The sequence below is a fragment of the Ursus americanus genome, chromosome 4, assembly GCF_024610735.1.
Source record: "Ursus americanus isolate L20-20 chromosome 4, mUrsAme1.1.p, whole genome shotgun sequence".
In the NCBI taxonomy this organism is placed as follows: domain Eukaryota; kingdom Metazoa; phylum Chordata; class Mammalia; order Carnivora; family Ursidae; genus Ursus; species Ursus americanus.
The window spans coordinates 32,590,347-32,711,897 of NC_142130.1; the positions used below are offsets into that span (position 1 = coordinate 32,590,347).

General features: G+C 39.1%; 1 protein-coding gene across 2 annotated transcripts; it reads left to right on the forward strand.

Annotated features, from left to right (window-relative positions):
- Positions 1 to 12,977: 12,977 nt before the first annotated feature.
- On the forward strand, positions 12,978 to 100,446 carry OSBPL11 (oxysterol binding protein like 11). Of its 2 annotated transcripts, XM_087861560.1 has the most exons (14): positions 12,978 to 13,480; positions 13,581 to 13,929; positions 39,834 to 39,902; positions 50,051 to 50,226; positions 51,086 to 51,165; positions 52,756 to 52,932; positions 55,758 to 55,959; positions 59,408 to 59,553; positions 65,938 to 66,078; positions 73,334 to 73,832; positions 76,669 to 76,855; positions 86,216 to 86,398; positions 95,063 to 95,216; positions 98,794 to 100,446. In XM_087861560.1, exons 2-14 carry the CDS (start codon positions 13,733 to 13,735, stop codon positions 98,857 to 98,859), a joined length of 2,277 nt encoding a protein of 758 aa, XP_087717686.1. In that variant the 5' UTR covers positions 12,978 to 13,480; positions 13,581 to 13,732; the 3' UTR covers positions 98,860 to 100,446. The 2 variants fall into 2 exon arrangements, with proteins under 2 accessions (XP_087717686.1, XP_045668459.2); XM_045812503.2 differs by having other exon boundaries at positions 12,978 to 13,929.
- Positions 100,447 to 121,551: the final 21,105 nt, after the last annotated feature.

Sequence of the window (121,551 nt, forward strand, 5' to 3'; positions counted from 1 at the left end):
AGAGTACAACAGTGACAACCTGATGAATCTGCAGCTGACTTGAAGCCAGAAGAGACAGTGAATAGAGAGTATATCAGAATCAGAATCCAAAGAGAGCTCAACAGGCTGGAGCAACGGGGCAAGATGAAAGTGGACAGGGGGACAAAGCCAAGTGCTCAGGTACTAGGTGAGAAGATGGGCTTCTTGTAGCATGTATATAAAGGACTTAAGACTAGGTTAATGTACAAGAACAGAGAGATGTGCTAAGATGATTAAAGGCTATAATTATAGAAGCATAATGTCAACAGTAAGGGAGGTGATTGACCTGATCCACTTCATACTAGTGTGGCCACATCTACAAATTTACTCCTCAGATTTAGGCATACCCTGTAAGAAAACAAATATTAGGGTATATACAGGACAGTAAACGCTCTTGAAATCATGTCTTAAAAGGAATGGTCAAAGGAATTCCGTATTTTACCTAGAATCAAAGATTTTTTATCTAGAAGAAAAAAAATTGATGGTGACATGATTTCTGTCTTGAAATACCGGGAGCTCTGACATGCAGCTGTGGAATGAAGTTGGGGCATTTGGCAGGGACATTTTGGGAGGAAGACATCCCTCAGAGAATGATAGACTAGATGATGCCCAAGGCCCCTTCCAGTTCAGAGAGAATGTGGCCTTATCTTTCTATGTGTCTTATTTCCTCATGTGTAAAATGATCTCTGAGCAGAACTCTGATCTCCAAGCTCTTTTTCTGCTCGAACAGACTGTATTTCTTTATCTCTTTTTCTTTGAATTTTCCCACAAGGCTGGGTACAGATGGGAGTTAATACATACTTGTTTCTAGTTTATCTCATTCCACGAAATGAGAGCAATGGGAAAAATGCGTGCTGCTGCAGGAAAGGCTACACGAGGAGAGAGAACCTGAATTGTGTCCCTCCAAAATTCATTGTTGAAGTCCTAACCACCCCCCAAGTACCTCAGGATGTCTCAGAATGTGACTGTATTTGGAGAGAGGGTCTTAGAAGACCCTAATTAAGTTAGAATAGGTCATATGAGTGGGCTTAATCCAATACGAATGGTGTCCTTGTTAAAAGAGAAAATTAATGGGGCGCCTGGGTGGCTCAGATGGTTAAGCGTCTGCCTTCAGCTCAGGTCATGAGCCAAGGGTCTTGGGATCGAGCCCTGCATTGGGCTCCCTGCTCAGCAGGGAGCCTGCTTCTCCCTCTCCCTCTCCCTCTGCTGTTCCCCCTGCTCGTGCTCTCTGGCTCTCTCTGTCAAATCAGTAAATAAAATCTTAAAAAAAGAGAGAGAGAGAGAGAGAGAGAAAAGTAGGGTACAAACAGGTCTGTGAAGACACAGAGAGGGGATGGTCACCTGCAAACCAAGGAGAGGCTGCAGAAGAAACCAGCCCTGCCGACACTTTGATCTCAAACTGCTAGCCTCCAGAACTGTGAGAAAGTGAATTTCTGTTGTTCAAGCCACTTTGCTACTGCAGCCCTAGCGGACTTGTAGACCTGCTATTTTCACATCTTCTCACACATGGCAGGGAGAAGAGGAATGGAAGGTTTTGTTTATGAAAGCCTCTTCCAAAAGTGTCAGACTGTAGGGGCCCCTGGGTGGCTAAATCAGTTGAGCATCTGACTCTTGATTTCAGCTCAAGTCACCATCTCGGGTTGTGAGATCAAGCCCTGCGTTGGACTCTATGCTGGGCATGGAGCCTGCTTAAGATTCTCTCTCTTCTTCTCCCTCTACCCCTCCCCCTTGCCCCACTTGCTTGCTCTCTCTCACGAAAAAATAAATAAATAAAAATAAAAGTGTCAAGTTTTAAGGACACTGCTAGGATTTATCCTTAGATTTTATCCATCCTCAGAAATATGAAGCTTTTTCCTTAGTTGCAGATTTTTGCAATTAGAACAGACTCTACACCACAGATCCCAAACTGGTGACCCAAACAGGTTGAATGTGGTCACAAACATGCTTTGTTTTGGTCCCCACACATTAAAAAAAATTTTTTTTTATACAGTGGCAAATAATTAAAACTTGAGGGGCTTTCACATTAAAGCCCATATTTCTGGCTTTTCTTAGAAAACCAGAGGATTCAGCTTCACTGGGCTTTCCCTGTAATAGTCTATTGAACTGAAGTCGTGGTCCTCTCTTTAGATGGGGCATGTATTCTCCACTTATTACAGTCCCCACCTGGACTACTGCATTCATTTACCTGAGCCTGTTCAGGATTTCTATCTGTGACTCTTGTCAACTAGAATGGCCGAAAATCTCTTACTCTACCTTGCAAAAGGTCATCGCAGAATTTCCTGTCAATAGCAAGAGATATATAATTATAGGTGTCATATTTTCTTTGCCTTTTGTTCAACTAGCAAAGTCTATACCACATTTGGCTCTTCAGATCCTGACTAAAAGTTGAGTGTGAAATTGGGAGCATGCTGTCACAAGAACAGGTCGTAGAAGCGTGGAGAGCTCAGACTTAGGGAAGACTGAAGACAGGAGACTGGAGGACTAGCTGACCTTGGCCTCTGGCAGCCTGATCAGATGCTCCAAGTAATTAGCATCCTGGCCTGCCAACAGTATTGCATTCACAAAGGATAATTTAAATTGCCAAGAACAGCAAGGGAATTGTTCTTGCTTCAAGCTCTCCAGGATCGAAAACACACAGAATCACACCTGCATGGCCGAGCACACTGTCTCTTGTTGTGCTTCTTTGAGATGTACTGATGCTACTGAGCTATGGTCTGCATGAAATGTCTTCACCTGTTATCTTCCTAGAACACTGGAGAAATTGGTTTAAGATCTGATTAAATTTTAAAACATTTGGAATGGCCCCAAAGAGCTAAAACAGGTTTTATTGCAAGGGAAATAGCTATGAACAACTATAGTAGTCGTAAAAAGAACAGCTTATGACAAAGCCAGCATTTCCTCAAAAAATGGAAGGAAGGAGCTGAATGTCCCTTTATGCCCTGTCCATTGTATTGAGCAACTGTTCACAAGGCTATCCGGTTGCGCCATAGCACTTTAAAGATGGTAGCCACAGTAGGAGGAAGAGAAGAAGAACTCAGAGAGAGTTCACCATGCCTCTTTCTGATCAAACAGGGGTCAGGAAATGGAGAAATACAAATAGATCCCACAAAGATATATCACTACTTCTCACACAGTGATCAAGGAAAGAAGATTTTCTTGCTGGAAGTGTCTGTTTGTATCTTATGGGTTGCAAGACCTGGCAGTTGAACCAGGTGTCAACTTTCTACTTGAAATCCGGCAATGGGAAAGGGAAAATAGGGCTTCCTAAGAACCTAATTCAGAGCTAAGCTGTACTTAGGTCCAGGTAGAAGTTCAGCCTGGAAATAATGTCATCATATATTAAACCAACCTAAATCTCATCAACTAATTCCTTTGCTTAAAATTATTCAGTGGTTCCCCTTATGTCCACATTTCTTGGTCCAGCCTCTGATCCTTAAGACCCACCCTTGTGAGCTCTGACCACCCTGGCTTTCTTTAATTTCCTCTTATATCTCTCTTCTGTCTCCTCTTAGGACATGTTCTTCCCTCTACCCAGAACACTGCCTCACTGCCTTCAACTCATCCTTTCAGTTTTCAGCATGAATATCATTTTCTCTCAAGCAGGCCTCCTTTTATTGCTACATTAGGTAAAAGGCCGCCCACACTCCCATTTCTCCATGGGCTCCATACTACATGCAGCTTGACACTTCTCACACTTATTTTAAATTTCTTGTTGAATATCTGGCTTCCTGGTTCTCCGTGTGGGCTTTGAGAGCAGAGACTGTGTCTTGGTTATGGTTGTATATTTTGCAATTAGCAGCAGCTGGCATAGAATCCATGTGTAATAAGTATTTGTTTAATGACTACAGTAAAGGTTTTCAGAGAAGTAAGAACACTCTTGGGCTTTGAAAATCTGAGACCATCTTAATTTCCTCTGAGCAGACCTCATTTCAGCTCGGAAGATGGGGATCTTTCTTCAGCCTAAACTCTTCTAGAAAAGGAGAAACCATAACTCTCTTGATAGTTCTTCTTTGGGTTCTACATAGGCAACCTTTGGATAAATCTGACTTAATTTCGTTCTATTGCGTAATCATATCTTTCTCATTTACCATGCATGTTACCAAACCTCTAGTTCTTCACCAATAAACTTATTATAGGGAGTTACTTTTTAGATCGTTTATCATGTGACCTTGCTTCTTTGTTCCCTGCCCTAAGAGACTCAGCCATCTTCCAGCTTCCACCTGGACTACAAGCAGCTTGTTTTCATATACATGCTCTATTAGTTTGGTATTTAGGAAAATAAATTACCCTCCACGGAGCACTGGTGGCCAATGTGAGGGAAGAGGGGAGGATTTGATCCTTTGATCCTGTGTGAGTGACAGTATCACAAATGCCATCATCACAGTTGGCACTGGGGCTGCTGGGGCTGAGGAAAAAGGGCGGCATGAGCCACCTCCCTGCAAAGCCAGCCCAGAAAATAACAACCAGCTGGGAGCCTGTTGAATGCAGAGTTCTGGCCTGAATACTGTGGGGAGATGCCAAGCCAAGGAAGGGAAAGCTATTTTGCCCTCTTTTTTTTTTTTTAAGATTTTATTTATTTATTTGACAGAGAGAGACACAGCAAGAGAGGGAACACAAGCAGAGGGAGTGGGAGAAGAAGAAGCAGGCTCCCAGTGGAGCAGGGAGCCTGATGCAGGGCTTGATCCCAGGACCCTGGGATCACGCCCTGAGCTGAAGGCAGACGCTTAACGACTGAGCCACCCAGGCGTCCCTATTTTGCCCTCTTGAAAGGACCCTATCATTCCGTCATGCCACAGGCATTGATGGAGGTCTACTCCATGCCAAGTTAGGTGTTAGGTGCTTGGCATTTAGTAATCTTTTTTTTTTTTAAGATTTTATTTATTTATTTGACGGAGAGGATAGCCAGCGAGAGAGGGAACACAGGCAGGGGGAGTGGGAGAGGAAGAAGCAGGCTCCCAGTGGAGGAGCCCGATGTGGGGCTCGATCCCAGAATGCGGGGATCACGCCCTGAGCCGAAGGCAGACGCTTAACGACTGAGCCACCCAGGCACCCTGGCATTTAGTAATCTGCCCTCCAGGTGCTCACAGTCTCGGGTGGGGGTGGGATGGGATGAGTTCTTATCTAAAAGAAATATTTTCTGTTCTTGTGTTAGCAAAGATTCACATTAAAGATGTCATGTAAATGCAAACACAGCCCCATAGAGACATTAAGCACAGAACCTACAGGAGCAGATAGTCAGCATCCTGGAGAAAAGACTAAACAGAGGGCCTAAGCCTAAACCATCCAAAAGGCAACGCACCATCCAGTAGACCGCTCCCAATCCCCACTGCTGTGGGCCTGTCCTCAATGGCTGGTCCCCCTGGCTCCCCTGGCTTCCTGTTGTAAGTTTTCTCCTACTTCACCATCCTGAGTCTCCTCTCACGGGTGGAAAAGAGATTGAACTAAGTCCATCTGTACCAGGGTAGAGCAGTAAGGGATCCTTAGGACCCACTTCCCCCAGGCAGCAAGGCATTTCCTCCCAGGGCCACTGCTGGACTACCCCATGAGCAAACTGGGTGACTCTTAAGCACACCAGCAAAGCACCGCCCCTCCCAAAGATTTCAAGTTTGATACATTTCAGAACAATCTTTCATGGAGAAAATTCACACTTTGTGGGGCTCCTATTCATTTGTTTCACAGGCTGGTATTTTTTGGAAGGGCGAAGCCACAGATGAGGATGGATTGATTGATTATTTTTTTTTAAAGTACGTTCTGTGGCCAGTGTGGGGCTTGAATTCATGACCCTGAGATCAAGAGTCACATGCTCTACCGACGAGCCAGCCAGGTGCCTCCAGGTTGGTGTTTTTTAATTTGGAATTAGGTATGAGAAGCATCAACATCTTTTCAATGCTTAGAGCCTTGAAGGTGCAACTCCTTCCCAGCCAGGGGCTTTATGGGCACCTCCGGCCTAAGTCACCATCTAGGGGAATTATTCTCACAGGAGAAATTCCCAGCCAGGCAGAAGCAGGGAAACTGGGGGGGGGGGGGGGGACAGGACACTGAAACATGCACAATAAGGTGAACTTGATATGGTTGGATTTCTTCATAAGATGCCACTGGCTTTCTAATGATAGCCTGATCTATGAACCTTGTGGACACTACTTCTGGGAGATGTTTTATGTAAAAGGTTTCTGTGGTCAAGTAAGTTTGGGAAATATTGCACCTTTTATCTCCGTCATGAAGATTCATGACGTACATTAGCATATTCAATCTTCCGAGCAGTTGTGCAATAAAGGAACTAGTCTAACTAAAAAATATATATATACATATATATAATATCAGTGTTTTTCAAATGTATCTAATAGCAGCAAGAAAAAATTTAAATCCCATAGCCCTGATTAACATCCTGCAATATTGTGTGGAGCACAAATTGAAAAAATTGAAAAGTGCTACCCTCGTATTTTCTTTCTTTTGGTGATGGGATGGTTTTTTTAAAAGAAATATTTGGTGTATGTCTTGTCAAGTAAATCACTGTTTTCCTGTCAACTGATTCATTTGATGGGAACAATAAATTTGCGGCTAACCCACATGAATGCTCCCCGGAATTCATACCCAGGTGACTTCATGCTAGAGTGTCGGTTGGCTTTTCTTTCTCTCCTTTCCTATGGCATTCACCACCTGGTGATGGAAAGGGCCCGTGACTCCAGAACACTCTGCATTTTTATGGGCTGCTGTTCAGCAAAAGACCACCTGCATTAGCCAAAGGAGTCTAAAAAAGGACAAGATGAACACGCCACGTTGAAGGAACATGTGTTCTCATTTTATAATACAGTTTTAAGAGCTAATTTTGCTGTCTGCTGGGTGTTTAAGTGAAATACTTGTAGGCTCCACGGGGATTCAGAGGAGAGATGCAAAGAATGGGAGGAAAAAATGTCATTTTTATCAAAATGTGAGCACAGCAACTACTCCATTCTCTCCTCCCCTCCCTTCCCCCTTGCTCTCAAACTAAGTACTGAGTGTGTCTATTTCTTTTACTCCCACTACAAGCTTGGAGCTGGGCAGGGGAGTGTGTCTAGTGAAATGCTTGTTCTGTGGGAGCCTTTAGCAGAGTCACCCCCACTGGAGCGGGAAATTGCTAAAGGATTTCTGCCTGAGCCGGGAGCTGCTAATCTGAAACTCCATTTCACCACTGTAGCAGTAACATCAATTGTGAGTGTGAATATTTTGTCCTCCAGAATTCTTCTTTTCCCTTCTCCTCTCCAACCCCTGCCTTTTTGCGTCTGTTTGTTTTAATGGTGGGTCTGCGGCCTTATCCTCCTAGCGCCTCTCGTGGGATCATGGAATCGGGACTGCTCCTCACTCCTCTGCTCCCTGCTGCTCTGCTCCCAGTTTCTCTGTGGCCCATTCATGTTGGCAGGCTCACAGAGAAGGCAGGTCTCTTGTGCCTGAAGGGAATAAATCACCCTTTCTTCCCCTCAGGTCAGGGGGAGAACAAGAAAATGAAAATAGCCAGTTCAGCACTGACTAGATACCAGCACTGTGCTAAAAACTTTCTATGTATTTTCTTATTTCCTCCTATTTCCATTTTACAGATGAGAAAAACTGAGGCTTACCAAGGTAACTTGCCAAAGTTAAACACACTAAGTGGCACAGAGCCAGGATTTGAAGGCTGATGCCAAAGTTCATGTTGGCCCCTGTAGTAAATTCATTCACTCCATTGACAAATGTATCAGGCAGTGTAGAAGTAGTGGGGACACAGGAGTGGGGACAAAGAATGAAGGCTTTTGTTATGCACCTTCCACTCCGGTGAGGAGACAGAAAATGCAGAGCAAAGCTTGTGATGTCAGGTGCTGTGAGGAAAACTAAGCAGGGCAACAGGATCAGGAGTAGTGGGGAGGGGTGGCTCCTCTGCCCAGCGTGCATGGTCAGGGAAGGCCTCTGTGAGATGCCCCTGGAACGGGGTCCCCAGGGCTCCTGCATTTTCTCACACACACCCTCATGCTGGTGATTCCAGCTAATGCTCCTGGGGCTCTGTATTTACAGACCCTGACAGATCTCTCTTGATCAGAGTACCTCTAGAGAACTCTGTTTCATTGGGAGGACAAAGCTGGCATTCTTCCACAGAAATATGGAGGACTATGTCTTCAGAAATATGCTGATTGGTGTGTCTTCAGAGTTGTCCAGGAGAAAGGTGCTCTCTCCTTTCAACAAAAGCATTCATTTTACTTGGTAGGTGAACCCTATTCTTCTAATAACAATGGGTAACAGTTGCCAAGCACTTGCCATGCCATGTGTCAGACATGGGTCTAAGTGCTTTACACGTGTCATTTCATTTAATGCTGACAATCACTCGAAAGGGAGATTGTCTGAGCTTTGGCTGCCATAACAAAGTACCATAAACTGGGTGGCTTAAACAACAGGAATTAATTTTCTCACAGTCCTGGAGGCTAGAAGTCCAAGATCAAGGTGCCAGCATGGTTGAGTTCTCTTGAGAACTCTCTACTTGGCTTGTGGACAGCCTCCTTCTCCCTGTGTCCTTACATGTTAGAGAGGAAGAGAGGGAAAGGGTGGATGCTCTATGATGTCTCTTATTATAAGGGTACTAATTTCATCATGGAGCCTACCTAAATCTAATTATCTCGCAAAGGCCCCATTTTCAAATGCCATCACATTGGGGATTAGGAATTAAATATACAAACTTTAGGGGAACACAATTCAATCCATAGCAGAGATGTCATTATTACTATCATTCTACAGGTAAGGAAACAGGTATAAAGAGCTCGGGTAATTCGCCCAAGGTCACATACAGTGGAATTAGTATCCAACTATTGTCAGTCTGACACATATCAAAAACCATCTTTGTGAGGAAGAAAATGGCACAATATTACTAGCCCTCAACCAAAATCATGAATTCTGAAAGTGCTTAACAACAACAACAACAACAAATACCAAAGCCCTACACCTTCTAAACCAAGAAACAAACCTTAAAGGGAAACTTTTTTAAAAAGTCCTATATCCTAGCATACCATGGGTGTAAAGCCTTTTTTTTTTTTTTAAGAGAAAGAAAGAGCGTGTGTGAGGGGGTGGGCAAAGGGAGAGGGAGAGAGAGAATCTTAAGCAGGCTCCACGCCCAGCATGGAGCCCAACACGGGGCTGGATATCATAACCCTCAGGTCATGAGCCAAAATCAAGAGTTGGATGCTTAACCGACTGAGCCACGCAGGTACCCCTGCGTGTAAAGCTTTTTAAATGAATGTTAATAAAATGTTCTTGACCACCATGCTATGCAGCTTCTTTCCATGTGGAAGGATGCACTGATCCATCATCCAGGTAGAACACTGAGAAATGCACAATAAACTCCTCATAGAGATGAACATATCCTTTGAAGGCTTTAAAAAAAGTGCGTTTATTTTCTTTGTTCAAGTCATATGCTCTCCTTTCTCTTTAGATATTGAATGAAACAGACTCAGACCCCACTGTACAACAACAAAAGTTTTTGGTTTAAAAAAACCAAAATGATCTGTCAATCAATTCTCCTGGCTCTGATTCCATGAACATCATGTAAACTTCTGGTAAAAATTTAACTTATCCTGTTGAGTGTCTTGCACAAAAAGTGTAGGTACTCAAACCTGAACACACTAGACTGCATTTTTTATCAACCCTTGTCTTTCCAGTTACACATCATTTGTTGTGCATTTGATTAGCAAGACTTGGAGCTAGTCCCCAAGTCTTAACACCACTGGGATCAATGACAAAATAGTTCCTGGTTCTCTAAAACTGAAGATTTTTCCAGGCCCATTGTTGTCTCTTGTCCTTGGCTTAGCATGTTCCTCCTTCACACCTGTCATCGATCCAATGAGGGCATCCACTCAAAATACTTCTTTTCCTTGATTGGAGTCTGGATGATCATGGATTAGGGTGGCTTACTTGTACAGCTGGCTGACCTTATTGATTATATAGAGATATTTACCTTCATCAGTATTGTACTATGAAAGGATAACTCTAAATCCTGTAACTATGACAATACCATTTATTCTTGGACAGAGGCGTTTGCAATTTATTCCAAAAATAATGAAAGGTCTGTGGAGGGTTCTGAGTTTCAAAGGGGCACGATCAGAGCTGTGAAGAACAGACTGGCATTGGAGAGGTCTGTAAGAATATCGCCGTGCTGTTTCAAATTCAGTCGACTTTCAGTGCTGTAGCTGCCCAACACCCATACAGTTTGGATCCATTTACTTCCCTATCCCCATTGTCATCACCCTAGTCCAAGCCATTATCACTTCTCACTTCATTTTCTATGAAGTCTCCTAACAAGTCTCCCTGCTTTCTCTTTTTCTCCCATTAAAATCAATCCTCTACATGGTAACTAGAGAATTTGTTTTTAAAAAAATAATTTCATTTTGATATAATTCATGAACCTTAAATTCACCTATTTAAAGTATACAATTAAGTGAATTTTAGTGTATTCACAAGATTGTACAACAATTGCAGGTGTCTTATTTTATTTTTTAAGGTTTTATTTTATTTTATTTATTTTTAAATATTTTATTTATTTTATTTGAGAAAGAGAGAAAAAGAACGAGCAGGGGGAGGGAGAAGCAGGCTCCCTGCTGAACAGGGAGCCCAATGTGGGGCTCAATCTCAGGACCCTGGGATCATGACCTGAGCCAAAGGCAGACGCTTAACTGACTGAGGCACCCAGATGCCCCTTAAAGATTTTATTTTTAAGTAATCTCTACCTTGAGCTCACAACCTCGAGATCAAAAGTTGCATGCTCTAATGACTAAGCCAGCCAGGCACCCAGAAGTATCTAATTTTAAAACATTTTAATTATGCCTCAAAACCCCATACCTATTAGCAGTCATTTCCCATTCTGCCCTCCTCCCAGCCGCTGGCAATCACTAATCTACTTTCTGCCTCTATAGATTTGCTGATTCTGGACACCTCATATAAATGGAATCACAGAATATCTGGCTTTTTGTGTCTTGCTTCTTATACTTAGTGTAATGCTTTCAAAGTCTATCTTTGTTGAAGCATGCATCAGCACTTCATTCCTTTTTATGACCAAATAATATTCAATTGTATGGACATACCATATTTACATTTCCACCAGGAGTGTGTGAGGGGCCCAGTTTCTTCAAATCCCTCATCAGCATTGGTTATTGTCTATCTTTTTTATTATAGCCATCCTAATGGTTGTGAAGAACCATCTCATTGTGGTTTTGATCTGTGTTTCCTTGATGAATAATAATGTTGAGAATCTCCCAATGTACGTATTGACTTTTGGTATATTATCTTTTTTTTTTTTTTTAAGATTTTATTTATTTACTTGACAGAGAGGGAGAGAGAGAGAGCCACAAGCAGGGGGAGTGGGAGAGGGAGAAACAGACTCCCTGCTGAGCAGGGAGCCCAATGTGGGGCTTGATCCCAGGACCCTGGGATCATGACGTGAGCCGAGGGCAGATGCTTAACCGGCTGAGCCACCCAGGTGCCCCGACTTTTGGTATATCATCTTTGAAGAAATGTCAATTCGGCTCCTTTGCCCATTTTTTAAAAATAGGGTTATTTATCTTTTTATTAATGAGTTAGAAGCATGCTTTACATATTGTAAATATAACTTCCTTATCAGATATATGGTTTGCAAGTATTCTTCTCCCATTCTCTGAATTGTTTTTTCACTTTTTTGATGGTATTGTTTGTAGCACCAAAGTTTTTAATTTTTATGAAGCCTAATCTAGCTATTTTTTTCTTCTGTTTCTTATGCTTTGCTGTCATCTCTAAGAAGGTTTGCCTAACTCCAGGTCATGGAGATTTACTCCTCTGTTTTTCTTTTAAGAGTTTTATAGTTTCAGCTCTTATACTTATGTCTTTGATCTATTTTGAATTAATTTTTGTGTATGATTGAGGTAGGGGTCCAATTTCATTCTTTATATAGAATGACCCAGCACTATTTGTTGAAATGACTAGAAAGATCTTTTAAAAACATAGATCAGATCATAATCCTTCTCTGATTAAAACTTTTAATAACTTTCCATTGCACTTACAATAAAATCCAAATTTGTCTGCCTACCTCTTCACTCTCATTTTATGCCACTCTATCTCTTGCTCACCAGGCTGCCACATCTCTCATTTCCCAGAATAAATAAAGCTTAATTTTTTCTTAGTTTCCTCATCTTTCTTCACTTCTCACCTTAAATATCATCTCCTCATAGATGACTTTTCTCAACTTTTCTCCTAAAGTAGGTTCTTTATTCCATCCCACTTATTTCTTATATCATCTGTTATAATTTTCTTCATAGCTTTATTTATTTATTTTACTACTTTACTTTTGTACTTTTGAGTAAAACTTCTTTGCATTTTCCATAGTGTTTTGCATATTGTATACATTCAATTCCGAAGTCAAGTTGTTAGAAACTAGAGGAACTAGAATTTACAATTAGATGGGATGTAAAAAAATCACCTGTCATTACTCTTACTTTACAGATCCAAAAACCAAAGTCTAAAGAGTGTGAATGAGTTGTCTGGAGTCAGAAAGAGTTGATTTTGAGAACTCTAATTTCCACACTGATTTGCTCTATTCCTATGTGATGCATTTTTTGCAAAATTACTAAAATGAAGAGTTTTTTTGGTAATTTCTTATAAATGACATTATTTTTCTAAGCCTTCTTTCTAAAATGCCTGAATTGGGCCCTCAAATGGATGGACGGGACCTGGTTAAGAAGGCCGGAAGCCACACTTCACAAGGGCACGGCATCGGACCACTTCTTTGTTTCTCGCTCCCTGGCTGTGTCCCCCTCCCCACCCTCCCCGCAAGCCAGCCCGCCCGCCCCTGTCCTTTCCCTTCTTCCGGGTCAACCGCCCCCCGACAGCTACCCCGAGGCCCCGCCCCCTTCAGGGCCGAGCGCCCTGCGCCAAGATGGCGCCAGGCGCTTCTGCTCTGGGGGAAGTGAGCTCACGCTACTCCGGAAGGGAAGGCGGGGAAAGAGCAGGCGGGTGGGTGACCCGCCGTGGGGCTGTGGGTGGGGCGGCGGCCGCAGCTGTGGCATTCACATTTGGAGCTGGAGAGAGGGCGAGCGACTCGCCGGCCCCTGGGAGCCCAGTCGAGGTCCCAGGGCCGGGGGGGTTGGAGGAAGTCGCTCCGAGAGGCTCACCACGGGTCGGAGAAGAGACGGCCCTGGGAGCCGGCGTCCCGCCCCCGGCGGCCTCCTTCGCCGTCCCTCCTCCGGGGCTGCGCGCGGGCGGCCGCAGTTCTGTCTCGGGGGCTGCGGCGGGAACCGTCGAGAGGGCTGGACGAAACCCTCCCTCGGAGGACCCGCTGGAGGAGAAGAGGGAGCAGGGTGCTCAGGCCGTCCGCTCAGAGGTCAGGCCTAGGGTCGCGGTCCGTGGTCCTCCGTCCTTCGCCCAGCCGTCTTGGCTGGAGCCCGCGACCTCCCCACGCTGCTTCAGCTTCTCTTTTGAGTATGCCACCAAACCCTCTGGCAGGGTGAGCTTTTTTCCTAGCTTTTGTCGGGAAGTAGATACATATTTAAAGGATCTCTGTCCTCATTGCTACCCCTGCCCTCTTAAAAGTTTTCCTTTGGTAGGAATGCTTGTGTTCCTTCCCTGGACCATTTGATGATTCCCACTCCAGCCGCGGCCTGATTTAGTCACTGGAATCACCTTCAGATCGAATCTTAAAAATTATCACCTACAAAACTACTCTGCAGAGTTGTTCTCTCCCGCCCCAGAAGGGCAAATGGACTTCGGAGTTAAGATGCAGGGGGGTGAACCAGTGTCAACAATGAAAGTCTCAGAGAGTGAAGGAAAGCTGGAGGGCCTGGCCACAGCGGTGACCCCGAACAAGAACAGCAGCAACAGCAGCTGTGGGGGTGGAATCAGCAGCAGCAGCAGCAGCAGCAGCCGCGGTGGCAGTGCAAAAGGCTGGCAGTACAGGTATGGCACTTTCTCCAAGGTGGTTTCCTCAGGTGGGGTAAGTATGCCGGAGTCTGCCTTTCTGCGGTTGTTTAAAGGTAACGTTACCCCGGACTTCCAGAAGCAACATCTCATTTGGACCTGGGGTCTCATCTTTCATTAGCAAGATTTTAATTCATTCATGCGTCCATTCAACAGGTATTTATTGAAGGCCTTTTGGAGGATACAGAAATGTATTTCTGAACTTCCTCTAACATTCCTAGGGTTAATCCCTCCTCCGATTTAATTTTTTTTGTACTCACTTCTTTTTTTGCCCGTGTTGTAATTTGTTTACAGGCCTGCCTCCTCTGCTTGACTGTGAGGGCAGGAACTGCCTAACTCCCCTCTCTCCAGAGGCTAGCAAATGCTAGGTGCTCAAAACGTATTTGTCAAGTGATTGAATGGAATCATTGAGTTAGAAGATTCTTGCCTCAGTTTGTGACTTAGAAGGGGAGATATACATAAATAATTTGAATACAGGGGTAAAGGTACAGATGCTACTGCGTCTGATACTCTAGACCAGTGAGCCTTAAGATGTTTCAGTTTGAGTTGGTCAGGCCATCTACAAACTGTCTTTTTTTTTTTTTTTTTTTTAAGATTTTATTTGTTTACTTGACAGAGAGAGACAGCCAGCGAGAGAGGGAACACAAGCAGGGGGAGTGGGAGAGGAAGAAGCAGGCTCCCAGAAGAGCAGGGAGCCTGATGTGGGGCTCGATCCCAGGACTCTGGGATCATGCCCTGAGCCGAAGGCAGACGCTTAACAACTGAACCACCCAGGCGCCCCTACAAACTCTGTCTTGTTGAGAAATTCTACATTTGTTAATTTTTATTAATATGAAGGAAAAATTGAACAGGAAGATAGTGCTGGAGAAGCAATGGTAGTTTTGTTTCTGATTTTGATACCTAAAGTAGAGGGGGATATAACCATCCGTAATCTTTTTTAATTGAGGTATATTTGACTTGTAACGTAATTATATTCAGGCATACAACACAATGATTCCATATTTGCATGTGTTTTGGAAATGATCTCAGTAAGTCTAGTGAACATCCATCACCATATATAGTTACAATATACTTTTTAAGGATTTAGTTATTTATTTTAGAGAGCACGGGGGAGAGTGAGTGAGATCCGTGCGAGTGTGCATCGGCGCTGGGTGAGCAGAGGGAGAGGGAGAGAATCTCAGGTAGACTCTGCTGAGTCTGGAGCCCAACTGGAAGCCCAGTATCACTACCGTGAGATCGCAACCAGAGCTGAAATCAAGAATTGGTCACCTAACTGAGTGAGCTGAGCCACCCAGGCTCCCCCATAGTTATAATATTTTTTTTATTATGATGAGAACTTCTAAGATTTCTCTCTAAGCAACTTATAAATGCCCAATATAGTATCATTAATTTTAGTCACCATGCTGTGCATTACATCCCCAGGACTTACTTTGTAACTGGAAGCTTATACCTTTTGACCACCTTCACCCAATTCACAGCCCAACACTCCACCCCATGCTGCCTCTGTGGCAACCACCGATCTCTCTCTGTATCTGTGAGTTCTTTTTTATTTTGTTCTGTTTGTTTTTTTAGATTCCACATGTAAGTAAGACCATACAGTATTTGCTTGTCTTGTCTTTGTCTAACTTATATAACATAATGTCGTCAAGGTCCATCCATGTTGTTGCAAAATGGCAGGATTTCCCTTTTTTGTGGCTGAGTAATATTACATTTTATATGCCACATTTTCTTTATTTGTTCACTTAGGACACTTAGGTTGCTGGACACTTAGGACACTTAGGTTGCTTCCATGCCTTGGCTATTGTAAATACTGCTGCATTGAACATGGGGGTGCAGATGATCTTTTCAAGTTAATGTTTTCTTTTTTTTTTTCATATCAATACCCAGAAATAGAATTGCTAGATCACCAGAATCTTAAGAATGAATGAAATCAGGCTAAGGAATGAATTCTTAAATTTTGGTTAACTGACTGCCTGTGTACCTAATTCTAGTCCTTTTCAGCCCTGTGCTATTTGTAGTTGTGAAATTTGAAAGGAATTAAAGCCAAGATTTTGTGAAGGATATACATTTATCATGAATAACATCCATGTATGTGAAACATGCATGACTATATTAGCATATAGAAGTGAAGTGTAGAAAATTATAACTTTGTATTGGTAAGTGATTCCAGGACAAGAAAGTGTATTTAGTTATTGTGAGATATTTAGGCTCACTTTTGGAATCAGCATGATCTTTTTTTCTTTTTTTTTTTTTCTTTTTTTTTTTTTAGTGGCTTAAGACTAACCATATAAAATGATCAATTACTTGGTAGGGATATTTTGTTAATGACTTAAGGAAGGAAAATAAAATAATATTCCAAGTCAGAAGTCAGTCTTCTGATATCCTCAACTTTTTGAAACCGCGTCTCAGTTGAATCGAAAAGTGAAACAGGTTTCTTAGTGCTAGAGAGAGTTGTCATAAAACCATGCACTTTACTCCTGTACTGTGATTCAGAATCGTATTATCCCTTATTTAGGGTATTTACCTAATGGTTATGTAATTTTCAAACCAGAATCTGTTGGAAGCACAAGTGAAAAAGATTATCACGGGAAATGTACCAGTGAAAATAGCAACAGAAAATGTAGGACAGTCCAAGACGATTTGAAAAATTAACATGCAGACTCAGCTATATTACTTCCTAGTACAATAAAATGTCACAATGACCTAAGTCATCCAGGAAAGCACACCATGTTTAAGAAGGCAGAGAACCATATGATACAGTGGTGAAAAATTTCAAAGGAAATAACTGAAAGAAAAGATTCTTAAATATCTGGAAAATGCAGTTATGGGGAACTCTCCCCATGGGTGCAGCTATATAATGCATTACTTCATTTACATACATTTTTATTTTAGTAAGGTTTGTCCAAGGCTGATCCTTTAACCTAGCCCCCAATCTGATTTGTCTCTTTGTCCTCTAGGACATTGATCCAGCAGTTTTCTCCATTGTCCTGTGTTGCTTTCTCTTTCCTGGCTTCTTCCCCTGAGACTCAGTCTCTAGACTTTAAAAACAACCACAGTAATAAAACCCAACCTAATCCTTTCCTCTTTAAAGTCGTTTACACTCAACTGCCTCCTTTTTCTTAATCCTCATTTATTGCTCAACTCTATAGACAGTTGGCTCTGTCCTCACCAAGGATATGAGTGAAAATGATGAATTTTTTTAGAGTCATATTCCCATTCTCTGTAAGTGTATTTGTTGCAACTCTTTTCTTGAGATTTTATTTTTAAGCAATCTCTACACCTAACGTTGGGCTAGAACTCAAAGCCCATGAGATCAAGAGTCGCATGCTCCACTGAGCCAGCCAAGCACCCCTCTTTTCTTGACTTTATTCTTTTCTTTTGGTTTCTCCTTTATCCCTCTGACTGTTCCTTTCACAGTATCTTTGGTTGGCTCTTTTCCTTAAAAGTATGGTATGATATTTCATCATCTTCTTAAGCTGTGTGTTTTCTGTTTATCTCATTCTCTTCCATGGCCTCAGCTATTTCTGGAACTTGGGAGCCAATACAACCAACTGTCTATCTGTAATTTGCTACTATCCCATTTTAAAAATGGAGATTTTTGGTTATGTCTTATTGAGTAGTTGAAATTCAGTAAAGACTCTATGATTCAGACCCTGGGCTTTGGCTTTGCAAACTTAGAAAATTAATTAGCGTAATGTTTTCAAGGTTTGTAAGTGCTATAATGTGTATCATTACTTCATTTTTATGGCTGAATAATATTCCGTTATTTGAATATACCACATTTTGCTTATCCATTCATCAGTTGATGGACATTTGGGTTGTTTCCATTTTGTGGCTATTATGAATAATAACACATTTGTGTTCAGGTTTTGTGTGGACATGTATTTTCATTTCTCTTGGGTGTATATCTAGGATGGAATTGCTGGTTCATATGGTAACTTTATGTTTAACTTCTTGAGGAACTGCCAGACTATTTTCTAAAGCAGCTGCACCGTTTTACATTCTTGCCAGCAGTGTATTAGGGTTTTAATTTCTTCACATCCTTATCAGCACTTGTCTGTCTTTTTGATTTTAACGCTCCTAGTGGTTGTGAAATGGTATCTCATTGTGGCTTTGAATTGCATTTTCCTGAAGTCTAATAACATTGAGTGTCTCTTCATGTACTTACTGGTCATTTGTGTATCATCTTTGGAGAAATGTCTATTCAGATCCTTTGCCCATTTTTAAGTTGGAGTATTTATCTTTTTTTTAATCTCTTCTTTTTTAAGATTTACTTATTTATCTTTAGTTGACAGAGAGCGTGCGAGAGAGGGAACACAAGCAGGGGGAGTGGGAGAGGGAGAAGCAGGCTTCCTGCAAAGCAAGGAAGCCTGCCTGGGGCTTGATCCCAGCATCCTAGGATCATGAAGCCTAAGGCAGACAGTTAACAACTGAGCCACCCAGGTGCCCCATTTATCTTTTTATTATTGAGTTTATGAGATTTTTATGTATTCTGGATACATTTCCCTTATCAGATATATTTTCTCTTATTCTGTGGAGTACCTTTTCACTTTCTTGATGATATTGTTTACAGCACAAAAGCTTTTAATTTTCATGAAACCCAATCAGTTTTCTTTTCTTTTCTTTTTTTGCTTATGCTTGGTGTCACATCTAAGAAACCATTGCCAAGTCCAGGACTGCAAAGGTTAATGGATTTATTTCTAAGAATTTATATTAGCACTTCCATTTCGGTCTCTGATCCATTTTGAATTACTTTTTTTAATGATTAATTATATTTTTTCTTTTGTGAAGTGTCTGCTTATATGTTTTATTCATTTTTCTATTTTTTCTCAGTATTTTTCTTGTTAATATACTTGAAGTATACTTGAAAAATATTACATGTCAATTAATATTTAAAATTTTTAATACCAATAGTACTTTAAAGATGTTTTGTTGCCTTTTTTTTTTTTTTCTAAACAAGTAAAAGAAGTATATACAGTGAAATGCTTACCTTTCGTATTTGTCCCACCTGCCCAGTTTCCCTCCCTGGAGTCACTGTCTTTTACCGATTTCTTCACTGTGGTTCCAGAGAAATTTATATTAGTTCTATATAATAAATATATAAATATATGCAACATGTTTTAATTTCGTGCAGTTAAATTATTTGCTAAACTTGGTATAAGGATTTTCCTAGCTCTGTTTTAATTTTTATATGTTTTTCAGGCATATAGAAAACTTTTATCAGTCAGAACTCTTACACCTTTTTTCCCTTTCACTTCAAATTATAGAAAATTATTTATTTATTTATTTAAAGTACTTTCCATGCCCAGTGTGGGGCTTGTACTCACAACCCCGATATCAACGGTTAGATCAAGGGTTGCATGTTCCACCAACAGAACCCACCAGGCGCCCCTAGAAAGTTCTTTTTTTTTTTTTTAAGATTTTATTTATTTGAGAGAGAGAGCGCATGTGCACACGTGCTCATAAGTGAGTGTGGGGAAGGGCAGAGAGGGAGAAGCAGACTCCCGATGAGCAGGGAACCTGCCATGGGGCTTGATCCCAGGACCCTGGGATCATGACCTGAGCTGAAGGCAGATGCTTAACTGATTGAGCCACCAAGGTGCCTGAAAGTTATTTATTTATAAATATTTATTTTCTTATAGTTTTAAAATGATTTGATAACTATGTATTTGTTTTGAATTTATTTTGAAATATGTGAGATAGTATATTATTTACTTTTGTGTTACAAATTACCCCAAAATTTAGTGTGTTGAAACAGCAAGATTTTTTAATCCACAGTGTCGTGAAGCTTAGGTGGGTCCACTGGTTCAGGGTCTTTCAGAAGGCTGCAGTAATCTTGAGGCTCAACTGGGAAGAATTTACTTCCTGGCTCACTCCTGGCTCTTGGCACGATGCAGTTCTTTTGACCTGTTGGACAAAGACCTCAGTTCCTTATAAACTGACTGCCAGCGGCCTCCTTTAGTTCCTGGCTGCATGGGCCCCTCCACGAAGCATCTTACTACTTGGCAGCGTGTTTCATCAGAGTGAGGAAGTGAGAAAGCAAGAGAACGCTATCAAGATGGAAGTCTTACAGTCTTTTGTAACTTAAACATAGGAGTGAAGTCCCATCACTTTTCACTATTCATTAGAAGTAGGTGATAAAGGTCAGCCCACACAAGGTGTGAAAACCAGCAGGTGGGGATCACTGGGAGCCATACAAGAAGGTGCCTATTACAGATGTTAGTATAAATAGACTCTATAGATTGTCATCTTCTGTTGAGCTAGATTTGACAAATAGGCAGTTGGAACTCTGTTTCTAAAGCTGAGAGTTGGGACTGAAACTGATTGTCAGGGAATAAGAGGAGCTACTAGAAGATCTGTCGCAGTGACCTAGACATGAGATAATACAGGGAAGGTGTTAGTACGCAGGAAAAGAGGGAAACTGTTAGAGGAAGGTTGACAGACCTTGGTGATTGGATGGAGGCTTGTAGTGAGGGAAGGAAGTGAAAATAGGCATCCGTCATCCAGATTTGAAACTTCGAGAAATCTATAGGGGAAACAGGTTTGGGGAGTCAAATGATGCATTTGGTTTTAGGTACGTTGAGCTAAAGTTGCCAGCTAAAGTTGCCAGAATGTTGACAGTTGCATATCCAGCTAGACCTTAGAGATGTGGGGCATTAGGAAGGTAGATAATTGCCTTTATGGTATCAAGAATGTTTTCACTTCTTTTGTCACATTTAACCCTCACAACAGCTCTTAGAGGAAGGTAGGACATTGTTATCCCCATTTTACAATTGAAGAAAACAAAGCAAAATGAATTGGCTAAGGCTACATAACTAGTAAGTAGAAGAACTTTTATTTCTAGGTAGTTATTTGCATAAAGGTATTTAAAAGATAAACTCTCTAAAGGAATGAATAATAATTATTTTTTTAAGATTTTATTTATTTGAGAGAGAGCGAGAGACAGCGAGCATGAACTGTGGGCGGCAGAGGAGGTGGGAGAAGCAGACTCCCTGCTGAGCAGAGCCTGATGCGGGGCTCAATCCCAGGACCCTGGATCATGGCCTGAGGCGAAAGCAGATGCTTAACCGACTGAGCCACGCAGGTGCTCCATTAATAATTATTATTATTTTTAAAATATTTTATTGAGAGTGAGAGCACGCGCTTGGGAGCACATGTGTGTGCAAATGGGGGAGGGGCAGAGAGAGACTCTCAAGCAACTCTATGCTGGTTGCAGAGCCCTGCAGCCCACTCAGGCCTTGAGATCGTGACCTGAGCTGAAATCAAGAATCAGATGCTTAACTGACTGAACCACCCACGTGCCCCATGGAATGAATAATTACTGATAAATAGTTTAGAACGTGGTGGGTTCATCATTTACTAGTATTCTAACTCATGCAGCAAATATTTTTGAGCATCTACCATGTGTGAAGCCCTGTTAGTTCCAAATTAATGTATCCATTCATAACCATGAAAAGTAAGGACTCCCAAGGCTTATCTGGGGAGGAATCTGAAAAAGAATCAGAAAAGAGGGGTGCCTGGCTAGCTCAGTTGGTAGAGCATGCCACTCTTTTTTTTTTTTTTTTAAGATTTTATTTATTTATGTGACAGAGAGACAGCCAGCGAGGGAGGGAACACAAGCAGGGGGAGTGGGAGAGGAAGAAGCAGGCTCCCAGCGGAGGAGCCTGATGTGGGGCTCGATCCCATAACGCCGGGATCACGCCCTGAACCGAAGGCAGACACCCAACGACTGCGCCACCCAGGCGCCCCAGAGCATGCCACTCTTGATCTTGGTCTTATGAATTAAAACCCCATACTGGGTATAGAGATTACTTAAAAATAAATCTTTCAAAAAAGAAGGAAGGAAGGAAGGAAGGAAGGGCCTCAGTTGCATTTGCAGAGTATGTATCGTGATGCCCAAAGCCGAGAAGTAAATTGATTAGTTTAGCCTTTAATTTTCTTCCACAGTAATTTATATTCATATGTTGTGGTCTTTGCTCACCATTTAAAAGGAAAACAGATTTCTTAATTTTGGATTGTTCCTTCCTTTTTCGTAATAAATGTTTAAAGTTTACAAAATGTGCTTGTTTCCATTATTTTCACATTCTTCGTGTCAGCTTTTAGAAAAATTTACAAATCTGCAAATATGCCACTTGTTTATTGAAATGGACAGAAGAGAACTACCCAGAGGAGGAACTGAAAAGCAAATTGGGGTGTATAACAGACCTGCTTTTCTTATTTTGGGCTCCATGCTGGCTAAGCACCATTAACAAACAGGCAGATCTCTTTTCCTCATTAGTTCTTAGTTCTGGGTTTCAGGAAATGGAAAGAAGTCTACAAATATATAGTATAGAAATAATTTTTACGGTCAGATCTGGTGTATAGCACTGTGAATACTCTGTTACAAGAAAAAGTACCTATTTGCAAATGGAGAAAGGAGATCTGCCTAAATATAACCTAACATTTACTGTCTTCAAGGTTTGACCACTTCTTTCGAGTTTGATTTGAAGAAATCATGAATGTTTGCTTTTCTTCTCTGTACGGGTTAAAGGAAAGTTGAATGTGTATTTCTGTACCCCAGTTTTTTTTTTCCTCATCTGAAATTTGCAATCGATGCTAGTAAAAATAAGGGAAAGGCAACTTAGAGGCACATAATTGAAAACTATAAAATGTTATTCCAAAAATCTAGTGGGGGGATGCCTGGGTGGCTCAGTCTGTTAAGCATCTGCCTTCAGCTCAGGTCATGAACCCGGGGTCCTGGAATCAAGTTCCACATCAGGCTTCTTGCTCAGAGGGGAGCCTGCTTCTCCCCTGCCTGCTGCTCCCCCTACTTGTGCTCGCTCACTCTCTCTGGCAGATAAATAAATAAAACCTTAAAACAAACAAAAACCCACAAAAATTAGTGAGAACTATACCAAACCTTGAGGAAAAAGATTTGGTTTATTATGGTATACTCTGATTTCTTAATGTTTTATATTTTTGCTCTGTAGGTCTAAATACAGTCCATTTGAGTTCGTATTTTACATAGCAGTTACACTGTATCAAAACTATGCAAACAAGTTAATGTTAGAACATGCAAATTAGTCTTTTAGTCCTCTTTGAATAAATTGCATAATTTAGGTTCAGAAGAAATTGTCTATATAATAGATTTGTGAGAAATTATGTCTTTTTAAACTCTCCTGTTTTTGCTTTTGAAAATAGTGGAGAATATTCTTGATGTAAATTATACTACCTTGAAGAGAGAGAACATCTTTTGTTTCCTTTTTTTGAGGGAATGTCTTCATTAGCTGAGAATCTTCCCTTGTACTGATTTTGCTTAATAAAATTATTTGTGTCCAGACTTAGGGTTAAGTTAAAACCAAATTGCCTGATTAAATAGTTACATTACTGTTTTGGCATTACCATCTGGGTTTTAGAACAACTTAGTTTGGGGGCGAAAGAAAGGATTGTCTTTTGGGTTTATTAGGTCTTGTAACAAAGCATGATTTCCCACTCAGTGTCTCCCTGTACTTGAGTTTTGGCTGTCTTTGCTGTTTACTTCCATTGCTGTTCTTGAGGTTGGTCAGAAAGGCCCTGGTGGGGAGAAACTGAAGTCTGTGGTTGCTGCTGGCCGCAGCTGGAAACCCTAGTGAAAAGGTGGTAGGGAGAAAAAAAAAAAGAAACAAGAAGGAAAATAGGGAAAGAAAAAGAAGAGACAGAGCAAAGAGAGACAGGGGAAGAGGGAGGAGGAGGGGAATGAGAATGATATAAATGGTGAGATGAAATGCCACCAGTAGTTGCTTCTGAAAACAGCTTTCTTGTCCTTGATAGAGGCCTTTTTAAAGTGCTGCCTGAGCCTGTATCGTCAATTCTACAAAGAAAACTTCTTTATCAGTTTTGCAGATGTTTCACATATTTATAACATAAATGAAAAGCGTATTTTTAACGTAATTTTTTGGAATAGGTAATATGTTCACTTTATTAAAAAAATAATTAGAAGGTGTCCAATGAAAATCTCTTCCCATCCTCTACTGGTCCAGGTCTCCTCCTACCTAAAAATGGCTTCTTGTGTGTGCTTCCAGAGAGGGTTTTTTTTTTTTTTTTAAGATTTATTTATTTATTTGAGGCGGGGGAGGGGAGGGTCAGTGGGAGAGGGAGAGAGAGTCTTAAGCACACTGCAGCCTGGGTTCAGTCTCATGAGCTCATGATCTGAGCTGACACCAAGAGCTGGGCATTTAACTGACTGTACCACCCACGTTCCCCCCCCCCGAGATTTTTTTAAAAAGAATTCAGCAAATACATGTTTGTTGCACTTTTAGTTTTACCGCAGAGGTATCTTAATATTTGTATTAGTTCAGGCTGCCATAACAGAATACTGTGCACTGGCTGGCTTAAATAACCCAGATTTATTCTTACGTATCTGAAGACTGGAAGTCCGAGATCAGGTTTTTATTTGTAATAATAAAAGCCTAGAAATAAAACTGTTAGTAGGGGGACTGGTTAACTATATGATACTGCCATAAAATGGATGACTATGCAGATGTTAAGAATGAGTTAGAGTCATATATGTCAGTATGAAACCATCCCTAAGAAAATTGTGAGAAAAGCAAGGTACAGAACTGTGTATAATTGCAAGCATTTGTTTAAAAAGTGTGTGTGTGTGTGTGTGTGTGTGTGTGTGTGTGTGTGTGTACGTGTGCACTTGTAGGAGCATAGAGTATCTCTGACGGCGTACACAGGAAATTGAGAGAAGTCCTCGTCTCTGAGGAGAGAAACTGGTGGCTGGAAGACAGGGTTGGATCATGTAATACACAGTAATGCTTGTTGGGAGATAGTTTTTCCTTTGTTCCTTACTGTTTTCTTCCCAAAAATTTATATAGCAAACAGTCTTGGAAGATATACTATCTCCCTTGTAAGCAAAAGTCAGGTTTATTTACCATCACTTTAATAAACATAAGGTCTCCTTGCTGCAGAGGTCACGCTGACTTATTGTCCACTAAAAGATCTGGGTTCCCTGTATAAGAGGTTCCTCACCTGTACCACAGCCTCCTGCATGTGCAGGCATCTCCGGTCCTCTTTGTGTTGCCCTCCGTGACGGGAGTCTTGCTGTGGCTACTGAAGTCTCTTGTCTCTGACTCAGGAGTCTCATGCCTTCTGCCAGCATCCATGAAACTGGGCTAACTTGTTAGCTTGCAAGTAGGGTAACATCTCAGACCCTTCATCGTTGACAAAGTACCTACAGGAGAATAACAGTAATTATTTCTCAAAATAAAAGATGTGGAAGTCTTAGGGCTTTTTAGGTCCCATCGTTCTGACCGGAAAATACCAGGTTAAGAAGAGAGGACATATCTAGAAAACTGATCTAGAAAACGAGCCTAGATCAGAGGAATTTGCCTATGGAGGAATTGACTTCTGCAGTGGGAGAGAACGAGTATTTTGTTGAGTGTTAACCATATTGAAATACATTTCAAAAATATATGGGTTGAAATATATTATCTCTTTTTTTCTTTCCTCATTGTAAATCTGCAAAACAGATTTTCTTACCCCCATTTACAGATGAGGAAACTCAGGACCAGATGTCTTACCTACCCAAGGTCACACTGAAGTTCATATCTGTATCTGTATCTGGCACTAAGCCATGTTCTTTCCATTATAATAAACAGCTTTCTAACTTTGTTGAGGTATTAGAGGTGACTTTCTACTTTTCCATGTAGAAATTTTTTCTGTCCCATCATCACTGAACCTCTGTCCTGCCTGTTATCTGCATAAGGGATTTCTTAGTTGTCTGTAACAATCAGATTATGTTTAGGATTTTTTTTTTTTTTTTTGGTCTGTATAGGCAAACATTTTACAGCTATGCTTCTCAAACTCTCTTGCTGAATATTCTCTCTTTTTTCTTTTCTTTTCTTTTCTTTTTTTTTTTTTTGAGAGACAGGGAGAGAGAACCTGTGCACGCCAGTGTGACTGGAGCTGGGGAGAGGGGGATGGAGAGAGAGAATCTCAAGCAGACTCCCTGCTGAGCATGGAGCCCAGCTCTTGATTTCAACTCAGGTCATGATCTCAGGATTGTGAGATCATGACCTGAGTTGAAATCAGAAGTCAGACGCTTAACTAACAGCCACCCAGGTTCCCTTCTTCCTGATAGTAGGTACCTTAAATAGATCTAGTTTGTGATTTAAAGTAGTCAGTGGCTGGTATAACTTTCATGAGAGTTTTTTGTATTATCTTCAAAATTCATGACAATTTTATATTCTACTCTGTATCTGTTGCTTTCAGAGGTCAGTAAATAATACCCTGAGTTCAGGACCAGTTGAGAAAGAGGACATAGGAATCAGACAGGACATAAAATTGTCAGGTTTTTTTTTTAATTGTGGCAAAATATACATATGAAATTTACCATCTTTTTTTAAGAATATGATTCTGTGTCACTAAGTACATTCACATTGTTATGCAACTATCACTACTATTCTCTTTTTTTTTTAAGATTTTATTTATTTATTTATTAGAGCGCACAGAAGCAGGAGGGGCAGAAGGAGAGGGAGAAGCAGACTCCCTGCTGAGTGGGAAGCCTGACATGGTGCTTGATCCCAGGACCCTGAAATTGTGACGCTTAACACAACTGAGCCACCCAGATACTCCTATCACTACAATTCTTTAGAATTTTTCATCATCCCAAACTAAAACTCTGTGCCCATTAAATAATAACTCCCCATTCCCCACCCCAACCCTCAGCCCCTGGCAACCACTGTTCTGTCTTTTGTCTCTGTGATTTTGACTACTCTTGGTACTTCATATAAGTGAAATCATACAATATTTGTCATTTTGTATTTGGCTTACTTCACTTAGCATAATGGCCTCAAGTTTCATCCATGTTGCAGCATGTGTTACAATTTTCTCCCTTTTTAAGACTGAATAATATTTGATTGCATGTATTTGCCACATTTTATTTATCCATTTACATTTGGGTTGTTTCCATCTTCTGGCTATTGTGAATAATGCCACTGTGAACATTGGTATAACAAATACCTGTTCAAGTCCCTGCTTTCATTCTTTTGGATATATACCCAGAAGTGGAGTCACTGGATCCTATAGTAACTCGACATTTAACTTTTTGAGCACCCATCGTTGCTGTTTTCCACGGCAGCTGTACCATTTTACATTCCCACCAACAGTGCAGAAGGGTTCCAGTTTCTCCACATCCTTGCCAACCCTTGTTCTTTTCTGTCTTTTGTTTGGTTTTGATAATAGACATCCTAATGGATGTTAAATAGTTTTATTACTGGAAAAGCTCACTGAAGAAAGCAGCAGCAGTTAACAGGGTAAGGTAGGTTTGCTATTTCCACCCTGGAATTAGGCACACTTATTTACCTAGTCACAGCCAGTTTGGAACACTCAGGTCTTTTCTCTGTCACAGCAGGTAAGAATGTCTTCTTTGGGTAGGAGGCAGATCCAAGGGAACAAGCTCAGAAAGGGTGAACCGTTCATGCCCAGCTGTGGAAGGTGTCAGGGTAAGAATGGGGAGGGGAGGACAGGAGCTCTCTGGAGAAGTTCTCCACATGGAAATATGTCAGGATTGAGCAAGTTGTTGCTTTTTTTTAACATTTACAAGAGTTTTGATATTAAAAATGTTTTAACTTCTTACAGTCAACTGAATTTGCTCTAGAATGCAGTCTGGTTTTACCCTGTTCTCTAAGCCACCCAGCCCAGTTTTGGGCATGTATAACCTAATTTGGGAAGTAAGTGTTTGTACGAAACACTTCTACATCCCAAAAGAGCAGTGGTCTTATGGTCACATTGGAAAGTTTAAAAAAATTTAATCTATACCTAATAATAGATAGAAATAGCTCTATGCCTGAATTATGCCACCTATTCAAGATAATTGAACTTTTTAAAAAAAGATTTTATTTCTTTGACACAGAGAGCACAGCAGGGGGAGCAGGAGAGGGAGAAGCAGGCTCCCTGTTGAGCCGGGAGCCTGATGCGGGGCTTAATCCCAGGACTCTGGGATCATGACCTGAGCTGAAGGCAGATGCTTAACTGACTGAGCCACACAGGCGCTCCGATAATTGAACATTTAAAAAATGTTTTGGTTGTAAAAATAATATATTAAAGTTGGAAAATGTGAAACAGTAAAGGGAGCAAAGTAAAACCATCCATAATTCCTCCCATCTGGTAATAACCATAATTACTATTTTGTGTAGTTTTGTTCTGTGTACATTTTTTATAGGCTATATAAAATTTGGTAGTCTGAAGTTTTAATGATCTTAAAATACTTTCCCATGTTTTTAGAAACTCATACACAGTTTACTTGGTGAATACTATTCTATCATACTTCTTTTTTTTAATTATTAAATTCCAGTGATTTAACATATAGTGTAATCTGTGATACTTCTTAATCATTCTCTTAATGTCATTCATTGAGCTTTTTTGTTTCCTTCCTCTCCATTTCTTTTTTTCTTTATTATTATTATTTTAATTATTATAAATAGTGCTACAGTGGACACAGTTGCATATTATCTTTGTCTACATTTCTAATCATTTTCTTAGACTAGATACCTGGAAGTAAAATTCTTGGGCCCAAGAGCATTGACATTTTAAAAAAATTTTAATTCCAGTATAATTAACATGGAGTGTTATATGAGTTTCAGGTATACAATATAGTGATTCAGCAATTCTATGCATAACCCAATGCAAAGAGCATTAACATTTTTTTTTTTAAGATTTTATTTATTTATTCGACAGAGATAGAGACAGCCAGCGAGAGAGGGAACACAAGCAGGGCGAGTGGGAGAGGAAGAAGCAGGCTCATAGCGGAGGAGCCTGATGTGGGGCTCCATCCCATAACGCCTGGATCACGCCCTGAGCCGAAGGCAGATGCCCAACCGCTGTGCCACCCAGGCGCCCCGAGCATTAACATTTTTAAAGCTCTTAGCAGGAAGGGAGTACCTTTCACTTGACTTCATACTTTTGGGTATAGACTAAAACATAGTTGGAATTAGAATTTGTTTTATCTGAGATTGATTTGAGTATATAGGCTGTGAGTTGAATTTTTTTTTTTTTTGCCAGAGACTCAGAATTGTCTGGTGGTTTTATAGAAACATTCTGCTTCTCTCTTCCCATGGCTTAAATCATTCAGCAGAGATTTCTTGAACATAAGAAATCCTAGGCTATACACGAGGTGCTGCAAGGAATACTAGGATGAGTAAGAAGCCGTCACTGCTCTGCAAAATATCATTTTACAGCAGAAGGAAGTACATGTGTTGCAGTCACTCCCATCTGTTGTCATTTGCTTTTTCCTTAGCTAAGCTGGCTGCTGTCTCCCTTCATCATGCTATTTATGCTATCAAGGGAGTGAACCAAAACTAAGCTAATTTTGGAGGACAGTTTTTGCTTAGTAGAAAATAGGAATTTTGGTCTGTGGCTTTAACTGATTACAGCTTGCTTAAAGTCCTGTCTGCAGTTCAATGTGTTAGGGTCCAAGACTAATTCCTCTACCTGGGCTCTGGAAGCCACCTTCCTCCTGTTTTCCTCTTTCTCCTGAGTCTTGGGTCTTTGTCTCCTTCTCTTTGGGTGGTTAGAACTACCCTGTCTTAAGCCCACATCCTTGTAACCAGTCCCGTTTCTCCCACTCTCTCTCAATTATTACTGCCAGCTGACTGCGCCTTCATCATTCCATTGATCTGTTGTCTTTTAGTTGTTAAATCTAATAGAAACTTCTTAGTCTTCATCTTATTTCACCCCTCAGTAGCTTTGAACATGCTTGACCACATATTTATTTGAAATACTCCCAGTTTTCTTCCTGTTACTCAACTTCTTATACCTTCTCTGCACTCCCTTGCCTTTAAAACTTTTACTTAGGGTTCTTTCTTAGACTCTGTTCCATATAATCTTTCTTGGGTGATTTTATTTGCTCTCATAACTTCAAAACCAGTTACATGCTTATGTGCCGATTACTGCCAAATCTATGTGTCCAACCCAGATCATGCTACCTTACTGGATATCTTGCTGTGTAAGTCCCACAGATCCCTGAAATTCAACATGAGAAACTGGAACAAACCCAAAACTTCCCAGTGAAGGTATTAGTATCTGCACAGTTGTTCCAGCTGGAAATCCGGGGGTAGCCCTGTCTCTTCTGTCTTACCCTTACTCTCACTGTTGATCTCTTTTTCACTTCACATCTAATCAGTCACGTCCAGTCATTTCAGCCTCAGTCACTATCGACTCCTGTGTCTTTATTTAGTGAATCCCATGTCTTTAGTGAAATACCTTTCCCATTTTATATGACAGCTAAAAACACAGTCCCAATGTGTCTCTCCTCCAATAGGAGCCCTTTCATTGTCTTTTTCTTTAAGGAGATACATTTCTCTTAGATTATGATGTGGGGATGGCGAGAAATTCCCTTTTTAATTTTCCCATTCTTTTCAGTGGATTTGCGGAGTGGTTTGTGTTTTAGAAGGTACTGAGTAATTGTGCTGAACTGAAATGAATGGATTTGAAACTCTTCAGAAAGTAGCTTAACTTCAAAAGCTTCTACAGAGCTTTCTTAAGTCTGATCAAGAAGGGGTAAGAAGTAAGTGTGTTGGGGCGCCTGGGTGGCGCAGTCGTTAAAGCGTCTGCCTTCGGCTCAGGGCGTGATCCTGGTGATCTGGGATCGAGTCCCACATCAGGCTCTTCCGCTATGAGCCTGCTTCTTCCTCTCCCACTCCCCCTGCTGTGTTCCCTCTCTCGCTGGCTGTCTCTCTCTGTCAAATAAATAAATAAAATCTTAAAAAAAAAAAAAAAGAAGTAAGTGTGTTATAGTAACGGAGACTTAGGAATTGAAATAATCATTATTATGTCGGAGAAGATGAGGCTCACGTAAACTAAAATAATGCCACTTGGCATAGTTCAAATCAGTTGTTTTTATAGACTCTCAGTGTATCATGTTGATTGATTTGCAAATATTGAACCACCCCTGCAGTCCCAAAATAAATCCCACTTCATTGTGGTGAATAATTCTTTTAATGTACTGTTGAAGCTGATTTGCTAGTATTTTATTGAGAATTTTTGCATCCGTGTTCATCAGGCCTATACTTACCCTTTTTAGTGGGTCTTTGTCTGGTTTTGGAATCAAGGTAATGCTGGCTTTGTAGAATGAATTTGGAGTTTTCCTTCTGTTTCTATTTTTTGGAGCAGTTTGAGAAGAGTAGGTATTAACTCTTCTTTAAATGTCTGTTAGAATTCCCCTGGGAAGACATCTGGCCCAGGACTTTTGTTTGTTGGGAGATTTTTGAGAACTGATTCAATTTCTTTGCTGGTTGTGGGTCTGTTCAAATTTTTGTATTCCTGTCTCAGTTTTGGTAGTTCGTAAGTTTCTAGGATTTTTTTTCCATTTCTTCCAGGTTGCCCAGTTAATTGGCATATAATTTTTCATAGTATTCTCTTATAATTGTTTGTGGTTCTGTGGTGTTGCTTGTGATTTCTCTTCTTTCCTTCGTGATTTTATTTATTTGGGTCCTTTCTCTCTTCTTTTTGTAAGTCTGGCTAGGTGTTTATCAATTTTATTAATTCTTTTGAAGAACCAGCAATTAGTTTTGTTGATCTGTTCTACTGTTTTTGTTTTGTTTAGTTTCTTTATCATTTATTTCCTCTCTAATCTTTATTATTTCCCTTCTTCTGCCAGCTTAAGGTTTTATTTGCTGTTCTCTTTCTAGCTCCTTTAGGTATAAGGTAAGATTGTGTGTTTGAGACTTCTCTTGCTTTTTGAGGTAGGCCTGTATTTCAGTATACTTCCCTCTTCGCACTGCTTTTGCTGCATCCCAAGGGTTTTGGACTGCCACATTTCCATTTTCATTTGCTTCCATGTATTTTTTTATTTCTTTGATTCCTGGTTAACCCAGTCATTCTTCAGTAGGATGTTCCTTTTTTTTTTTTCCTTAAGATTTTATTTATTTATTTGTCAGAGAGAGACAGCGCAAGCCAGGGGAGTGGCAGGCAGAGGGAGAAGCAGACTCGCTGCTGAGCAAGGAGCCTGATGTGGTACTTGATCATGACCTGAGCGGAACCTAGACACTTAACCGACTGAGCCACCCAGGCGTCCTAGTAGAAAGTTCTTTAACTTCCGTGTATTTGAAGTCTTTCCAAATTTTTTCTGGTGGTTGATTTCAAGTTTTGGTCTGAAAATATGCATGATATGATCTTGATATTTTTGTACTTTTGAAGGCTGATTTGTGACCCAGTATGTGATCTCTTCTGGAGAATGTTCCTTGTGCACTCAAAAAGAATATGTATTCTGCTGCTTTAGGATGAAATGTTCTGAATATATCTGTTAAGTCCATCTGGCCCAGTGTGTCATTCAAAGCCATTATTTCCTTGTTGATTTTCTGCTTAGGTGATCTGTCCATTGCTGTAAGTGGGGTGTTAAAGTCCCCTACTATTACTGTATTTTTATCAGTGAGTTTCTTTATGTTTATTATTAATTGATTTATATATTTGGGTGCTCCCAAGTTGGGGGCATAAATATTTACAGTTGTTAGATTTTCTTGAATGATAGACCCCTTAATTATGATATAATGCCCTTCTTCATGTCTTGTTACAGTCTCTGTTTTAAAATCTGGTTTGTCTGATACTGAGTATGGCTACTCCAGCTTTCTTTTGACGTTCATTAGCATAATAGATGGTTCTCCAGCTCCTCACTTTCTTTTTTTTTAAAAGATTTTATTTATTTATTTGATAACACAAAGAGAGAGAGAGTGTGTACAAGAGTTGGGGGGGTGCAGAGGGAGAGGAGAAGCAAACTCCTCACTGAGCAGGGAGCCGAGTGAGGGGCTTGATCCCAGGACCCCAGGATCACGACCTGAGCCAAAGGCAGACCTTCAACTGACTGAGCCACCCAGATGCCCCTCCATCCCTCACTTTCAATCTGCAGATGTCTGTAGTTCTAAAATGAGTCTCCGTAGGCAGCATATAGATGGAGCTTGTTTTTTTATCCATTCTGATACCCTATGTCTTTTGATTGAAGCATTTAGTCCAATTACATTGAGAGTGATTATTGAAAGATACGCATTTGGTGTCATTGTGTTACCTGTAGAGTTCGTGTTTCTGGTGATGTTCTCTGGTCCTTCCTAGTTTTTGTTGCTTCTGGTCATTTTTTCCCCACTCAGAGTCCCCCCCTTAATATTTCTTGAAGGGCTAATTTAGTGGTCATGAACTCCTTTAGTTTTTGTTTGTCTGGGAAGGACTTTGTCCCTAACCCTTCTATTCTGAGTGACAGCCCTGCTGGATGAAGAATTCTTGGCTGCATGTTTTCCCCATTTAGCCGGTTGAATATTTCATGCCACTCTCTTGTGGCCTGCCACGTTTCTGTGGATAGATCTATGCAAACCTGATCTGTCTTCCCTTGTTCAAGGACTTTTTTTTTTTTTTTTTTTAATCCCTTGACGCTTTCAGGACTCTTTCCTTGTCTGTATTTTGTGAATTTGGCTATGATATGCCTTGGCAATGGTTAGCTTTTGTTGAATTTAGTGGGAGTTCTGTGTTTCTTGGATTTTGATGTCTGTATCCTTCCCCAGATTAGAGAAATTTTCAACTATAATTCGATTGAATACACTTTCTGCCCCTTTTCCTCTCTCTTCATCTTCTGGAACTCCTATGATACAAATATTACTACACTTTAGTAAGTCACTGAGTTCCCTAAGTCTACCTTTGTGGTCCATTGCCTTTCTTTCCCTCTTCTTTTCAGCTTCATTAGTTTCCATGATTTTATCTTCTATATCACTGATTTATTTGCTCCTCTTACTCGTCCATCCTTATTTTTATAGCCTCCATCTGGGATTGCATCTCGGTTACGGCATTTTAAATTTTGGCTGACAAGATTTTAGTTCTTTTATGTCTGCAGTAAGGGATTCTCTAGAGTCTTCTGTGTTTTTTCCAAGCCCAGCTAGTATCCATATAATTGTTGTTAAATTCTAGTTGAGACATCTTACTTACATCTACATTGACTAAATCTCTGGTCATTATTTCTTCCTGTTCTTTCTTTTGAGGTGAATTCCTGTGTCTCGTCATTTTGGAGAGAGGAAGAAAAGGAAAATAAAACAAAATAAAAATTAAAAAATCGAGGAAAAAGGAAAAAAAATACATAAAGGAAGCTAGATCCTAGGTATGGTTTGGTCTGCTTGTTACAAAAAGCTCGACTGAAAAAAGGTAGGGGCCCAGGCCTGGTAGCTCAGTCAGTTGAACAGCCAACTCTTGATTTTGGCTCAGGTCGTGATCTCAGGGTCCCGGAATGAAGCCCTGCACTGGGCTCCATGCTCAGTGGGGAGTCTGCTTGAGGATTCTCTCTCCCCCTCTCCCTCTGCCCTCCCCTGCTCATGCTCTCTCTTTCTGTCTCTCTAAATAAATCTTTTTAAGAAAGAAAAAAGGTAGAAAGAGAAGAAAAAGAAGAAAGAAATTAAAAATTAAAGAAATATGTACATAAAATACAATTAAAAAATTAAAAATTGCTCTTCCTGTATCCAGAAAACAAGACAAACAGACAAAACCAAAATAAAGCAAGAAACAAAAGCCAAAGGAAGCTAGATCCTGTTTCCCTTAGCTCTGATGCTTTGCAGCACTCTGTGATCAGTAGATTCGGTGTGTAAGGGAGTTTGTGCTGGTCTTTTGGTGGGGGGCGCCCACCCGCTGCTCTGATTCTCAGGTGGAATTGCCGTAGTGGAGATGCTCCTGCAGGGCGAAGACGAGTGGGGCTTGATGTAGTGGCTCAGTTCTCCACTTGGTGGAGCTCTTTAGCTCACTGAGATGGATCAAGCTGGGAGTGGGGGAATGGCTTTGACCTGTTCTCTCCTCTCCAGAGCAGGGAATGCGTGCCACCCCTCTTCAGTAAGCCCTCACAGATGCCCAAACAGTGACCCTGTCTGTGTTACTGGTTTCTGTGACATCCCCGCCTTCACCCTGTCTATGTCCTAACTGTCCTCCTGCCAAACGGTGCAGCACTCTTGTGTTTTTAATCTCAGGTGTGGTTGTGTTTCAACCCCCCGGGCACAGACCGGCACTGATCCTCTGGGGAAGGGTCTCCCTGTATTGTGGCCAGTGCCAGCTTGTCGCAGGAGACAGCTGTGCCATCTCTCAGCAGTTTGGAGTTTATGGTAGATCACAACGCACAGCTGGTGCCAGTGTTTGCAGCCCTCAGTCAGAGGCTGTTCCGTGCTGGTGAGTGGGACAGCTTGATGGCGCCTGCAGGGCCCTTTGCCCGCGGGAGGCCCTCTATCAAATGCACTCCAAGCAGGGGTACCACTTCTCCCTCTGTGACCCTGGGGAATCCTCAGGCTGCCTGCTGCTGGGGCTCAGCTCTGCTCTCCCACTAGAGCACCGCTCAGTTCCCCAGGCGCAAACCCAGCAATGTCTCAGACTTTGGAAACTTCAGAATCACACTTCACTGTTTATAGAAAACTGGCAGTGTTGTAATCCTCTGCTTTTTCCCTATCAGTGGTTTTGGGGAATAGTTTTCTTGTGCAGTCCCCTGCGTGTGTTTTTACTCTTTTTTTCTTTTCTATGCTTTCTCTCTCCTCCTCTCTTGATGGTTCTTCCACTGTCACGGTGCCCTCCCCTGGGCAGCGCCCATGGCTCTTTTTTCCTCACAAACTCCTTGCAGCTCCTACATTCCAGCTCCTACATTCGTTTTTCTGGTTTGTAGGTGTATAGCTTTGTTCTCCAAGACTTCCGATTGATTTCTTGGGTGTTCAGAATGATTTACTATTTATCAAGCTATGTTCGAGGGAGGAGTCAAGCTTAGGGTCTCCCTACTCCTCTGCCATCTTACCTCTCCAAAATTCTCTTATTTTAAATGGGAGCAAAGCATAAGAGTTAAAGGTAGTACATGAGGAGTCAGTTATAAGGAGAGAAGAGAAAGGGAAGAGTGAACAAAGGGGCTCACTTACAAAACTCTTTATACTGGCCACCAGATGGCACAGTTGTTCCACATCTGCTGGTTGCACTGTCTGGGGAAGGGGAAGGACAAGAGCCAACCAGCTCTTTCAAAGAATAGGCTGTTCATAAGTTGATTCTTTGCAGCCTCGCATGTCTGTTTCATGAAGTAAAAGCAGGCAGGCAGTTTATAATTAATTGCACATTTGAATATCATGCCATATCAATATCGCCCTTGTAATTTTTGTGAGAAAGGTAACTCTTTAGTTACAAGCATCAACAAAATATTAACATTTCAAAATCGAAGATAAAACATTACTGTGAAGTATAAGGCTATACTTTGATTTTATTTCGGGAATGCTGCTATTGGAATTGTGCCCTTAAAAATTTATTGATAGCTATTAAATACTGATAGAAATAACTTATGTGCGACCAAAATGAGGATTACCTTTAGTAATAAGAGAGACTGGACAAAGGTAAGTGAGATGAGGCATTATCTTCCATTACTTAGAAATTAATTTTTTTTAAGATTTTATTTATTTATTTGACAGAGAGAGACAGCCAGTGAGAGAGGGAACACAAGCAGGGGGAGTGGGAGAGGAAGAAGCAGGCTTCCCGTGGAGGAGCCTGACGCAGGGCTCAATCCCAGAACTCCGGGATCACACCCAGAGCCAAAGGCAGACGCTTAACGACTGAGCCACCCAGGCGCCCCTAGAAATGAAATTTTTATTTGTTTTTTTCAGTTGTAGATATATACTGAGGTTTTAAGAAAGATTCTTTCCACAGTTCACTCATGCATTTAAAGAATGTAATTGTCCTAGAACCAGAGGAATTGAACTATAACTGAGGTGTAATGTTTTTATTCTATCCTTATAGTTATGAAGGCTTGGTGTAGAAACTAGATTATAAGGGTCCAGAAAACCAAAAATGTTGAATTATGAATATTTCGGTATTTTGAAGAAATATTTAATTCAGGTTATGTGGCACCTTAGGCTTTTGTGGATTGATGCAGGATATGTATAAATAAGTAAGTAAATATTCAGGTTATGAAGATACAGGTTAGAATGAACAACTACGTTTTTTCTTAAGATATAATTGACATACAGCATTATATTAGTCTTAGGTACACGACTTAATGTGATATTTGTATACATTGTGAAATGATGACCACAATAAATCTAGTAAACATCTATGACCATACATATTATACTTTTTTTTTTCTTGTGATGAAAACCTTTAAGATCTACTCTCTTGGGGCACCTGGGTGGCTCAGTCGTTAAGCGTCTGCCTTCGGCTCAGGGCGTGATCCCGGAGTCCTGGGATCGAGCCCCACATCAGGCTCCTCTGCTGGGAGCCTGCTTCTTCCTCTCCCACTCCCCCTGCTTGTGTTCCCTCTCTCGCTGGCTGTCTCTCTCTCTGTCAAATAAATAAATAAAGTCTTCAAAAAAAAAAAAAAGGTATACTCTCTTAGCAACTTTCAAATATGCAATATAGTATTTTTTAATACACTCACTCTGCTGGACATTACATCTCCAGGACTTATAACTGGAAGTTTGTATCTTTTAACCACTTTCATCCGTTTTACTTATTACTCCACCCCTGGCAACCATCAGTCTGTTCTCTGTATCTATGAGTTCTTTTTTAAAAATTATTTTTGGGGTGCCTGACTGTTTCAGGCAGTGGAGCATGCAACTCTTGATCTTAGGGTTGTGAGTTCAGGCCTCACATTTTGTGTAGAGATAACTTAAAAATAAAATAATTCTTTAAAAAATTATTTTTTATTTTTAGAGTCCACATGTAAGTGAAGGAATAAGTTTTGAGGGCAAAAACAGTTGAGGGAAGCTGAGGTGTGTGTTAAATACCTAAAACAGAGGAAGAACTCTGGGAGGTTATTTTTGGGCAAAATCCATGAGCATTGGGATTCCTGTGACCCCAAAGAACTGTTTAAGCCTGAAGCTTGGGAAAGATGTGGGAGCCAGACAAGAAAAATATCTTCATGCTTTTTTAAGTACTAGTGAACTGAAACAAATAGCTTTACTGTGACCTGGGGTTGCAACTAGAAGAACTCTAGCAAAAACCTAAGGGGCTGGGTTTCCAGAGAAGAATCCTTTCTTCTAGATATGGGCGCTAGAAAGTATTGAAATGAGAATTCAGCTGGTATTGTCAGTTTTAACATGACATAACATAACTATCAGAACTTTGGGTTGGCATTTTATTTTATTTTATTTTATTTTATTTTATTTTATTTTATTTTATTTAAGATTTTATTTATTTATTTGACAGAGATAGAGGGAACACAGGCAGGGGGAGTGGGAGAGGAAGAAGCAGGCTCATAGCGGAGGAGCCTGATGTGGGGCTTGATCCCATAAAGCCAGGATCACGCCCTGAGCCGAAGGCAGACGCTTAACGGCTGTGCCACCCAGGCGCCGCTGGGTTGGCATTTTAGAAGTGGACAGCCTTTGTCTCCTTGAGATTAGTGACCTTATGAAACCCAAAGGACTTGAGTAGTTTCACTTAATAAATACTATTGCTTGCTAGCCTTGGAATGAAAGAAAAATATAGGAAAAAAAATAACATAGTCATGGGATCAATTCTTTATTTTTAGATTTGATCTTTATTTTCAAGCACTTTGAAGAAATGAGATTAGAAAGACACTCAACATTGAGTTTATTCCTGAGGCATCCCCCTACCCACTCCCTAGTAATAGCTACTAGAATCGTATAATCAATTTGTTCATTTCATTTTCCTGAGAGGGTCTTTATCTTCAGCCGTTTTGTCCTTTTGTCTAAATCTGTTTTGAACTTTGTGTCAGCTCTTCCTTGCTTTTTGCCTTTAATATTTCTATGTTTTAAAGGTTGCCAGTTGCCTCACACTTTCAGTTTCCTTTATGCTGGTTAGCTGAAATTTTACCAGGTATGCTCTGTGACTTAGGGATAGTAAAGAAAATTAATGATGACTATCCATTGCATTTTATAGTGTAGAATTAAAACTTCAGGTGAGTTTTAAAGGAATTCTAATGTAAATTACGAATAAAAAATGAATATATCAACAAAATATGTCAGTGTATGTCTCACTTTACTTTTTGTAAGTATAAGGAACCTTAAAATGTTGGAAAAGAAATATCAATGAGATACTGCATTTTCTGTGAACCACTATAGCAGAACAGATGTGTGATAAGTGAAAAAAGGGGGAGGAAGTTAAGAAACTCAGTTGTAATAAGGCCTCAAAATCTTCCAATGGCAAAACTCAATAGAGAGTGTTGCTTCATACCTGTCTGAGGTGGAGTGGGAGTGAGGTGAAACACTCTCATCAAAAAGAACCTTCGAGGTGCCTGGGTGGCTCAGTCGTTAAACGTCTGCCTTCGGCTCAGGGCATGATCCCAGAGTCCTGGGATTGAGCCCCACGTCAGGCTCCCTGCTCCGCTGGGAGCCTGCTTCTTCCTCTCCCACTCCCCCTGCTTGTGTTCCCTCTCTTGCTGGCTATCTCTCTCTGTCAAATAAATAAATAAAAATCTTAAAAAAAAAAAAAAAACAGAACCTTCATTTTGGAAGCCTTAGGAATCAGAGACAGAACAGATTGGCCTCTTACGTGTCCCACCAGAGTGAGGAGGCACTATTCATTCAGTTTAGAGACCTTTTTTTTTCTAGAACCATTAAACTATTTTATTTCTTTAGTATTGAATTGTTCTATACTATTTTTATTTATAATTATATTTAAAGTATATTTGTTTTATATTTATGTAATTTTTATATTTCTATAATGATTTCATATTTAAAACATTATATAATAACTTACAGGGGCTTATACTTGTTCTGAAGAAATCTGGTAAAATAAAGACCTGTGGATATCAAATTTGGGGGATTAAGTACTTCTTTGTTAACCTATAAATCTTACTTCTGAAGAAAGTTTGAGGCATTTGTAAAATGCATATGTGTCTACAGCTATTTTTAAAACTGTTCAGTTAACTTCCTGATATTTCTTCTAATTTTTATTGACTTTGGTGCATTCTGATCTTTTTGAAACAGTGATCACATGGAAAATGTCTATGGCTACTTAATGAAGTACACCAACCTTGTCACTGGGTGGCAGTACAGGTAAGTGATTATTCTGTGTTACATCCCTCCTAAGAGACCGGAAGTGGGGCTGATCATTTTATATTCTGATATTACTTCTGTACAAACATGGATGGGAAACCTTTTAGAGAAGGATTTACAGTTATTTAAAGTCCGATGAATTCTCCTTTTTAGAGGGTGAGAGGAGTTGACATCTGTCCAGATGGTACCTTCCAAATGCTTCAGAAGTTAATATTTTTTTTATTGAAGAATAATTGACATGCAATATTACATTAGTTTCAGGTGTACAACATAGTAACTTGATATTTATGTATATTACAAAATGGTCATTTCAGTAAGTCTAGTTACCATCTGTCACCATACCAAATCATTATAGTATTATTGATTGTATTCTCTATGCCAGACAATTATATCCTTTTATCTTATTTTATAACTGGAAGATTGTACCTCTTAATCCTCTTTACCTATATTGTTTATCCTCCCATTCCTCCTCTCCTCTGACAACCACCAGTTTGTTCTGTGTATCAATAAATCTGTTTCTGTTTTGTTTGTTGGTCTTATTTTTTAGATTCCATACATAAATGAAGTCATTCAGTATTTGTTTTCCTGTCTGACTTATTTCAGTTAACATAATACCCTCTAAGTTCATCCGTGAAGTCCCCAATGGCAAGATTTCTTTCTTTTTTATGGCTTAGTAGTATACTTGTGTGTGTGTGTGTGTGTGTGTGCGCGCGCGCGTGTGTGCGTGTGCGCACGTATCTATATCTATACCACATCTTCTTTATCCCTTTGTCCATCAAAAGACAGCTACCTCTGAAAGTAGTAATACAGTATATGTTAATTAAATTGACTTTAGATAAATTTTTTAAAAAGTTAAAAAAAAAAAAATTTAGGTTGCTTCCATATCTTGGCTATCGTAAATGGTGTGATGACCATAGGGTAATGTGTCTTTTCAAATTAGTGTTTTCATTTTTGTCAGATAAAGACCTAGAAGTGGAATTGTTGGATCATATGGTAGTTCTGTTTTTATTTTTTTAATTTTAATTTAATTTTTATTTTTTTCCTATTTTACCCACACCCACACCCACTTCTCTGGTAACTATCAGTTTGTTCTCTATAGTTAAGAGTCTATTTCTTGGTTTGTCTGTCTTTCTCTTTGTTTTGTTTTGTTTTGTTTTGTTTGAATGAAATCATATGGTATTTGTCTTTCTCTGACTGACTTATTTCACTTAGCATTATACTCTCTAGCTCCATCCATGTTGTTGCTAATGGCAAGATTTCATTCTTTTTGATGGCCATAATATTCCACTGTATGTATATGTACACTTTTTTTATAATAATTTTTTATTATGTTAGTCACCATATGGTATATCCTTAGTTTTTGATGTAATGTTCCATGATTCATTATTTGCGTGTAACAGCCAGTGCACCATGCAATGTGTGCCCTCCTAAATACCCATCACCGGCCTTTCCCAACCCCCCCCCCACCAAGCCCTCAGTTTGTACACTTCTTTTTTATCCATTCATTGGTCAGTGGACACTTGCGCTGCTGCCATAATTTGGCTGTTGTAAGTAATGCTGCAATAAACATAGGGGTACATGTATCCCTTTGAATTAGTGTTTTTGTATTTTGGGGATAAAAACCCAGTAGTGCAATTACTGGAACATAGGGTAGTTCTGTTTCCAATTTTCTGAAGAACCTCCATACTATTTTCCACAGTGACTGTACCAGTTTGCATTCCCACCACCAGTGCAAGAGGGTGCCTTTTTCTCCACATCCTCGCCAGCACTTGTTATATCAGTTCTTTATATATTTTGGATACCAGCCCTTTATTGGATGTATCATTTGTAAATATCTTCTCCCATTCAGTAGGTTGCTTTTGGTTTTGTTGAGTGTTTCCTTGGCTGTGCAGAAGATTTTTATTTTGAAGTAGTCCCAGTGGTTTATTTTTGCTTTTATTTCTCTTGCCTCAGGAGACATCTAGAAAAATGTTGCTATGGCCGATGCCAGAGAAGTTACTGCCTGTGCTCTCTTGTAGGATTTCTGTGGTTTCAAGTCTCACATTTAAGTCTTTAATCCATTTTGAATTATTTTTGTAAATAGTGTTAAAAAAGTGGTCCAGTTTCATTCTTCTGAATGTAGCTGTCCAGTCTTCCCAACACCATTTGTTGAAGATACTGTCTTGTTTCCCATTATATGTATATTGTTTCCTCCTTCATTGAAGGTTAATTGACCATATAACTGTGGGTTGATTTCTGGGTTTTCTATTCTGTTCCATTGATCCTGTGTGTCTGCTTTTGTGCCAGCACCATACTGTTTTGGTTACTGTGGTTTTGTAATATACCTTGAAGTCTGAAATTGTGATACCTCCAGTTTTGTTTTCCTATTTTTAATCTTTAAGCGACCTCCATACTGGTTTTCATAGTGGCTGTACCAATTTGCATTCCCACCAGTAGTGCACAAGGGTTCCCTTTTCTCCACATTTTTGCCAGCATGTTTTATTTATCTTTCTGATTCTAGCAATTCTGACGGGTTTGAGGTGATATTTCATTGTGGTTTTGATGTGCATTTCCCTGATGATTAGTGGTACTAGGATCTTTTCATGTGCCTGTTGGCCATCTATTTTAAAAAAAATTTTTTTTTATTGAGAGCTAGCGCGAGAGAGAGAGGGGGCATGCGTGAGTGCGCACAAGCAGGTGTGCAGAGGGAGAGGGAGAAACAGACTCCCTGTGGAGTGGGGAGCCTGATGCAGGACTCTATCCCAGGACCCTGGGATCATGACCTGAGCCGAAGGTAGATGCTTAACCAGCTGAGCCACCCAAGCGCCCTGTGTATGTCTTTTTTATTTTTTATTTTATTTTTTTAAAGATTTATTTATCCACTAGAGAGAGAGTGCACACAAACAGCGGGGAGAGGCAGAGGGAGAAGCAGACTCCCCTCTGAGCAGGGAGCCTGATGTGGGGCTTGATCCCAGGACCCCGGGATCATGACCTGAGCCAAAGGCAGATGCTTAACTGACTGAACCACCCAGGCACCCCTATATGTCTTTTTTATAGAAATTTCTATTCGGGTTGTTTGCTCACATTTTAAGTGGATTGTTTGGTTTTTCTGATTTTGGATTTTATGAATTCTTTATGTATTTTAGATGTTACTCCTTATTGGATAAGTCATTTGCAAATATCTTCTCCCATTTAGTAGGTTGCTCTTTCATTTTGTTGATGGCTTCTTTCACTGTGCAAAAGCTTTTTAGTTGTAGTCCTAATTGTTTATTTTTGCTTTTGTTGTCCTTGCCTGAGGCGACAGATCCAAAATAATATTGCTAAGATCAGTGTCAAAGAGCTTACTACCTATGTTTTTTTCTAGGAGTTTTATGGTTACAGGTCTTATAGTTACGTCTTTAATCCACTTTGAGTTTGTTTTTGGTATATGGTGTAAGAAAGGGGTCTAGTTTCATTCTTTTTGTGTGTAGCTGTTCAGTTTCCCCAATACTTTATCAATGTGTTGACGCTGTTCAGTTTCCCCAATACTTTATCAAAGTGTTGACAGTAGACTAAAGTTACTGTTATATTAGGTTTATAATTTCTTGTTCACCTGCCTTGGCCTTTTTAAAATACTTGTAGTGACTAAGCTTTTAGGATGGTTTGGAGGCAGCAAACAAATTTATGTTTAGATGCCTATTTTGTGCAGGATTCTCAAACTTCTCTGGGACCTAGGAGAGTTTAAATAACCAGTCCAAGGTCACACAGGCAATCAGTAATGAGCAAAGCCAGGGTAGAATTGGTAGTTGTGGAGAAGGGGGATTAGACTTTTATTTTTTTTATTGTGGTAAAATATACACAAAACAAAATTTATATCATTTTAACCACGTATCAGTAAGTGTTCAGTGTGGTGACATTAAATGCATTCATTGTTCTGCACTATCTATCTGTAGCACTTTTCGCATCTTCTCAAATTGAAACTGTACCCATTAAATAATAATTCCCCATTTCTGGGGTGCCTGGGTAGCGCAGTCGTTAAGCGTCTGCCTTCGGCTCACGGCGTTCCAGGATCGAGTCCCACATCGGGCTCCTCCGCTGGGAGCCTGCTTATTCCTCTCCCACTCCCCTGCTGTGTTCCCTCTCTCGCTGGCTGTCTCTCTGTCACATAAATAAATAAAATCTTTAAAAAAAAAATAATAATTCCCCATTTCTCCCTCTCCCAAGCCCTTCGCAACCACTATTCTACTTTGTGTCTGTGCTTTGACTGCTCTTGGTACCTCATAAGTGAAATCATACAATATTTGTTCTTTTGTGCCTGGCTTATTTCACTGAGCTAGTATCTTTAAGGTTCATCCATGTTGTAGCATGTGTCAGAATTTCCTTCCTTTTTCAGGCTGGATAATATCCTTTTTTTTTTTTTTTTTAAAGATTTTAATATTCTGTTGCACGTGTGTACCACATACTCTTTATCTGTTCATCTGCCAATGGATGCGTGGGGTGCTTCCACCTTTTGGCTGTTGTGAATAATGCTGCTGTGAATACTGCTGTACAAATATTTGTTCAAGTCTCAGTCTTTTGTGTATACCCAGTCAAGTCATGTCTTTTGTGTATATACCCAGAAGTGGAATTACTGGATTATATGGTAATTCTGTGTTTAATTTTGGGGGGAATTTCCATACCGTTTTCCATAGTAGCCACATCATTTTATATTCTTACCAGCAGTTCACAAGGGTTCTAATTTCTCCACATCCTCACCAACACTTGTTATTTTCTGTTTTTTGGGTTTTGTTTTTTTTTTTTATAATAGCCTTCCTGATAGATGTGAAGTGGTATCTCACTGTTGGTTTTAAACTTCCTAAAAAATGATAATATTGGAATTTGAACCCAGACAGGTCTGACTCCAAAGTCTATGGTTTTACATTATCGTCGTGCTGCTTCTAGTTCACATGTCATTTGGATGCTTCTGCTTTTGGGTACGATAAAATAACAGGAGCTGAATTTTCTTTCCTACCTTAAACAACTTGAAAATGGGACATTTTCATTATTTATAAAATAATGATATCCAGACATTTAAAAGAACAGGATGATGAAAAGGTAGTTGTTTAACAGAGAGGGCAGTTCGGGCTGCACTTAGTTGGATGTGACATTAGGGAATCCAAGTAAGACTGACCTGCAGGAAGTTAGAGATCATACGGCAGGTCAAAGCTGGGTATGAACACCTAGAAGGGAATCATCCCTGTTGAAGTTAAAAGGGCACTTCTCCAGGGTTCCCATCTTTTATTTAAAAAAAAAAAAAAAAAGCAAAGTTAAGGGAGTCTTTTCATGTTGTATTTTTCACTTCAAGTTTTTGAATTTTTTTTTTTTAAAGATTTTATTTATTTATTCGACAGAGATAGAGACAGCCAGCGAGAGAGGGAACACAAGCAGGGGGAGTGGGAGAGGAAGAAGCAGGCTCATAGCAGAAGAGCCTGATGTGGGGCTCGATCCCATAACGCCGGGATCACGCCCTGAGCCGAAGGCAGACGCTCAACCGCTCTGCCACCCAGGCGCCCCTTGAAATTTTTTGAAGGCTTATATATTCAAATGTTATACAGAATATTAATTTTTTAAAGATTTTATTTATTTTAGAGAAAGAGAGTGTGAGCAGGAGGAGGGGCAAAGGGAGAGGGAGAAAAAATCTCAAGCAGACTCCCCACTAAGGGCAGAGCCTGTCACGGGGCTTGACCTCATGACTCTGAGATCATGACCTGAGCTGAAGCCAAGAGTTGGACACTTAACCGACTGAGCCACCCAGGGGCGCCCAGAATATTCATTTTTAAAAGTTTTATGTCCCTCTGGTTTTAACACTATTCTTTGCTCTCTATCTTAAAAGGGAGATAGTCTAGCTTTCTCCCCCAATATCCAACAACTGTCATTCATATAATATTGAATAATACTGAGAAACTCTCAGAAGGGGAAAGAGTAAGAAAGCTCCAAAACATACACAAACATAAAATTTAGTATAGTTGCAAGATGGCATTTTAGGTGAGTGGCAACTTGAGACCATAAGAAGAAGTGGCAGGTGTTTATCATTACATGAGGGAGCACACCAAAAAGATCCGTTGGCGGTGGTTGCCTAGAGTTAGAAGATCCAAGCAAACATTCTAGGGTAGGGAGGGGCACTGCCTCTCCTGACATAATCCCTCAAGCTGTGTAAGAGATGAGTTTATAGCAGCACCAGAAAGTTCTGGTAAACTCATCCCTGTTTGCTACTGTGAGAACACAGAACCTTTTACCAATTTACCCCATCAGAGAGAGGTCTCACCTTGTCAGTGTGCTGTAAGCCCACTTTATTATTAGTTTGTTGAAGATTTTATTTATTTGAGAGAGAGAGAAAACACAGGCATGTGAGTTGGGGGAGGTGCAGAGGGAGAGGATCTTAAGCCAACTTTGGGGAGCGCAAAGCCTGACATGGGGCTGGATCCCACCACTCTGAGAACATGACCCAAGCTGAAACCAAGAGTCGGACACTTAACTGACTGAGTCAGCCAGGTGCCCCAACTGTAGCCCTACTTAAATAAAAAAACTTCCATTTTTATTTTATGTCAGCTGGGCTAGAGGTCCTGTGGCACAGCAGAGATATACTGGGTCCTCAGCATGAGACATGTAGATTGAATGATCAAAGGTGAACAGAAAGGTTAAGACCAGGTTTAAGGACCCTAGGCTTCGTTGCTCAGTTGCTTTGGCTGCCTAGCCATTCTTGTCCACGTGCTGCAGGTGTAGCTTAAGTGACAAAAGCACTGCACCTGTGGCAGATACTCAAGACCATTTCCCTGCAGTCCATTTCTGTTTTGACTGAGGGCAGCTTGTAGCAGCCTGGAGAAATCCGCCATGGACTCTATAAATAACTGCTTTTTCTGGAATGTGGTACGCTAGGAAAGTACAGAACAGCAAAACTCTCTCCTGAACCCACTTCCTGCCGCTTTAACTTCTCATTCCTGAAGGTGAGATTGCTTCCCATTTGGCTCAGAAGTCTGTAGACACATAGCATTAAAGTCCTGGCATGGCCAGAACAAGGCACACAGTTGCCTTTCCTCCCAAAAATCTTCCCAAGTTTATTTTTGTCATTATAAGAGACTTCCAAGTCAAAATATTTTTAGATTAAAGTTGCATTTTGATGATATTGCACAGTAAGTTGTGGGTTATTTCAAAGATTAGTCATTTCCCAAAATTGACAGTCTTTGTTATTTTGAAATTGCAAAAAAACCCCGCAATTATTTGCCAATTTTAACAGCATTTTCTTTTAACAACTTAGGTGAATTTTCTGCATGTGAAGGCTCATGATGAATCTTGTTTCCCTGTTATATTTAACTTTTGTTCCTACATTTTCTTTGTTTATTGGCTAGGCCAGCTTGCTCAAAATGCTTCCATCAAGAGTCTACTACCCTTCTGGGCAAAATCGCTTTGTTACGTTTCCTCATTATGTGGATTGTCTACCTCCAAACTATACATCTTGTAAAATTTCTCTCCATAAAAGGCATAAAGGAAGAACATTTGGATTAATCCACATATAATGAAAGATGCCCAGAATGCTCTCTTATTGAAGTGGGCCCATAGTATCATCTTGATATTAAAAAGATGATCAGTTATTGGCTAATTTTTTTTAGTGAGGTATCATTGACATATTATATTAGTTTCAGGTGTACAACATAAAACAGATTTGATATCTGTACATATTATGAAATGATCACAATTAAGTCTAGCTAACATCTGTCATCATACATAGTTACAAAAATTTTTTTCTTGTGATGAGAACTTTTAAGATCTACTCTCTTAGCAACTTTCAAATACACAATACGGTGTTAACTATAGACACCATGCTGTTAAGTTATTGGTTATTTCTATGATTTCACCAATCCCTCCTCACCATTATTTTCTGTGTATTTAGGTGAGTGCCTCCAATATTGTAAATATGTGGTACTGCTTTTGGGATAAGAAATAGTGTTCACAGCAATTTGAGATTTCCAAACATACGGTTTTCTAAATTTTCTTTGACTACTTTTAGAGAAGAGACCATTTTTCTTTGTCTGTTTGAAATGAATTGTACTTACCATTTAGAATTGTGGAAAGAGATTTCTTTCCTTCCTTCCATTTTTGTTCGTTCTTTTTGTTAACAGCTTTATTGAAATATAATGCACAATCCATACAATTTGCCCACTGAGTGTACAACTCAGTGGTTTTCAGTATATTGATGAGGTTGCTTTCTTACTAACCCACCCCTTCTGTTTATTTTTCTGTTTATTTGATGAATTTTTTGTAGTAGATTCATTTCTTAGTCCATTAGGGCAGCTATAACAAAATACTACAGACTGGGTGGCCTATAAATATTTCCCACAGTTCTGGAGGTTGGAAGTTCAAGATCATGGTGCCAGCATTGTTAGGTAAGGGCCCTCTTCCTATCATAGACTTCTTGTGTGAGAACGTGGCAGAAAAAGAGTCAAGGAAGAGCTCTTGGGTCCCTCATGAGGGTTCTGCCCTCATGACCTAAACACCTCCCCCGAAGCCCTGTCTCTTCATACTGTTATCGTAGGGGATAGGATTTCAACATAATGAATTTGCAGGGCACACGTTTGGACCATAGCAGATTCATATGTGCATTTTGTGTTTTATGCTTATGTTTTAGAAATTGAAGATGATGTCAGCGACTATCTTGTGTTAATTCAAATAATCTCTTCAAATATTTTGGAAAATAAAGATAACCCTATTAAAAATGGGCAAAATGCTATGAGCAGTTCACTAAATAGAACTATAGGTGGTCAATAAACACATGAAAAAGTGTATAATTCTTCTAATAATTAATGAAATGAAAGTTTAAAAGCTCTCAAAAATGCTAATTTTTAAAATTAAAATATGGGGATATAATTTTAGAATCAGAAGCATGCTAAAAGATGAACAAGAAAAACAATAGTTCTTTGCTTTCCCATCTCCCTTTTCAGGCAGCCACTTCCAAATTTTGCTTGCTTCTCAAGCAGTGTTTCTTTCCTTGAAGAGAAGGCTGATTTCATTTCTCTCAGTTTGATATGATATGGTTGCCTGTTGTTTAAGACAATACCTTCTAGGACCTTGAACTCGATCTTACAGTCTAGTGTTCTAGAACTCATTAACATATAGAATACCAAACTGCTCCGAACCCAAACATTAATTTTTTTAAATTGAAACTTTTTAGATTTTTTTTAAAAATAACTATTGAATTACTTAAATTGGAATCTGAATAAAGTAATTAATCTGGAACCAAATCATAACATCAAATTCTTTTCCAAAGTGTATCAGTATTTCATCATTTCGTTTCAAGTTCCTTATGTTTCTCCATCTCCAGTTGCAGCTTTTACATTTTTAAACAGGATAAGTAATCTTTAGTTGTGACCTACTTAATGATACATTCACAAAATCTTTCTACCCTGACATTGTTCTCATTGTATATTTCACTGATTAAATCTTGAATCAGATTTATTTCTTACCCAGCATTTAGTTATTCTCAGAGTTCATGTTTTAATTTGTTTCCAGTAAATTTTAAATAAAAATTCTTACTACCATTTGTCTTTGGGCAATTTACCTTCCCTGTTAATGAATTCTGGAGAGAAATCTTCCTCTGAAAGGATACTCTTTGTTTCCTTTTTGCATTATCTGGTATGCCTCTTCCCTTAATATTAAGTGCCTCTCCTTCAGCTGAAGGTTTTTTTTTCCCCCTCAACATTTGCTGCGACATGGACGGCACTGGAGGCGATAATGCTAAGTGAAATAAGTCAAATCAGCTGAAGGTTTTATGTCATTTATTAAATTCATTCAATTTTTCAGTTAGCTTCATTGCTAGGAAATTCGGCCTCGTGTTTCCAAGTACTTCTTGAACAGCTTTTGAATTTTATTTGTTTGTTTATTAGAGAGGGAGAGGAAGGTAGGTGGTGGCAGAGGGAGGGGGCGGGTGGTTAATGGCAGAGGGAGGAGAAAGAGAGGATCTCACCACTCTGAGATCATGACCTGATCCAAAATCAAAATTCAGACGCTTAAGTGACTGAGCAACCCAGGCACCCCTTGAGTTTTATTTTTTTAATAGCAAAAACTCCAAAATGTGGTGATTGAAATGTAGTTTCCTTTGGTTTGACTAGGGGGAATGTTTAAAAATTATGACTTTTTCTTTTTTTGATTTATTACAGGTTTTTTGTTTTAAACAATGAAGCTGGGTTATTGGAGTACTTTGTGAATGAACAGTCTAGAAATCAGAAACCCAGAGGTACTTTGCAGCTTGCCGGAGCTGTAATATCACCTAGTGATGAGGACTCTCACACCTTCACTGTAAATGCTGCCAGTGGGGAACAGTATAAACTTAGAGGTACGATCGAGATACGGGAATTGATAGTGTGATTTTCTTCTTCCCTTGAGAATTTGATGTACTTCCCTGCTTTCATTTGAGTTTTGGAAACACAAACTACTGTCATCGATGATGTAGATATGATATTCAGAATCTTAGAATTGCTTGTGGATTTATGAAATCTGTTTTAATAAATAACCTTTCTCAAGTGGCACAGTGAAGAAGTGTATTTACAATTGGCCCCTGTAAAATATTTGTGTAGACAAACCCTGACTACTGAAAAATCTAAAAACATAGCTAGATTCTTTAAATGGTATTTTCTATGTCTGCCATGAATTTGTTTTTTACCCCTTTTCTTGATTTGGTTTACATGCCCTCTTTGAAGTTTCTAGTAACTAATACACATAGGTGGGATTTATTAAAATGTTCATATTCATTTAAAAAGTATACCTTTTGTATAGGTTAATTTAATTTGTGTTTTTTGTTTAATTAATGCACATGAAGTATAATGCTAACCCTAACTGGATATTCTGCAAGAGACCTGAAAATATTGAGTACACATTAAATGCTTAATAAAGGTTATTTCTTGAAGTAAGAGCATATTTTTTGAGAAACTTAAGACATGTCAAGTCTTATATTCCTGCCTAGCTGCATGTAATTTATCCTCTTTCTGAAATATCCATATCCAGCTACTATGTTACTTAACAGAGTTGATGCTTGGGCCTTTTTCCTCCCTCCCTCCAGTACGGGACATTTGCTCTAGGGAGAATAGGACCAATCCCTGGTTTTCAATTATCTATCTGTTCTTCATGCTGTAGACAGTTAGTTGTATCCCATAAATAAATATAAAAGTGAATAACTGTTAGGTTCTTTTTATCAGCCACAGATGCTAAAGAGCGACAACATTGGGTTAGCAGACTTCAGATATGTACACAGCATCACACTGAAGCTATTGGCAAGGTATGTGGACTCATGATATTAGCACATAAAAAGGGGGAAAGAATGTTTTATTGTATTTTTTTATATTTTTAAATTGCAAGACTATTCATATACTTTAAAATTTACCCTTTTAAAGTGTGCTATTTCGTTGGTTTCATATATACACAAGATTGTGCAACCATCACAACTCTCTAGTTCCAGAACACTTTCATCACCCTCCAAAACACCCGTATCCATGAGCAGTCACTTGCATTGTCCCCTTTCCAGGCCCCTGGCAAACACTAATCCATTTTCTGTTTCTGTGGGTTTGTCCATTCTGGGCCTTTTATATAAATAAAATCATACAGTACGTGGTTTTTTGTGTCTGGCTTTTTACACTTCACGTAATTTTTTTCAGAGGTAGAAGCAAATATTATTAAATGTCCAGTTTTATTTATTCTTTAATCTTTTATGTATGCACAGTACTTTCAGGGTTCATTCATGTCATTTTGTCTCATTTTATTCCTTTTTATGGCCAAATAATATTTCACCATACGGATACATTACATGTTGTTTATCCATTCATCAGTTGGTGGACATTTGGGTTGTTTCCATTTTGTAGCTATTATGAATACCATTTGTGTCTGGGTTTTTGTGTGAACACATGATTTCACTGAGGTGTATATTTAGGAATGGAATTACTGAGTCATATGATGTTTTTCTGTTTAACTTTTTGAGGAGCTGCCAAACTGTCTTCTAGAGTGACTGACCATTTCACATTCCCACCAGCAGTGTATGAGGGTTTCAGTTTTTCTGCATCCTCACCAATACCTGTTACTGCCCTTTAAAAAAAAAAAAAAATTGTAATAGGCATCCTGGAATATGTGAAGTGGTTTTGATTTCATTTCCCTAATGACTGATAATGTTGATGATCTTTCCATATGCTTATTGATCATTTGTGTATCTTCTTTGGAATTTTTTTTTATTTTTTAAGGTGGAGAGGATGGTCTCAGTACTTGAAATCTGAGGTTTAGAGACACCTAAAAACTAATACCTGGGCAGCATAGTTGAAGAATTCCATATGTAGGTATACCTAGGTGATAGCTTGACTTTAAAAAAAATTTTTTTTCCTAGTGCTTTTTCCCCATAAGTAAATTTTAAGAAGTTTTTTGTGATTTAGGCCTACTGCCCAGTCTTCAGGAAGTTCATCACAAAAGCTTTACTCCTACTGCAAGATTATAGTCGTTGGCAGTGATCAGAAAGTATTAGTTTGTTCTAAAGGTACTTGCATGTTAGATTAGAAAATGTATTATATTGAATATTTTTGCTTCAGTCATGGTATTTAGAAATCTGAAATTAGAAATTTCTTGTTCTAATATTAGTAAAATGTGAAAAAATATTCTCGACAGCACAAACCTGTAATCAATTTTCTCAATAAATTACGACTTTACTGTTGGATGTATCAAATGTTTAAACTTTGAGAATCTTAAATTTTAGCATTTTTCAAAAATGTTGTCAAGTCTGAGGTTAATTTAATTTTTAAATCTGTTCATGTGTAAGGCTAAAGTGTATATATAATAGGTGAGGGTTAACCAGAATTCTGGAAAATGAATGATTTTCTTTGTCTAATAGAATAATCCACCTCTGAAATCACGAAGCTTCTCACTTGCATCTAGTGGTAATTCTCCTATCTCCCAGAGGAGACCAAGTCAAAATGCCATTTCTTTTTTTAATGTTGGACATTCCAAACTACAATCAGTGAACAAAAGAGCTCATTTACCTCCAGACCATCTTGTGGAAGTCAGAGAAGTAAGTATGAATTGAAGTCAAATTAAAATGCCAAAATGATCTAACTTGCTTGTTTTTTTCACACACAAAACATTGAAATCCTGTTTGTGTCTTCTGGGGCCTTCAAATGTTTTCTGTCTACTATGCTGAGATAATTTGAAATCATAAAGATTCCATGGTTTTGTGTGATGTCCTAAGTTTCTTTTCTGTGGTGTCCTAAGTTTCCTAGGTACACTCTCATTTTTCAGTCTATATCTTTCACTTCTCAAGTAAAAGTACAGACTCCTTTGATGTAACATTTATGATCAAAACATATGTTATGATGTAACATTAAGCCTACTGGGAAGACCAAAAGGCCAAACAAGTGATTAAAAAAAAAAAAAAAAGATTTGTATAGACAATTTCAAACATACACAAAAACAGAATAGTTAAATCCTTGATGTTGCCTTATCTCACCATTTCCCTGTTTTGTTTTTTTTTTCAAACTGAGTACCAAATAATTGTAGTTAGTAAGGGATCTAGTTGTTAGGTCCTAAATATTCCTGAGTTAAATTTGGTAGAGCTAATAGATAATCTCTGTAGTGAGTGGCCTCACACAAGTGTGTGATTGGAAAGTAGAGGAATATTTTAATTGCCTTTTAAGATAATTGTGGTTATTCTTCTTTGGTACTTATGAAAACTTAATAGTAGCAATTTTGTAAGTGTTAGATGCAGTGCGGAATCTAATATATATCCATGGACTTTCCATATGCTGTTACATGAAAATCTATTGGTCTGTCTTGGCACTTGGAGTGTATCTTTAATCTGTGCATGATTTTGTAACACCATGCATCAGTCATTTGGGAAAATATGATCTCACAGAGTTAGGCAAGTCTTGCAGACGTTGACCTACTTTATCATGCAGTGTCAGAAATTCCCAGTCATTAGCGTCCTCACCAATCTCATCAGAAAAGGCTTTCGGTACTTCAGTTGTCAAGCTTACATGGTAACAGATAAAGGTTTCCCAAAATTCTTCTCATTTTAAAGCTCAGATTTTATAATTGGCAATAAATACTGTTGGCTTTTTTTGAAGTGATAGGGTTGTTTTTTTTAATTTTGGGGATGTCTACCACATACCTCCAAGTCTGAATATCTATAGTTTCTAACAGTCATTCTGTAAAGGAAAAACACTCCTAATAGGTTTCTCTTCTTTTCTACTATAACACTCTACAGTTCTGTACTCTGGTCACCAACTATTGGGGTTTTCCCACCACCAAGCAATTCTCTAATTCTCTGTGGACACCAGCTGTGTGTCCTACAGTTTAACTCAGTTTCGACACTATCTACCTGAGGTAGTGTCAGATCCCACAAGACTGTCCTCACTTTAGACATCACTTGCAAGTTCACATTCTCACCTGTGCCTCTGACCAACCTGCTATAAAGAACTCAGGAACAGACAGATATAAGAGATGCATAGGGCCAGATATGGGGGGAAAGGCGTGGGGCTTCCACGCCTTTTCTGGTTGTACCGCCCTCCCAGTACCTCCAAGTGTTCACCAACCAGAAGCTCTCTGAACCTCCTCTTTTGGGATTTTTATGGAGGATTCTGTAGGTAGGCATGATTGAATGATTGCCTGTTGGTGATTAATTCATCATCCAGCCTGTGCTCCCTCCTCTCTAGAGGTTGGCAGGTGCAGCTGAACACATTATACATATCTGTTGGTTACATATCTACATAATTGTTTGATCATAGATTATAAATTATTTAACTCTGTATATTTAACTCCAATAAATACTGCCTAACTATTGGCAAGAGTGTTTGTACTGTTCATAAGTTTGGATTATTAGACGTTAGTCCTACCATTTGTATACAAAATATTTTACACACACAAAGCACATACGTATATGCATGTATAAATATGTACATATAGGTATCTTCATATCCACTCTTTTAATTCAGAAACCTTTTTTTCTAATAAGGGTGAATGTTTAATCTATTGCTATGACATACGTTTTCAGGGGCTATTTCATGTACGACACTTGATTTGTTTGGTAGGATATTTACATCTCTCTCTTACTAGCCCTCTGATGAACTGTATTAAAAATCATCTGGAACAGTGTCTCTGAAAGCTAAAAGAATCTCTGTTACAGAGGTTCTGTGTGAATTCAAAGAGTGTCTAAAAGATAGGCAATCTGAGAACCTTCTGCTCACAATTGAGTAATTAAGCATAATAAATTCAATTTTCATTTAAAAATATTGGGTTGCTTATCAAGCATTGTTATTCTGTTGGCTCTCTTAGGAAAAGTGAACAGAGCACTTGATCAAAGCAGAGTGTATTAAACTCTTTTAACGTGAAAAGTTTATATCCAGTACGTGCTGTACAGTCAGGCTAATGGTACCAGAAAGTTAGAGAAAAGGAAGCAGGAGAACCATCATGTTCTCAATGTAAGTTCAAATTGAGCCTGACTAGAGGTGCTCAGATGAAAGAGGTTAAGAGCCCAGACTGGGAACTAATGAAATATTTAATGCTGCTATTGAAGAAGATCCAGAATGTTCTTTTAATGACTTGTACGAATGTATACTATTAATAAAAGGTTTGTCAAGGCTTTTGAGCTTTGTTGCTTCTAAAGAAAAAGTGCAGCTGCCAAAGATTACCATCTTTTACACAATTGACACAATTTACACAATTACACACTGTTAAATAGTGCTCATTAATTCAGAATAGCCAAACATAAAGTAGATTTCTAAGCCTAATATATCCTAAAAATGGCTCAGAAGCTGAGTATGGTAATTAAAATGGAAACTGTGTGTATACATGATATATAGAACTCATGAGTGGGACACACGGAACTGTTGTTTTCTTTAGATGATGTCTCATGCTGAAGGACAACAGAGAGACTTAATTAGGCGAATTGAATGCCTTCCTGCTTCTGGCCATCTTAGTTCCTTGGACCAGGATCTCTTAATGCTCAAAGCTACTTCCATGGCAACTATGAACTGCTTAAACGACTGCTTTCATATTCTCCAGTTGCAGCATGCATCGCATCAGAAGGGCTCATTGTCTTCAGGTAAGTTATAGATGAAGAGTAGGATTTAACATTAAGTGCCAAAACATGGAAAGATTGCATTTGTTGTAATTCTAACTCCTAAAAAATCTTAAGAAGAAAAAGAAAAACATTGAGCCTCTTGATTTTTTTAATTATCACATTAATGTTAAAGAAAGTCTTATTGTGTCCTTTTTAGAATCAAATGATTTTAGGGCTAATGTTTAATATAATTGAATATCTCTTTGGAGACCTCAACTCCATATGTCGAAAACTGAACTCAAAACGTACATCTCGTTTGTTTGTGCTAAAATTGGTGGCATCGTTATTCATCCAGTCGACCTTAATAGAGATATCGGGACCATTTCTTAACTTTTGGTTTAGTCCTCTGTTCATTATATCCATACTGACCCAGAGATATTAAAGTCTGTCAGTCACTTTTCAGTTTGAAAAATAAGGTGTACATTTAGTATTTGAGAGTACTTATTTGTTGAAATTAATCTCCTGGGGAAAATAATGTTACTGCATGTGAGGACAAAAAATGAGTTTTTCTATTTAATGAGATGAATAAACTCATGTTCTTCTTTATTGAGATATAATAGACATATAATATGTAAGTTTAAGGTGTACAGCATGTTGATTTGATACATATACACGTTGCGACATGATTACCAAAGCTAATGCCTCAATCATATCACACAGTTCTCACTTTTTTGTGGTGAGAAACCAAGAATTGGACGCTCAGTGGACTGAGCCACCCAGGCACCCCTACCGTAGTCAGATCTGAGGTGATACAATATAGTTTCCATCCTCATGGATGCCTACTTAAATCAATATTTCAAGCTTATAATAAACTATGTTTAGTGTCAGTTGTAGGTATAGACTAGTAAGCCATGTATGTTTCCCATAGGGAACTCATAGTCCAGTTGGGAACGAACATGTAAATACTTAACTGTAATACGGGAAGTGTTGTTTACAATGGGAACAAAATGGTTTGGGCGAATATATGAATGGACCAATGCTTCTGACAGAAAACGGTCTGGGAAAGGCCTGGAAAAGCTATAAAAACTAATTAGCCTAGGGTCAGAGAGCGAGGAGAGGGTGTTCAGAAGAGATGGACTGGCGTAAGTTGTGAGTTGTGAATATGGACTGGGGCCCTGGGGGAATTATAAGTAATATATAAATTTTTTCCTATTTAGAAAGCAGCACACATACCTGGGGCGCCTGGGTGGCTCAGTCGTTAAGCGTCTGCCTTCGGCTCAGGGCGTGATCCCAGGGTTCTGGGATCGAGCCCTGCATCAGGTTCCCTGCTCTGCTGGGAACCTGCTTCTTCCTCTCCCACTCCCCCTGCCTGTGTTCCCTCTCTCACTGGCTGGCTGTCTCTGTCAAATGAATAAATAAAATCTTTAAAAAAAAGGAACTATTACACAATTGAAAAAAAGAAAGAAATCATGCATTATCCTACCAACCAGAAATTGCCACTGTTAATAGTAGTACATACCCCACCAAGTTTTCTTTCCTCCTTAGTTTTTGTTTGTTTTACCCATTGTTATTAGAAAATATATGTTTTTATCTTATACTTTTAATGTAAGAATATTTTCCAGTTTATGTTATGCTTTTGGTAAACACTGTTTTTGTTGGCTGCACTATATTCCTTTGAAGGGATAGTTCTTTGGTTTACTTAACTGTTCTCCTGTGTTGAACATTGGATGAGTTATCTTGAGCTGTGAAATTTGGTTTAATTCTAGTGTTTATAATAATAATGTCAGGAAAATGATAATTTGTTTTCAGTTGATGCTACTTAATTTTTACAAAGCACATCAGCTAGCACAGTGCTAGATACTAGATGCTTAATACTTGATAATTAAATGTATATAATTTTTTAATTCTTAGAAATTTCTTTTGTGTAGTTTAATACACAACTGTTTTTAAATGATTGCTTCATGATTAGTGAAGCATGTACAATATAAATTTGCATTTTTTAGTTAAAAAATGAAAGAGACTGTAAACTTTATAGAAGTGTTTAAAGTAAAAGTTGTTCTCTCTCATTACTATGTTTTGGAGCATGGATTTGTGGATATTTGGTGGAATTGATTAACCAGTATTGGTATTTCTTACATAAGCAGTCATTTTCCAAATTAGATCTATAGAAATTTATTCTTCAGTCACTTGAGAATAAAAATAGAACTGTGGAAAGAAAAACTGAATTACCTTTTCACTCAAATTTTGAGATGACACAAGAAATGAGAGCTAAATTTAAATTAGTGTTTAGTCCCATTAGGTCTTAATGTATGTTGTCCAAGGGATCATTATTTAGAGGAGTCTTGAGACCAAATGATTGGTTTGATAAAGAGTATTGTGGTTTCCAATCAATTGAGCAATCTCTTAAAATGGATCTCTTATATTTAGTGTTTGTGTGCATTTTATTTTTAGAAGTAAAGACATCTAGATATTGATAGTAAGAAGAAACATTTTAAGGTAGGAGCAAAACGTTTTCATTTCTTTGGACTTTTGAAACTGGCCTCTTGAACTTACCCAGGTTATTCCCTGAGAGACTGGCCTGAGTGGCAAGGCAGGATGCTCTGGTAGCCTGGTAGGTACTTAGTAATTTATTCCTGCACTGAAGTCTGGCATTTCATTATAGACCGAGTAAATTCCCTACTCTTTGTAACTTCTGCTGTAGTAGTCTAACATCTCTAATTGTAGCACTCTAATAATCAAGCTTCTGTGAAACCTAGATCAGCCTCTGAAATCAAATGGAACGTTTTCCATTATTGATTAGGCATAGAATCCACTTTGTTAAACTAGTTGAGGGTAATAAGAGACATTTGAGTCATTAACTGAGAAGATGACAGGTCTCTAAATGTGACTGTCTTTCATTGGGTCAGCTATTATTTATTCAGTAGAAAAGCCTTTCAGTTTAAAAGTATATGGACCTTCTTTATAGGATTAAAAAACAAGAGGAATGGACATGTATTTGCAATACTTATATTAGATCGAGGTGGTTATCTTGAATGGTTAGAAAATTGCTACTGAGAGTAACGTTCAGTCCCAAAACGAAGAAAATTCTTCTGTTTCAAAATCCCAGGCTCCTCCTGTAATTGTGACTCCCTAATTGCATATTTTTTGATCATTAGGGAGAGGGACAGTGTTTTTTACAAAAAGGGTAGCAAGTCAGCTATTCAGGGCAGGAATACATTATGCTGTACAGATTTCCCAGAAGTTCAGTCCCATTCAGGGTGAATTCTTTTAAAAGGTGTCTCATTTCAAGTTGTAAGTTGCTCTGTTGTAAAATACCCAATCATGGTGCTTATGCTAATGAGCTACAAGTGGCTGTTTGCAGAGTCTCTTAGCAGGTTGAATTGCTTTTAGTCTTGTGGGCTCAAAACAAAATTGTTTAATAAAATCCACATCTGCTGAACTTTCCAGATTATGAGCAAGTTTCAGCGAAAGTTTTCTCTTACTTCATCAGGAACAACAATCGAGTGGTTAGAACCAAAGATACCTTTATCAAACCACTATAAAAATGGAGCTGACCAGCCTTTTGCCACTGAGCAAAGTAAACCAGTGGTGGTCCCAGAAGAGCAGTGTGTTGAAGAATCTGGACCATTAGCAAGGGTAAGGTAATGTGAAAATATGGTTTTGATGTAAAAACTAGGAATCACTGGAAAGGTTAAGTTCTCTTTCCATTGTCAGAGCGTGCAAGTCATCCTAACACCACCAGTGCAACATTCTTGAGACTCTAGACATTGTATTTCTAACTTAAACAGCACTGGCTTTAGAAGAGATCTGTTGTATAATACCAGTACTCGTTGTGTTTTTCAGGTTAAATTATGTGCCTTTTTTAGTTTGGGCTCACTTTCACTTGATAAAACTGTATTTAAAAGTTGCAATTTGCATATTTTTATTTTTCTAGAGAATAAGTTATCTAATATAAGTTTATTTGCATAATATTTCTCTCCTACATTTCTTCTTAAATCTTAATTTAACATTATTAGATGCTTACTATTTAATTTACAAGTTTAAAAACTTCCTACTTAGTCTTTTTTGTTGTAAGCACTTTTTCAAAGCAGTTTTTTTTAAGTGTTACTCAAAATAGCATAGTCTCAGGGTTTTATAATATTTTTGTAAGTATTATCTATTCCACATTTCTCAGAAGCTAAAGAATGTCTTATTCTAGTCATAGTTCCACCACTGTAAAAAATCATATTGATCTTTTGCCTTTTGTGTTATTTTTTTATGGTCATTATAATTACATAGTTTTATTTTAACCTCTTTTTACTTGATACTTCTAAGCATTTTGCCTGGCCTATATAATTATAATTTTAAATGTTGAAGTAAGCTATTAAATATCTAGGCTCTTTGTTATTTTTTTTTATTATAAATAACACTATGTCATCTGATGTTTTTTCCCTCCTCTTAATTTGGATTATTTCTTTAGGTTATAGTCCCAAGTGGAATTATTGAGTCAAGAGTAATGCACAGCTTATGGTTATTTATATATTAATAAATTACTTTTTAAAAGAAGTACATGGGGTGCCTGGGTGACTCAGTCAGTGGAGCGTCTGACTCTTGATTTTGTCTCAGGGTCATGAGACTGAGCCCCCAGCTGGGCTCTGTGCTCAGCAGGGAGTCTACTTGAGATTCTCTCTCTCCCTCTCCGCCCCTCCCCCCCACCAAATAAATAAATAAATCTTTAAAAAAAAAAAAAAGTGGTAGTACATGACTCGGAGGCTTCCAAAACTGGCCAAGATCTTGGCTTAACGAGGCAGGCGATGGCATTAGTGTGGACAGGAGAGAAGAAAAACAGTATGAAATAATTTTTTTCCTTCAACTTTTTGACCAGATCATTTCTAGAGTCAAGTAGTTAGTATTTATTCAGCTATTCTAGTGTATGACAAATCCAGTGTTAGGAATTAGAGGAGACACAAAAAAATCAAAGACATAATTCTTTCACTGAAGAGACTTAATAATCTGCTTGGAGTCACAATTACGTATACACTGAAACAATGAGAGGATAACATGAAGCAGCATTTTTTTTTTTCTGTCTTAATCAATACAGTTTAGACTGTTGGGATATGGGCATTGAGAGAAATAAAGAGAGGTGTATTGAGGGGCGCCTGGGTGGCACAGCGGTTAAGCGTCTGCCTTCGGCTCAGGGCATGATCCCGGCGTTGTGGGATCGAGTCCCACATCAGGCTCTTCCGCTATGAGCCTGCTTCTTCCTCTCCCACTCCCCCTGCTTGTGTTCCCTCTCTCGCTGGCTGTCTCTCTGTCAAATAAACAAATAAAATCTTTAAAAAAAAAAAAAAAAAAGAGGTGTATTGAGTAGAGTGGATGAGGAATGCTGTGGAGAGAGGCTGGAATTGGAATCAGGCTTTGAAAGAAGACAGGATCTGAAGAGGAGAGGAGTAGTAGGATAATCTCAAGATGGAGGAATAACAGGAGCCCGGGATACAAGGCAAATGTGCTTATCGTGGTGAAAGCTTATCTGATGGTTTTAAACCCAGGTTCTGTCATTTACTAACATGTGGACCAATAATTAGCCAGTTAGTTTCGATTTTCTCATCTGTAAAGCAGGGATAATAATATCTTACAAGATTGTTATGAACATAAAATGAATATAGCAGAGCACTTGGTTTATGGAAAATGATCACAGGATGATTGAATTTTATAAATCCAGATGACCATTCATGCTGCATTCTCTGGAGAGTGATAATCCCTGGAGCCACTGCTCCATAAAATACAATGTAAATTGTGCCTCCGAGGAACATAAAAATCATACAGAAGAATTTAGTCTTAATGTAATAGATGAGAAAATCATGAGCATGGGTTGGTTAAGAAGATTGGTATATGATACGACCTAGAATTAAAGTGTCGATAGAAGGCTATGGAGGTAGAAATGAAGACAGATGAATAGGTAATGTGCATTTCAAATGAAAATCAGGTGGACTTGTGATTGACTGGTTGTAGGGTTAGATGAAAGATAACTCCCAAGTTTGTGAACCTGAATGACTAGGTAGAATCGTGCCATTCACAAAGTTAGGAAGACTCGGAAGAAAGAGCCTTTTGAGAGAAAAAATTTGGTATGGTTTATGAACATGTTGAATTTTTAACGATTGTATTTTTAAGTAATCTCTCTACCCAGTGTTGGGCTCAAACTCAACAACCCCAAGATCAAGAGTCGTATGCTGTACCAGCCAGGAGCCCCTGAACATGATGAATTTTATGTGAGAGGAGGATATATGATTGTAAACATATGAAAAGCAATTAGAAATAATGAAACCAAAGCTTTGGAGAGAGAGCAGGACTAGAGACATAATTTGCAAGTGAAAATTACAAACTGTAAATCATATACTCTAACATCTTCACTCTTCTCAATGAGAATACAAAGCATGTTGGGGGTTAGAGAGGCATAAGTTAAAGGTGGGACACAGAGATGGGGAGGAGAAAATTGCTATATTTCCAGATTTATTTATTTATTTATTTAATTTATTTATTTATTTATTTATTTATTTATTTTATTTGAGAGAGAGAAAGCATGAGAGTGGGCAGGGTCAGAGGGAGATGCAGATTACCCGCAGAGCAGGGAGCCCAACGTGGGACTTGATCCTGGGACTCCTGGGATCATGACCTGAGCCGAAGGCAGACGCTTATACCGGATGAGCCACCCAGGCACTCTACAAATCTTTTGAAATAGTGAGTAGACCAGATATATCACCTAGTCTAAGTAGAAAGAAATAAGCGCACAGATACTATTTTTAATTGCAAAGACACTAGACTACTCAAGCACATCAGAATAGACCTGAATTTTCTAAAAATTTCACACATGCCACCTTGAAATATGAGCGTTAATGCAAGCTGGAGACAGACATACAGTGGGGGAGATTTTGCTGCCAGGTGATGGAAAAAGTAAACCCTAGTAAGGCTAGAATGAAGCCCACAGTTCCTTTGTGCCCAAGTCAGAAATCAGAAGGACAAAAATGGGGTTAGTATGAGTTTGGTGGAATATTGGGGTTTCCTTTTGCCATGCAGTGTCCAAATACTATGAATTCTTAGAAACCCAACAGCCCTGGCCACCGTCTGCTAACCATTCTGGATTTATAGGACAATTACACATTTGCGCACATTCATTTGAACTTTGGTAATGCTTTAAACCTTAAGCTTTTCTTTACGAAATGGATGATGACCTTTAAGAAGAGACATTTCGAAAAGAAAGGAAAGCTTCCAAATTCTTGAATTCACACCAAGATTTAGAATCAGTAATTAATTAATACAATTCCTCTTTTTTCTGTTCCAATAAACAATATGACCGTTTTTCTAAAAACAGCAAGAACTATACTCTTTTAAATATTTTTTCTGCTAATGTTTTATTTCTTTAATATTATTTTCATTAGAGGAAGTTCCAAAGTACAAAGTAAACTTTGTATTATGTAGTAATGTTAAGGTTATATTTGTATTACTAATCTGTGTCCTAGGTTCTGACTCCAAATGTAATGGTATCTCTTCAGAGGGTTGGAGAACATTATTTAATCAAGACCTAATAGGGGTTTTCTCGACATTTCTCAAATGAGTAATTATATTTGGTATCCATATGTAGAGAGGAGGATGATCAACTTTTCCCCCATTGTATAGTGAATAAAGATTCACAAGTATACTTAAACTTTATTAGACAATATTGTACAACTGATTTAGAGTAGGCGACGCCTGGGTGGCGCAGTCGTTAAGCGTCTGCCTTCGGCTCAGGGCGTGATCCCGGCGTTATGGGATTGAGCCCCACATCAGGCTCCTCCGCTAGGAGCCTGCTTCTTCCTCTCACACTCCCCCTGCTGTGTTCCCTCTCTCACTGGCTGTCTCTCTGTCAAATAAATAAATAAAATCTTAAAAAAAAAAAAAAAAAAAAAGAAAGCCTTTGGGATCTCTCCTTAAGGTTGTAAAAGCAGAAGTAGTTCTGATACATACAAACAATAGTTGTCTGTGTGGTCTTAACATGAGGAAATGAATAGACCATTAATTAAATTATCAGAATTTGAGCGTAGTAGGTTTGCTTGGTAAAAGGGAAGAGGAAAAAGGAGAAAAAGACAAAAGAATGACCAGAAACCCATTATTCTTTAATTCTGTTGCTGTGTTTTCTATTTTGTTCTTAATAATTTTTAATATTTGAGAACATTATATTCTTGATTTTATGCCTGATTAGGATTGTTTTTTGCCTAGCTACAGTGAACAGATGGGCTTCTCACTTGATAGGATTTAATTGTATGAAGAGAAAATCAGAGGCAGAGACATTATCAAAATCATTTCCTTTTTAAAATCCTCATAACTTAGTGCTCGCTTCAGCAGCATATATACTAAAATCCTTATAACTTAAAGTCTATTGTAATACCAAAGCTCTCTTGTACAAAAAGAGGTACCACTGACAGACCTGGGACCCCACCCCCGCCCTACATACACATGAGAAGTGAACGTAAAGATTCTACAGAATCTTGGAATTTGAAACTTATTTGAAATTGGTTAAGTAGGATTAAGAATTAAATTTCTTTTAACCAGTTATCTGGAACTAAGACGCTGTTGAAGGTAAACATTTTCAGGTTTTCAGGAGAAAATGATTGATCAAAGATTGATCATTGTGCAGAGAACCTTTTTGTGTCAGTAATACAACATGAGCAACTATAGGGTTTCGATATCTGCACCTAGAATTCTCTTCAACCCTGCAGTTTCTTCCTGACATCTCCAAGAATGAATGAATATCAAAATATAGATTATAGTAGTAAGACTTGACATGTACAGTCACTTTAAAATTGTACTTGTATAGTTTTAGCTTTATTTATTTATTTTTTAAGATTTTATTTATTTGGGGGCACCTGGGTGGCACAGTCGTTAAGCGTCTGCCTTCGGCTCAGGGCGTGATCTGCGATCGAGCCCCACATCAGGCTCCTCCGCAGGGAGCCTGCTTCTTTCTCTCCCACTCCCCCTGCTTGTGTTCCCTCTCTCGCTGGCTGTCTCTGTCACATAAATAAATAAAATCTTAAAAAAAAAAAAAGATTTTATTTATTTGTTTGTCAGAGAGAGGGAGCACATGCACAAGCAGGGAGAGTGGGAGGCAGAGGGAGAAGCAGGCTCCCTGCTGAGTAAGGAGCCTGATGTGGGGCTCTATCCCATGTCCCTGGGATCATGACCTGAACTGAAGGCAGATGCTTAACTGACTGAGCCACCCAGACGTCCCTAGTTTTAGCTTTAAAAAAGGGCAAATATTGGGGTGCCTGGGTGACTTAATTGGTTAAGTGGCTGCTTTCGGCAGGTCACTATCCCAGGGTCCTGGGATTGAGCCCCACATCGGGCTCCCTGCTCAGCCGGAGTCTGCTTGTTTCTCTCCCTCTGCCCCTCCCCCCGTTCATGCTCACTCTCTCTGTCTCAAATAAATAAATACAATCTTTAAAAAAAATGGGGCAAATATTTTATTCTCAAAGCATCTTAAACTTAAATTATAGGTGTTGGTGGTGGCTCCAAACAGGTGGCCAATCCTGCAAAGCCTGAGATTCAGATAAGACATTTTTCACTTTTTTTGAAAAATCCCATGTTTACAAAATATATGTATTTTATATATTATTTTTATGTCAAAACCTCAATATGTTCAATGTAAATGATAATGGACTCATATGATGGAAATCTATTTCGTGGCCAAGTGATGGAAGGCATATTTTTAGAAAGATTTTTGTTCATTCCCAGATTCATTTAGGCCCAATATAAATGTGTTCAAGTCTGCTGTTCATGCTTTTCTTCTTTTTTTTTTTAACGTGGCTCTGAAGTCTGTCCTTTAATTAGCAATGAAGTCTGTCCTATCTGTTTGCAAAGCTTGCTGTTTAATCCAATCTCTATATTGAAAAGAAAGAAAACACAAGAATCTTCTTGCACAAAGAAACAGTGACAGAAAAGAGACTTTCATTCTTAATGGATCTTAATAAGCAATTATAACGCTAGGTTTTTGCTTTGTTTGACTTCAAGGAACCTGAAGAAATCAATGCAGATGATGAGGTAGAGGATACATGTGACAACAAGGAGGATGACCTGGGAGCTGTGGAAGAGCAGCGTAGTGTCATCCTGCATCTCTTGTCACAGCTGAAGCTGGGCATGGATTTAACGAGAGTAAGTACCAGGATAACTGGCTATAGAGATCAGTAGGTCACTAGGACGACCAGTAATTGTTTATGTTGTTAGTGCTTTTTATTCTTTATGAATTGGTTTCTTAATCTGTTATTTTTTTTCAAGATTTTATGTTTTAAGTAATGTCTCTACCCTGCATGGGGGCTCGAACTTAGAGTCCCAAGATCCATGGACTGAGCCAGCCAGGTACCCCTGGTTTCTTAGTCTCTTGATCAGCATTTCTTATTTCATAAAAAATGTGACAATTATCTTGTGCAGCAGGAAATCACATGGCAAGTAAACACCCGGAATCTAGTTTCTGTACAAATAAAAGAGGTCCATTGGTATACAGAACTGGAGAATCTAAAGAAAAGGATATAATCCCAGAAAACCATGAAAAACTTTGACACTTCTACTTTACTCTTACTTGCTATGTTGGGTAGTACATTTTGTATGTTATCTATAACAAAGGTCAGCAAACATTTTCTGTAAAGAGCCAGATAATAAATATTTTTGGCTATGTAGACACAGGTCTCTGTTGAAAACTCAGCTCTGCCTTTATAGTATGAAAGCAGCCATAGATAATATGTTGGACTAGGCATGGCTGTGTTCCAACAAAATATTATTTATAAAAACAGGCCAGATTTTCCCCAAAGGCCATACTTTGCGGTCCCCTGGTCTGTAGTCTTGCTTACTTTAAAAGTGTGGTCTGAATTAACTAGATGTGGGAGTTCTTTTACAATGGACACATATTATCAAATCACTTTAAATATCTTACAGTTTTATTTATCAATTATACCTGAGTAAAACTGGAAAAAAAAAATTGTTGTCTGAAGACTAGTAGCATCACCATTGCTGGAGAACATGTTAGAAATTCTGACTCTCAGCCCCCAACCCCAAACTTAGAGGACCAGATCTATATTTTAATAAGATCCCCATGTGTTCTTATATATGTTAAAGTTTGAGAAACACTAATCTACAATTTTTAATTTTAGGCCAGTCTTCCATTTCCAGTTTATCTAATTAGCGTGTCTTCATTTATTTTAGCAATCAATCTATGATGTTAATTTGAAAAGGAAATTAGGTCAAATATTACTACTGTGGGACTATGTACTTAGAATTACTACTGACACTACTTTGCATTAGTATGGAATTTCAGAACTGACATCAGGATATATATTTCAAATTAAGGACTTTGATGTCAGTGAAGATAGTGAAAGTGTAGATTAAAAGTGACAAGTAAGATGTAACTTAAATAGAAAGCATTTTGCCTTTCATCTTTACTTTGAAGCATCTCAAAATCAAAACACATTTCTTTCTTTACTTGCAGTGATTACAGAGGAGTTTTAAAGAAAATGGATTGAATTAAAAGCCTACTAAGAAACAGACATTTTATTTTTTTTATTTTTTTTATGTTTTTAAGATTTTATTTATTTATTCGACAGAGATAGAGACAGCCAGCGAGAGAGGGAACACAAGCAGGGGGAGTGGGAGAGGAAGAAGCAGGCTCCTAGCGGAGGAGCCTGATGTGGGGCTCGATCCCATAACGCCGGGATCACGCCCTGAGCCGAAGGCAGACGCTTAACGACTGCGCCACCCAGGCGCCCCAGAAACAGACATTTTAGAAATTACTAAAGAAACCCATTAATCTTTCCTCTTTCATCTAACCTTAACATTTCAACTGGGTGTCATTTCTATTCTAGAAATATTTTCATAGTAGTGGTTCAGAAAAAACTATTAGCTATAAAATCAGTTAAAATGAATAATGATATGAAAGGTTTGGTTATTCTGGTGTTTGCTGTCCCTAGTAGATTTAGGTTTGTAAGTCATAAAAATAATATAGGGGTTTATGAGGCATAAGAACATTTGAAAAGAATGTGCTGTGATAGTAATCCAGATGGTAAAGTTTTCTCTAGGCATGATAACTATATATAATACAGCTTCCCCACATTTGTTCCTTGTTAATTAAAGATATAAATACATACATAGTATTTATGTATAAAATCATTAACATTAACCAACGATGAATTATGAACATTAGCATAACATTGAAAAGAATGGTACTTTTTGAGTAACATTTAAAAATCTGGTGACTGAACTGCAGTCACATCTACCTTCTTTCCTAACAAAACACTGATACAACAAATACTTGTTGAGCGCCTCTTATATTCCAGACACTGTGCTGGGTACTGGAACTACAGCAGCAAGAAAGGTAACCACCTCCCAGCCTGCATGTTGTGAATAAGTAATAACTGTTCATTTCGTTCCTTTTTAAATAATATTGTGGATTCAGTATAATTATACAGTTCACAGAAAATTTGGGAAAATAAAGGAAAAAATCTCCTATGATTTCATTACCCTAACAACACAACACTCAGTTTTGAGAATTTTTTCCAGTCTTTCTTCACATAATGTAGTTTATTTCCAATTTTGTTACATTTCCTTTTTTCAGTTAATATTCTTTCTTTCTGAAATGTATTATACACAGTCTTCTGTGTGTATAAACAGTTTAAAGAGCAATGGTAACACGTGTACCCACATATCAGGTCATGCAACACTGCCAGAAGGATGCTCTCTGAGGGCCCCTCCTGGTTGTAGTCCCCTGCTGTTTCCTGAAAATAACCCCTTACTTGACTTTCATGTTTATCATCTCCCTACATTTTTTTAAATAGTTTTACCACCTGTATATGTACCCCATAACAATGTTATTTAATTTAGGAAAAAGTGAATAGCCAGCACAACTTCAGCTGTATAAGGAAAGGGCTCTGTTGCCATTCATAGAAGAAGCCTCCTAGGAGAAGATCAGCTAATCAGAGTCCCTGGATTCAGCATAATTATTGAGAAAGTTTAGAAGAGCCCTTTCTGAAGAAATGAGAAGGCAAAATTTTGAGTGAGTCTTGTGAACTATATGGCTCACAAAGTTAGAGCATTTGGTGTGACCCAGATACTGGCCATTCAGCAGGAATGTGGAAGAGGGAAGAATCTGTGTGGTGTTTTCCACCGCTAAGCAGAATGGGACCCACCTCCCAAGTCTCAGCAGTAGACTGAAGCCAGAACACGTCTTCAGGTACAGTGAATGTCTTCAGCCAGCCCGGACAGCAGGGCATGGAAAGGAGAGTGGGCACTGCAGCAGATGCCCACCACAAGCCAAATACAGATGCAGATGGGACCAGTTTGCCTAGAGCATTCTGTCTTCAGGTTTCAAAAGATGGTAGCAGTGGCAGCGTGAAGCGCATGGATGATAGTCTTCCACGTGTCTGTCTCTTGAATCACATCCCTCTGATCTGGACCAGTTTCCCTGTGTCTGCTGTACAGCTTTCTTCCTGGGATGTCCTTTCATTGTCCTTCTGTGCTAGATCTATCTCCTGTATTCTTTTCTTCTTTTCTGGTTGCCTCTCATTTCAGTGGAGCACATCTTCCTTTAACCTCTGAAGATCTGTGGGAGGCAAAATGTGAAAATGTGTGTTTGAAGTGTCTTTATTTTGCCCCCATGTTTGATTGCTAGTTTGGATAGAATGTCTAACTTCCAGTTAATTTTCCTGTAGAATATTGCCTCCTTGCTACAGCGTTCTGGTGAAAAGACTGATGTCATGCCAGTTCACATCTTCTGTTTGTGACTTGTTTTGTTTGTTTGTTTTTCTCTAAAATTTAGAATCTGTCCTTTGTCCCCAGAAGTCTGAAATTGTCTCTGGACCCTTGATGGGCCTTTGCAGTGTGACAACTCATGTTTTTCCGTTGTCTGAAATTTTCTTGAATTTTTTCATTGATGATGTTGTCTCCAGCATTTTTTCCTGTTCTCTCTGAAATCTTTATTTCATGGTCATTGGACTTCCTGGTCTGGTACTCTTATTTTTCCCTCCATTTCTCTCTCTCTCTCCTATGTGTTGGGAAATTTCCTCAACTATTTTATCTTCTGAATCTTCTCTTGATTTTTAATTTTTGTTTCCTGTTTTAAAGTTTTCTGAATTTTGCTTTTCAAAAAGCGTATTCGTTTCATGTATCTAATACCGTCTCAAGTCTGAAGATATTATTTTTATTTTTAAGGTTCCCCCCTCCCTTTCAGTGAGGTTTCTGTTTCTTCCAAGTCTGTTTCTTTATTTTGGTCTTTGTGTTCCTATTTAGAGATTTTCTCAGAGATCTGGTATTTCTTGAATTTCTGCTCATGCTTAAGTGTAGGGAAACTAAAAACCTGATTTTAACTTTTCAACATATGGGTGGATCCTTTGCTTCTCAGGACAAGTAATCTGGATTTGTAGGGGGAACCTGGTATTAGTATCATTAGATTCTTCCCTCTCGGGTTAGTGAAATACCCCAGAAGGAATTCTTCTGATCTGCTTGGTGGGCAAAGCACCTAGGAGTGGTGGAGGAGAAAAGAGTCGGGTGGGAGGGCATCTTAGCATCTAATATTTAATTCATATAGGTTACTTCATATCCCTTTTATCCATTCTTTTGGAAGCCCCTGATGTTCCCCAAACTAGGGAATAAGCCACCTTGTTTCACTCTTCAGAGACTAAACCTCCAGACCTTGGCTGGGGTGCAGGAGGGGCAGTTACCAACAGTGTGCAGTTGGGAAGGGGATTTAAGGATTCAGTTGCTCTGCATGCATGTTTCACTCGGTGATCATTATTTTAGCATTCCTGTAAACGCTCAGATTCAGAGGTACCTGATGCTGTTGGTTCCTGAGCCCTCCCTGGAATCTGTAAACCACTGCGTAAGAGTCAGCTTTCTAGTTAACTTCCAGAATGTTGTTGCTTTTGGGGACACCTGGGTGGCTCAGTTGGTTAGGCGTCTATTCTTGATTTGGGCTCAGGTCATGATCTCAGTGTCATGAGATTGAGCCCTACACTGTGGTCCACACTGGGTGTGGAGCCTGCTTAAGATTCTCTCTCTCTCCCTCTCCCTCTCCCACCAGCTCTCACGCACACTCTCTTAAAAAGTTGTTGCTTTTGTCTACATTCCTGGTGTCTTTAGGTTTGTCTTTATGTAAAATATATTCAATATAATTTTAATGGATTTCAGAAGAAAGTGAAATTAAGATGTATGTGTTCAGTCCACCATGAAATGAACCTAAAACATTAGTATCTTTTGTATTAGTTGTATCATCTTCATAACCATCTTTTGTTTCCCCCATAACCATCTTTTTAAATTACATAAAGTTTATCAGGTGGAAGTTCCATATTTAAGTTTGCTAGAACCACAGTTAAAAGCATAGATTTTAATTTTATTTTCACATTTCTTTTTCTTTCTTTATATTGTTTCCTAAGACTAAATTTCTAGAAGAATGATTACTAGGCTAAATGGATATGAATATCTTCGGGCTCTTGAAAAATATTACAGGATTACTTTCTCAATTTGTTGAACCAGTTTGCAGTGCCTCTCTAATTCTGCTCTAAAGAAAACTAATCCACAGGGTGCCTGAACCAACCGATTCAGTTGGTTAAGGGTCGGACTCTTGACCTCGTTTGGTTCAGGTCCTGATCTCAGTGTCATAGGATCAGGCCCCGAGCTCAGCTCAGAGTCTGCTGTAGATTCTCTCCCCCCCACTTTGCCCTTCCCCCTGCTCAGAAGCACTCTTTCTCTAAATAAATAAATAAAATCTTAAAAAAAAAAAAAAAGTTATCTTCCTTACACTTAACTTGGCTTTCGGTGTCAAAAGTACCCTTTTTGTGTGTTTTGGGGTTTTTTCCAGTGAAAAAATTTAGATTTAGCCACCTGGACTTCCATTTAGATGATCCCAATTTTGTTGTTGGCCATATCCAAAGCATCATATTCAGGAGCCATTTGAACATACCCCTTATCTCCATCAGGCCGGATCAGGGTGGCCACCTCAATGTCATAGAGCTTCCTCATGGCCTGTTTGATCTGGTGCTTGCTGGCCTCGACATCTGCAAGTGTGCTGTTGTCTTCTGTTTTATTCATGGTTAACTTGGTAATCAGGGGGAACTTGATGACAGCATAGTGGTGAAGCTTGTTTCTCATGGGGGCACTCTTTGAAGGATATTTGGGCTACTTTCAGAGATGCAGTGTCTTGGTGCGTTGGAAGGTAGGTGACATGCAGATTTTCTTTTTCTGTGTGTATGACTGTTGGCACCTTTCAGCACCACTTTCTTGGCCTTCAGAGCCTTTGCTTTGGCCCCTGTTTTGGGCGGGGAAGGGGTGAGGGATTCCTCCTTCACCGTTGGCACCATCTTCATGAAAAGTGAAAGTTCCCTTGAGGGGTGCCTGGATGGCTCAGTCAGTAGAGCATGATCTCTGGGTTGTGAGTTCAAGGCCCTCATTGGATGTGGAGCCTACTTTTAAAAAGTTCCCTTCTTGGGGTTCTTGGGTGGCTCAGTCAGTTAAGTATCTGCCTTTGTCTCAGGTCGTGATCCCAGGGTCCTGGGATAGAGACCTGCATCAGGTTCCCTGTTCAGCAGGGAGTTTGCTTCTCCCTCTGCCTCTCCCCCCAGGCTTGTGCTCACTTGCTCTCTTGCTCACGCTGTCTCTCTCTCAAATAAATAAGATCTTTAATTAAAAAAATAAATAAAAAATAAAAAGTTCCCTTCTTGAAAACAGTTCTCTTGTGCTTAAAATTAACTGTAAGGTAAAATGTTTGCTTTGATCAGTGATCTCTGTAGTCTGTCTATTTTCAGGGAGTGAAAATATCTCTTCTCTTCTCTCATCTTAATCAGTCATCTGTAATTTATTTTTAAAGTAGGAAAGGAGGGGCGCCTGGGTGGCACAGTCATTAAGCATCTGCCTTCGGCTCAGGGCATAATCCCAGAGTTCTGGGATCGAGCCCCGCATCAGGCTCCCTGCTCTGCTGGGAACCTGCTTCCTCTCCCACTCTCCCTGCTTGTGTTCCGTCTCTTGCTGACTGTCTCTCTCTGTCAAATAAATAAAAAAGTTCCGTCTCTTGCTGACTATCTCTCTCTCTCTCTGTCAAATAAATAAAATCTTCAAAAAAAAAAAAAGCATGGCTAACATTTGAGTTTTACCATAATTTCCCTGATGATACTTTAATCCAGTCTAGGAGTTAGAGGATTTTTTAAAAAATGTCTCGGACCTGACCCTCTTGAACTCCTGAATTGGTATTTAATCTTAACCGTTTGATTTTCATTTCCTTTTAAGCATGCTTATTTTTTAATGAGACCAAATACTTCTGCGACTTTAATATTCCTCTAGAATGAAATGTTTTCAGAAAGGTAAGAATCGTTTTCTACAGATTTATACATGGATTAAAATTCTACTGTTTGGTTGATTTTTGTTGTTGTTTTAGGTGGTGCTTCCTACATTTATCCTAGAGAAGCGTTCCTTGCTGGAAATGTATGCAGACTTTATGTCTCATCCAGACCTATTTATAGCCATCACTAATGGAGCCACAGCTGAGGATAGAATGATTCGTTTTGTTGAGTACTACCTTACCTCATTTCATGAAGGCCGTAAAGGAGCCATTGCTAAGAAACCGTACAATCCTATCATTGGAGAAACATTTCACTGCTCCTGGAGGATGCCGAAAAGCGAGGTGGCATCCAGTGTTATCAGCAGCTCTTCCACCCAGGCAGTTACAAATCATGCTCCTCTGTCGGAGGACACTTTGAGCCAGGTGGGATCAGACTGTTATACAGTCAGATTTGTTGCTGAGCAGGTTTCCCATCATCCTCCAGTCTCAGGATTTTATGCAGAATGTGTGGAGAGGAAGATGTGTGTCAATGCGCATGTTTGGACTAAGAGCAAATTCTTAGGCATGTCGATAGGTGTGACAATGGTTGGAGAAGGTAAGTAACACTGTTCTCTAATTTTTAATATCAAACTATAATCTTAAATTTGGGGAAGCTAGATAAATAAAAATTTGAAATGTTACATGTGCTACTTTTTTCCCCATTTTTTAGTGTGTTCTAGAATGGTGGGGAAGGGGGCTCATATTTATGGACAAATATAAATTATCTTCTTAAATTTTTTTCCCTGATTCTAAATATGAAATTTTTTATTGTAGAGTATTTGGAAAACTTAGAAAAGTATCAAGAGGAAAATAAACCATCTCTAATACCTCCATCCAGAGAAGGATAAATTTAGCTAGCATTTTGTATTTTTTCTGTTGTGTATATGTTCATACTTGTATTTTTGTTTTGTAAAGTTGTGATTAGTTCTCTATATATAGTTTTGTGTCCTGCTTTTTTACAATAAATATTCATTTTCCCATGTCATTGATAATACTTTAAAACATGTTTTAGTGACTGTATAATATCCTATGAAATGAGATATTTACCATCTTTTATTTGACCTTCCTCTATTTGGACATTGAAGTTGTTTCCATATTTTCATTATTATAAAAAGCACTCAAGAAATGTATTACCTAGAAATATCTTCTAGCTTGATATTTTGTATTTCCTGAGGAGGTAATACTTTAAAATACATCGCCAGTCTTTAATTCCACTTCAGCAAAAAGTTATGAAAAGATAAGGTAATAGCCAAAAAGTAAACAACAACAAAAAGCTTCTACAGAAATCATTGCAGAGTTAATGAAAATACAATGGCAGAAAAAAAACCTACCATTTTAATGTTAAAGGAAAACCTTTGTGCATGGAATAATTGTTCAAAAATTACGTTAGCATGGCATAATTAAGTCTATGATATTAACATTTTGAGACTGTGTTACTGTAGCTGTGAAGAAAATAACTTTATCCCCCCTTTTAGTTTTCCTCATTGTTAAGATCTGTTGTGATATGAGTCTTACCAATTTCCAAATAATAATTTTAAGTTAAAGCTTTTATAACACTAGAAAGTACTCATGTTTTATTAGTCAAAAAAACGTTTGCCACCTTCAGTTATAAGCTTCATAACATTAGCTCTAAGATCTTCATAAACCAGTTTGTTTTATAGATGAAAAAAACAAGTCTAGAGGTGATGAGACATGTTCAGGGTCACAAAAGTTAAGGCCTAGCCAGATTTAGAACCCCCTCCTCTAACGTACTCTCCTTGCAGACAGTTAGCTCTTACTGATGAGATTCTGTTGATGGTAGCCTCTTCAAGAAAGGAAATGCTTCAGGAAATAAGGAAAAGCATTAATAGCTCAACCTTGCATTAATAATGAAGGCTGTATAAAATAGGTAATTTTTAGTATTTATGTGCTAATTATATATTTATGGATTGCCTTTTAGAAATAAAATTTCTATAGTAATCTCAATAGAAAGTAAATAAAATCAGAAAATGGGACTTAGACAATTCAATTTGTTCTAATAGGAGCATGTTTTGTTTTTATTTGTTGGGGGCACATTCCATTTAATGGTGAAATAAGTGAAGTTTTAGAATTCTTTGAATCTCTTGTTCTAACTATTATATACATTCAAGACTGATTTTAAATTCTTCCAATTTTAAGTTACATTGCGAGTGATATTTATGGTAAATATAGTCTTAGAAATCAGAGATCAGAAACCTAGGATATAAGATGATATATTTTTAGAAAAGTAATCAAAACATACCTTATCTAACTTAAAATGAATTAGCAGTTACTGTTAAACCCTTAAAATATACCCAAGTGTATTGTCTATATGCCTTATGACAGCTCCCATTATATATATAAATGTATTACAGCCAGAACCAGGCTTCTTATGAAATGGCTTGATAATTCTTGATTTATTGTCGCCCTTTGTGAAGACCGTAAAGGTAATACAAGAAAATAATTGGTGTTACTTTATGTAAAGTAGACTGCTTTAGAATCTCAGTTTGTCTGTTTGCTTATCCTAAAAATTAACTATATTAAAATATTTATTATGACTCTTGCCCTTATTTGTGAACATTAAGAACAGAGTACTTAATGAGCATTCATTAAGAGAAAAATAACCATTTAGAGTTCAGACTAGTAGTATATTTTCAGTTCAGTATTTAGTCTGATAGTGACCGAGGTAATGAGCTTGGGTTAGTAGTAACTCAGATATCCTTAGTTGTCTCTTCATTATCTGGTATAAATTGATTATTCATTAATTCCTCCTCCTATATTTTTTCTTAAAAAAAAATCCTTAATATAACATCACGTAATATAAAACAAGCCCCATTAGAATAATATTTGTTTGAAAACTGTTACTGCTACCTCTTGTAGCCTCACACCAAATACTTCAGAATTTGGCAAACAAAGTTATTACTATGACCATAGTTTTCATGATAGAATTAGGTCTTTTCTTCCTAATATACATAGAATGAAGAACGCTTTTTTTTTTCATTAAATTGAGACTACGTTCTGTGGCTCTATAGCATTAGACATTTATTTATTCCCAAACTGAGAAAGTTATTAGTGCTAATGATCAGACTGTAACATAATGCTGTATAACATGTTCTTAAAGTCTGACTTAAGGTTTTATTTTTGAGAGTCTATTAGAAATCTTGATCTCTTTCCACTGTAACATTTCCTGGTCCCATGAACCCCAAAGGGATGGCAAAGTCATAGAAAGTAACCTAGATTCACTTATTACCAGGAATGTTATCAAATACAATTGTAAGGGAAGTTAGTTTAATCCAAAGTTAAATGAAAATTAAGCAAAACAATGATGTTTATTTACTAAACCTGAGAAGAAATAATATGGATGATGTTAACTACCTTCATGTTTTCATATTCAGGTATCCTCAGTCTGTTGGAGCATGGAGAAGAGTATACATTTTCTCTACCTTGTGCATATGCCCGGTCAATTTTAACTGTTCCTTGGGTAGAACTGGGTGGTAAAGTCAATGTCAACTGTGCAAAAACTGGGTATTCAGCCAGCATCACTTTTCATACTAAGCCATTTTATGGTGGCAAACTACACCGGTAAGAACATTTTAGTGATACCTGGCTCTTACTCTATCAGTTTGATCTTGTATTATAACTCCTTATTCTTTTCCTGCTTTGTTTAGGTAGATGGAGTTGGAGCTTTATTTATGTCTATTTTCTCAAGACATTCTGGGCATCCTGGTCTAGTTTTTTTGTTTGTTTAAGATTTTATTTATTTTAGAGATAGGGAGTGAGAGTGCAGTGATGGGGGAGGAGCAGAGGGAAAGAGATAAGCAGATGCCACACGGAACACAGAGCCCAATGTCGGGCTTGATCCCATGACCCTGAGATCCTGACCTGAGCCAAAACCAAGAGTCGGATGCTTAACTGACGAAGCCACCCAGCCTCCTCCATCCTGATCTGGTTTTTGAAATAGTGACAGATCTATCTACTCTTATAAAATTTTCCTGGTTAAGTAGCTTACAAGATATAGAGTAGAATTCCTAACAAATGAACATTCACTCTCTGGTGCAATATCTGCCTTTAAAGGGGTTCTGACTAGATCCAGGCCTCAGTGAAGGCAGCTGTTGGTACAAGTTAGCATGAAAATAGATCTAATCATATGAAATAGTTGAAGTAGCGCAGTGATGGAAGCCAGTGTTCTTAGGCACTAATACTGTGAATAGGGGCTTTGTTCTAATCCCATCTAGGAAAAGGCAAGTTCTTATACCCCCTTCTCAGCTTCTCTCAGTCTCTTCAGCACTGTTCCAGATCATCCAAACTACATGAAGACAAGTTGTCTAGTAGAATCTTCAAAAGGATACTGACTCTCTTCCTTAAACCCTTCGTGTCTATTCTGACTGTCCCTAAAGTAGGAATAGTTTTCTGTCTATAACCCTTTATTGAAAAATATATCTCTTATTGATGGTTTTCACAAAGTAAAAATTTGAACATGGAACATTACCAGCATCCTAGAGACCCTCCTCATGCCCTCTTAACAGTTACACACACACACACACACACACGCGCGCGCACACACGCACACAAGTTAACCATTTATACCCTTCCTTCTTAGGGTAGCCACTACCCTGATTTCTTTTTTTTTTTTTTAATTTTTTTTATTATATTATGTTAGTCTCCATACAGTACATCCCTGGTTTTTGATGTAAAGGTCGGTGATTCATTAGTTGCATATAACACCCAATGCACTATGCAATACATGCCCTCCTTACTACCCATCACCAGCCCATCCCATTCCCCCACCCCCCTCCCCTCTGAAGCCCTCAGTTTGTTTCTCAGAGTCCATAGTCTCTCGTGCTTCATTCCCCCTTCTGATTCCCCCCGTTTCTTTATCCCTTTCTTCTCCTACCGATCTTCCTAGTTCTTATGTTCCATAGATGAGAGAAACCATATGATAATTGCCTTTCTCTGCTTGACTTATTTCACTTAGCATTATCTCCTCCAGTGCCGTCCATGTTGCGGCAAATTTTGAGAAATCATTCTTTCTGATAGTTGAGTAATATTCCATTATATATATGGACCACAACTTCTTAATCCAGTCATCTGTTGAAGGGCATCTTGGTTCCTTCCACGATTTAGCTATTGTGGGCAAAGCTGCTATGAACATTGGGGTGCATATGGCCCTTCTCTTCGCTACGTCTGTATCTTTGGGGTAAATACCCAGTAGTGCAATGGCTGGATCATAGGGTAGCTCTATTTTTAACTTTTTAAGGAACCTCCACACCGTTTTCCAGAGTGGCTGTACCAACTTGCATTCCCACCAACAATGTAGGAGGGATCCCCTTTCTCCACATCCTCTCCAACAATTGTTGTTTCTTGCCTTGTCAATTTTTGCCATTCTAACTGGCGTAAAGTGGTATCTTAGTGTGGTTTTGATTTGAATTTCCCTGAAGGCTAATGATTTTGAACATTTTTTCATGTGTCTGTTAGCCATTTGTATGTCTTCATTGGAAAGGTGTCTGTTCATATCTTCTGCCCATTTTATGATTTATTTGTTTCTCGCGTATTGAGTTTGAGAAGTTCTTTGTAGATCTTGGATACCAGTCTTTTATCTGTAGTATCATTTGCAGATATATTCTCACATTCCGTGGGCTGCCTCTTAGTTTTTTTGACTGTTTCCTTGGCTGTGCAGAAGCTTTTTATCTTGATGAAGTCCCACTTGTTCATTTTATCTTTTGTTTCTCTTGCCTTTGGAGATGTGTCATGGAAAAGGTTGCTGTGCCAATGTCGTAGAGGTTGCTGCCTATGCTCTCCTCTAGGAGAAACACCATTGATTAGCTTTGCCTGTTTTTGAACTATATTATAATAAAATCATATACTGTGTTCTTTCATATTTGACTTTTGCTCAGTATTATGTTTTTGAGAGTCATCCGCGTGTACCATGGTCATTCTCCTTACTGAAGACTGTACTACATTGTATGACTGTGTCGCAATTCACTTATTCATTCTAATGTTGATGGGCATTTGGGTAGTTTCCAGGTTGGGGCCATTACAAATGGTGCTATTAGAACATTGTTTGATGAATGTATGTATGAATTTCGGTTGGACAGATACCTAGAAGTGGAATTACTGGGTCGTAGGGGATGGAAGTTGAACCTGAGCAGGTGCTGACAGTTTTAAGTGGTTATTACCAAAGTACACACCCTCCAGCCATGTATGAGACTTTCAGTTGCATATAGCTATTTTACTTTTTCATTCTTAGACAACTGGTACTTAACAATTTTAGAAGTAGAAAGAAAGATTGATTGGTTCCCAGACATTGAATGGGCCTTTAAAAATACAGACTTCAAAACACTAAAGCAGAGAATTAAAACACACAGAAAGAACTATCACCCAAATAGAACCACTAGACATTGTCAGAATAGTCACCTCTTACCTTAGAGAAGGCATTGTTAATGGTTAACACTTTGCTTTATGTGCTTCTACTTTCTCCTCTCATTATAGTAATCACAGGATTCAAACCTTACAACCAGCAGGGGCTTTAGACATCACTAGACTAACATTTATACTAGGTGCATGTATCCCTTTGCAATATGCCTGATAACTGATTTGTTCAGTCTGTGTTCAAACATTTATTATTTGCACAAAACTCACAGTGAGTGAGGGACAAGCAGCCCATTCAGACTCCTCTTATTTATATAAAGTTAAAGCTGAAATCGATACCCCTGTACCATTCTTGCCTTGGTTAAAGTATTCCCCAGTCCATCTATATTCTTGCGTAGAATGCTCAGGGAAAACAACTACAGTGATAAATCTTCCAAAGCCAGCACTATCTTATTGTCAGTGACACTAAGGTGTGGCCTGTTGTTTATTTTTTTCTCCTAAGTATTATTTTCTGGATAAGGAGACATGGAGTGATTTTAGTTGTCTTTCTGCCAACTGTTTCTGGTCCCTGAAACTTCATTCTGAGAGTATATGTGTATGTGCATATGTGTGTGTTATTTGAAATCCTACAGGACTCCTATTACCTATAAAAACATTTTTCTAAAAAAAAGTTATTTATACACCAGCTTTATTCTCTTGATTGATTTGTCTTATTTCCCCCAACATGGCTATAAGCTTTTTGATAGAACTGTACTGTTTTGGGCCTTCTGTTCCATCTAGACAGTGTACATAGTAAGTGATTTGTAAATTTTTGCATATTTTTCTTTGGAAATATGATTAAGTGTGAGTTTCTCTCTTCTTGGAGATAGAATCTAGTCAACCCTATCAAATTGTACCTATTCCTTTAATATATTACTGGTTAATCTCTTAGACATGAACTCTTAGATCTGATTTTTTTAGAGCTTCACTCATTTGATATCCCTTTCCTCCTCTAGGAGAGCCCTGTGGAGGTTTGAACACAGCTGTTACAGGCTCTCTTCATTTTTCTCTTCTTGCAGTGTAACATCTTCATTTCTTTGACAGTCATTCTTAATGACATGAAAAACTAGGAAGGTAGTTTTGGTATTAGTATGTTCTGTTCAGTGCCGAATAGTTGATAGTATGTGAAATGAAAATACTAGAGCCACAAGCGAGAGTAAATCAATGGATATTAACAACATGGGTGCCAGCTCTTAGGGCAGTGGAGGTCAGCCTCTCGGGGGACAGTGACGCTTGTAAACACCAACATGTTCAGAAGGTTGTGTTGGAATGTTTCGTTGGAGCTAAACTATGAAAATCCAACTTAAGTCATGGTACCTTTTTTTACTTTCAAATTAAGTATGTTTATCTGTATTCCTGTTTAGTCCTTGCCATTTGAAAATATCTCTTAACTCTGATATAAGAATACAGTATGCTATTTTGCTGACAAATCTGATCTTTATTCTGAAGGCAGTGGGGAGCCAGTTAAAATTTTAAGCATGGAAGTGATATATATTATTTAATTACTTTTATCTTTTATTTTGAAGTCATTTCAAACCTGCAGAAGAGTTGTACAAACTCTCATATAACCTTTGCCTAGTCGTTAGGATTTTGCTTCATTAGCTTTATCAAAATCTCTTTTTCTCTCTATATACACATATGATTATCATTATTATTATTCCTGAAACATTTGAGAGTTAAAGTCCTCATGACCCTTTAAAATACTTTAGTCTGGGGCACCTGAGTGGCTATGTCAGTTAAGCAGCTGACTCTTGATTTAGACCTAGGTCATGATTTCAGGGTCCTGGGATTGAGCCCTGTGTCTGGCTCCTTGCTCAGGAGGGTCTGCTTGAGAATTTTTTCTTTCTCTCCCTCTGTCCTTTCCCCCACTTGCACGCAGGTGCACTCCCTTCCCCCCCCCAAATAAATAAATAAATCTTTTTTAAAAAGTAAAATATTTTAGCCTGAATTTCCTAAGGACAAGGAAATTCTCTCATACAATCACAGAATGGTTGTCAAATTCAAGAAATTTAACATTATGTTAAATTAATACTATTATCTAATATACAGTCCATATTAAATTTTGTCAGTATTCCCAGTAATTGGCAATATTTTTTCTCCTACCCAGGATCATGCATTCATATCATTGTTATATCTCTTTAGTCTTCTGGAATATTTCCATTGCCTTTCTCCGTCTCACGACAATGACAGGTTAATTTTATAGAATGCTTCTCAGTTTGGTTTTGTCGTTTTTTTTTTTTTTTTTAAGTATTCATTTCTAAAAAGACCTGTGTAGTGGCAGATGAAGAGTGGATGGGGGGGGCAAGGGGAATGAAGAGAGATTAGAAGAAGAAAGACCGATTAGACATTCAGAGTTGACTTTTCAAGGACTAACAGGCTGTAGAGGAGTCAGGGCATCTAGGATAGCTTTGGATGACATTCTAGTTATTTACTGCCAGTAATAAACTTTTCTAAAATGTACGTGTTTGAAGCAGCAATTATCTTTCAGTTTTGTGGACTGACTAGGCTCAGTTGGGTGATTCTCACATGATGTCCTTCATGTTGGTTGAGGCTTTAGCCATCTAAGGGCTTGACCCAACTAGATATCCAAGGTTAGCTCACTTGTGGGAGGAGGCAGTAGACCTGGCTGTGGACCAAGAGGCCAGCTGGGACTGTCATTCAGAGGGCCCACATGTGGCCTTTCTGCATGACTGCAGCAGATTCCTAGATTCCTCTAGATTCCTAGAGGAAGCATCTACCAGTATTCTAAAAGCCTTATTGGTTGATACCTTATTTTCATATTTTGACTTTTGGAAGATGCCTAATAATTTTAAATAGAGATCCTCATTTTTGTTAATGGTCAGTCATCATATGTGCTCTCTTGTTTGTTTCAGTTTCTTACTTAAATTGGCTTCTTTTCCCCCTTCATACCCTTTACCTATTGACAAGGCCACACTCATTTGATTTTTCTGTCACTTGGAATTACTGCCCTTTTCTCTAACATAGTCTCTCACTTTCCTTTGCATCCACATATATGCTTTTTCCATATAAATTATCCACATATATGCTTTTTCCATATAAATGGATAATTTTAGCTGACTCTAAAGTTTCCTCATTTTTTCCATTCTGATCTCTCCCAAGATCAGTGGTTTCATCTAATTTCTCATTTAAAAGATTCCTATTAGAAACAGACTTTTCTATTTTTGATATCTTTTTTGATGTTACAAAATGTTATGATGAAGGCTTTCTTCATGCTTTTATTAGTGGCTGTGCCTCCCTCCACAGACAGCCTAGTTTTTACTGCTATCTGCAATCAGAGCAGACACATTATCTGCTGTCTGCATTTGATATAAATATATTATCTTCCACTTGTCTTCGCTTACTCCCTCACTTTCCACAACTCTCTCTGATGCAGCCAAGTGAGCCGACTTACTATTCCTCATGCCCGAGTCTATCTCCTGATCCCATTTTCCACACTCAGGTTAGGATGATGATGATTTTATAAAATCATCCTAAAGCGAGGTCAAGATTATCAATAGAGATAAAAAGATACCGCACTCTATCTATCTAGTGGTATGATACTAAAATGATGTGAACTGTCTGCCAAGTGACACACTTTCCTGCATACTGAAGGTGCAGTATAGAAAGACTACTTCTGCCTTCAAGAAGCTTTCAGTGTCGTATTAGAATCCAGCACCCTATCTCTGGAAACCATTTATAAGGCTTTTAGGAAAAATGTCATATATAACAGTTAAAAACAGTCTGTTATAATAATCATAGCAATGGAAAGGGGATTAGATAATTACTATACCTGAAAAGAAAATTTAATTCTGATTCACGTTAAAGTAAAAAAAGAAACATGATGTTCGACATACTTCTCATTGTCTGATAAAGGAAACCTATCACTTTTTCAAGAGAGACAAACTGTTTTCCTGGTATTAAAATTTAAAGGGATTTGTTGCAGGTATCCTTGTATAGTGGCGTTTAGAAACATAGATAATGTCTTCTTCAGTAGTTCTGCATAAAATGTAATTACCCTTCATGTGACTATTTCATATATATATCAATAAAACCCAAAGTTAAACTCTTAACCTTCAATCAATAAAAACTTTCTCTTTATTAATTTTTTTAGATTTATTTTTTTATTTTTAAGTAACCTCTACACCCAATGTGGAGCTTGAACTCACAACCCGAGATCAAAGTTGCATGCTCCACCAACTGAGCCAGCTAGGCGCCCCAGTCAATGAAAACTTTATATGTGAAGCCAGGTTAATATAGCCAGTGATTTTCTGGTATTCCAGATAGCTGTAGAGACAGAGTCTAGACCATCTAAAAGGCTAACTTGTCATGTTTTTAGTAGGTGAGAGAATAATGCCTTATCAATTACCAGTCATCCTCACTTTAAAGATGAGTAGGATGATAACTTAAGATTTAGCTCTATACTGAGTATCTTAAGGATCACGTATTCTGTGTTATTGGTTGATACAAGATCTAGATATACATGCCCTTTTTCTTTTTTTAAGTAGGCTCCACGCCCAGTGTGGAGCCCGTCGCGGGGCTTGAACTCTCAACCCTGAGATCAAGACCTGAGCCAAGATCAAGAGTCAGATGCTTAACTGATGGAACCACCCAGGCGCCCCTAGATCTACATGCTTTATATGTTTAGATATTCATTGATTTGCTGGCTATAACTGCTTTCATGCTACAGTGACAGAGTTAAGTAGTTGTGACAGACAGTCTGGCCTGCGAATCCTCGTATTTACTTCCCAGTCCTTTACAGAAGTTTGCCAACCCTGCATTAGGCTGTTACGAAGAATTATTATAAGCAGAATGAGGTGAGGCCCTTCTTCCTCCTCGTGTTGCTTCTGCATGTTCCTCGTGGCGCACCTCTGGTATGTGTGATTCTTGTTCCCTGCCCCAGCTCTCCTCGTGCTGCTCTTGCTCTGTGGCTGCACTAAGCAGCAAAGACCCCACATAAGCAGCGTGTATGAACAGGGACCCGGGTGTGCTCTTTCCAGTGGAAAGGCACGTGAGGGAGAGGATAACTTGAGAGATTGTACTGTGGCAGTAAAGGATCAAGTGAGGAACATTTTATGGTCCCTTAATTCTCAGAATTTGGATTGGGTATGTGTGGATGGAGAGGGGAAGGGGTAAGTATTCAGTGTCATCTCCTCATACCCTGTTGGGTTAGAAGCAAATTTTCAAAGAAGGGAACAAGGTTGGCAGTTGGGGTCAGAGAGCAAACATGGACGTCACAAGAAACATTCAGTCGGGCAAGAAACCCTTCACAGTGGAATTACTGAAGTTCATAGGCTTTGAAGTATAACTGAGTTCCCACCTGTATTGTAATCAAGCAGACTTGTAGCCCTGTGTTCTTTGTGTCCTGTTAGCTATCATTACATATAACTTTTGATTTTGAATTTTGGTTTGTTCTTGGATTCCAAACCCCTCTTAGCTTGATCTCCAAAATCTGGTTCATGTATCATTTGCTTATTGGCCCCTATATCTCTGCCTTGAGTTCTGAGCTTGCAGACTTTAATTAGCTTCTGATTGAAAACAGTGGATTGTACTGTGTCCTTCTGGTTCCTAGGCCCTTGGCCTACACCTACGGATACTCCTTAGGCTTCCCGTAGCCTGAACCTTTGGGCTTTGGTCCTGTGGATTGCCTTTTGAATGCAGATAAATCACAATCCCTGGTGCACTGATTAGACCCTAACATTTGCCCACTATAAGTTCTGAACCACTATCTTATCTGATCCTGTTGTTACTTGTGTCCTATGGTGAACACAAAATGCTTCATTAAAAATAATTGACCTGTTTATTCTGATCTTCATTTGAGCTGTATCCTGTTGTCTTTTGATAAACTAGCCAGGTAACTTACTCTTCATTAAACTTTCAACAACAGTAGTGTTGGAGTTCTCTTGGAGTTCTGTGTTAATGATGATAATTTTTATATACCGGTACTCTTTTTTTTTTTTTAATTTTTCTGTTTTGGGAAGAGAATATTAAAATTTTTAATTTTTTTTTCAATTTTTTCTACCTCTTACTGGTTTATCTGGTTTCTATATTTAATTTAAAATTAGGCTTATGTGATTTTATATAGAATCGATATATCCAGAATTCAGATATAGGGACTCCAGACTTTTAAGTAAATAGGACTAGTTTTTTTAAAAAGTTAAATTGTAATGTTGAAACATTTTAAAACTGCAATAAAAAAGAAATGTTAATATTTTTCATATTTCTGTTTAGTTTTAGTATTATAGTTTTGTCTATAACAGGCATTTAAAGATCACACTTTGTGATCATTTATGGTAACTTAGTTTCTGGTTTGATTCCCAGTAATCTTTCTAAAAGATTAAAGTGACATTATTTGAAAAAACTATCTAGTTAGCTGTCATGGGATTTACAGAGTCTGACATTGGCACTGACAAACTGAAGTGAGCTATGTAACCAATTTAAACAGAATTCAGAAAGCATGTTTTTGGGTTTCAGAATACTAAGAAGCAAGCCCAGTTTCACTTATTAGAGCATATTTTTATTTCTTCCTGCGTCTAGGGTTACAGGTGAAGTGAAGCACAACATCACCAATACTGTGGTCTGCAGAGTGCAAGGCGAATGGAATAGTGTTCTTGAGTTCACTTACAGCAATGGAGAGACAAAGTATGTGGACTTGACTAAATTGGCAGTAACAAAGAAAAGAGTAAGACCTCTGGAGAAGCAAGATCCATTTGAATCCAGGTATTTTATCCTCACATCCATCCAGGAAAGAGTCCAAAGCTCTGGATCTTAATCTAAGCCTTTTAACTAGGTTGCAACCTTAGGCAAGTCACTTCACCAGTTAGCAGTCAAATGATTACTCTCCTTATCATAGAGCTCTTACAAATTATTAACAAAAAACAGATGCCCTAACAGGAAAATGGGCAAAGAACATAAAGAGGCAGTTCAAAAATAGAAAAAAAAAAAATGCCCACTAAGAATGAAAAATTACTCAGTGTAATTATAATTCAAAGGAATATAAATTAAACAGTAGTTTTTTAAACAATAACGTCTCTTGAGAAAAAGTGAGCAAATAGGCATTTTCAAACTGCTGGTTAAAATATAAATTAGTACAACCTCCCTAGTGGGTATTTTGGCAATATATGAAGTTTCTTAGATGTGTTCAGAGTGGTTGCTTCTAGAGAGAAGTACTGGGATCTAGGATAGGAAAGAGACTTACCTTTCACGGACGCCCCCTCCCCTTTTTAAGATTTTGGTTTTTTATTTGAGAGAGAACAAGCCGGGAGGAGGGGCAGAGAGAGAGGGAGAAGCAGCCTCTCCGCTGAGCAGGGAACCTGAGGTGGGAGTGGGACTTGATTCCAGGACTCTGGGATCATGACCTGAGCTGAAGGCAGACGCTTAACCAACTGAGCCATCCAGGTGCCCCACAGAATCCCCTTTGAACTGTTTAAATTTTATATCTTGTAGAAGTATTACTGTATCGATTTAAAAAGAAAAAGGGAAATAAAAGGAAGCATATAACATCTTAAGATCATGTAAATAGAGCTAAACCATTTACAATTATATGTGTAAAGGGATCAAATACCCATTAACCAGACTCAGATTGCATCAAGAAACAAAACAGGAATCACTGGGGAAAAGTGTTCTTCTTGGGATTTATCCTAAAGGAGAGGTTCTTTTTATTTTATTTTAATTCCAGGATAGTTAACATAGAATGTGAAATTAGTTTTAGGTGTACAGTACAGTGATTCAAAAGGAGAGTTCCTTTTTTTTTTTTAAGATTGTATTTATTCTTTTGACAGAGAGAGCACAAGCGGGGGGGGAAGGGCAGAGGGAGAGGGAGAAGCAGGCTCCCCGCTAAGCAGGGAGCCCGATGCAGGGCTCAACCCCAGGACCCTAGGATCATGACCTGAGCCGAAGGCAGTCTCTTAACAGGCTGAGCACCCCCCGCCATGTCCCCAGAAGGAGAGGTTCTTAAAGTTTAGTCTGTGGACCCCCAGCTGTCCTTGAGATTTTCAGGAGGTTTGCAAGTTCAATTTTATTTTCATAATAATGCTAAGATGTTATTTGGTCTTTCACTCTGTTGGCACTGCTTCTCTTAGCACTAACCAAGGCAGTGGCACACACTGTACACGTAGTCACTGTATTCTTCACTGCCCATGTACTGGCATTTTTTAAGATGCCAGGTTTTTGTTTTGTTTTTGTTTTTTAATGTCCTTTAAAAAGCAGTACAGGGGCACCTGGGTGGCACAGTTGAGCCTCTGACTCTTGGTTTCTGTTCACATCATGATCTCAGGATCATGAGACTGAGCCCGGCTTTGGGCTCTGCACTTGGCATGGAGTCTGGTTGAAATTCTCTCTCCCTCTCCCTCTGCCCCACCCAGTCATGCTCATGCATGCTGTCTCTCTCTCTCTGAATAAAAATAAATCTCTAAAAAAAAAAAACAAAACAAAAAAAAAAACAGTACAGATTGCTAGTTTTATTTTGAGTATCCATTGAATACCCATCTTTTTAATATTCTGTATGACAAATTGGTAGTATACATAAAGCACTGGTGGTGGATATACTGAGAAGTATGATGGTTATCTGGAGGAAAAGCACTTGGGCAGTTGTTTGAGTTTCAAGCTGAACTAATTGCTCTTCTCATGGAACACTATTTTTTTTTCTTTTTTATATTACATTAGTCACCATACAGTACATCCCTAGTTTTTGATGTAAAGTCCCATGATTCGTTACTTGCGTATAACACCCAGTGCACCATGCAATACGTGCCCTCCTTACTACCCATCACCAGCCTATTCCAATCTCCCACCCCCTTCCCCTCTGAAGCCCTCAGTTTGTTTCCCAGAGTCCATAGTCTCTCATAGTTCATTCCCCCTTCTGTTTACCCCCCCTTTCTTCTTCCCTTTCTGCTTAAAAGAATGGCAAACCATGACTGTTCTAATTTCAATATTGGGCAGACATTTTTCTTATAAGTGAATGACACGAACATGGTACTTCAAGGAAACAAATGACACTATTTTTTGCTAATAATAAAATTTAAATGGAAACAACATACGGATTAAAGACCTAAATGTGAAACCTGAAACCATAAAAATCCTAGACGAAAGAGAGCACAGGCAGTAATTTCTCTGACATCAGCTATAGCAACATTTTTGTAGATATGTCTCCTGAGGTAAGGGAAATAAAAGCAAAAATATCCTATTGGGATTACATCAAAATAAAAAAAGTTTCTGCACAACAAAACTAAAAGGCACGCTATAGAATGAGAAGATATTTGCAAATGACATTTCCGATAAAGGGTTAGTTTTCAAAATATATAAAGAACTGATACAACAACAAGTGTTGGTGAGGATGTGGAGAAAAAGACAACCTCTTGCGTTGTTGGTGGGAATGCAACAGCCACTACGGAAAACAGTATGGAGGTTCCTCAAATTTTTAAAGAACTACCCTGTGATCCAGTAATTGTACTACTTGCCTATTTACCCTAAAATACAAAACACTAATTCAAAGGGGTACCTGCCCCCGTATGTTTATAGCAGCATTATTTATAAACTATGGAAGCAGCCCAAGTGTCCATCAGTAGATGAATGGATAAAGAAGATGTGGTACGTGTACACACACACACACACACACACACACACACACACACACAGGAATATTATTCAGCCATAAAAAAGAATGAAATGTTGCCATTTGCGATGACATGGATGGACCTGGAGAGTATAGTGCTAAGCTTAAATAAGTCAGAGAAAGACAAATACCATATGATCTCATTTATATGTGGAATTTAAGAAACAAATGAGCAGAGAGAAAAAGGCAAACCATGAATAGACTCTTAACTATAGAAAACATACTGATGGTAACCAGAGGGGAGGTGGGTGAGGGTTGGGGGAAATAGAGGATGGGGATTAAAGAGTAAACTTACCATGATGAAAAGGTAAATAAAGTGAAAAAAAAATTTTTAAATAAAAAGGAGAAGGGGGAGAAAGTGGAAAGTAAATAAATACATAGATGAAAACAACTTAAGTGTCTGTCAGTGGATGAATGGATTAGAAGCTATAGTATATAGGGGTGCCTGGCTGGCTGAGTTGGAAGAGCGTGACTCTTGATCTCAGGGTTGTAAGTTTGAGCCCCCTGTGAGGGGTAGAGATTACTTAAATAAAATGTTTTAAACTTAAAAAAAAAAAAGTTGTAGTATATACACAATGGAATTTTATTCAACCATGAAAAAAGGAAATCCTGCTATTTGTGACAACATGGATGGACCTTAAGGGTATTATGCTAAATGAAATAAGTCAGAGAAAGACAAATACTGTATGGTCTTACTTATATGTACAATCTAGGCAAAATAAAAGCCTCATGGAAAATAGATCAGATTTGAGGTTACCAGAGGTCGGGGGTGGGGGGTGGAAGAATTGGACAAGGGTGATCAAAAGGTACAAAGGTCAAGTTCTAAGATAAACTAGCACTAGGCATGTAATGTGCAATATGAAGACTAGAGTTAACATTGCTGTGTGTGTATTTGAAAGTTATTGAAAGAGCAGATCCTAGGAACTCTAATCACAAGGAGAAAAAAACTTTTTTCTTTTGTATTTATATGTAATGATGGATGTGAACTAAACTCCCTGTGGTAGCACATGTAAGTCAAGTTATTGTGCCATATATCCTAAACTGACGTACCAGTGCTGTATGTCAGTTGTATCTCCGTTAAACTGGAAAAACTATTTAAGCTTCAAGGCAAAAATCAGAATTGTGGAAAACTTGTACCTGCCACCTGAGTGTGAAAGCTTCCCAGGTAAAGGGTTTTCTGATGAAATTTGTGGTGATAGTAATGAATGTGATTTTTTCATATTACCTAATAAAATGTCAACATCTGAAAGATAATTTTTCAAGTGAACAATGCATGACACTGCAAATCATTCAGGATCCATTCAAAAATCCAGTCAAGATGAATGGATAAAGAAGATGTGATATATATAATGGAATATTACTCAGCCTTCAAAAAATGGAAATCTTGCCATGTGCAATGATGTGGGTGGAGCTAGAGTGTATTATGCTAAGTGAAATAAGTCAGTCAGAGAAAGACAGATGCCATATGATCTCACTCATATGTGGAATTTAAGGAAAAAAACAGATGAACATGTGGGAAAGGAGAAAGGAAAAAGGAGAGAGGGAAACATCCCATAAGAAGACTCTTAATAATAGAGAACAAACTGAGGGTTGATAGAAGGAGGTTGGCTACCCAGGGCTCCAAGATCATGACCTAAACAGAAACCAAGAGTCGGCCACTTAACCCACTGAGCCACCCAGGTGCCTTTAGATTTTCTTTATATAATTTAACTAAAACAATGTATCAGAACAGAGCGAATGTAGAAACAGTTATAAGAATCCAGCTATTATTGGGTGCCTGGGTGGCTCAGTCAGTTGAGTGTCTGCCTTCTGCTCGGATCTTGATCTCGGGGTCCTGGGATTGTGTCCGGCATCAGGCTCCTTGCTTAGCACGGAGCCTCCTTCTCCCTCTTCCTCTTCCCCTCCCTGCTGCTCGTACTCTCTCTCACGCTTGCTTGCTCTCTCAAATAAATAAATAAAATCTTTTTTTAAAAAAAGAAAAAATCCAGCTATTATTAAAGCAGACAAATGTTTAAGAGATACTGTTGGATTCTCTTTGCTAAAATTTTATTAAGGATTTTTTATATCTACATTCTTGGGAGATATTGGTCTGTTGTTTTCTTTGAGGAAGTTTTTAACTACAATTCAGTACCTTTTTAGGGATATTGAGGTTGTCTTCTTGAGTGAAGGTTGGTAGTTTGTGTCTTTTAAGGCACTGATTCATTTCATCTAGTTTGTCAAATTTATTGGCATATAGTTTATAATATCCCCTTAGTTTTTTTTTAATGTGTGTGTGTAAGCTCTGTAGTGATGTCCCCACTTTCATTCTTTATGTTGGTAATGTTTTCTTTGACTGATCAATGGGATTAAAGGTTTTTATTAAGGATTATTTATTAAAGGATTATTAATTTTACTCAAAGAACCAGTTTTAATTTCATTGATTTTTATCTGCATTTCTATTTTGTTATTCATTGCTTTCTGCTCTTTTTTATTTCTTCTTTTATGCTTACTTGTTACATCATTTACTCTTCCTTTTTCTAGTTTCTTAACAGGGAAGCTCCGGTCAGGGATCAGCGAACCTTTCTATAAAAGGCGGAGAGTAAATATTTTAGGCCTATTGGGCCAGATAGTCTCTACCACAACCACTCAGCTCTGCCACTGAAGCATGAAAGCAGCCACAGACGGTGAAAGGATAGGTAGACACCATTATGTTACAATAAAAATTTATTTACAAAAGTGGAGAGCCAACCATGGTTTGACCCCTGATGAGGTCGTCAGTTTTTCTTCTTTTAGGAAATTAAATATTTATAAATATTTAATATATTCTCTCTAGGTCTGCTTTATCTATATCTCACAACTTTTGAACTTTTGATATGTGCTTTCTGATTTTCCTTGGTGTTTTTTTTTTTTCTTTTTTGGACTCATGAAGTTATTTAGTAATGTATTGTTTAATTTCCAAATATTTGGAAATTTTCCAGCTATCTTTCCATTATTGATTTTTTTAAAAGATTTTATTTATTTGACAGACACAGCGAGAGAGGGAACACGAGGGGGAGTGGGAGAGGGAGAAGTAGGCTTCCTGCTGAGTAGGGAGCCTGATGTGGGGCTCCATCCCAGGGCCGTGGGATCATGACCTGAGCCAAAGGCAGACGCTTAACGACTGAGCCACCCAGGCGCCCCTCCATTGTTGATTTTTTTTTTTTTTTTTTTTTTTTTTTTAAGATTTTTTATTTATTTATTCGACAGAGATAGAGACAGCCAGCGAGAGAGGGAACACAAGCGGGGGGAGTGAGAGAGGAAGAAGCAGGCTCATAGAGGAGGAGCCTGACGTGGGGCTCGAACCCGGAACGCCGGGATCACGCCCTGAGCCGAAGGCAGACGCTTTAACCGCTGTGCCACCCAGGCGCCCCCCTCCATTGTTGATTTTTAATTTAACTTAGTTTTAGCCGAAGGATATACTTGGTGTGGTTTCAATCCTTCAGATTTATTGAGATTTGTTTTATGACCCCGAATATATTCTGTCTTGGTAAATGTTTCATTGCACTTGACAAGAATGTGTATTCTGTTGATGTTAGGTGACAGTATTCTGTAAATATCGATTACCTCAAGTGGGTTGTTAGTATCTTTCTAGTACTTTGTGTTACTAATTTTCTGTGTACTTGTTCCATCAGTTGAGATCAGTAATTGAGATCAGTTTTTGAAATTACCAATTATAACTGAATTTTCTCTTTGTAGTTCTGTAAGTTTTCATGTTATTTGAAGCTCTGTATTAGGCACATGCACATTTGGGATTGTATGTCCTCTTATGCACTGAGCCCTGATCATTATGAAATCTTTATCATTGGTGATAGTTCTTGCTTTGAATTCTACTTTAATACTATAATACTAAAATTGCCACTTAAAAACTTTATCAAGATGGGACGCCTGGATGGCTCAGTCAGTTAGGCATCTGCCTTCGGCTCAGGTCATGATCCCAGGGTGCTAGAATCAAGTCTCACATCAGGGTCCTTGCAGGGTCCCCCCTGCTCTTGCACTCTCTCTCTCTCAGACAAATAAATAAAATCTTAAAATAAATACTTTATCAAGATGTATTTTACATATTATAAAATTCACCTGTTTCCAGTGTGTAATTCAGTGATTTTTAGCAACTTCCCTGAGCAGTGCAGTCATCACCATAAATCAGTTTCACAATTTTTATCCTCCTGTAAGACCCTCATTTCCATTTACAGCTGAGGTCCATTTCATTCTTATCCCCAGTCTCAGGGACCCTCGTTTCCATCTATAAATTGGCCTTTTCTGAACACTTGAGATAAATGGAAACATGTAGTACGTGGTATCTTACGTCTGGCTTCTTCCACTTAGCATGATGTTTTGAGGTTCATTTATGATACAACATCATTTTTTATATTGCTGAATAGTATTCCCTTGTGGAACCACGTTTTGTCTATCCATTCACGAGTTGATAGACGTTGCCGGTTTTGGACTATGATGATTAATACCACTATGAACACTCCCGTGCAAATCTTTGGGTGGATAGGTTTTCATTTCTCTGGGTAAATACCTGAAACTGGAATTGCTGGGTTGTCTGGAAGTTTTACATTTAACTTTTCAGGAAACTGCCAAACTATTTTCCAGAATGGCTAACCATTTTACATTCCTGCCAGCAATGTATAAGTGTTCTAGTTCTCCACATCCTGTCAACACTTGCTATTGCCTGCCTTATACCCATTACACCCCTTCTAGTTGGTATGAAATAGTCTTATTATGGTTTTCATTCACATATTCCAAATGACTAATGATGTTGAACATATTTTCATGTGCTAATTAATTACCCATTTGTTTATCATCTTTGGTAAAATGTGTGATTGTCTTCCTGGGTTGCAGGAGTTCTTCATGAATTCTGAATGCAAATTTTTTATTGGAATGTTTTACAAGTATTTTCTCCTTGTCTGTTGCTCATTTTTAAATTTTCGTAGTGGGTTTTTTTCAGTATAAGATTTTTATTTTTTCAAGATGAGATTATCAGTGTTTTCTTTTATGGATTATGGTTTTGGTATTGTATCTAAGAAATCTTTGCCTAACCCAGACTCAAAGATTTTCTCCTATGTGTTCTTGTAGAAGTTTTCTTATGAGGTAAGGGTCTGAGGTCCTCTTTTTGCTTGTAGATACCCATTTGTCCCAGCAGCGTTTGTTGAACAGACTGTTCTTCTTCCCAACCAGTTGTCTGGGCAGTTTTCTTTTGCTTGGGGTTAGTTGAGCTTTTGTCCCTCTGCTGTGCCTATAAACTCTAGCCAGTGAGTTGGAGCACCCATAGGACTCCCCTCGTTTATTCCCTGCTCTCAGGAATCACTGCCCTGTGCTGCCTTTGCTCAGTATCCGCAGTCTCCACTGTTCAATACACGCCTAGCTGATTAAAGGCAGGAGGGTAAGTCTGGTCCCCATCACCTCATCATATCCAGAAGTAGAAGTTGTCTCTTTACCTTTTAGCTTTTAAAAAATGTATTTATCTTTTTGCTTATTATTTCCTGAGTTTCTTAAAAATAATCCTACTATTACTTGGTAAAATACAAATTATTTTTAATTTGAAAAGAAAAAGTAGAATCAGCAGCATCTTGGACATTAGTATCAGCACCATAATATTCTGTGTTCTTGTAACTCACAAACATGAAATTACATATCTGATTCAGGAAACATAATTTTTAAAAATTACTGTTAATTTTAAGGGCATCAGCTCTATTTAATTATACTTTTTTAAAGAACACTCGTAAGATGTGTGGTTTTTCTAATTATAGGCGATTGTGGAAAAATGTGACAGACTCTCTGAGGGAATCTGAAATTGATAAAGCCACAGAGCACAAACGTACCCTGGAAGAGCGCCAGAGGACTGAAGAAAGGCATCGAACTGAAACAGGCACACCCTGGAAAACCAAATATTTTATTAAAGAGGTTTGTCCTACATGTCTTCAGACTAAAACTCATTATCTGCTTAGTGAGAACTTTAGCTTCCTAGGCTTTCTTGAATTGTCATTACTTATACATCTTTATTTCTGAAACTAGTCCAGCTTAACTATGAGCTTTTTCGTGAGCTTTTCACAGTTTGCCAAAGTTAAGATAGTTTACCAGCAATTCAGATGAAGTAGATTTTGGGATTAAATTGGCCACAAATAAAAATGCTAACATAATCTCCAATCACAGTATAGATTATACAGTTTATAATTTATTGCCTTTTGAACGACACTGAAACTCTGTTCACCTCCAGAGACCACTTTATTTATTTATTTATTTATTTATTTTTTAAAGATTTTGTTTATTTATTCGACAGAGAGACAGCCAGCGAGAGAGGGAACACAAGCAGGAGGAGTGGGAGAGGAAGAAGCAGGCTCATAGCGGAGGAGCCTGATGTGGGGCTCGGTCCCATAACGCCGGGCTCACGCCCTGAGCCGAAGGCAGACGCTTAACCGCTGTGCCAACCAGGCGCCCCTATTTATTTATTTTTAATATTTTATTTATTTGACAGAGAGCAAGAGAGGGAACACAAGCAAGGGGAGTGTGAGAGGGAGAAGCAGGCTTCCCACTGAGCACAGAGCCCGATGGGGGCTCGATCCCAGGACCCTGGGATCACGCCCTGAGCCGAAGGCAGACGCTTAATGGCTGAGCCCCCCAGGCGCCCCGAGAGACCACATTTTAAAGGGAGACACGAGACCACATTTTAAAGGGAGACACAAGAAACTTAATTAGCTACACAAAGGTGGTGAAGTGACTAGAATCTTTGCAACGTTTAAGGAAGAAAGAATGAAGTGGGGTGTTTACCCTAGAAAACCGAAAATTAGGGCCTTTGTTGTAAACTTCTTCGGATATGTATTAGCTTTCTCACGTAGAAGTTTTTGTCAGTTTGCATAGCAGTCCCTTAAGGTAGGTCCAACCTACCAGGAATTTTAAGCTTAGCGTAGGAAGGAATTGCACAACAATCAAAAACACCCAATAATAACAAGGGAGTACATTTTATAGTAATGCATCATCTGTCCTGTGTGAGACCATGGCTTATGTGGAAGACTTTGATGCCCTGATTTTGCAGCTGGACTAAAAAAATTTTGGAGTCTTATCTAAATTTAAAGATTCTTGTTTTGTTTTGTTTATTACTTTTTAGTAGAACTCAGAGTAAGGTGAATAGCAGAACAGAGCTGTTATCAAGAAAAGTTTTCTTGTCGGGGTGCCTGGCTGGCTCAGGTCAGAAGAGCATGCAACCCTTGATTTCAGGGTTGTGAGTTCGAGCCCCCACATTGGGTGGAGAGATTACTGAAAGAGAAAGAAAAAGGGCTCCTGGGTGGTTCAGTCGGTTAAGCATCTGCCTTCAGCTTGGGTCATGATCCCAGGGATCGAGTCCCGCATCGGGTTCTCTGCTGAGCGGGGTACTACTGCTCCCTCTGCCCCTTCCCACCCCCGCTGGCGCTCTTCTCTTCTCTCTCTCTAAAAGTAAATAAATAAAATCTTTTTAAAAAGAGAGAAAAAAAAGAAAGAAACGTTTTCTTGTCGATAGCCAAGTCTAAAGAAGCCCACTGAACTTTAATATTGGTCTGTCAGGAAGGAATTTGCAAAAAGTAATTTGATCTTGATTTTTGCATTGTTATTAACCCTTAAAATCCATAGTTTATTATAGTAGCTTCATTACCTTCATTTTTCTAATCATTGAGTATCTATTAAAAGTACTGGCCATTTTCATGGATAGGAATAATAAAGGGAAAAGTACTTTACATATCTACTCTTTTATATGAAAAAATAAAATTTTGTAGTTATTATTCAGTTATAGTCTGGTAACTTTGGATTTTTTTCATTTCAAAGAAAGCAGATGTACCGGGAGCAGATTCTAGGAGGAGAATTTCTAAGGGAGGACCTCTGTAAATCATTAAAAGTGAACTTTGGGGGTCAAGAGCAGGGGGCTATAATGGCTAAAAGATATAGGGGCACCTGGCTGGCTCAGTCAGTAGAGCATGCAACTCTTGATCTTGGGGTTGTGAGTTCGAGCCCCATGTTGGGTGTAGAGATCCCTTAAAAATAAAATCTTAAAGAAAAAGGTACAATTAATGAAATTTTAAAAGATAGGCACCCTGATGCTTGCTAATAACATGACATGTAAAGTTGCTACTTCTCATTTATTCTTGGTCAGATACTATTAAGAGCCACTACCACTCTAGCATTCTATGATGTGATTAGGTGATATCTTTTTCAAAGAACAGTACTATAAGGAGTTGAGAATTATCAACCAGGTGATTTAATATAAACAACATAATGGTTGCTATTTTTTTTTTTAAGATTTTATTTATTTGAGAGAGAGGGAGAGAGAGAGAGCATGGTGGGGAGAGGAAGAAGCAGATTCCCCGCTGGGCAAGAAACCCGACATGGGGCTTGATCCCAGTACCCCAAGATCACGACCTGAGCCGAAGGCAGATGCTTAACTCACTGAGCCACCCAGGCGCCCCTAATGGTTGCTATTGTTAAAGGAAAATTATTTTGATACTTACTAAAAACGTCAAGGAACTCTTCATTCAGAACTATTGTAATAGAGAAGAGGATGAAGGTAGGGAGAGAGGAACTTGATTAGATATCAAGGGTGGGAGAAGAGGAGTTTTGAAATCAAGAATTTGGGGTCGGGGGATTCTTGGTAAACTGGCTTATCAGAGTTAATTGCTAAAATTGAGCTCAGTAGGCCATGGATGAGGCCTAGTCAAGAAGAGTGCTCAAAGAGTGCTTTAGTCCCACTAAAATGCAGTCAAGGAGCGAATGAAGCCTTGTCACTAGGAGCCAAGTAATTGCCCGCCTTAAGTCATTTTAGGAACAAGATAGAATATATATATTTAAGAATATTTTTAAAATACTCTTTAATATAAATAGATTGGAGGAACTATGCATTAAGGACGGGTTCCGATCTTACTTCGTCTAGTCCTGTGAACACTGAACTCCAATCTGTGTCAAGTCCTTCACCCCGTATATGGCTTCATGCATTTCTTTTCCTCACTTGCTCTTCCCCTGGTTCTAGTTCATTCTCTGACTCTAACCTTATCTCCTTGCAGTATCCTTCTGTTCACAAGCGCCAGGGAAAACTAAGGAGAGTAGAGTCAGGAAAGAACTAGAAAACAGTACTCAGATACTAGAGATGCCAGTTGAGGTGGAGAGAACAGCTAGTACCTTGATGACCATTTCCTTGTGTCCCAGCTGCTTGCTGCCCATCATTCTGTGGGTGAGGCTCAGTCTGCATTGTCTTGGCAAACTTGGCAGAACTGCTACAAATGATCCTCGGGCATCAACTAGGTACCCCTGGACCAGAACTTCTCCCCTAATCCTAGCTAAACCGCTGGTATGACTTAATGTCTTCAGCACAGAGATTTTTTTTTCTGTCACAAAAACTCTTGTTTTTAAATGTGAGAGTAGAATTCCACATCAGTGAAGGTGTTGCCTCTAGTTTGGGTTACCGATTGTGAAAATATTAGAGGAATTGTTTTTTAAATTACTTTTTTACTTGTTTCAGGGAGACGGCTGGGTTTATCATAAACCCCTTTGGAAAATAATCCCAACAGCACAACCAGCAGAGTGACACACACTAAGACTCGACCGAATGAACTTCTTCTCTGTTGACCCTAAACCCTCCCAGAACGGAGTCATTGCACTGAGTGCATGCTGATTGCACAGACTGCATCTCGCTAAACACGAATGTAGCTCTCAAGGCACCGTAGAACTGCCCCAGGACCACAGTGTTGAGGCACGATGGGCCTCTCACCAACCTGTTCGTGTGACACGGGCAATATCATCTGAAAACCTGTCACGGGAATTATTAGGTGGTTAATCTTTTATCCAGTCCCTGCTAAGTTTGGATCCCCTCTTTTTGCATGGGGCAGCAGCTACACACAACAGTGAGAACTCAGTGATTTCTCTTTAGTGAAAAGTGAAGTCTCTTTCAGAGTTTGTGCTTTGCTTTCTATCTGTAACTGAAGCGTTCACTACTCTTACAAACAAAGAGGAGGAGGACGATGACCCAGAAGTGGATTCAGCCATTGTGCCTGAAATCAGTGTTAAAAAGTCAACCAGGTTGTAGTAACAAGGCGTTCTGTTCCTTCCAAGAGACTGTGTGCCTGTGTCTGAGGAGCTTATCCATTATCCAGCTCTGTTGGAACTCTCTTTTAAAAAGTATATTTATAAATTGATTAGAATTATAACCATGGAGAATTTTTTCTTCTGAGCATTTTAATATACTTGAAAGCAACATTGACTTGAAAAATTTCAGAACATTTTTCAGTACCTAGTTTTATTAAATACTACACTTGAGAGACAATTTTTTTAAATGTGTTCATGTCAATATGATGAGATTTTGGCCTTTCTCAAGAACTGAGTCATTCAAGAACATAGCAAACATTAAAGAATAAAACTGTTACTTTTTTTCCTTACCTTTTTTCACTGTAGGTTAATATCCAGTATTACGTGCTATCCCTCTGGATAAGTATGCTTCATCTTACCTCTGTTCACTCAGATTTAAAACAGCTATTCATATTTGTCAGTAATTCAGAAGTTACATATGTGGCTGAGTGCATGTATGGTATGGTTCTCTTTTCTTTTCAAGGAAACTCAAATGCTGAAGAAAGAATATGAAATAAAAGGTTATCAGGAAGTTGTATTCAGGTACAAATCTTTTTTTAAATAAGTATTTTATTGAGGTTGAAGAATTGCTGGCAATTAAAAGGATAGTGCTAATTATGGCTTTCATCATTCATTCAAGTATTTATTGAGCACCTACGTACGGTGCTCCACACTTGTTACTGCAAGCTACCTTAATTTTCCAAGAGTGGTGCCTTACTCTGTTTCTTCTGATGTGGTCTTCCAATCAGTGTGTGTAACATACCTGTTATTCATCAGCCATGTCGGTGGCTGTATCTCTTGCATCATCACAAGAAGTTTAAGCTTTGTGCTCTGATAAATTGTGTTTTATTGAAGGGGTTATAGGATGAAAACAGCAAAACAATAATTTTTTCAACAAATTGTAAATTATAAGAAAATAACTGGTTTATGTACAACCATTTTAATGATTCCCTTGTTCATTTTTGCTGTGAAATGCACTGAAAAATCTCAAAATGAGTTAATAGTTCATGTGTTGGGAAGATTGAAAAATAATAAAACTAGAGAACAGTAATGCCTTTGTCTGTTTCATGAATGGAGAGAAGTAGAAGGTTTATTTTTAGTAGAGTTAGCACCTGTTCATTTGAGAGGGATGTTGATTTTTCTCTTGACATTATTTTCAGGAACCTCTTAGGGAGAAAAGGAAGTAGATTCAGTAAGAGTTTTTAAAGACTAAAATGTTTAATTTAAATATACTGGAAATAGAGCAAGAGTATAAAATTAGAGATTTTTGTTTTGTTCTTTTAACCATTTGAATACCTATTTATTTCATTGAATTGTTGAATCATTTTAAGAATTACTGAAATATGATTTTAAAAGTTCTTCAGGAAAACAATACATTTATGTGTAATTGAAATCTCCTCATGATACTGGATTGCTTCTTTGACAAGAGTGAACTAATACTACTTTTGGGTAATTACCTTGTCTCTGTCTGGCTTCCCACCGCAGCTTATCTATTAGAGAGAGCTAGAGGCCTATTCTGTTTCATTCTTTTATTCACACCTTGTTGATAATTGGCCAGAGAAATGAGTCTGTGTAGCAGTTGCTACTTATTTGTATCTTTTTCTTTTAGGTCAAACTTTTAAAGATGCACTTTTCTTCTGGCTATTGGGAATTATGTGTTAAGAAGTCCAAGACCAGGGGCACCTGGGTGGCTCAGTCGTTAAGCGTCTGCCTTCGGCTCAGGTCATGATCCCAGCATTCTGGGATCGAGCCCTGAATCAGGCTCCCTGCTCGGCGGGAATCCTACTTCTCCCTCTCCCACTCCCGCTGCTTGTGTTCCCTCTCTCTCTGTCAAATAAATAAATAAAAATCTTTAAAAAAAAAAAAAAAAAGTCCAAGACCAAAAGTGACAAAAAGACCATGTTCTGGCCACGTATTTGGGCTTTTTTTTTTTTTTTTTGCCATGGTGATACCACCACCCTATACCTTCTGTCAAATATTTATATTAAGCTCCACAATCATATTCTAATTAATTGCATTTTGAATAGACAGTTTTTAAGCCCTGAAAAGTAAGTTTTAGATTGTGTATTGGGTGAGATATGGCATCTATGTATCAATTCACTGTACTCTTCAATTGTGACCAGCATCACCTCTGATGTCTACTTGCATCCAAAAATAAGATGAAAAAAAGTATTGAATTTCTCACTCCATAATCCTAGTACTAATACATTAGTCTCAACTATAAATATCTGATACTTGATGAACCAGCTTCTACAGATTAGTTCTTAAAGGATTTATTAATTAACTAGATAAGGATGAAATTTTGTTTAAAATATTGCCTTAAGATGAAGGCCAACTTCTATTGAGTGTTTTCCCCCCAGAGAAAGACAAGTTGGTGTGATCACTCCAGAATCCATACTTGGGAAGGGTTCCTTAGAGGTACTGCAGTGAGGGGAAGCTGATTTATAATTCACCAGAGATAGTGGGAGAAGGAGAAGATGATTCTACCAGATGAGGATGTAAAATACAAGTTCATATACATGAAAATGAAAATTCTAATAAAATATAGTGGCGTAAGATCCCTCCTTGGTCCAAAAGCCAAGCTGCACAAGAAGTTCTTACGTATTACAAAGTGTTTTCATATGTTTTCCCTATTTGAGATTCACAAAAACACTGTGAAATTACAGTCAGAGATGGCTATGCCAACTTCGCAGATGCCGAAGTTAATGCTCAGAAAGTTTAGTGCTCACTTCAGTTCAGTTAGCTAGACCTTCAACAAACATCTGTTCCTTTGGGGGCCAGATGGTACATTGGATTCTGATGTGACAAATAGTATCCCTACCCTCACAGACTTAGATGAAGGAAGAAACCAAAACCTAAATTCCCAGGAATGGGTTGTTGACATGGACAAGGCTAACTGGTCTTTCCAAACCCCAGAAAGGCACCATAGTACCTAGGTACTTCGGAAGGCAATTGATCAATGAGTTGAAAATGAGGAGTTGTGGAGGGGGGCGGGGAGGTACATCTGGCTGGCTCAGTCAATAGAACATGTGACTCTTGATCTTGGGGGTCATGAGTTCGAGCCCCACATTAGGTGTAGAGCTTACTTTAAAAAATAATAATAATAAATTCTTAAAAAACAAGGGGTTTGGCTCAAAGTCTACATAAGAATTCCCAAACAATGCAACAAGGTGACTAACCCTTGTGCCACCCTATAAGACTAGAGAGATTGAATGAGAGAGGTTTCTAATGCAGGAACACAAGTTGATAATACTGAGAATGAGGAACAAGTTAAAAGTTTATATGCTTATGGATGAGACCTTACAGCCCCTTCCCCTGTCCAATTCCCCAAATATTGGCAGTCAGACTTATTCCTTCAGGCAAGAGATTAAAATACCGGTTTTGGGAGCACGACTCCAGAAAAAAGTCCTACAGGTATATTTGGAGGATCCACCAACAAGAAAATTCTCAGTCGACAACCCTATTCATTAAAGCCAAGTCAGCAACTCCTACAACATAACCCTCCACCCTTTCCCCAAGAAACCACACATCCATCCTTCCACCAACACATTGTATGTATAGACAATTATATCTCATTTTAACAGCTAATAATCAGCAGACGTAAGAGGAAAGAGTCCAACATGAATAAAAGAGATCAAACAGGAAGAAAAAATATGAGGAAACATAATTTGGGAAATAAGAAAAAAATACATCTTCAGACTAGAGTAGATGATCCTACTCTGATGAAACATGAGCAAAATACTATCTTTTTTAAAAAAGAGTTTATTTTATTTACTTATTTATTTTAAGTAGGCTCCACACCCAGCGTAGAGCCCAGTGCACAGCTTGAACTCAGCCCTGAGATCGAGACCTGAGTTGAGATCAAGAGTTGGGTGCCTAACCACTGAGACACCCAGGCACTCTCAAAATGCTATCTTTAAAATGGACTGTTCAGGAAATAACAGGTCTTGGAAATTAAAAATATGACAGTTCAAATTAATTACTCAATTGAAGTTCTAGAAGATAAGTAAGAAAAAGCTCTTGGCAAATAGAACAAAAGGACAAAAGATGGACCGCAGAAGAGAAATAGGAAAATTAGAAAAGCAATCCGGGAAGTCTAATATACAGCTAGTGACCAGGATTCAAGGAATTAAAAACCAATGGGAGGAAAAATAGTGGAAAATATATACACATATATGTAGAAGACAGTTTTCCAGAACTGGGTAACATGAATCCAAAGGAGAGTGCCATGAATATCCTACATAGTAAGGGGAAAATAAAAGCCCAGGGGTGTCTGATTGACTCAGCTGGTACAGCATGCGACTCTTGATCTCAAGGTCGTGAGTTCACGCCCCATGTTGAGCATGGAGCCTACTGGGGGGAAAAGGGGCCCAAACCAAAGCACATCATTATGAAATTTCTTAACACTAAGGATAAAGAGAAGATTCTAAAAACAATAGCATCGGCTTTCTCAACATCACTGAAATCTAGAAGGCAAAAGGGAAATACCTCCAATTTCGCCTAGAATTTTATCCCCAGCCAAAAGATGAATCTGACAGGCGAGATTCTAAAACAACTTTGTCCTAGCTGTTCCTTTTCTGGAAACTATTAAAAGCATATGCTCCAGCAACACATCAGAGAGGAGAGAGAAAAGCAGGAATTGGAAAAGATAAGAAACCAAGAAAAACAGGCGCCAACAGAGGAAAGCGTCAGAGAGGTGCCCACTCGACAATATCTGGGTAGTCTCCCAGGAACTAGCTCCTCCAACAGCTATTTTATCCGTGGACCACACTGACTTTAGCAAGTTCTTTGTACCAGATCCGTCCTAGTTCTAATGGAGTTCCTATAAAATGGAGTTTTTTCTTGCATATAGCAATATTTCATATCTTTGAATATTAGTGCTCCCAGGTGTCATATTTGAGGTTACTCAGCTGTGTTTCACATGGTGGATCTCTGTCTTGATCAGTTTCCCGAGAACGCACCATGTATCAGTGTTACGTGGACTACTCAGAAAAGGCCAGTGTATTCCAAGTGGAGTCTTGTTTTAGGCCCTTTATGTCTTTTTTTTTTTCCTTTTTAACAGCTTTGTTAATGTGCAATGGACTTAAACTACACAATTTTAAGTATACAATTTTATAAGTTTTGATGTGTGTGTACTCCCATGAAACATCACCACTATCATGATAATGAGAATATTTATCATTCTCAAGAGTTTACTCTTGCCTGTTTGTAATCTCTCCTTCCCACCTTCCCCTCCCCCCACTCCTGTCTCATATGAGGAATATTGGTATTCTGAGGCCGCCATAATAATTACACAAACTGAGCGACTTAAAACAACAGAAGTTTAGTCACTCACAGTTCTGGGGGCCAGAAGTCTGAAATCGAGGTGTCAGCACTGCCATGCCCTCTAAAGGCTCTAGGGGATAATCCATTCTTTGCTTCTTCCCGCTTCTGGTATCTTTTGGCATTCTTTGATTCGTGGCCAGTTACTCCAATCTCTCCCTGTGTGGTCACATTTTTGTCCCCTTCTCAGGGTCTGCCTCTCTTCTGTTTCAAATCATCCTCTGCCTTCCTCTCACGAAGACACTTGATATTGAATTTAAATCCCACCTGCATAATCCAGAATGATCTCATCTCAAGATCCTGAATTATATCTGCAAAGACCCTTTTTCCAAGCAAGTAGCATTCACGGTTTCTGGGAATTGGGATGTGGACATATATTTTGGAGGCTACCATCATTCAATTCACTCCACCACTAATCTGCTTTATGTCATAGATTAGTTTGCATTCTCTAGAATAAATGGAATACAGAATGGTCTATTTTGGCTTATTTCACTTAGCATAATTATTTTGCTTCTTATCCATGTTGTTCCATGTATGAGTGGTTCATTCCATTCTATTGCTGAATAGTAATTAATTGGTTGGATTATACAACAATATTTGTTTATTCATTTACCAGTTGATAGACATTTGGGTCATTTTCAGTTCTGGCCTAGTACATACACAGCTGCTGTAAAATTCTCATACAAGTCTTTGTATGACATATGCTTTCATTTATCTTGGGTACATATGTAGGAGTGAAATGGTAAGCATATGTTTTTAATTTTTTAAGAAATTTCAAGTGGTTTTTCAAAATGGTTTTACCACTTTACACTCCCTCCAGCAGTGCGTAAGAGTTCCAGGTGCGTCACGTCACTGGCAACACTTGATATGGACAGTCCTTCTAATTTTTGCTATTCTAATAGGTGTATCATGGTAGCTCCTTATGGTGTTAATTTGTACAACCCTAATGATTAGTGATGCAGAACATCTTTTCATGTACTTATATGCCACCTGTGTACCTTCTTTGGTGACATGTTTGTTCAAATCTTTTGCCCATATTTCATTAGGTTGTTTTCGTATTGAGGTGTGAGATTTCTTTATATATCCTGGATACAAACCTTTACCTTTGGTTTGTAAATAATTTCTCCCATCTGTGGCTTCTCTTCATTCTTTGAACAGTGTTTTTCTTTCAAGAGGGAGAATGACAGAGACAGAGACACAGAGAACACAAGCATACACGAGCAGGGGAAGGGAGAAGCAGACGCTCTGCTGAGCGGGGAGCCCAATATAGGACTCAATCCCAGGATCCTGGGATCATGACCTGAGCTGAAGGCAGATGCTTAACTGACTGAGTCACCCAGGCACCCCTGAACAGTGTCTTTCAAAGAGCAGATGTTCTTAATTTTGATAAAGTCTAATTTATCATATTTTTTTTATGGATCATGCTTTTGGTGTCCTCTCTAAGATCTGTCTAACCCAAGGTCACAAATATTTTCTCCTATATTTTCTCAGAAGTTTCATAGTTTAAGCTCCTACATTTAGGCATATAATCCATTTTGAGTTAGTTTTCGATTAAATGTAGTGCAAAATATGTCTCAAAAATTTTTTGGTTTTGTTTTTCTGCAGTGGGTATCCAGTTTTTTCCATGCCATTTATTTAAAAGACTATCCTTTACACTGGAGAGATACATGCACCCCTACGTTCACTGCAGCCTTATTTACAATAGCTAAAATGTGGGAGAAACCTAAGTGTCCATATCTCTAGTTGAGTGTATAAAAGTGAGACAAACAAAGACAAGTATCTTTGATTTCACTTATATGTAGAATCTAAAAAGCAAAAGAAATAAACAAAACAGAAACAGACTCATAGACACGGGAAACAAACCGATGGTTGCCAGAAGGAGAAAGGGTTGGGAGGTGGGTGAAGTAGGCGAAGGGGATTAAGAGGTACAAACTTCCAGTTATCAAATAAGTCATGAGGATGAAATGTACAGCATCGGGAATATAGTCAATAATATTGTAATAGCTTTGTATGGAGACAGAGGGTAACTAGACTTATTGTGGGGATAATTTTGAAATGTATAAAAATACTGAATCAGCAAAATTAAAAGATTTATAAAACATATTTGCTAAATTATTAAAGTAATGACAATACAAAATTAAATAACTTCAGTAACAAAAATAATGAATCAGGGGGTGCCTGGGTGGCTAAGCGTCTGCCTTCAGCTCAGGTCATGATCCCAGGGTCCTGGGATGAAGTCTAATATTGGGCTCCTTGTTAAACAGGAAGCCTGCTTCTCCCTCTGCCTGCCACTCCCCCTGCTTGTTCTCTCTTGCTCTGACAAATAAATTTTAAAAATCTTTTTAAAAATTTTTTAAAAATAATGAATCAGTATGATGAACACCTGAAACTAATAGGATATTGTATATCAATTATACTTCAATAAAAAATAAAAATAAAAGACTACCCTTTGTCTATTGAATTGCCTTTAAGCCTTTGTCTAAAATGAACTGATCATAAACGTATGGGTCTACTATGGACCCTAATTTGTTACATCAAATTGGTTTGTCTCTCTTTATACCAACACTGCACTGTCTCGAATGCTGTAACTTCATAATCTTAGAGTCAGATAGTGTTAAGTCTTCCAACTTTGTTATTTTTCAAAGTTGTTTTGGCTATTCTAGCTTGCTTTTCCATATAAATCTTAGGATAAGCCTGTCAATTTCTACAAAAAAGCCGCCTTGGATTTTGTTGCAATTTCACTGAATCTGTAGGTCAATTAGGGGAGAATCACGTCTTACCAATATTGAGTCTTCTGAACCATGAACACAGCTCCACTTATTTCAGTCTTCTTTAATTTCTCTCAGGAGTATCTCGTGGTTTTTATTATACAGGTTTACATATCTTATATCAGAGTAATTTCTAGATTGCTTCTAGAATTTTTAAAAAATATTCTAGAGAGTTTCATATTTTTTATTTTATAACATTTTAAAACATTTTCAGTTTTTAATTGTCACTGATATATACAAGAAGTACAATTTATTTTTGTATACTGAGCTTGTATCCTACAGGCTTGCTTAACTCATTTATTATGCCTAGTAGCTTTTCTGTAGATTCCTTATGATTTTCTACATAGAGGTTCTTGTCATCTTTGAATAGTTTTATTCTTCTTTTTCAATCTGAATGCTTTATTTATTTTTCTTGCTTTATTGCATTGGTTAGAACCTCCAGTACAAAATGAAAGAGAAGTGGAAAGAGCAGACATCTTGCCTTGTTTCTGATCTTAGGGCAAAGCAGTCTTTTATAAGTATGATGTTACCTGTAGGTTTTTTCATAGAAACTCATTAATTTGAGGATGTCCTTTCCATTCCTACTTTGGTGAGAGTTTTTAATCAGGAATTGTTAGATGGTTACTGTTGCCTAAGTTTGCACTTGAATTTGGAAGCCATCTGGTCGATTGTTTATTAAATGTATAATCATTTAAAAACCTCATCGTCTTAATCCTCCTATGGCTAAATCACAAAGCATTATTGAAGAGTAGGCTTAGTAGAATTTGAAGCCTAAAGACGCCTTCTTAATTTTTGGTTTTGCTCTTTCCTGTTTGTGAGACATTAGTCAAGTCAGTCTAACCTCCTCTAAGACTCAGTTTCCTTATTTTTAAATTGGTAATAACAAAGTAATGTTAACAACCATGCAGGACTGGCATTTGCCTGAACCTGAAATCACCTTCTTAAATTTTGGGGCCTAAGTATTTTGCTTGCCTTATCCTAGTTCTGGCCCTACATCATGATATTCAATTCACTGGGTTCCTAGAAGTCACAGTATTCTCCAGCACTGTCATTCTGAATCTAGTTCTCACTCTGAGAGACCTAGATTTTTCTGAAATGACATAATGGAAAAAATTCTACATATAGAATTTCAAATTCCTTGAACCTGAATTGACATTTCTGCTCTGTCTTTTAATAGCTGCAGGGAAGGAAAAAAAAAAAAAAAACCAACAGTATTTTGAATTAAAAAAAAAAAAAACTGTGGGATCTTGGGCAAATTATTTGGTTTCTCTGAACCTTATTTTCACAAACTGTAAGAAGACCTATTTTACCTGCCTAATATAAGGGGTTTTGAAGCTCAACATGATGATGGATGAGCTTTAACTACAAAATCATCTCTGAAATACATAAGGTATTAGCATGCCAACTGTGAGAGCAGATCACGACTAAAAGCTTGATGAATTCCTGCAGAGCTCAGACATACTGAAGAAATGACACAAAAATGTTCCAAGTCTCCACCTTTATTGAGCCCATTCCTTCCTTTGGTGCACAGTGAATCACTGGTGAGTCACTCAGTCAATCACAAACATATTCAAAGGACTAAAGTAGATGACTGGTTGGCTTTGTCTTAGGCCAAAAACTGCATCTCCGAGTGAGCAACTTTCACTTGATTTTCAAATGAATTTCATTTCATTCAAATTCTCTTTAATCAAAGTTTAATTTATCAACAATAAAGTGTATGTACCTTAAGTGTACAATTCAAGTGAGTTCTGGCAATCGTATATACCCACGTAATACCCACATCAAATCAAGACATAGAACTTTTCCCTTAACTCCGAAAGTTCCCTCAGGCCCCTCTGTAGTCAAATCTTCCGCCCTCCCAGAGGTAACTGTTCTCATTTCTATCACAGAATATTAGTTTTGCTTATCTTGGACTTCATACAATGGAATCCTACAGAATGTACTCTGAAAAACTTTATTTTTGTTATGTTAAGATTCTAGTTAAATAGGGCTCAGAGCTAGGTATCCATGTTCCCTTGGCTATTTAAAAGCAGAGGTAACTTGAGATTTATATTTCCATTCACAGTTGTTATAACAGTTACTTTCCTTTTTTTTTTTTTTTTTTTGAAGAGTCATTTATTTATTTTAGAGAGAGTGAGCTTGAGAGCTGGGATAGGGACAGAGGGAGAGCGAGAGAAGCAGACTCCCTACTGAGGGCTTGATCTCACTGCCCTGAGATCATGACCTGAGCCCTGAGCCAAAATCAAGAGTCAAACGCTTAACCAGCTGAGCCACCCAGGCGCCTCACAGTTACTTTCTGATTGTCCTGGTTTCCAGAACTACCCTGAAGTGCAATAAAAGAGCGAGTACTTAAGCAGGGAGTCAGGAAACTTGGGTTTCAATCTTACCTCATTACTTTGGGCAAGCTTTTAGCTGTAAGGTCTGACCCATAAGAACTTTTAACTTTTTATAATTTTAACCTAGTTTACTCTTAAAAATAGGCATATTTCTCTTAAACATTTGAAACTGAATTTTCTGTTTAGGTGAACTTTGGGGAAAGTTAGACTTATTCTCTTTAGACCTGTTCTGCTGACTCAAGACGTTCAGATAGTCTGTACTGTTTGTAGCTTCTTCCAAATTGGGATAATGTGGTACAGTCCAGATACCAGGCTGAAACATTTCTAAAAACAAGGAATTCCAATTTTGGAAAAATCTTATCATGGTTGACTCAAGGTAGGAAAGCAACGGACTGGAGATGAGAAGCTGAAGGCTGACTTCTTTTTATTGTATACCCGTTTGTGCCACTTAATTTCTGTACTAAGTACATGTATTAATTTTTCAATTGTTTCTTTTTTTTTTTTTAGAGAGGGAGGGACAGGGGCAGGATCAGAAGGAGAGGGAGAGAGAAAATCTTAAGCAGACTCCGCACCTAGCACAGAGCCCAATGCAGGGCTCCATCTCACGACCCTGAGATCATGACCTGAGCCCAAATCAAGAGTCAGACACTCAACCGACTGAACCACGCAGGTGCCCATAATTTTTCAAAATTTTTAAATAAAATTAAGAAGTGGAGGTGAAATGAAGTGTATAGTTGAATATGAACTGCAAGGCCAAAAAGAGAGCTACATCCTGTATTGTTCAGTTGATATTATTTGCTAAACATTTGATAACCAGTGAGCCTGGCCCATGCCTGATGGCTGAGCTTAAACGGATCATTTCCTGCCATCCCTCTTGTTCCTCTACCCACCTCCACCACTTTCCAGTATGACTCCAGGACACGATAATGTCATGTTTGCCCAAAATATATGTTTCATGCCTTAATGCTTCTCTCCACAGTGCTTCTGTGGCCTTTAACCCCCCACCCACTCCATCTCTTGACCTGGGTAAATTCTTCCCTCTTCCTGCTCTCACTACCATTCCTGTTTGGACGAGGGCTCCTCCTCTGTGTTCCTGTGCTTATTACATAATATCATAATTGCTTTTTTCTTTTAAATAGCTTGTTTTTTAATTGTAAAAGTAACAGGCTCATTGTAACATTTCAACAAGGATGTGTGTATATCAAAAGAACTTTCCTCCTGCCAACCCCCATTCCCACTTGGAAGGGTACCAAAGGGTGACTTTCCACACTTAAGTAAAAATTATTTAAGCAGTACTTGAATTTATTTCCCTATGTGAAAGATTCAAATCACAGGAGTTTATAAAGGAACACTCCCCTTGGATTTTGCCTTCTCTTTCCTTCCCCAAATCATTAACGGTGTGCCGTGTATCCCTCCCGCCCCTTTCTATCCATTTCATACAAATGCACATGCGTGTGTGGCAGATACTAAAACACCAGAACTCAAAGTACTCTCATTACCAGATCTTCCCTTCCTTTTCCTCTGTGCCCTGCTTTAAAGGGGATTCTTTGTATTCAGAGCAAGATTACGGGCAGAGATGACAGAGAAGCAGAAGATTTCTCTGCATAAGAAAGCTCTTGGAGCGGGGCACCTGGGTGGCTCAGGCGTTAAGCGTCTGCCTTCGGCTCAGGGCATGATCCCAGCTCCCTGGGATCGAGCCCCGCATCGAGCCCCGAGCTCCACTGGAAGCCTGCTTCTTCCTCTCCCACTTCCCCTGCTTGTGTTCCCTCTCTCACTGGCTCTGTCAAATAAATAAATAAAATCTTAAAAGAAAAAAAGAAAGAAAGATCTTGGAGCCATCCTGAGAAGGAAAGAAAAGATCTGGAAGGGGAGGAAAGGGGGAACCCTAAATGAGCAGGGAGTTTTGAAGGGAGCAAGGGGAAAAGAAGGGAAACAGCTACTTTGAGGAGTAGGGTGCTGGGGAAATGTAGATATGTAAAGAGAATTTTTAGCAAGTTTTAATATAATTTAACATAACTCCTCATTTACTATCTCAAGAGACTTTCAGTAAGGGTCACTGTTAGGTCTTAAGGCTTTAGGGAGCCATATGTGTGCTTCTCGTAGAAGTAGCTTTAGGCCCACCCTGGATCTGGGGGTGGAGTGAATCTCCCTTGAAGCAGCTGGGCTGCATGGAGGATGTTTGTGGAAAATCAAGGAACAAATTCAGGATACTGTAAGGAAGGGAAGGAGAAGTAGGACTGAAAGCTAGGACTGAAAGCTGGGAATGCAGCCAATAAACATTCACTCTGTTGGCCACTCCCAAGTCCCATTATCTCAGCCTTAACAAAGTTTGCCCATTGACAGTGCCAGCCCACATATAGGGAGCTTTTTCAAAATTCTCAATTTAAGCAGCATCTGGGTGGCTCAGTCAGTTGAGCGTCTGACTCTTGATTCGGCTCAGGTCATGGTCTCAGGGTTGTGAGCTCAAGCCCCACATCAGGCTCCGCGCTGAGTGTGGAACTCTGTTTGAGATTCTCTCTCTCCCTCTGCTCCTCTACCAGCTCACCCGCGCACTCTCTCTCTAAAGAAATTAATAAATAAAAATATTAAGGGGAAAAAACTCACCAGAATTCTAAATTTAAATTATTGAAATACTGATGAATAAGGATCATCAGACAGCTTCAGAAAGCCCCAAAATGAAAGCAACAAACTTGAAAACAAAGACCCGGGAGGAAACAGGAGTAACAAACAGGGGGAGAAAGCAAAGAGGTGAAAGGTTCTGGCTGGTAACCTTGGAGACTGAAAACAATACTGCATACATAAAATGTCAACAGGATAGTATCTATGATAAAGAAACCATCAGAGAATAAGAAAGAACTTTTGTGCAAGCCAGAGGCCTGCGAATCTCTGCACTTCTTTCTTTCTTACCTCTTGTGTCCAGTTTGACAAGTCCAACTAACTCTGCCTTAGGAATGGCCCTCATCAGTTTGTGTCCCGAACTACTATTCTGTCCTCGACAGCACAGCCCTAGTAATCTTTAAAAATCTCTCCCCTCCTTAAAAACCTCTGGTGGCTCCTGATTTCCCATGGGATAAAATCCAGCCGCCATAGTCAAGTTTACAAAACTCATTACATCCAGTCTCCCCCTCTAGACTTACCACCCCATTATCTCTCCCAGAAGCCTGCGTTTCTCCACACTGAACTCCTCCCAGTTCCGAGACTTGCCCTTTCCGGCCTCTAGAGCTCTAAGTAGAAAGCTCTTCTGGCTTCCCCGCCAGGCACTCTCCTGCTCAGCTGTCAACACCCAGCCCAGACTTCCCTGTAATCCCAAGCAGGATTCTGGACCCGCCCTCATTAGTTCTCTGCTTGAGCCTCTGTTCCAACGGGAACTCGCCAGATTCAGGGACTGGTAGGTGCCCCCTGCAGTCACTCAGGATGAAGGAACAGGGCAGCAGGGTGCGTGGCCATTTCAGCAGCCACCTCACCCCTTCTCAAGTGGAAAAGAAAAATGCCTCCTTCCACACTTCCTCCTGAAGGAAATGCCTTCTTTGATAAGCTTCGATGGCCTTCAGAAGAAGCTGAGTCAGGTACTCTCTACCTCTTACTAAAAAACAGGCACCTCTTGGGCACCTGGGTGGTTCAGTCGGTTAAGTGTCTGCCTTCAGCTCAGGTCATGATCCCAGGGTCTTGGCATCAAGTCCCACATTGGGCTCCTTGCTTAGTGGGGAGCCTGCTTCTGCCTTTGCCTGCCTCTCCCCTGCTTGTGCTCTCTCTCTTTTAAATAAATAAAATCTTTAAAAACAAAACAAAACCAGGCCCCAAATGGAGTCACTTGTACTAAGCCCATATCAGCAAACCAAGACTTTGTACCTTACCTAATTGCGGTTTAGTCTTTCCCATGAATGTGACCTTTAACCAGTCAATCTGGAATTCTCCGGTCAGCAGTAGTAAGGTAGTGTGCGTGATAGACCTCCACCTTTCCCCCAAAGGGAGGTGACCTTGGCTGAAATAATACACCTTGGTCTTCCTCTTTCTGCCTCTTTGAAGAGCCTTCCATTTTGTGTAGCTCTTTGGAGCTCCTTTGTATTTGCTAGATGGGATGTTGCCTGATTCATGAATCATTGAGTAAAGCCAATTTGATCTTTAAATTTACTCAGTTGAATTTTGTTTTTAACCCCTCAGTCCAAGTTTGGGGCGAGAGCTCTGTCCTGACCGCTGCTCTGCTACTAACCCGTTGTTAGTAGTGATTGTGGGCAAGTTAACTGCCTCACTGGCCTTCACTGTCCTTATCAGGAGAATGAGGGTGTTGGATGAGAGGACCTCTGAGGTAATACCTCACTTGTGATCTCCAGTTTTGGGTTATTTACAAAGGGAAAATCTCAAGAGTGGAAAAAATGCCCGCCATTTCCCGTTCACGTCAGAGCTGATGGCTGAAGTTGGTGGTTTCTGGAATTAATCAGCTGACTCAGACCTTTGCAGCTTCCGAACTTCTCCTACCTAACCAAGGGGAGGGGCAAGTAGGGTGAGGTGGCTCAGAGCCACCCCCTGGCAGAGGCCGGCTCTGACCCATCAGCTAGGCCTGGCTGCAGAACGGGACCTGGTGACTGCCTGCCGCTTGCCTCTCTCAAGGGCTGCCTCCTCTCTCTGGAGGAACTGATTGGCGCACGGGGACCAAGCAGGGGTCCCACTGCAGCCATTCTCCCCTCCCCTCTCCCCTGCAGTGCTGAGGAAAATTCATGTATGAGGAGGTGTCTGCAGAGGCTGGAGGGGGAAAGGCTTTCCTTTTGCCTGGACGGTACAGTCAGAGCTACAGTGGGCAGGAGGCCAGGGGCCTGACCAGCTGGTTATTATGTGTTTGCTTGTTTTCTTCTGTACGCCGCCCGCCACGCATTCATTCATTCAGGGGCCGGGTGCTGAACACCCACTCTAGCCCTGAGAGCCCAGAGCGTTGGGCCACAGAGTGCGGCAGGGCCTTGCTCTTGCTGAGTTCACTGGCCCAGAGGGGGAGACAGACACGTAGGGTTTGTAAATGAGTGAGCAGTGCTGGAACAGAGAAAAGTCAGCCTTCAGCGGAGGGGCCGATGAGTGTGTGGGAAGGAGGGCGCGGAAAACCCCCAAGTCTGGGGAAAACAGAACTAGTCCCAACACAGGGCAACGGAGATTCGGTATATATTTATGTACTCAAAATTATTCCTGGTATTCAGAACGTCCTTTATGGTTCTATAGATGTCAATGGAAAGGGCAAAATAGAATTATCACACCAATGTAAAAGATTTCCAAAGGTTATCAGTCACTACAGCCCCTTGCCTGTTTCTTGCTCACTTTTCGGATGTGTCTTTTTTTTAAATTGAAGATTTTATTTATTTGAGAGAGAGAGCGCACATCCGGGGGAGAGGGGCAGAGGGAGAAACACACTCCCCGCTGAGCAGGGAGGCAGACATGGGGCTTGATCCCAGGACCCCGAGATCATGACCCCGCCCAAGGCAGATGCTTAACCAATTGAGCCACCCAGGGGCCCCTCTGTTGTGTCTTAAATGGGCTGCTTGTTGGGCAGAGATAAGACCCTGGATGTAACTTCCTCTGTCCCACTTCCTGCCCTCGCTTCAGTCCTGCTCCTGAGGGTCCTCCCCTTGTGGCGCTACCCTGGGAACCACTACTCCCTGAGGGATGGATGGCCGAAGTAGGATCCCCTTTGGAGGACCACACCTCTGATGAGTGACAGCAAAGTTGTTCCCCTGTGGCAGGCAGCATAGCATGGGGCAAATGGTAGCGGAAGTTCTGAATAGAAGATTCCATCTGAAACATGAATGCTTAAAACTAATGTATGGTAAATTTAATTTTCTCACACATGCAGCTCCCCCACAACTAAGATTATGCTGGAAAATGATCAATGCAGCCTCAGGGAATCAATAGTTTACAAAATGCACTAAACATTGTGAAGCGTCAAACACAGGAGGAGGGGTGGCCCCCTCTCAGATGATGTGATTGGTGAGCTGGGGGCTGGGGGGGATGGCAGACGAGGGCATTGCCAGGCACATCTTGGAGGCCCTCTGTCTGCCCTGTCTTTTTGCCCATTACTTTTCTGCTCTATAAAGAATTTTAATTCCCAAAAGCGGAAGGCATTTTATTCACTATGTCAGAATAAATAAAAAAGCAAGACCCAACTGTACGCTGTCTGCGGGAGACACACTTTAAATGTAAAGGCACGGATAGGCTGAAGGTAGCTAAGTGGAGAACGATCTACCATGCAAACTAAGTATTACGTAGCTGGCGTGGCCATATTAATACCAAACAGAATAGTCTTTGAAACAAAAAGTGGTAGCAGATGTAAAGATATACTTAATGATAATAAAAATGTTAAGTCTCTTAGAGAGACGTAATAATGATAAATGTGTCTGTACTTAATATGTAATCATACAATACACGAAGCAGGGGCGTCTGGCTGGCTCAGTCGGTTAAATACCAACTCTTGGTTTGGCCTCAGGTCATGATCACAGGGTCCTGGGATTGAGCCCATGGGCCGGGGAGTCTGCTTGAGATTCTCTCTCCCTCTCCCACCCCCCCCACTCTCTCTCTCAAATACGTAAATAAATCTTTAAAAAAAAAACATGAAGCAAATATTGACATAATTAAAGGGAGAAATAGATGATTCCACAATTATAGTTGGAAAGGTAACGCTCCTCTCACAGTGACTGATTGAACAACTCGACAAAAAATCAATAATGCCATACTTGATCTGAGCAACACTGTCAATCAGCTGACCTGATTCATACAGAACATGGTACCTGACAACTGGAGAATACAGTCTTCTCAAGTGTGCGTGTACATTTGCCAACTAGGTACTTCCTGGACCATGAGACAAATCTCAGTAAATTTAAAAGGATTGAAATCCTGCAGTTTGTGTTCTCTTACCAAACCATAATTAAATTAGAAAGCAGTAACAATAGGATATCTAAAAAAACTCAAAATATTTAGAAATTAAACAACATATTTCTTTTTATTTATTTCTTTTATTTATTTATTCAGCAGAGAGCACAAGCAGGGGGAGTAGCAGAAGGAGAGGGAGAAGCAGGCTGCCTGCTGAGCAGGGAGCCCTATGTAGGGCTCAATCCCAGGACCCCAGGATCATGACCCGAGCCGAAGGCAGATACCCAGCCTACGGAGCCACCCAGGCGTCCCTAAACAACATATTTCTGAATAATCCATGGGTCAAAGAAGAAATCACAAGAGAAGTTAGAAAATATTTCTAAGTAAATGATAATGAAAAACATCATATCAAAATGTGTAGACTATAAGGGGTGCCTGGCTGGGTCAGTCAGCAGAACATGGGACTCTTGATCTCGGGGTCATGAGTTCAAGCCCCATGTTGGGTGGAGAGATTGCTTAAAAATTTTTTTTTGTAGAATATAGCTAAATCAGTTCTTGAGGGAAACTTATGCCTTTAAATGTTTATGTTAAAAAAGAAGGAAAGCTTGGGGTGCCTGGCTGGCTCAGTTGGTACAGCACATGATTCTTGATCCAGGGGTTGTAAATTAAGCACCCTGTTGGGTGTAGAGCCTACTAAAAAAAGAAGAAGAAGAAGAAAGGTTTAGCCTCAATGACCTAAAGTTCCACCTCAAGAAACTAAAACAAAAGTAAACCCAAGATAACAAAAGAAAAGGGAAAAAAAAAAAGAAAGAAGGGAAGAAAGAAAATAATAATGAAGAACAGAAATTAAAATAGAGAAACCAGAGGGAAAATGACCAGAGCCGAAAGTCGGTTCTTTGTAAAAGAGCAACAGATTTGTGAAGTCCTAACTTGATGGACCAAGAAAAAAAGAAGAGAGCATAAGTTACAGAACACACATACCAGAAATAAAAAAGAGTTATATGTAGCTCCTCCAGACATGAAAAGGATAAGAGAATATAATGGGCACATTTACGCTGACAAATTTGAAAGTTTGGAAGAAATGGACAAATTCTTGAAAAGCAGAACTTTCCCCAAACTGACACAAAAGGAGACAAAATCTGAAGAGCCCTATATCTATTATGAAAGAATTTTACTTAGTCTGTGTCTGCGTGTCTCACCATACCCAATTAAAACAATTCCTGAGGACTGTTACAGTGGTGACTACATGCGCATGAACCGAGATCTCTCCGCCTCCTCCTCAATTTGTTCAGAATAAACAAACATAGTTGGATGCGATTTTGTTCTGGCAGCAACGCTACAACCTTTAGGCTGGTTTCCCCCCAATGGGATCTAGTTTATTCTGCTCAGAGCAGAGTCTCTACATATTTACTTGGGATAGTGGGGAGAGGAATAACTACGACCTCTAAGAAGTCATAAAAAATCTCCAAAAACAAAATACCCAAATGGATTTAATATGATTTTGGAGAAGAAAGTACAACAAAACCCAACACACACACACACACACACACACACACACACACACACACACCACATACGCTCAGAATCAGGTAATAAATCCTTAGAAACTCTTAGGCAGCCCTAGTTTTCAAACAAAGATCAGGTGGTCTGACAAAGAAAACCCTCCATTTCTAGAGTTATTTGCCAGGCTCTTCCGAGCCTGCAGAATATCCTGTTTACCCTGTGGCTAGGCTGTTACTCGCATGCAGGATATTAGCTGATGGGCGCCAGGAGACTCACTTGCCCCAGAATGCCTTGGCCAATGACCTGCCACAGGGCTCCCTCCCAACCTATCTGGTTTCAGTTTCCTACTTGTAAACAACTACTTGCTTCAGAGTAGTGCATTTAAATTATCCGAGAGGGGAGAAGTATTTTTTTTTTCAAGATTTCATTTTTAAGTAATCTCTACGTCCAATGTGGGACTTGAATTTACAACCTCAAGGTTAAGAGTCGTGTGCTCTACTGACTGAGCCAGCCAGGTGACCTGGGAAGAAATATTTTTCTCCTTTGGTAGCTTTCATGATTTTTAGCTGCTGAAGGTTCTAGTGCCTGGCTTGCTGTAGAATTTTCAGGAAGTTTCTCCAGCCATAGAGGTTTAGGGTATGGTTTTGCAGATTTCGCATCTATATTCCAGTCTTCTCCATGGACAGACACCCATGAATCAGTTTAGATGACCACCTTGGCAGACAATGAGATTGCCTGGGCAGGTGTCTAATAAATATTTTTTGCATGTTTAGTTGAATAGATAGGAGCTTCACTATGTCGGTCATGGCTCTGTGCTGCATAGAAGAGAAACCAACACTAGTCACATCAAGCAAATAGAGAAAATCCTGGAAGGGTATCAGGAACTCACAGAATTAAGGCAGGTGATCTGGGGGTAGAAAGTTGTAGAATCAGGATAGCTTTGGAGACTCTGCACAGAACCTACAGGAAATTCATGGCTTGGGAACAATTTGGCCCTTGCACCACTACTGGCCCAATGATGGCTCTAATCTCCAGCATCATCTCTGACCCAAGATTCAAAGTTCTGGGACTTTCAGGGTCTGAATGGCTGAGTTGAAATAATTTGCCCACGGGGAGTAAAAGAAGGATCTGAGCTGTTCAACTGCAGTGAGAGGCTGCAATTGAAAGAACATACTAAGACTTGGTCGCCAAAGGAGGCCTCACACAATGAGGAATTTGCCAGAAAGGAAGAGGGTAATATTAATGGAAAGGGGGCAAATTAGATATTACACTGTGAACAAGAACAGATGTCATCCACACTGATACTAAAATGAGAGATGAGGTGGGGCTGGGGCTAGTTGCTGGTCAAGGTCGAAGAAGAATGTTGTAGCTTTGGAGGAAGGAGAAGAACACGACCTTCAGAGACCCTGGGTGGCCAGCAAGTTAGCAGGAGAATCTCGGGTAGGGGATAACAGAACCTGGATGGTGAGGAGCAGAGAATAGGTGTTTCATGGTGTTCTTAGGCTAACACAGGAGCTCAATACATATTTGTTAAATTCATAACAAAGTGGAAATCTACATCATGCTATTCAGATGTAAGAGACTGAATTTCTCGGGCGGGATGAGGTGGGGAGTGTGTCCTCACAGAGTTTGACTCATCCTTAGAGCCAGCCTGGCTAATCATCCCTCCTCCTGAGAACTTTCCCCTTACTCCGGAGCAAATAACCTCAAGCCCTCCCTCAGTAAGGGGTATGACTGTGTGTTGGGGGTGGATAGCCTTACTCTGAATCTGAAGAGTAGGCAGCATCTGTATCCAGAATGTCTATAGAGTTAGCACTGGACTTTCCCAGACTTTAGCCGGACTAGAGTGACTTTGCCTTTATCTTCCAAGGAAATACACTTCTACCTCTAGGTTATCAGGTGAGGAATCAAACCTCAATTTCTGCCGATTATTTTCCTCCTTTTCCAGAAGAGTCTCTCTTCTTCCTCTCCTCCATACGAAGCAGCATGACCCAAATGCATGGATTCTGATGTCCTATACATTTGGCTTTGAAGCTCAGGTCTTCCCCTTATTTGATGGCTGTGTGACCTTGTTAAATGTTACCAAGCCTGCTTCTTCCTTTGTGAAATGGGGAAAATAATGCTTGTCTTGCAAGGGGTATTATGAAAATGTATGTTAAAGTGCCACATACATAATAAAACTGCAGGGCAGGGGTGCCTGGCTGGCTCAGTCAAGTAGAACATGTGACTCTTGATCTCAGGGTCACGAGTTCAAGCCCCATGTTGGGCAAAGAGCTTACTTAAAAATAAAATAAAATAAGAAAAAATTAAAAAATCCTTGAAATAAAAAACAAAACAAAACAACAAACTGCATGTCAGGTTGTCCAAAAGATAGACAAGAAGTTGCAGATACCACCTCTTCTACTCCTGTCTCTTTATCAAAAAGAGTGTTAGCTTATAGGCAGCCCCAAGGGTGAGGCATATTATCTAGTGGATACAAATAATAATTTTTGGGAAATATGGTATTTTATAATAGAGCAGAAATAATTCCTCAGGCACTTAGATAAAAATTCTCTTAAAATCTCCCAGTTCCTGTTTAGCTTAAAGAACTAACAGGTTGGGTACACAAAGATGTTATATAGGGGGATAGTCATTGCAGTGCTGTTTCTAAAAGTAAAGCTTGAAAACAACTTAAATTGTAACTGTTGAGGGATGGCTGGTTGGCTCAGGCAGCAGAGCATGCAACTCTTGATCTCAGGGTTGTAAATTTGAGGCCATGTTGGGTGGAGAGATTACTTAAAAATAAAATCTTAGGATGCCTGGGTGGCTCAGTTGGTTAAGCGTCTGCCTTCGGCTCAAGTCCTATTCCAGGGGTCTTGGGATCAAGCCCTGCCCCGTGTCAGGCTCCTGCACAGTGGGGAGTCTGCTTCTCCCTTTTTCTCTCCCTCTGCCCCTCTCCCCCTGTGCGTGTTTTCTATGCCTCAAATAAATAAAATCTTTTAAAAAAGTAAAATCTTAAAAATTATAACCATGGAGGATTATAAGATTAAATAAATTATAGTCATTTTTTTAAAGTTTATTTATTTATTTTTTTAGTAATCTCTACACCTGACACGGGGCTCAAACTTACAGCCCTGAGATCAAGAGTTGCATGCTCTTCCAACTAAGCCAGACAGATGCCCCAAATTAGAGTAATTTTTTACAATAGAACACTGTGTAGTCTTTGAGAAGATTGTGTAGAAATATATTTAATTTCATAGAAAGGTGTTCTTGCTGTATTAAGTGAATAAATGATAAAATAGCATTATAGTATGATTCTATTTTTATTATATACATGTATAATATTTGAAGGGATATATGTTAAATGTTAGTGCTTATATTTGGGTGTGGGAGTATGGAGCT

What these genes read in the sequence shown, in the direction of transcription:
- OSBPL11 (XM_045812503.2), top strand. Translation starts at nt 13,733, where the DNA reads ATGGACTTCGGAGTTAAGATGCAGGGGGGTGAACCAGTGTCAACAATG. An exon ending in TGTGACAATGGTTGGAGAAG is followed by an intron (nt 73,833 to 76,668) that starts GTAAGTAACACT and finishes TTTCATATTCAG; the next exon opens with GTATCCTCAGTCTGTTGGAG. An exon ending in CCAAATATTTTATTAAAGAG is followed by an intron (nt 95,217 to 98,793) that starts GTTTGTCCTACA and finishes TACTTGTTTCAG; the next exon opens with GGAGACGGCTGGGTTTATCA.